Below are 144179 nucleotides of genomic sequence, written 5' to 3'. Positions count from 1 at the left end.
TTACCTGTTTTACTTTTCAGAGTAACAGGTCTTGACACGTGGGTAATCGGGATGACAGATTAGATGTAAAATTTAGCCACACTGATTTTAATATTTATCTGTGTAAAATGCAAACATTTTATAAGGTCATCCCAGGTGTATTATTAATGTCTATATCATTCGGTGTGGGTGGCATATGGGCATCAGTTACATTTTTAGTATTGTTAGTATTAGTATTGTTGGTACACGAATCTCATAATTCAAGTATTAACTATTTAAATATATTATACAAATTTAATATATAATATATTAACCCTAACAGATGGAGTGTGTAGCTTTTTATTTCTAAACAACCATGTTGGAATATGTATCATGGCCGTGTTCCAGGATGACAAAGCCAATATTCATCAGGGTTAAAGAATGGTTCAGAGAGCAGAAAGAATCATTCTCACACATGAATGGGCACTTCTGAGTCCTGACTTTTTGACTTTTAATTTTATATGTAAATGACATTAATTAGGCGTTGTTTACAACGCGGAGAACTGAAACCATTCAGCTGCGCACAAGTTCAAGATTATTTGCGATTTATATATTTCACATCTGTAAGAGAGGCATACACTTGTTTTCTGTGTGTACGTTCATCCTATGAATCACACATACGCACATCTGAGAAATGATCGTAAGATCAAATTTAGGACGGTTTCTGCACAACATTTTATAAATGAGGCCCTTGATCTCTTAGAAATTGAATGTTTCACTAATACAGCTATGCAAAGTGAATGCAAAACAATATAATGTAATTTAAAAAGTTAGAAACCTTACAGTATTATGTAAATAAATGTATGCTGAAGAATGTGTGTCCCGTCATCCCTGTTACTCTGGTCAGTCCTGTTACCACTATGTCAATCCTGTTACTGTCATTCATTTCATAAATAATGTAAAAAATAATATTTCAAATGGTCTTCCAAGTTTTTCAATTGTGACAATCACTCTGTTTTGTTTTGGACAAAGCCCTTCTTATAATATCTCTCTTCTAAATATATATATATTTGTTTAATTGACAGGTGATCAGCCTTCAAAATTAGGATGCCCTTGGTCATCTGAATGACAATTATAAGATTTGTTTAAAAAATACCAAATTTGAAACAACCCCAGTGAAAAAAGGGACAAAAATACTGCTCATATATGTGAAAACTATTACATAGTTCCAATTAAAACTGTAGTATATAGTGATGATTATGTTTGTAACAGGGATGATAAAAATATCAAAACATGAGGAAGAAAAGAAGTAATAAAATAAATTATATAGCCTGAGATGGCACAATACAATTTCTTGTCATTTTAGGTTGTCTTCATTTCATAGATATCTTCTTTTTTTTTTTTTTTAATTAAACTTAATTGATTTTTCAAAGTTGAAAAGGCACCGATTTCGTGGAATGACCCATTTAGTCATAGCTAAACAGTCATAGTTTCTTCCTGGAACTAAAGTATGTAGGGTTTGTTTCTGGTGGGAACTCATTAGTGGTGCACTCTTGGCGTGTTGTGTTCCTTTGGCAAAGAGCGGTAATGCTGGCATTTTAAACTAATAAATGTTGACTGCTTTGGTAAACTGAATTAATAATTAAAGACATGTATACATGTATGTTTAATTGGAATTTTTCAGGAGGTTATGTACAGTTATTTACTGTATTTGCATTTTTGTCGTTTAAATGTATATGCTTCGATTAGCATTAGCTTGTGCCTTATGTGTGTCGTTACAGGTATGTTTATGGCTTGCTTTCAAGTCCATATATGTTTAATTATATAAATAATAGGGATGCACCGATATTTTTTGGGGCCGATACCGATATTAACAAACAATTATTGGCTGATACCGATATTTGTCACTTCCTCTCTTATTTGAAATTTTGTCATCAAAATCAATTTACTTGTTTTATTTTCCTTTATTCTATAAATTTTTTATGTATCGGATGGTTTTTTTATTGTATCTATCCGGGTTGATTATATAATTATCTGTGGCAACTGTATACTTGTCTGGCGCCCGAACTAAATTACTGATTGTTTATTTATTTAATTTTTTTCCTCGAGGTTTTGGGACTGAGAGTCAACTTAACACTGCGAGCAGCCTGAATTATCACAGCTAATGTGGTCTCACAGTTAGCACCTAGTGTTACCACGCTGGCGACCGGGGTTCGATTTTTCTCTTTGTTGTTGGGTGACCACCGTTACACCGTCGGATTGGGAAGAAAATCATTATAAGCGGATAGCGGATGAACACAGAATGAATTTTAGGCGGGAACGGGTGGGTGCGGAATAGAATCTTGCAGCGACACAGTTCCATGCACAGATATTTTAGTTTCATTTTTTAAGACTTGCATCAATAAATGAAAAAGTGCCCTTTATAACAGCAGGACCAAGACCATGTTGCCATGCCAGGTCAAATGTTTCTTAGTTACATTTTAAAGCATCCTTTACAGCTTTCAAGCTCTTCTTCCTTGAAAATGCAAAAATCTATTTAGTTTTCCAGCCCAACTGATCATTGAATCATTCAGTTAATGTCAAGTGTAGTAGTAAATTGTTATTAAATGAACTGCAGTCTTCTGTTTTGGCCATGGCTGCATGGACATTTCCCTATTCCAACAAGGCTTGACCCACTCTTTTCTGGGGGATGAATTTTGTTGCCAGGTACACTATGTCACCAGCCAGATCACTGCATTCATCTAAAATATAATTAAACACAACAGCATAATTATTTGTAATAATGTCCAACTTACAATCAGTACAAGAAAATAACAAAAGATGAAGTATAGGGATACACTCACCATCCACCTTATTAAGACCACCTGTATATTCATGCAGTTATCTAATTAGCCAATCATATGGCAGCAGCATAATGTAAACATAACAACAACATGCAGATACAATTCAGGAGCTCCAGTCTTAACATCAACTATCAGACTCAACAAAACAATAACCGAGGCATGGTTGTTGGTGCTATATTTCAGAACCTGCTAGGATGTTTCTCACACAAAAGTCTCTGAGTTTGCACAGAATGTTACAAAAACTATTGAGTAAGCAAAAATAATGGTGTGGAAATGCCTAATCTGAGGCACAGAAACTGTACAGTTGAAGATTAGGAAAAAATAATCACCTTTTTCAGTCTTCAACCATCCAGTGAGTCTGTGCTCATGAAATCTGCAGATTCTTGTTCTTGCCTTATGCCCTAGGCCTACATGGAAATATTTCATGGGGTTAAAGACTGAGTCACAATATATTACTTTAATTTCATCTACTTCACTCCGCAGCAATAACTGCTCATCATCTTTGTAGGATTCAACTGTTCGTACAGGAAAACATTGACTTACATTCTTAAATTGGTGTCTTTGTACCTCACAGAAGTACTTGGAAGTGCTGAAACTCTAGCCACCAATGCAGAGTGACCCCAAATTGTCACCTACAATAGATAATAGTGTTGCTCAAACTACATGACCAGATGTGGTAACAATTCCATGTTTTTAGGTCTGACAACATTCTAGAAAACACTGTTTCCTGACCAAAGGATTTGAAGTCTGCCTCTTTGCACAACATTACTAACTCCATATTGTCAATATTGGAACAGTGAAATGGCTCAAAGTCAGCAAGTGTGAAGTATACTCCAACAAGATTATGTTTTTTTCTTGCTGACCCAAGTGGTTTGACCACTTCAAAAGCGTCCTGATACAAGATCAGTTTTAAGATTATGTCACCCTCTTGCAGAAATAGCTCGTTGGAATTGAAGAATGATCCATCACAAACATCACTTGAGATGCCATCGGAAATGAGATGATTCTGAGACTTAACACACTCTTGCCACACAACAGGATCTTTTAGAATAGCTCTCAAAGTGTCAGGCAGAGGTATGTATTGTGCATAACAGTCTCATTGGTGCCCAAGTAAACATTTTGTGGCTGCACATAGGTCAAGTTCTTCTGAAAATACTGCTTTCTGCTATATTCAGTGGAGAGATGAGAGCTACATGCAGCATGCAAATCAGTTTCCTGAAGACTCTGTAAAACTGAATCTCAGTATCATACATGTTCGTATTTACTCTGTCTCTTTAATCTTGTCTTTTGTGTACTGATGACAAATTGATGATAGAACAAGATATTTTACCTGTAGTTTTGCCTCAGATTTTTCATGTAAAAAAACAATTTATTATAAAATAGCAGTTCAATAGAAAATAAAACATATCTACTCAAATAAAACTTAGTATTTACCAAACTGGTCTAAACTATGAATTCCCATTTCCATTGCCCTTTTAAATGCTGCATAGGTGTTTTTCACAGGTATTCTGAAAATTAATGAATGGGTGTTGGCAGGAACATTGCCAGTTCATCATCGTGTTCATGAAGGAAAGACAGCTCTGGCTGGGTTTGAAATCCACAAGTACACGCACACACACACTTCCCCACCTCTGACACAAACTTACTTTGACTGAGAAACAAACTTCATGAGTTCACATATCCATATAATTAAATAGAGTAAAGTTATGAGTATTTGGTGTGCTGTCCGAGGGGCTTCAAGCTCAGAATGTTGGCCTGAACCCCCAGAGTATTCCCCCCGGATGGGGTAATGGTAGATAAACTGATAACTAGAAGTGAGAGATGGGGTGGTGAGTGGAGAGATGCTGATAAACTCTCAGATGAATGGAGGCGAGTCTGCAGTATACAGGTGCTGGTCATATAATTAGAATATCATCAAAAAGTTGATTTATTTCACTAATTCCATTCAAAAAGTGAAACTTGTATATTATAATCATTCATTACACACAGACTGATATATTTCAAATGTTTATTTCTTTTCATTTTGATGATTATAACTGACAACTAAGGAAAATCCCAAATTCAGTATCTCAGAAAATTAGAATATTGTGAAAAGGTTCAATATTGAAGACACCTGGTGCCACACTCTAATCAGCTAATTAACTCAAAACACCTGCAAAGGCCTTTAAATGGTCTCTCAGTCTGGTTCTGTAGGCTACACAATCATGGGGAAGACTGCTGACTTGACAGTTGTCCAAAAGACGACCACTGACACCTTGCACAAGGAGGGCAAGACACCAAAGGTCATTGCAAAAGAGACTGGCTGTTCACAGAGCTCTGTGTCCAAGCACATTAATAGAGAGGCGAAGGGAAGGAAAAGATGTGGTAGAAAAAAGTGTACAAGCAATAGGGATAACCGCACCCTGGAGAGGATTGTGAAACAAAACCCATTCAAAAATGTGGGGGAGATTCACAAAGAGTGGACTGCAGCTGGAGTCAGTGCTTCAAGAACCACTACGCACAGACGTATGCAAGACATGGGTTTCAGCTGTCGCATTCCTTGTGTCAAGCCACTCTTGAACAACAGACAGCGTCAGAAGCGTTTGGGATTTTCCTTAGTTGTCAGTTACAATCATCAAAATTAAAAGGAATAAACATTTGAAATATATCAGTCTGTGTGTAATGAATGAATATAATATACAAGTTTCACTTTTTGAATGGAATTAGTGAAATAAATCAACTTTTTGATGATATTCTAATTATATGACCAGCACCTGTATACCTCTTGTCGTTAATGAGTTGATTAACTGAATGCTCTCCAGTTGTGCTAATTAGGTTAATTATCTGAACCTGCTCCTCTAGAACTTTGTTAATAATAATTTTTTAATGATTAGAAATAGTATATTTTATGAATAATTGTAACAAAATACTAAAAATATTAGTTAAATTGAAAACAAAAAACCAAAAAAAAGCCATCAACCTTTCGATTTTCCTTCCCCTCGACCGTGACTCCTGAGGTGATTACGACATATTAACGACATATTAGCAACAGCACAGTTACATTGTGTACTAAGACCGATGGAAAATGAAAAGTTGCGATTTTCTAGACCGATATGGCTAGGAACTATACTCTCATTCCGGCGTAATAATCAAGGAACTTTGCTGCCGTACCATAGGTGCAGCAGGCGCAATGATATTACGCATTTTTAAGCGAGATGCTAACGGTCTAATCAGATTCAATGAACTATGCTAAGCTATGTTAAAAGTGGTACCGCCAGACCCGGAGATCGGCTGAATGGATTCGAAAAGGGTAAAACTCAACTGTTTAACTCTAGGGGAGTTGGAATATGAGCCTATTTTCAAAAAAAGTGGAGCGTTCCTTTAAATTAATTACTTCTTTTTATCATTCTAATGGAGTGACACAATGATTATTAATGGTTTACATCTTTGAATAAAGTTAGAATAAGTCATGTCATATCAGAGACCAGTTTTGTAGAACTTCCACATTATAATGTAAAGAAAAAACTTAAAATGCCACAATTTATTTTGTGAATGAGTTCAGCTTGGTGAAGATGCCTGCATCTTTCTGGGGCCATAGCATTAACCTCTGATGACTGAAGCTGCTGGAGACAGGAACTGGGGCAACAAGCTCTAAGACTGGAGCAGCTAAGATGGAAATGGCCTAGACAGGAAGCTCTAGCCTGTAGAAGCTCTAGGGCAGCAGCTCTGAGACTGCGGTGTCCATTATAGGGAGCTTTAATTAAAAAAGAAAGTGGAGAACTATGTAGAAAACACTATGTGCACATCTCTAGGCAGCAATACAGAAAGGCACAAACGAATATTGGCATTAACCCCTTGAGATGACAAGTTAGCCTGTATGACCTGCGGGAACACATGCGGTGTGAACTCTTCGTTGAAGATGCCTCCACAGCTCTCCACAAAATCAAAGAGATTCTTGCAGGGCAAGGGGCACTGCAAGACCATTATATAATGGTCAGGGGCGTCCTGCCAGTCCAGCACCTCAATGATGTGGGGCAAGCTGGGACCCCATCAGCAAGGAGTGTCAGGTCCTTGTTTCCAGGGGAACAAGTTTGGGATGATCAGGAATGTTGATATATTCCATGTTTCTTGTTTTTCTGGCAAATTTCAGTGCCACTGGAAGGCCATCCTTGCATCAAACTGCCTTAGAATGACACCAAATCCTCCTTCCCCCAGTTTATCACTGATGTCGTGATTCAAGCAGATGTCTTCAGACTATTGTGGACAGCTGCTGGTCCTCAGAAGAGGGAAGGACATCAGGGCTGCTGCTAGGAGGTTCCTGATCATTACAAACCTCTACAGTACATGTGTTATGCTGTAGAGAAGTCTGACCTTTTTCTTTTTTAATTATTATTATTCAAACAAACTCTGACACTATTTACATGTGACAAATACAAAATAACCAAGGCAAACTAACATACATACATATCAGCAGGGGCGTGGAACCCCGCAATCGTGTTCCGGGGTGGGTATACTGTGACTTTCCCTCCCAGCCTCATACTCACCAGTCCCAGAGCGACTAGTATGCATCTGATCAAGGCTACATGTAATTGTGAGCATTCTGAAAGACTGCTTGTGTATCCGCTGGCTCGCAATGCGCGGCCAGCAACACCAGTTATTAAAAACTTGTCTGCGTTGTGTGGCGTTGTGAAGTTTGACACACAGACTAAATCTCTCTCAGATTAAATGGCCCTTAATGTGCTCTATAAAACAAATGTGTTTTACATTGCTGCATGAACGTTTTACATTTATCACCATGTGCATACTTCCACATATAAGACAACAACCAAAAGTGTAAAATGACAAAAATAATCACAAAAACCACACAAAAAATAATCACAAAAGTTTATTCCATTTCAGAAAGAACCTCTCTCAACTTTTGGTAGTGGGCAGGAGGAATTCGGCGATAGAGCAGACGGAATGGACGCTCATCGCACAAATAAATTCTGTGTACAAAATCTTTTGCCTCTCCACAATTAAGTCGGTTTCTGGAGAAAACCTCACCAACTCCTCCTTCCATAACTTGGAGACCTCACACACTTCGATATTGATGTCCTCCAAACCATACTTGTGCAGTAACTGCACAGGGTCAGCAGATGGAATGGGCTTGGGGAAAGCTCATGAGTAACATGATCAGCATAATAACATGATCAGCATTTGAGTGAGTAAAAGGGGTAGAACAAGCAGCTGGGCCCACTGAGGTACTGGTACAGTATACCTGCTTCAGAAAATGGAAATAAAAGCACAAAAGTAGTATGCAAAAAAAAAAAAACAAATTATATATATGAGCGGTAGATACAGCTGCGGCCTTCTCGATCATTTTTATCATACCAGATACAGTTTGTAAATGTTTGCCTGTAGGTTGTTTTTTTGGCGGGTGTGCTTGTGCTGCCGTGGTCTTGTTCATTTTGTTGGGCGTTTTTCATCTCTCCCACTCGGCAGCATGCCTCTGTTTGAGGTGCTGCAGCAACAGACTTCAAACACACTTTTTTGCGTCTGACAGTCCGAATGTGGCAGCATAATTACAGAAGAACTACAACACAAACTGAAATGTTATTAAATATAAAAAATGAAAAAGATCACTCTGAAAAAACTAGATCAACTATAAATACTGTATTAAAGGGTTAGTTCACCCAAAAATGCAAATTCTGTCATTAATTACTCACCCTCATGCCGTTCCACACCCGTAAGACCTTCGTTGATCTTCGGAACACAAATTAAGATATTTTTGTTGAAATCCGATGGCTCAGTGAGGCCTCCATAGCCAGCAATGACATTTCCTCTCTCAAGATCCATTAATGTACTAAAAACATATTTAAATCAGTTCGACTTATTTAGTGATGGCCGATTTCAAAACACTGCTTCAGGAAGATTCGGAGCATAATGAATCAGCGTGTCGAATCACATTTTATTACTCCCCAAAGAGGGAATGGGGGCGGGGCCAAGATGGCGCCTGTGTAAGTCGCGTTGTTAGTTGCTCTTAAACTATTTTGTGCAATACTTGACCTAACTTGTCCTCATGTGAGTAAAGACAGTATTAAATGTTATTAATCTAACAAAATTAAGAACCCTTATTTTTCTTGAGGATGATGGATGTTTCCTATACGCACTTTATTGGAAATTAGCCTGCTAGTTGCTATTTGAGATGTGACTGCTCTCTCTATCGGTTATAACAATTCAGTCATAAGATTTATTTTCCTCATCGCAACAAATGGAAGATGCTTTAGCAGTGAAACGTGTGCATGATTACATAACGGCACCTGTGCAGGAGGATAAAGCTGCTCTTTCAACTTTATTACCTGATACTCCCACCAAGAGTCCACAATCAAAGATGCGACGCCACACTACAGAACCATCAAATGCAGTTCTCTTGGAAGCAATTGAGAAACTAGGGAAAAAACAGGACGATTTTTTAGAGAAATTAACGGCAATTGAAAACTCTGTCTCGTGTAACTCAAACCGCATCACTGAACTTGGAACTAAAATGGACGCGATCTCTGATAAGGCTGATCTTGCCGTTACTAACTCCAGTGCGATGAAGGATCAAGTTACGTCACTAAAGACTGAAAACAAGCAACTCTGGGAAAAGTTGGATGAATTGGAGGCATACAAAAGACGGTGGAACCTACGGATTGCTGGTATCCCTGAAGTGGAAGGTGAAAATGTAAAGATGGCTGTGATGGAAATAGTGCGTTTAGTTTCACCATGTCTAGCAGATGTTCTCCAGTCTTCCATCGACGTGGCCCACAGGCTTGGGAAGAAAGGACTCACTCAGCCTCGTCGCATTATTGTGCAGTTCACCTCTCGCACGCACCGTGACCTCATCTGGGCCGACGCGAAGCGCTCCGAAATTCTCAAACAAAAGAATATCAGGATAACGGAGGACTTAACACAACGCGCAAGGGAAGCTCGAAATAAACTGTGGCCACTCGTGAACCAAGCTAGACTGGAAGGTAAACGTGCAGGGTTTCAGGGTTCAGCTGCCATCATCGACGGGAAGAAAATTACAGTGGACAACATATAAATGACTATATACAGTGACTCTAATATTCTGTAGTGAGGTTTTTCATCCTTATGGGAATTGTTTCTTGTTAAGGTTCCAACTTAGAATAGTTATGTTAAACTGGTTCTTACTACAGTGAGGAGGTCTGGATAAGTGTTGCACTTACTTTTTTCTACCTCAATCCATTAAGAAGTTTTAGTTTTATTTACTAAACAATAGATTTTTGTTACAAGTTCTTGTTTGATGTCATTTAAGTTGAATTGTTTTTCACTCAATGTTAGGGGAATTCGAGACTTAACCAAACGTAAAGCTTTATTTCTTTTTTGTAAATCAAAATGCAGAGATGTCTATTTTTTACAAGAAACACATTAAGGTGTGAAAGACGAAAGTTTCTGGTCCAATCAATGGGGGAGTAAAATTATCTACTGTCATGGTTCCAATAATTCTGCTGGGGTTATGATTTTATTTAATCAGCACTTTAATAACACTGTACTTGAATCACATTGTTCGAATGAAGGCAGATGGTTAATTATTGTTATCCAGGTTGGGGAAAGCGTTGTTATTCTAGCTAATGTCTATGGCTTTAACAGATCCAGTCTTAATAATTGTCTCTTTACAGATTTAACATCCAAATTAATATCTTTAAAAATAAAATACCCATCTACATCACTAATTATGGGTGGGGACTTTAATGAGGCTCCTGATTTATGTTTTGATAGATTTCCTCCAAAATATGGCACTACCACTGTTAACAAAATAATTAGTGATATATGTTCCAGTCTCTCGCTGGTAGATATTCATAGATTCTTACATAATGACTCTTCCTCTTCCTTTACTTGGTTCAAATCTGATTTGACACAAAAATCACATATTGATTTTTGGTTAATATCTGATAGTCTGATTTCTTCTGTTAAATCATGCTCTATTTCCAATGCACCTTTAACTGATCACTCAGGTATCGAGTTAGAAATTTCTGACCTTAACTGTAACTCGTTTAGGAAACCAGGGTATTGGAAATTAAATACCTCTTTATTACACAATTCTAATTATTGTTTGGGTATTAAAGGCATAATTGATTCTTTTAAAAAAAATACTAATATTTCTCATACCTTAAATTGGGAATTGTTTAAATATGAGTGTCGAAAGTTCTCTATAAAATTTAGTAAAGAACTTCTAAAATCAAAAGGATTACAATTTGAATCTATATTAAAAGAAATTAATCGTATTACTTGTCTTGCCAATCCAAATGATGCAGAGAAAGAAAGTTTATACCTATTAAGAGAAAAATTAGACTCCTTTTATATAGAAAAGGCTAAAGGGGCCTTCATTAGATCTAGGGCCAAATGGCTAGAAGCCGAAGAAAAAAACTCTGCATACTTTTTTAATTTGGAAAAAAAGCGAGCCGAACTTAAAAAAATTTCCTCTTTGTATATTGATGACACTATTATATCAGATGACAAAATAATCTCAAAATTTTGTTTCAGACTTTTATCAAAAATTATATACATCATCTTTTAACCCTGATTCAAGTGATTTATTTTTTAACAAGATACGACCTTTCACTCCTGGTATAAGTATAAATAACAAAAACCTTTGTGAGGAGGAAATGTCATTGAAAGAATTAGATGATATCATTAAAAAAACACCATTTAATAAAAGCCCAGGACCCGATGGTTTACCTTTTGAGTTTTACAGAGTTTTTTGGGAAGATATTAGAGAGTTTATTTTGAATGTGTTCAATGAGTGTGCAGCAAATGGGGAACTTACAGAATCTATGAAACAGGGAGTAATTACACTAATTCCAAAACCAAATAAAGACATTTTGCACTTAGACAACTGGCGCCCAATCACACTCCTTAACTCGGATTACAAATTAATAGCGTCTCTATATGCCAATAGGTTAAAACCATGTTTGGAGGAAATCATATCTGTCACACAGTCTGGATTTATGAAGGGAAGAAATATTTCAAACAATATTAGACTGGTGTTAGACATTTTAGATTATTCAAATTTAGTAAATGAGGAAGCTCTTATTTTGTTTTTAGATTTTTGTAAGGCTTTCGATACCGTTGAGCACAATTTCATGTATCAGGCCCTTAGTTACTTTGGTTTTGGCCCAACCTTTACAAATATGATGCACACATTCTATAATAATATCTCAAGTAGTGTTTCTTTATCCGGTGGTACGTCTTCTCGTTTTGTTATCCGAAGAGGTATTAGACAGGGATGCCCTATTTCCCCGTTTTTATTTTTATTAGCAGCTGAAACATTAAATCTTTACACTCTGCATTGCTCCCAAGTTAGAGGTATTGAGATAGGAGATTTCACTTTAACTATCAGTCAACTTGCTGATGACACTTGTTTATTTTTGAAAAACAAAAATCAGGTTCCTGTTATTCTAGAGGCACTCAAACTGTTCTCTGATGCCTCAGGTCTGTCTGTGAATCAGTCTAAAAGTGAGATTATGGCTGTACACCAACTAGAAGACTCATGTATATCTGGAATACAGGTTAAACAGGTAGTTTGATACTTGGGTATTGTAATTAGTAAATCAGCCTCAGAGAGAGTCACAGAGAATTTTTCGCAAAGATTACAAAAAACAAGAAATATTTTTAACTGTTGGCTCCAAAGAAATTTATCTATCCAAGGTCGTGTATTGATTTCCAAGGCTGAAGGGATCTCCAGACTTGTATATCCTGGGTTTGTCTCTTTATGTAGATTCTAAAATGTGTGCTGCAGTTGATAAAATTTTATTCAAATTTATCTGGAGAGGCAAGACAGAGTATATTAAAAGGAAAACCATAATCAGAAGTGTATCAGAAGGAGGACTTAATGCTTTAGATTTCGACACTATCAATAATGTATTTAAAATTAATTGGATCAAGCACTGTCTTTGTCAAAATAACCTTCCATGGTTCTTTATTCCCAATCTAATTTTTAAAGAATGTGGTGGTCTTGACTTTTTACTTGCCTGTGATTTTAAATGTACTAAACTCCCAATTAAGTTGTCTAATTTTCACAAACAAGCTCTTAATGCCTGGAAATTAGTCTACAAACATAATTTCTCTCCCCATTCCTGTGTAATTTGGAATAATCAATATATATTATTCAAAAACAAAACCATCTTTTGGAATGATTGGTTTAACAAAGGGTTAATTTTTGTTACAGACTTGATAAATCAATCAGGTGACTTATATAATTATACTGATTTTATTAATTATCTTGGGACAAATGTATCTTTTAAAGAATATTTAAAACTCATTCATTGTATCTCTTCGAAACTACTCTATCTTATAAAAAACGAAAAGATGTATAATCCTGTAATTGGTTCTCTTCCTGCTCTGACTGTCGAGGGCCTTTCCATTAGGGATAAAAAATTTAATAATATGTATATTAGAAGAATATTAACCAGAGAAAAAAGTGTTTCACCTAAGGCAATGGTAAAGTGGAAACAGGATTATCACTCCCTTGTTTTTCAGAATTTGTGGTCAGATATAAATAAATTTGTAATTCCTAATAAAGTCAAAGAAACTCACTTTAAAATAATAAACAGATACTATCCATGTAACAATTTTATTAGTAAATTTAAAGAAGGGTTTTCGCCATTATGTAGTTTTTGTAAAGAAGAAACAGAAACAATTGTACACTTATTCTTCACTTGTAATTATACCAAATTATTTTGGTCCCAAGTTTCTATGTTTCTTTTTGACTTGTTTTACAAGTTTGTCACTATAACTGATGTAATGGTCTTGTTTATGGATTGTGATACTGGTTTAATGCAATTGGATAATATAATTAAACTTCTTATACTACTAGGGAAATATCATATACATAAAGCAAAATGTATATCGACTGTACCAAATGGTAGACTATTTTCCACTGATTTGAAGATTTTTTATGACTCTCTAACATCAATACAGAACAATCGAAAAGCTGTTAAGACATCTAAGCTGTTGAAAAGGATACTTAATATAATAGAAACGTGACTGTTTTGTGATATAAGATACAGAATTTTGATTTAATTGTTTTATATATTCAAATGTCTTTGTATTCCCCTACTGTTGTTTCAATAAAAAAAAAAAAAAAAAAAAAAAAAAAAAAGAATTAAAGAAGAATATGATGCAGGAAAAAAAAAAAAAAAAAAAATACTCCCCAAAGAGACTAACCACAACATACTATACTTTCTTATGGCACCTATGGGAGCTTCCAAAGGTGCTAGATTGACCTCCTGTTGGGCTAGAGACAGACTGGGTGATGCCAGGAGACAACCCAATATACACACACATACCTATATAGAGAAAAACTCTTATAATCCTACTTGTAAGTTAACCATCCTTTCTAGAAAGTATATGGTGTATCCCTTTATGTATGCATGTCCCCATGTGTAATTAGCCTAGTTGTGATTTTTAGTTATTCAAAAAGTTTAAATGCTTGTAATCATATGTGTGCTTTCTTAACCCTTGTGTATTGTTCAAATTTACTACCCTTTCATTATGTTCGGGATGAAAACATCCACTAAATTAAACTGCTGTAAAAATGTATCAGATAAATATTTCTCTCTCTCACACAGTCTCTCTCACTCACACACACACACACACACACACTATAATATGCTGTTATACTCCATATAACTCCATATAAAAGCCAGAAACTAAGCTTTTTTTTCTAAAGGGTTAATGGTGCCACCTGGTGATCAACTGTAAAAATGACAAATTTTACCTCTTCCCAACAGGGAAAACCACCATCAATCAAGAATGCATGATTATATGGTGTCATGGCTTTGCAATCAAAAAATGTCGTTATAATGGAAGTCAATGGGGCAAAAACAGCCACGAACTGTAAATGAGGGAGAAAAAATTAAAATCTGATGCTGCATAAAAACTAACAATGCATCAAAACCAATGTTGTTACTAATCTTTCACATGTCCAAGACTGTGATAAAATGTAAAAAAAAAAAAAAAAAAATCCAGTCCACAATCACTTTTTTTATTGAAAATAATTTTGTGTGCTTTTTTTCCCCAAATCAGTGACATCATTTATAAACTTGTCAATAAAAGAGTAAAAATCCTGGATTTTTTAAAAACATTTAGTAGTTTTGATCAGGACTGAGGTTGATTAACAGATTTAAGCAAAAAAAATTGAAAAAAATATTTATCTGATACATTTTTACAGCAGTTTAATTTAGTGGATGTTTTCATCCATGAACATAAGTGCCCACAGTGTATTTTTGAAAATTTCAAAAAAAATTCAAAGCATTTTCCCAAAATATGTATCAAAAAAAGATTTGTCACCAAAAATGATTCCATTTGCTGAAACACAGAGAAAGTTGTGGCCAAATTAAGACTCAAAAACACCCCATAGTGGACGAAAACATCCCCAACAACACATCAGGGTTAATGTCTTTGTCATCCTATCATGTTTAGTTTTGTTCTAAACCCATACGAATGCTTTAATCCATGTGTATGTTATGTTACTATAAAATGTTTTAGAGAAAAACTTACCCAGATCTGACACCTCATAAGATATGCAAATTAGACCATAAAACCAGACAAAGAATATATTTCCCGCTACAAAATTCACGCTGGTGATTGGCCAGTCAAAACTTGAGATGTTTTGCTATATAACAAACCAACGTGTCTTCACCAGTAGCTTAGCTTGGCTTTGTTTACCAGTTTGTCTTTTGTCTTTTGACCAGTCTTCATTTGTCCGTCCTCACTGTCTTCCTTGGACCCTGCGAGACGGACTTCTTTCTTATTTTCCGGCCATCTTACTTTTGAGTTAAAACTTGTTTGAACATCCCGCCGAAGACCCTCCCGGGAGAAAGGACCAATCGCTCCAGCTCGAAACACTAAAACCTCTGCAGAACGACGCGCATCTTTTGAACTACAGCATCCAAAATTGCCTATGCAAGTATAAGAAACATTTCTTCTGCTGCGTTTTAAAGCTTACATTTTCTGAACTGATTCTGTGTTGTTTCAAAGGTTTTAACTGTCTGTAATTTGCCATTCTGTGATCATCTCTGTTTTTCCTGACTACTTTAGTTTTATTCTATGTATGTTCCTTTGTTGTATTTTAGTCATATATTAGTAGTTCGTATCTATTAAATCCATTATAGTTATACGTTTATTGTCTTTGTTGCTGCTCATTTATGAATCTAAGTCCCTTCAACATTTGATTTCGCTTATGCTTTTATAAGTACTTAGATCGGAGTTTGTTTGTGGCCAGAAGAAAATTCCTTTTTAAGAGCTGATTAGAATAACCAGAATGATAATTTTGCTGGACAAAATAGATCAGTTTTTCTAAAGTAATTCTAAAACTAGAACTAACTCTAGACCATACATATATATTTTCATAATTGGTTATAATCCGTTGTAACCAGTGGCGTAACTTGTTTTAAAAAGTGGAGGAATGTGTGTGTTTTGGTGACCGGAACGTAACCAGAAACGGAAACAAAATCAAATTTAATTGTTCTGAACAGAAACGCTAATTGAAATGGCCATTAACTGGTTAATAACGTTATTTTATCATTCCGTTTAATATTTTGATTTGGCAGTCAAGTAATATGCAGCTTGTTGTGCGTTTTGAAACCAGCGAAAATTGCAGGATAGTACAATTTTCAACGTCACACCATGCATCTGCAGCGCTTCTGTGAACGGAGAAAACTAGGCCTACCTACATAACACATATAAAAGAAAAGAGAATATTTAGGCCTATAGGCTACGTGAAATATTTCACTTAAATAATTAGGTCTACAGATTAACAAAATGAAAGTGGTTCATTGTGGTGCACTCCAAAGATCTAGAAAAGGAAACAGACATTCTGCTTGTTTTTGTTATTTGAGTGTCTTTTGTAAATGTATGAATGATGTCTTGCTTTTATCTGTATGACCATAAATAATTACGGAGTACATTTTACTGTCTTAGAAGGAAAAAAAAATTCCAGTGGTCGCGCTGGCGCCTCGCACGCGCACAAATTATTGCATTGCTTACTTTATATCGCAGCCTGCTCAATTCAATTCTGTAATACAAGAATTTAATTCTGTAATACAGATTCACTTTGAAATGAATTCATTTTGCATCTTATTTAGTTTTATTTCCAATAAATAAACCAATAGATATAGCAATAGAAGCTGGAATGGTGTTAAAAAAGAAAAGAGAATTTTTTTATTCGTTTTGGCTGTTTAGCCTAAATAGTCCAACTGTTAACTTTAGAGGTTTTGTTGTGAAGTACATAAGTGGATAGGTAAAATAATATAGGGCAGTTTTGTTCATAATTTATGTTTATAACCATTATAAACAAAGCTATGTAGACTAGACTATTTGTAAACATTTTACTTTATTTACCAATATCCTTTATTATCATTATTTCTGAATGTAATAATAAAATGCGACGTATATTTTTAACCATGCAGCAAACATTAAAATATCTTGAAAAAATACTAATTTATAAACCATTGTTTTTCCTTTCGTTTAATAGGTTTACATTTGGACAGAATCTTGTTATAAAAGATAAGGCCTATTGGCTAAGACGACAAATACACTCTCTTTGTTTTTTAATAAATAAAATGCTGTACATATTATTATTATTATTATTATGTAGAAAATAAAAATAAAAAATAAAATAAAAATAACGTTATTAACTGTTATTTTTTTCTAATCAAACCAGTTTCGGAACGTTAATAATACAGAAGGAACAGTGGAACAGAAACGTTAACATACCGATTCTGCTCGGAGTGAAACGATTGAATTTTTTTTTCGTTTTTAAGCCCTGGTTCTAATCTGCCCTCTCATAATTTACACCTGCTAACTCATCTTGCAAAATCAGTGAAATTGTGGGGGCCACTCTGCATTTGTGTTTGAAAATGCAAATGGTGGTCTATTGAAACTGGTACATGGAACAAAGTGTGTAGCTCTGCAGATTGTGAACAAATTCCTGTTGCACAGAGCAATACCACTCTTTACAACAAGGTATGCAGTTAGTGAGCAAGTTAAGTTTCACAAAATGTCAAGACACAACTGTTCTGGATAGTGGCAGAGTGACAGAGACTACTGATGATGAAAAAAGAGCCTTTATTTCTGCACAGAAACATGCACCAGATGAAATGGTATTGCACTGGAGAATGGTGCATAAAGGACTAGTGTTGTAAGGAAGCCCCCATCGGCCCAAAAACGGAATCCGACAGCCTGGGTGAAGGTTTAACGCGTGTATGTCTTTTCAGCGCCCCTGTGAAGTTCACTTAATTTCACTCATTTGGCCATGTATTAATTTAGATATTTGATTATTCTGGGTATCCTGTACTGTCAATTATTCGTTCATCAGGGACCCAATTCCGCTCAGAGATACTCGCCCCGGGTTTGTGGTAAACTCACGGACATAAACTTCTTCTATACATCTTGCTAAATTAGTGGTAGACAGAAATCAAAAGGTCTTCAGATGAAGTGCCTACTGCTCCTTCATTCATGCGCCTTCAGTTTGTTCTACCCTGGACACAGATTTACGGTAGCATTAGCCTCCCATAATTTACTGGTCACAATGATTTCAGGAGAATCCAGAATAAATCAAAATGTATCACTTATTTGTCAGGTAAAAATGTATCATGCCAGTTACACAAATAACCAATTAGAAGCCAATTCAGAAATCATAAATACATAACATCAGTTGCTCAAAGATGACTCTAAGAGTAAAAAATGCATATACACACAGTGGTGGGTTAGTGTTTTTAAGACATTCACCCATCACTGCATGGGGGTTTGTGGCTACAGAAGATCCCACATGAATGCTTTGCATTTTCCCTTAAATACCCAGACCAGAACAAAAGGATTGTACCTTAAGTACCAGCTCATTAGGGATGTTTGGTTTACCCTTGAGAAAACAGGATTGGCTGTTGAACAAATCATACATTCTTTATTCAGGGAATGGAGCTGGCTCAGCTGTCCACAAGTGTGCTCACATGATAACAAGTGATTGTATAACGGGGGTGAGTTGTTGGTGATTATGTTCAAAGATGATTTCTGGCCTTGAGTGCGAATTTCCGCCTAGATTTCTTCTGTCTTCCGCTGACTACTGGTCATTGATTTGAAATGACTTTGACCCCTTTGCAGTCGACGCTGTGAACGGTTTCCGTCTGGAGTTCACAGACTGTGCATGTCTGTTTCCAGATATTCGTTGAGTTTCTTCAGGGTCCCTGTTCTGTCAGTGATGTAGTGTTTCCCAATGGCGTCACATGCGATGTCATACTCTGATCTTCCTCTCAAAGGGGGTCCTGGCTTGAGGGTATCCCCCCCTGCAAACAAGCCTGCACTGGCACTTCAGTTTCAGAACGATTATTGGAGGTGTTTAAAACTTTCAGTGGCAATCCTGATATTACTAAGAATGATGTCAGCTTCAAGTCTGCCTTGATTAACAAATGTGACCCATTCACTCGTTCTGCTGTGTCAATTTTTGTGACACCTCTGTCTGAATATAATGACATTATTGCTAAAATGACAGTTTTACAAATAATCAATTAATCAAAAAATAATCAAAGATGCCAAATCTAGACATCCAGTTGCTGCCTTTGGCAGAAGAGAATGTTCTGGATTATCTGATGAGATGGTCACATTGCAAGGCATTGTTTGGAGAAAAGAAGGAAAGATCAGGAAGTTGTTTGTTTTGCATGTGGAAAGACAGGACACAAGGCAAGACAGTGTCACTTCTCACATAAAAGAAAGATGGGCTATCATGATTTGCTAACGAAAATAGGCAATTTAGAAACCCAGTTGGCACAGTTGAAAGGAAATAAAGAAGACAACATTCACACTTTGCCAGACACATCACTGCATGAACAACATGACTGTAACTCAGTCACAAGCAGATGCTGATGTTAATTAGAGAATAGTTTTATGATAGTAGCATATTTTAATGTTTACTATCAAAAGGGGGGTGATTTATAATTTATAAAAATGTTTTATTAGCATTGATATGTAATTTATGAGAAATGTTTTAATGGTATTAATTTTAAAATAAATGTAAGGCATTATTGATGTGTGATGTTCTCAGATTCAACTTATGTGACTTTGATGTTTTGAATGTGAAAAGATTCTTGCGGGGAACCTCTTCTTTTTGATTCTTGTTTCAGATATAAGCATTGAGATGTTTGTCTGGAATGGGTAACCTACTGGAGAATGATGATCTGATCGTTTGAAGGACTAGAAGACCAGTTGAACCAGTGGAGCCAGGGGACTTTCTCAAGAAAAAGAACAGTGATCCATGACCTAGAAACCCAGAGATTTACAGACCTGCAAGATCCAGAACTACAGGCCTAAAAAAGATCTAGAAATGCTGTGACAAACCACAGGATGGATGGAACCGAAAATAAAATCCATAGACTGGAACAATTCTTCTAAAAGGACCTGATTTCCAAATTGAAAAGATGGATATGAGAAACACCAAGAGATCAAACAATTTTTTAGAGATTATGGACAGCACTCTCTCTCTCTCTCTCACACACACACACACACACACACAGACAGATTATATTGCCTATTGATTTTTGATTCAAGTTAATCAAAACGAAACAATTTGCTATTAATACTGATGCAAAGGACAGACTATGAAAGTCACATTATGAAATCCTAACAAGGCCTTGAAGAAGAAAATAAGGACAAGATTTTGGCTAAAAAATAAATAAATAAATAAATAAATGCATGTTGGAGACCTATTCTGGTTTAATTTGGGATGTAACATTTAAAACAGCTGAATGTGTATGTATCTTCCTTATTATGTTTAAACATCAAATTGCAGATAAATCAATGATTACTTTAGGGCACTCCCACTGGCTGTGATGGTCACCCAAACCCAAGATGTTTGTACTTCATTTTGCCAAATTTTAGAATAGTCTCTTTGATAATTCTGCCCAATTGGATGGAGCTGTATCCAGTGAGCAGGAGGTGTTGACCTAATGATGGGTAAGATTCTGTGGTGGTCAGCGGAGGACAACCTAAGGCAGGGCTTCACCGCCACTGGGCACCTGCCCAATAGAGAATGGGAGGTGTAATCTGTGAAAATGGAGTGTTTGTGATGCTTCTTTTGGGCCAAGAGCATCAAAGGGGGGGGGGGGACTGTAAGAAATTGTAGTCAGCCTCAACCCAGATTCCACTCCAAAGTATATTTTAGAATGAGCTCATCCCCAAAATGGCTTAATTATCATAGAGAAGTATAAAGTCAACTGGTATATTGTTTATGTACCAATTGGGTTGATCACATCCTGAGTAAATGGTCATCAATTGTAGAATGGGAATGGGTGTGGGACATCTCAGATAATGAGGTGTCACAACTTCATTAACATACACACAGCTGGTAAAACATGAGAAACTACATTTACATGAAGAGTTGTAAACTGTAAATAGGATAAAAGACTTGAGATTTGGATGTTATGGGTTCATTCTGACTCCGATGAACCCTAGTTGCTATGTGTACTTTGTCACTGCTATGCTGCAATATTTTAGGCATTTCGCATCCCAATCAATATCAAAGTTATGTTTGAGTTCCATGTTTGGTTTACAATTAAACATAAGAATTTAGGTTTTTGTTACATTCAATTTATATATGGCATATTCATTAAATTGCTTTAATACTTGCATAAGATTTGTGAAATGTTTTTTGGGTTCAGCTAATTAAATCATAACGTAGTCTGCAAAAAGACTAATTTTGTGTTCCATACCGTTAATTTCAACCGCTGGAATCAACGAGTGTTGTCTGATTAAAGGATTAGTTCACTTTCAAATAAAATTTTCCTGATAATTTACTCACCCCCATGTCATCTAAAATGTTCATGTCCTTCTTTCTTCAGTCGAAAAGAAATGAAGGTTTTTGATGAAAACATTCCAGGATTTTTCTCCTTATAGTGGACTTTAATGGCCTTCAAACGGTTGAAGGTCAAAATTACAGTTTCAGTGCAGCTTTAAAGGGCTTTAAACGATACCAGACGGGGAATAAGGGTCTTATCTAGCGAAACGATCAGTCATTTTTGCAAAAAATGTAAATGTATATACAAATATACTATATATATTATATATATTATATAAACAAATGATCGCCTTCCAAGTGGTTCCGCCTAAACCGCACTTTCGTATTCTTCTAATAGCTTACGCTGTATGTCCTATGCCTTCCCTATTCTACTTATGGAAAAAACGGAACTGGCGCTGCGTTCATTCCGTAAGTAGAATAGGGAAGGCATAGGACATACAGCATAAGTTATTGTATTGTACAGCGTATTGAAGAATACGAAAGTGCGTTTTTGGCGGAACCACTTGGAAGGCGATCATTTGTTTATATAAACCTGCTTGTTTTTTGTTTATATATTTTGCCTGGTTGTATATATTGTAAATACTAATTTTTTGGGAAAGTAGGAAGTCTGATGCCATTTTTGTTTATTGTAAACTATTTGTTCTTTGTTTTTGGTTAGGGAGTTAGGTTTGTATATTGTATTTTTCTGTTCTTTTCTTTTGGGTTAGGGTTTAGGAAAGAGGTTTAAAACAAGGACGTTTTGTTATGTTGGCCCAGTCGGTTCAAATTTCAATAAATTTATCATTGTTCAATTTCATTACATTTCTCAGAGTCTTTCATGTTGCACCCTTTCCCCTAGATGGGCGTAACACAGTATTCCACAGCAAAAGTGTTCAAAAGCAGCACATCCACTCAAAATATTTAAGTATGTTGAAATTTCTGGAGAATGATTTCATGAAATTTTAGTGCCTCACTTCATTAATGAGATTCTCCCTGGGTGTTTGTGCCTCAGGAGTAAACGTTGAAGAAAGCATGGGAAGCGGGCTGGACGCTTAGTGAGGACAAGGAAGATTCAGAGGGATAATCTCTTCAGTTCTCTACCAGCGCTGGATGGTGTTGAAATGCCAGCGTTTCTGAGTTGTTCTTCCTAGGTGCCTGTCATCCCATCTTCATCTGGACTGGCGTGGCGGTCTTCACGGAATGTCCACTCGAGGTGGCGACTTGAAGACTGGGGTGTTAATTCACAAACTCTACGTTTCCTGGGTAGCGATAAGCCGGGAAAAGCTTGCGGTTCATCTTCTCAACTGTCTTTTCAGCTTTCTTCTGACTCTACTTCAGTGACAATGGCATTGATCAGTGCAAGATCTCTTTCAAACAAGTCTTTTATTTTGAATGATCTTTTCCTCTCACATGATTTAGATTTTCTATTTATTACTGAGACTTGGCTCAAAGTTGGTGATATGGCTCCTTTTTCGGAACTCTCTCCTCCAGCCTGTAGCTTTTTTAGCTCTCCGAGGTCAGTTGGACAGGGTGGGGGCCTTGCTGTTATTTTTAAAAATAAGCAAAAAAGAGCTGAATTAACATTGCTTTATATTCTAGTGTCCGGCGTTTTTGGTGTTTTATATAAGATACAGTAAAAACATGAACAAAGAAACAAAGTAAAACAAACTGAAATACAATAAAACAAAGATACAAATGAAATAAAGTGCTTTCATTTGTTCATGTGTTCAGGTAAGTAATATAGGCCTAGCTTATAAAAGAAATCTAAGTATAACACTGCACAATAACACTGAATGGTTTTCACCATAGACATATAATTAACACTAGACGCCCTATTGGCCTCTTTGGAACGCTGCTGCGATACGTCAACGAGTCCGCCATATTGTGCGGGGCAAGACTGCGCTGTTAACAAATGAAAGTAAACTGGCGAGCTGCGGTTTGTCTGGATAAAAACAAAAATAATGTTTACATTTATCAACCGATTTCACTGGTTTATAATGTACGTGGTGTAAAAAAAAAAATTAGTTACTTAAAATATTGATAGTTAGACATAAAATATTTATTTTAATAAGGAATAGTCAAAGCTCAGGCTTGTCTTGTATTTGGCTGCTTTAAGACGCCCATTCTGAGATATAATTTAATTTTCACATTAAATGAAATAAAGTTTTTTATTTGCCTTTTGAAAAAGGCATTTCTGTCTTTAATCCAATTTTAGATTTTCTTGAGCTTAGAATTGACCACCATTGAGAAAATGGAACAAATCGTCAAATTGAAATCAAACAGGCTGCTTTCTGTATTTTTATAGCACTAAAATGATACAGATATTTACAGATAGACACTCCAAAACATACAACAACAAAGATCCTTTATATTACATATAATATTGTACAACTACAGTGTAATGCAAATAGTAAACAGTGTGAATAGTTAAGTTTGTTATATACTATAAGAAATAGTTTTTGTAGTATATAATATAATAATATAGTCAATAATAAAGTAATAATACTGTTAATAAACAAACAGTATACAGCAAATAAAATAGTGAATAGTACAATTATATAATAGTATAAGTACAATATAATATAATATAATATATTGATAATAGCATATTGTCAGGGATGTAACGTAGAGATAGTTGCTCAATGAAGGAGATGCAAAAAAACAAAGATGCTTTATCTAAATCCAACAACATAAACAAAGGAGAATTCCCGGGACACTAAGTTTGAAAGCTTAAGTAGAGCAACCAAACAAGCAACACCTGAACTGAATATACAATAAATTAGTAACCATAGAAACTGATCTGGATGAATCACATATTTTTGCTGTGATCGTACTTGTCAAATAGATGTAGCCGAATAATTGTCATTTAGAAATAAGATGGTGTAGATGTTTGAATCAATATTAATTTTACAATTAATCGTGCAGCTCTTCTTTTAATAAAGATAATAAAGATATTTGTTCTTTTCAGATTATATATATTTTTTAATTTCTAATTTTTTTGAAATCCATACCTGATGCCCGAATTGAATTGAAGAGGAGCTCCAAATGATCATGGCTAAATTGGTAAGTGCAGATGTACCGCTGAAATCGTAGCTGTTCAGGAATCATCAACATTAGGGTGTCAATATTGATGATGAACCCCATGACAGACAGGTACCTTCAAAAAAAGTTTTGTCAATATGATCATGGCAAAAATCAAGATACTCTTAAGAGAGCACAATGTAATTTTGTTCACTGAAAGTTGTAAATGGTCTTGATGTGACACAACAACATGTTCACATGCTATTGCAGTGACCAATAGATAGCTCTAATAATAGAACATAAGTTAAAGTCTAAGGGCAAATGATACGTAACATAAGTTATTTGTAAAAATCCAAAAACTTTGGGGCTTTTGAGAAAACATTCAGGGAAGATCACCTTCAAGAAGCCACCCCATTACACTGTCTCTGGTTGATAACTGTTTTTTCCTAGTACATAAAATATGGTGCGTATCACAAAATTACTGCATGCTCCTTAAGAGTATAAATTAGTGTCAGGATTAGGAGCCTTTAAGCAAATGATTTACCTCTAGGACATTTATCCAACTAAGGACAATTTTAGACCAGAACTGGGAAGGCTTGAAAATATGAACATAGTGCCATACATACCATTTTGCCACCTCTAAGAGCTGAAAAATACTTAACATAGAAGAATGTCAACAGAAACAAAAAGTCAGTGAAAAGATCAGAACAAGGGAACAAGAGCATCATAGGAACTTATGTCATGAACTTGTGAACGCTTCACTTGAACAGAAGCTTGACAATTTTAAATAACCTCTTTGATTGGTGAAGGGGTGTGCCATCTTTCATCACCAAACTGATCAAATATTCCCTGGCTCTCAACAAGAACTCTACTCTATCACTCCAATTCCAAGAACCCAGGGGACTTTTGAACCCTTTGGCACGTGGATTGCGGCTGTTCATTATGTCAAAGAGCCTGTCAGTCATCTAAAAGCAACTGTTTGCATCAAGAGAAATCATTTGATTAATCACCATTTTTACATAGTATTATCTCAATGAATTCAGCCATTGCTTCACAGTGTTTAAACTGTGAATAGCCAAGGTCTCTCAATGTGCGCAGAGCTACGGCGACTGAGTGACTCAGTGTCTGTGCAGCCAAAGACACCTTCATCTTCTGGGAATCAAAACGCACATGCTTGTCTGTTATCTTGTTGGCTGCGTGCAGTCCATCTTTTACTTGAACGTCATTTAGATGAACAATGAATGTCCAGTTGATCTGGCCAGTGCTGCTGGTTATTGGACTGTAAGCCTGCAACATATTGCGAGCCAGCTTCAACATGTGGCAAGCATCCATCATCACTGTAGCGTCTGGATAGATCTGGCTAGTCAATCAACTTTGGACATTTCAGAATGCTTTTAGCTTCCTGAACTGTGCATGTAAATCACGAATCGGCTCCGGCAAGTCCGGGACCAATTGCCCCATTGGCACCTTTGTTACCCCAGTAAAGAAAAACAGAACATAGTCTCACCAGCTCCAGAGACTTCAAAGAGTCACCCTGGTGGGACTAAAGGTGATATGGTCACAGACACTGGCCACAACCCCAATACACACACACATACAGACACTCACAAACACGCATGGAGATTGTGAATGTACATTTATCCTCCAAATATGACTGTGCCAATATGTACCCGTCGCTGTATTTAAAGGTGCATGTATTTATCCCTAGTATATAAGCTTAGCTATGACTGTAGTTGTATTAGTTTTCTTCTAAACGATAAAACTCAAGTATAAACTGTATCTCACCTTTTATGTCTTTGCCATCTGACAAGTTTGGTCTCATTGTAAAGCTTTCGTTATGCTCTAATTGAAAATGTATGTCACATGACTGTAAAATGCATTCTTCTATTTTTAATGGTACTTTGAAGAAAATGTACTCAGATCGGACACTTCGCAAACCATGCAAATTAGGTCATAAATGGAGACAAAGAAAGAGTTTGCCCGCCAGAATCGCACCCTCATCATTGGCTGATGTATCCCAGGAGGCGTTCTGGCCTGTTGTCCTTAAAACACAACGACACGCATCTCTCATTGTCTCTCGATTGTCTCTCGCCATTTAACACACGTCTCTCCCGGACGTCTCGGCGACCGCGCTTCCATCACGCGCCCCCCTCTCTTCGGGACGACCAGCTTTTGGCAACAAGTTTCTTTGTCAAACCCTCTTCATCCGTCGCCCTAAGTCTTCACTCTTCATCGCCTAGGAGACGGACTCTTTTTCTTTCCTTTCCGGTTATCTTACTCTTAAGTTAAACCCTTGTTTGAAAATCCCGCCGAAGAACACCTTCTCGGAAAAGGACCAATCGCTTCAGCCGCACGCACCGAAACTCCTGCAGAAACACGAAACGACCACAGCACCTGAACCTATGCAAGTATAGAACCATTCTTTCCAAAGCGTTTTAAGCTCGATGTGTAAGCTGAGTTTCCTTGCTGGCTCTCAAAGGTTTTAACTGTTAGTAAGTTGCCATTCCTTTGATCACCTCTATTTTCTTGACTTTACTTTCGTTTTCCATATATGTGTATTGTTTGTGTATGTCTAGTAGTATAGTCTCTGTATCCGTAGTTTCATATATTAAATACATTATATTCATGCTCGATTGTTTTTTTTGCTCATGCAACAAACCCAGGTCACTTTAACGTTTCGATCCAGTATCCTTGCTTTACGCATTGATGCTAGAATAGGAAGTCTTTCTCGTGGCCAGAGAAAAACCTTCCTTTTATAATCGGCTATGAGGAGCTAACGGTTTGCTGGACAAACTAATAGTTTCTCTAAATTATTATCAAACCAGAACTAATCATATATGTGATTGATTATAATTCGTTGTAATTAATTCACAATATATGTATAATTCCCTCTCGGGTCGGTATATGTATTATAATTAATCATAAAGCTTTATGATTTATTATATTCATATATTTCACCCATAAATTAATTAAATACCTGTACTGATTCGCTACAGATTATTTGGTGGAGAATGCGGGCAACGTTTTAAACTTGGTTTTGTGTATGAGCAACCTAGAATAATTTTGTGTGATTTAATGTGTATATGCGCGCCTTATTGAGTGAGCCGACAACGCGTCCCTCATTCTGAAAAAACGTTAACAAGCTATTTGTGCCTAAAAACACTGTAGTCAATTGTTGACCGTAAAGTAAACTGCAGTCCAATTAATATTTCAAACTCGTATCTGCAAAAGGCGACAATCTTTTTGCAATATACAGTTAATATTAATTTCCGCTTGAATAAACGAATTGAATCGTATTCAGCGTAGTTTTTTGAAAAGGAGCTGTGACGAGTTTCTCACAGACTCTTTCTGAAGGCCTCATAATTGTAGCGCTATTAAATTTGAATTACTGTGTCGTCCAATAATTCAAAATAGCGTCTCGCTCCCTGGGTAACGTCATTGGCATTGCTAACCAATCACGTTACCTCTTGCAAATCTAATCTGAAAACAGTTTATCTGAAATCCGATTGATGTGTAAAAATTGGGAGCCAGCCACGACCTGATCCAGCGTGACTCGTAACAGCAGCGAAGAAATCCTGCAAAAGTTACATAATCGTGTGCACTAAGTTTGCACAAACAGGGGTCCACTAATCCCCAAAATTGTGTACCCGTATTAAAGGGGCATATTAGTGTCCAGTAACCTGGCACCAAAGAATCCGCCGAGATTCTAAAGTTTGTAACCGTGATAGTGCAGTTAAATCAGCCGTAAGGGAATCAGAACCCCACAGACGCGCTAATTTAAAATATCACGAATTAAAGTAGGTGGATGCAGTACCTCTGACCAGACGCCAGAAGGCAATCTGTTCAGGTGTGCGGCACCCCTCCCTACTTCATTGTTGTGTGGACTCACTAACGCCATCGTGTGGACGTTCTGGGTTAACTCTGCTCCCCATACGTTGAGCTGAAGTGTTTCCAAATTCCTTTTGGCTACTTTAATCTAGCTTGCCGCTATAAATGTTTGTTGATGGTTATGCTTTTCAATCGTGTTTGGAATGTGGTTTACCGATTTAAATTTGATTTAAATACGTTTAAATTTTTAATTTAAATTAAGTTTCCCTTCCAACAAGAGAATTCACTTTCTGAAAGTGCTCCCCCTGGTGGACACTCCCAGATAAGTTAGTTCCCATCTCGGAGTGTTTGTCCCTTTCCTGCTTTTCCTGTGTTCACAGATTTTCTCTGTCTATGTTATTTTATTATTCTACTTGATTTCCTTTCATTATACTTTTCCCTCTCTTTCTCTCTTGAGTTTTTTTTTTTTTCTGTTACTTTGGAAATTCCTTTCTTGTTATTACTTACTGTTTTATTTTTATCCACTCTTAGGTCTGTGTCCTGTTTGTGATTTGCTGGTAACAGCATTCTCACATCCAAGTTTCCCTTATTTTATACACTTATTTTTAAATTTAATTAAACAACATTTAATTGAGATTTAAAATTAAGTAGTGTCAATCAGTTGGCATTTTGCTCAAGAAGCAATTCCCTTTAGGGAATTCTCCAATAGGGAAGACCTTCTCCTTTCTTTTTCCCATTCTGTTATTCTACGCACTTATTTGAATTCAATTGAACAGAGTTTAATTCAAATTTGAATCAAGTGCCTCTGAATTGTTTTTTTACTTTGCCTTATTTTTTTTTTCTTTTCTGCTTTCAGCTAATTCATTCTGACTGTCATTCTAGACCCCTATTCTTTTGTCCTACACACTTGATTATTTAAATTCAGTTTAAACAAGATTTAAATTGAGATTTAAATTTACAATTAAGCTGTGTTTGCGTGACCACTTGTGTATTTGCAAATAGGGCCCTCTAGCGATCGGTGGTGAGTTGACGGTTGTTCCAGTGAGTTCCAGTGAGCGGAGTAAACTAGCCTGGCGGATCTCTCACTGGCTGTGGGTGAACCTCGGTCACTTCTGACCTCGTACCGCGGGCAACACGCAGGGACATCGGCAGGTTGGGTGTGTCAGGTGCAAGGAGGCAACGAGTCCAGGTTGGCAACAAAGGCAATTTTGTTTAATTTCCCTGTTTCTGCACGACAGAACCGCCCTTTGAGTAACTGCCTGCGGGGTCAGACTCTGGGGTTGGGAAAAATACAATTTTGGCCGCCAATCTGGCCGTTGGCGCAAACACCTTGCCCAAACACGCAATTGTGCTGAAAGCCCCTGTTTGAGAGGTTGCATCGCAGTGCAAAAGGTACAGGGTGCCGAGGAACACGGCAGCCAAGTGTTGGAACGTCTAGGAGAGGGTGCCCCCGCCACTGAGTTCTTGTCTGAGCAATCACAAATCACCCCAGGCCGAGATTAAGGACATACAGTCCATTCGCTCAGTGAAAGCCACAGAATATTTGATATTCTCCAATCAGAAGTGTTGGCAAAACCCCTTTTGCTCTTAAGCCATACCATCCTTCTAGGTTTTATGACGCGACAGCGCCCTCGTCAGGCCCGGTCATAAACCCTTACTGTGGTAATAAGCTGAAGTTTCACTTCTCCCCTCTAGCCCTTCTTGTGGTATTTTATTGCTATTCTATTTTCATTCCTTCCTATTTGTTTACTGTTCTATTTCTCATAAATTGCAGCCATCCTGTTCTGTTCTGTTTTTCTACTGTTTGTCTCTTTTATTTCACATAAAGGCAGAGCCTGTGAGAGCCATCACGGAAGCTGAATAATAGATAGACGGCCGAGCAGCCAAAGTCATTAGTAGACTCGTAGAGCCTCCGCCTGTCAAGATCTTTATTTAAATCCAGCACTCGCCGACACCAATTAACCCACGTGGTCGTTCCTGGCCATCGACAACAAGTGTTGGGCCTATATTCCACTAACTGTCTGCACCAGTTAACTGGAATCACACACAAAGTTTAGCTAATTACGTATTACGTAACGCGCTAGTCCTGCGCGAGCTTGCATTGGTTCTTTTGTGCTGTCTTTCTCTCGTCAACAGTAAAGCCACTATGTCGCGAGCATCCAGCCCTGACACCCACTGGGATCATCTCGAGACCTGGTTGGGCGTCATGACCAACGCATTCCTGCCCAACGCCGCCGGTGACCTCCAGCACCTGAGCCGTGAGCAGTTGGACGGGGACCTAAATAGACTAATGGCCCACGATCCGACGCAGAGCTACAACCACAAAGAATGGGCCAAGCTCATTGGCGGCCTTGCCCACAACCTCATTGCCCAGGTGAGGCTTAGCGAAAGGAGCAACGCTCTCCTGGAGCAGGAAGCAGCGGCGCTCAAGCTTCAGGCCGGGGAGGCCAGAAGAAATCAGGCCCAGACTCAACATCACCTCGATCAGCTACTCCTCGAGACCCAGGACCAGCGTGGGACAGCGGATGAATCCAACCCCGAGCTGCAAGAGGAGGTAGAGAGACTCCAAAAAGCCCTTGCAGAGCTCCACTTGGAGGCGGAGCGTAAAGAGCAGTTGGAAAAGGAATCCAGAGAGGAACTAACTGGAAAACTCCAACAAGAGGAAACTCTCCTAGCAAGAGCAGAGATCGAACTGAAAGAAAGGGACGCTAAGGCCCGGGCCTGCGAAAATCATCTTAAACAGGCCCGAAGTGAGATCCTTGCTTTGAAACAGCAAAGAGATTATTTAAGAGATGAATTGGACACTGTTCACAGAGAACTGAAACATTCTTATAAACTGCAAGGTGACTTGGGAGGGGAAGCACACTTCACAGAGTTTCTCCTGGCCAGTAGGCCCAGTCAACAATCCCTAGTTCAAAAGGGGGTTGAAAGTCCACTGCCCAAGATGCCACCCGCGAGCGGCCAAGAACCTTTTTCAACAGTAAAAGGGTGGGAGCCTCTCCAGAAAACCTGTGCCACTAGCTACGGCATGGCTCCCAAAGAGCTGGACAAGCTAGCAAAGAATATCCCCACTTTCACCCCAGACCCAGCAGGGGGCGTTGACGTACACGCGTATTTGCAGGACATTGACTTTCTGCTGCAAAATGTGGCCAACGTGAATGCATGGGACAGGTTGTACCTACTCCGAATTACGTCTAGCCGTGATGTGCGCAGTTTTCTAGATCGGCAGCCAGAAGCTGTCAAATCAGACTACCAGCAGCTGCGACAGGCTCTGATCAGAGAGTTTTCTGACCCTGAATCGGACCAAGGGCTCCTCGCAGCCATGGACCTTAAACAGGGCCGACTGGAAACCCCACAAGCGTACTACAACAGACTACGAAGGGCCTACTTCGGAGCACGTAACGAGCCAGGAATGGAGGAAGATTTCAACTTTAAGACTTTGTTTCTCCGAAATCTGCATCCTGCGGTGAGTCATCATCTGGGAGTCTTGGCCTGCCCACGGAGTATGTCTACTCAACAGCTGCGAGATTTAGCCCACAAGGCTTATTCTAAGCAAAAGGCTGCATCTGAAAAGACTGTTAAAAATCCAACCATTTACCCGGTCTCTGATCACTGTCCAGAACTGGCCCTAGAGGGCGCACACACGCACCACAGTGACAGACCGTTTTACAGAGAGTCAAGACAGTTCCCGGCCAACAGAGGGCAGCCTCACTACGAGGGTGTCCGTCCCAAGCACCAGACTGGGCGTTCTGAAAAAGTCTGGGACAAGTCCCGGTTACCCAGCAACCCAAAGGGCAGTGCCACATGGGAGGCCAGCCGGCGACCCAGAAATGGCAGATCTTCATCGGCCAGAACCTCAAGCCCCGACCGCCAAAGACAGAATGCCTCTCGACATGCACCGAACAAGCCCAAGTCCGAGCGTTCACAGGAGCAGAACAGTGCAGCTATGTCTGAGTCTGCAGAGATCCTGAAGGCCCTAAAAGAGCTGATTCAGGAAAAGCACCGCAAGGAAGACCAGAAAGACAAGCCAGACTCCTTATGACTAGGACGGAAACCTACCCCCAACGTCTGCCCTGACAAACCCCCGACAGAACCTCACACCCAAATCACTGCTGACCAGCCACTAACCACAGAATCAGTTAACGCATCACTAAGTGACCGCGTCACCCAGCCACCTCAGCTGACAACTGCACACCCAGAACCAACCAACCCACGTCATCACACCGACGACCAAGACTCCAAGTTACCAGAAAGTGCTGTTCTGGTTGTCTGCCTCCCTAACGAACCACATGACACCAGCCCCACTTGCTTACCGGTCAGCACCCAAGCCCCGGTACCAAGACTCCTGGGGAACCTTATCGAAAAGGGGGTGGCCCGAAAGCTGTACATAGCCATCACTGTGGAAAATGATGTGAGAATTGAAGCCCTCGTAGACACCGGAGCAGATCTCACTTTGATGTCAACTAACCTCTTTGAAATACTCAGAGATAAAGCCAAGAGACAAAATCGAACTCTCAAACCACAAAGATGTGAGCTAAATGTGCAGTCGTACAGCCAAAATGAGGTCCAACTTGAACAAATAGCTCCCATTCATCTAACCATTGGGCCAATGAGCTTGGTACACCCCGTATACATTTCACCAATGGACACGTTTCCCTTGCTCATTGGCAAAGACTTGCTAGATCGCTTTGAGCCCTTATTGGACTTCAGACAGCTGAAAATTTGGGCTCAAGTACGAGAACCGTTGCCCTTCCAGTCACCCAGGTCACCTGAGCCAGACTGTCAGGTCACAGAGGTCACGGGAAATCTTGCAGCTAGCCGCGGGAACCCCGTCTCAGGGCAAAGTTCAAGTTCGCTACCCTGCACACGCAAACTCACCATAGACTTTAACTCCTTCTGTTCCAAGGTCACCACAGACTCACAGCTGAATGATGTGACTACAACAGACATTATTCGCACACTGTGGGCAGACAACTCAGCCTTCAGCAACACGCTGTTAAGTGCTCTTATTGAGGGAACACCGAACCTCCCATGTGTCAACAAGCACACACACTTCCCATTGGACTTTCGTCTGCCAACCATGACGACTGCCAAAAACATCTGCGTTTTGAACTTGAAATGGAATGACCTGCGTCTAACCCATCACTTCCTGGTCTTTCCGGACTCCCTGATGCACCCTAAGGCTCATATGGACAGTGCTAATGAGTTGGTGTGGGCTCCAATGACTTTACAGTCCCCTGTTGTTCCCGTCAACACTGCCAATTTCCTGTCAGACCAGACCATCCCAGAGGTCTGCATCCTGCTCAACATACAGGAAGCTGTAGTACCAGCTTACACCAAAGGGGGTGCTGTTCGGCTCAACATGAGACGTGGTCAAACCCTAAACAACACACCAGCTTTGACATTTGAGGTAGAAGTACCCCAACAACAACAACCAACCTGTCACAAGTACTTCGAAGAGAATGCGTGCCAAGGTATGCCCACGGCCTACGTCGATGGACATTCCTACAACCATGAGGGCATCCTACAGGCAGGTGCAGGGGTGCGATGGTTAAACAACCAACCCTGCCAACCACAGAACTTCAGGTGGGGTCCCCAGTCACGTCAATATGTTGAAGTAGCAGCTACTCTCATAACCCTTCAAGTTGCCTCAGCCCATAACATCAAAGAACTCCTCATTTGCACAGACTCATGCAATGCCAGACCTAGTTTCACATGCCATCTTCCAGGCTGGAAACAAACTAATTTCAGGACTGAATACAACATGTTGGTGAAACATCAACACCTGTTCCAAACACGTGATGACATCACCCAAACACATGACATGATCGTTTATTGGAAAAAGGTGAAAAGACATTCAAAACAACCAGGGCGTGGCAAAGGCGCAAACGACCAAACTACTGCCCGTGCCAAGACTGGCACGCTGCATAACAATCTACGGTCACCCCCACCCCAGTCACCCACCCTTAGTGTGGCAGCAGCAACCTGCAGCCAGCGTTCTGTTCCTGCAACATTTCCCACCTTACGGCCACTGCCACTGACAACCAAAATTACCAACACTTCCTTACGAACTGTTTTAAACCACCACTCAAACCCCTCCAACCTCCCGATCACGGCATCTGGTCCCACGGCGACCCCTAGCCACAAACGGCTGCATGGGATCAACCACATGCTGCGTGTGGGACTAAACATCCTAAAACATGTCCTTGACGACCTCACAGCGCCAAAGCTTGTAATGCCACAAGGCCAAAAGGGGGGTGAACTGATATACGCCCACGACACACCATGTGCCAGACACCATGGCACCAGAACCACTGATGAGACATTAAAACAAGTGGCGTACTGGCCCAGCATGCACCAGGATGTGGCAGAGGATGCCAGAGGATGTCAGGTTTGCTGTCAAGTCCAAACTGCAAACACAAATCCCAGAACCCCACTGCAACGCAGAGGAGTCACAATCTCATGGTCAGTCAACCAGAAAGACTGGAATGTAAAACTTCCTCTGGGGTTCATAGCCACCACGGACACCATACCGGAGTCAACTCAGGTGTCCCCCACTGAACTAATGACGGCGCGGCAGGTGACGCTGCCGGTGCACCTGTACCAACCAGGAGACCCCAGCATCATTACAGCCTACTCCACTCACCAGCACCTCGACGAGCTCCGCCCACAGCTGAGAAAACAACTCGCGAAGCAGCGTCAAACCCTGCAAACCATCGGCAAATCCTGGGAAGGTATTGTGGTGGTTCTCGGTACTCACAGTTTCCTGCTGACCCAAACGGTGAACTCAATGAAGCAACTGTTTACAGTCTTCCAAAATGACTTTGCCCAAAGTCAGCTGGGTATAGCTCTGATAACATACCTGCTGCGAGAAGTTAGCTTCTCTATGGAGAGCGTGGCTGTAAATAGGATTCCTCAGTACCCTGTACAAACTATGCTGGACTTTGCTACTGGCAGACCCACCAAGACTGTTCCAGCCCACATCGCTGACTCTCTGGGTGCTGCCATCCTACTGCGCGCCAACCCAGAGCAGAATGAGGTGGGCGTCCTTCTCAATCCACCCATCGGTGAACCAGATAACACCTACAGACCCAAAGACAAGGTCAATGTCAGGTGGTGGCAAGGTAACATCCATCCCAAGATACATACCTCAGATGTGGTAGTCTACCACTACAGCGACCCACAGCTGTATCTGGCTCCCCATTTGAGCAGGTGCATTTTGACCAAAGACATTCACTGCTTCGGCTCTAACAAGCCTTCCCTCAGAGAACACACTGAAGGAATCTGCCGGTTGCAGCCCGTGATCAGCGACACACGCTGCCCCGCCGAGGCCAAGCCTCACACCCCAGTCATCGGAACACAAGCCAAGATTGTGGGCGCTCGACTGCTCGTCCACACCCCCACTCGCATCGACACCCTAACCTACAATCAGCACGACACGGCCACTCGTGTCAGCCTGCCCAATCAAAGTATGTGGATCCAGGTACCCCTGGGTTCCATCCTTCACCTCAACAATCTGGCAGTGTACCGTCTCTCAAGCGAAGAGGACCCGTCAGAACTGGAAATCTCATCCTCCTCCGGAAATCACAACCACACCTTAGATCCAGAACTGGAACTGATGATTGAGAAAAGGGGGTCCCAGCTAATTGACATTACTCCCGTTGATACAGCCCTCCAAGTACTCTCCCGACTGCCCGTCCTGACCAGCTCACCTATAGCCCAGGCTTGGACAGCTGCTGACACAGCCCTCTGCCTCTCCATAGCAATCAAGTACGCACTCACCCTGGGCCTGGCCTCCATCCTATCCGAAGGGACCAAAGGGATGCAAGAGTCCATGGACAAGTGCCTATCTGCCCTTCCTCAAGGCTTCAAAAGGAGACAGAGGAGAGGAAGTTTCAAGGCAAAGAAAATGCCCAGCCTCATCGAGATGGACAGAGAACCAGTAGGAACCACCTGCTGCTTGACCATCCGGATCCATGTGCCATCGAACCTTGTTACCGTCCAACGAAGTCCGCACAGGAACTGCGTTGGCCGAAAGGGGGATTGTAGCGTCTGGATAGATCTGGCTAGTCAATCAACTTTGGACATTTCAGAATGCTTTTAGCTTCCTGAACTGTGCATGTAAATCACGAATCGGCTCCGGCAAGTCCGGGACCAATTGCCCCATTGGCACCTTTGTTACCCCAGTAAAGAAAAACAGAACATAGTCTCACCAGCTCCAGAGACTTCAAAGAGTCACCCTGGTGGGACTAAAGGTGATATGGTCACAGACACTGGCCACAACCCCAATACACACACACATACAGACACTCACAAACACGCATGGAGATTGTGAATGTACATTTATCCTCCAAATATGACTGTGCCAATATGTACCCGTCGCTGTATTTAAAGGTGCATGTATTTATCCCTAGTATATAAGCTTAGCTATGACTGTAGTTGTATTAGTTTTCTTCTAAACGATAAAACTCAAGTATAAACTGTATCTCACCTTTTATGTCTTTGCCATCTGACAAGTTTGGTCTCATTGTAAAGCTTTCGTTATGCTCTAATTGAAAATGTATGTCACATGACTGTAAAATGCATTCTTCTATTTTTAATGGTACTTTGAAGAAAATGTACTCAGATCGGACACTTCGCAAACCATGCAAATTAGGTCATAAATGGAGACAAAGAAAGAGTTTGCCCGCCAGAATCGCACCCTCATCATTGGCTGATGTATCCCAGGAGGCGTTCTGGCCTGTTGTCCTTAAAACACAACGACACGCATCTCTCATTGTCTCTCGATTGTCTCTCGCCATTTAACACACGTCTCTCCCGGACGTCTCGGCGACCGCGCTTCCATCACGCGCCCCCCTCTCTTCGGGACGACCAGCTTTTGGCAACAAGTTTCTTTGTCAAACCCTCTTCATCCGTCGCCCTAAGTCTTCACTCTTCATCGCCTAGGAGACGGACTCTTTTTCTTTCCTTTCCGGTTATCTTACTCTTAAGTTAAACCCTTGTTTGAAAATCCCGCCGAAGAACACCTTCTCGGAAAAGGACCAATCGCTTCAGCCGCACGCACCGAAACTCCTGCAGAAACACGAAACGACCACAGCACCTGAACCTATGCAAGTATAGAACCATTCTTTCCAAAGCGTTTTAAGCTCGATGTGTAAGCTGAGTTTCCTTGCTGGCTCTCAAAGGTTTTAACTGTTAGTAAGTTGCCATTCCTTTGATCACCTCTATTTTCTTGACTTTACTTTCGTTTTCCATATATGTGTATTGTTTGTGTATGTCTAGTAGTATAGTCTCTGTATCCGTAGTTTCATATATTAAATACATTATATTCATGCTCGATTGTTTTTTTTGCTCATGCAACAAACCCAGGTCACTTTAACGTTTCGATCCAGTATCCTTGCTTTACGCATTGATGCTAGAATAGGAAGTCTTTCTCGTGGCCAGAGAAAAACCTTCCTTTTATAATCGGCTATGAGGAGCTAACGGTTTGCTGGACAAACTAATAGTTTCTCTAAATTATTATCAAACCAGAACTAATCATATATGTGATTGATTATAATTCGTTGTAATTAATTCACAATATATGTATAATTCCCTCTCGGGTCGGTATATGTATTATAATTAATCATAAAGCTTTATGATTTATTATATTCATATATTTCACCCATAAATTAATTAAATACCTGTACTGATTCGCTACATCACGAACACCTTCTCACCAGTCACTGGATGTGCAAAAAAGGTTTTAAGGGCTCAAGAGGGTTTGCCTTTAATTGGCACCCAAGCTGGGTGCACATGCTAATATTGGAGGCATGTCCATCCATTGTGACACACACCACTCTTATTCCATGCTTATGCAGTTCCTCCAAGGCATGCACAATTAAGACCTTCTGTGTATCTGGTGACAGAGAGCTGGTCAGATAGTAGGCAATTGGAGCCTTCCAATGGCCTTGTAGTCCAACCACCATAAAAACAAGAGCCTCGGTGACAACATCAGTTTCATTCAAACCATCCCCCATATCCACAAATCCAGACATTTTCTGTGTATGAGGATTGTAATGAACATGTTTTTTAATGGCTATGGCATCCAACATGAGAGTTACACATCCATATTTAGCTGGGTCTTCCTCTTGTCGTCTTTTCAACATGTCCAACATCATCATGTTGAGTCCAGGTTTGGAATCCACAGAACTCATCCACCTTTGTAAAATGAAATGTAGTTAATTAATGTATTAAACCATTTTGTGCAATCAAATGAATAAAATAAAATAAAATATACCTCTGTAATGTATGTGGATGTGGGAGCTTTAAATGGAGAGACTTTCTTAAATAGTTAAAGGCTTTTGGGCCATGTAAGTGAAGAGTGAGGGCAAACTCCCTCTGTTCTTTTGTGTACTCGTGGCCCTGTTTTGACAAGAGGTCTATCGGAAGATCTGAAATTCAGTTATAACAGACTAACTACTAAGTGTTTTTGCAATAATAATGGAAATAACAATAATAATATTAGAGAACTCGCTTGCAGAAAAACCTTCACTTCTTATAGCTACTTCCCACTGTCTCCTCAACTCTTTATCTCTGGGAAACCTTCAGTGTATGAGAACAGTTAGCTGGCTAGCCAACTAGTAAACAATAGATACACAATAAAAAAAAAATAAAAATAAACTTGGTGGGGAGGTGAAAAAATACGAAAACTTATCTCGTTATTTCAACATAATTAAGTCGTTATTTCAACATAAGTCGTTATTACGACATAATATCTCGTTATTTCAAGATATTAAGTCGTTATTTCGACATAATAAGTCATTACAACATAATATCTCGTTATTTCAAGACATTAAGGCCTTATTTCGAGTCGTTATTTCCATAGACATAAACATATAGGCTAGCCAACTAGTAAGATTCACAAAATCATTTAATTGTCATGAAAGTCAGTTTTAAGAAAATAAAGATGCATATTTAAATTTCAGGAAATTTAGTTTATAAAATAAGATATAGTATACACTAAAACTATATTAGAAATCATGTAAACTCATGTCTCAACTTTCACAGCTAACTAGCGACATCGCTAGCTATTTAAGTCTGATTGACTCCGGTGGCCAACTATCAAACTATACTTTCAATATAATTATATAATGACCAAATACAACCAGAAACAAATGTTCAGCCTTACCTGTAAGGTAATTCCCAGAGACCTATTTACAACTGTGCGGCGATTTGTGCAGCCCCAAGCAGCACACGAAGCAGGCGTTTTTCTCAATTTCAGTTATTATGCGCGTTATGGGAATGTTGCCCCGCACAATATGGCGGCGCCATTGACGTGCGGTCCAGCGGCCAATAGGGCGTCTAGTGTTTATTATATGTCTATGGTTTTCACAGTACAAATCAATAGATTAATGCTTATTAAAGCTAACTATATTCAGATGAAGAGCTGTGAGAGATTTTGCATTTTGTTGTTTGATTAACACTGATGGTATAATCGCCAGAAGGTGACTGCTGTCACTTTAAGACAATAGATATTAACACACATCGGATTTTCTCCCAGCTGTTCATGTACACTTACGATATAAACTGCGTTTAAGTAGCTAAACACGCTCCAATCAGGTCATTTTAACATACTTATGTGTGTATTTGATTGTTTGGATGTGCACCTGAAGCCCAAAGTGTAATTTGTTTGTCTATTTGCGATCCGTTTTGGAGCGCGCACACACAATTCAGCCTGAGGAACAGCGCGGATTATTGTGCTTTCAACGTTGATAATAATTATCAAACATTTACTGCAATTTAGCAACACTAAAGACTGCATTTTACAACAATCACCAATTGTGCTGATTCTGATGTTAAGTTTGGGTTTAGGGAGGAACGAACGAACACAGTTGTGAATAGAATGAAGGTGTGCTAGGCGAAACGCGGCTAGTTTTTAATAGTTTACCAGATATCTTCTTTCTGATCCTTGGAAACCAAAATCGAAATCAAACATAAAATTAGCTTAATATCACAGGCCTTAAGTGTAAGCAGATGTTTAGTAATTTAGTTCTCTCCTCCATCATCATCATTAGGCTTTCATGTGAGCAGCTGCGCGCGCTGTAGCTCCTCTGCATGAGCGCGATCTCTCTTCTGGATTGCGAAAGCAAAAATGCATCATAGACAAATGTCCTAATATTATTGCATACAGACACAGCTGGCGACTCTGGTGAGATAGTATTTGCAAGATAATGTCTATATAGCAATAATAAATGTATGTGTATTTTCTTCATAATTTCTCCAGTACCGATAGCAGAACCGTTAACGTCAGAGCTTATCGATACACCGGTCTTTCATAATTTAGCCCCGGGGCCAATTTAATACTGGGTTTCGGTACCCAACCCTAGTCGGCAGTGTGCAAATTGCTGACATTGTAATTTCTGACCACAAGACTGTTTTGTTTAACCCTACTTTTTTAAATATACTCTTTTGTACTGTTAATACAGTAATCCTTCCTTCAATTTCTTTTTCTGTGGACATGTGAAAAGTTTCTACAATTTTTTTTACTGGTAAGATTGTTGGAATTCGCTCTCGGATTTCATCTGTTAGTAATAATTCTTCTACTTTTGTTGCTCCTTTGAAAAAATGGACAGTTTTGTTCCTGTGTCTCTGTCACAACTTCAAGATATAGTTGCACATATGAAGCCTACTTGTTCTTCATGTGATGTTATCTCATTTAGTTAGTAATAATATTCTCTATAGATTTCAATCAGGCTTCAGAGCTGGTCATAGCACAGAGCCTGCTCTATTGAGGTTTTCAAATGATATTTTATTAGATTTGGATAGTCCTGTTGTTCTTCTATTGTTAGGTCTCAGTGCTGCTTTCAATACGGTCGAACATGATATCCTCATTGATCCTCTTAAGGCAGGAACACACGAAAAGCATGAAAGCAGACTGCAGGGTTGGCTCACGTTGGCAGTGTCTGGGTCCAAAGTTGCTCTGACACACCAAACCGACGCTCGACAGCCAAGTAGCACGTCTGTTTTGCACCTGCGTAAGTCAAGTCAAATCACCTTTATTTATATAGTGCTTTTTACAATGCAGATTGTGTCAAAGCAGCTTTACAGTGATAACTGGTATATAATTTTGGCTGCACAGCAGCTCTTAAAGAAAATGGTGTCAATGCAGGCAGATCAAAACACTGTTGAATATCAAATGTTAAGTGTCAAGTGTCCCCAACTAAGCAAGCCAAAGGCGACAGCGGCAAGGAACCCAAACTCCAAAAGGTGACATCAGGTGGCAAACAGGTGGCAAATAGGTGTCAAAATGGAGAAAAAAACCTTGGGAGAAACCAGGCTTAGTCGGGGGGCCAGTTCTCCTCTGGCAAACAGTGCTTTGTTACGATTCAGGTAGCTATCATAAGTCCAATAGGATAGCAGCATTCAAAGTATTTATTCCAGTTCAATCCAGTTGAGGATCATATTCATCACGCCGGTATGGACGGTTGTTGAGGAACTGTGCCACTGGCTGTCATGTCGATGAGGTCTTCACAATGGATGATCTAGTTCAGTGTTTCTCAACCACATTCCTGGAGGCCCACCAACACTGCACATTTTGCATGTCTCCTTAATTAAACACACCTGATTAGGGTTATCAGCTCATTAGTAGTGACTCAAAGATCTAAAATGGGTGTGTCAGACAAAGGAGACATGCAAAATGTGCAGTGTTGATGGGCCTCCAGGAATGTGGTTGAGAACCACTGATCTAGTTGACTCAATCTCTGCTGATACTTCAGGGCTGCGTTGTGGTCGTGTCTAGGCGTAGGTCCTCAATCTCACCTGGATACGGCCCGGATCCGGTTGACTACGGTAAACCTCGCGATAAACAGAAAGACTAATATTAGCGTAGATGCCATTCTTCTTCTGATGTAACGAGTACATCTGGCATTATAGGAAGTGTTCCCGGTTCCGGCTGACCTAATTTATGCAGCCTAATAATCCTTTAACGGATTTGAAAATATAAATTGATAATGTGTTATGTATATGCCAGGTTAAAAAGATATGCGTTTTTAGTCTAGATTTAAACTGACAGAGTGTGTCTGCTTCCCGAACAATGCTAGGAAGATTGTTCCAGAGTTTAGGTCCCAGATAGGAGAAGGATCTACCGCCTGCAGTTGATTTTGATATTCTAGGTATTATCAGCTGGCCTGAATTCTGAGATCGCAATAGACGTGAAGGACTATAATGAATTAAGAGCTCGCTCAGGTACTGGGAAGCTAAACCATTTAGTGCTTTGTAAGTAATTAACAAGATTTTAAAATCTATACGATGTTTAACAGGAAGCCAATGCAGTGTTGACAGAACTGGGCTAATATGGTCATACTTCCTAGTTCTAGTAAGAACTCTAGCTGCTGCATTTTGTACGAGCTGTAGTTTATTTATCAAGCGAGCAGAACAACCACCCAGTAGAGCGTTACAGTAATCTAGCCTTAAGGTCATGAACGCATGAACTAACTGTTCTGCATTTGTCATTGAGAGCATATGTCGTAGTTTAGATATATTTTTAAAATGGGAGAATGTGGTTTTACAGATGCTAGAAACATGGCCTTCAAACGAAAGATTGGTATCAAAGAGCACACCCAGGTTCCTAACTGATGACGAAGACTTAACAGAGCAGCCATCAAGTGTTAGACAGTATTCTAGGTTATTACGTGAAGAAGTTTTTGGTCCAAAAATTAGAATCTGTTTTTTCTGAATTTAGTAGTAGGAAATTACTGGTCATCCAATTTTTTATATCAGCTATGCATTCCATTAATTTTGTGAATTGGTAAGATTCATTAGGGTGCAAAGAAATATACAGCTGAGTATCATCAGCGTAACAGTGAAAACTAACGCCATGCTTCCTAATGATATCTCCCAAGGGTAGCATGTACAGAGTGAAAAGCAACGATCCTAGTACTGAGCCTTGCGGTACTCCATATTGAACTTGTGATGAAATATACTTGTTCAATTCAATTCAATTCACATTTATTTGTATAGCGCTTTTCACAATACATATCATTTCAAAGCAGCTTTACAGAGAATGCATGTCAACATTACAATTTGGAGAATGCAGTTAGCTAATAATGTAATAATTTAGGCAATTAATATACAATCACTGTTAGCAATTTAATTGAAGGTAGAAGCAAAGAGCTCCTGGAAAAATGAATTACATATTAACAATAATTAGGATATATAGAAATTTGCGAATGTGCGTGTTGATCCAGATGTTGCTTCTTCTGAAGTCATCGCAGGAGTTGCCGCTGTCTCTTCCAAAGTTTTAGTCATCCGAGGTCTTCTTAAGAGGCTGGATCCAAACTGAAACTGATGTACTCTCTAGTCACTTCGGGACGGGCGTCCCGAGGTAAAACGGAAAAGCAAATGGAGAATAATTAGCATAGCTGCTGTTCATAACATTAAGCAAAGATAGTCAAAGATAGTCATGTGCAATTGATCTGATATGAGATGGATTATGTGAATGCTTGGCTAAAGAGATGCGTCTTTAATCTAGATTTAAACTGGGTGAGCGAGTCTGAGCCCCGAACATTATCAGGAAGGCTATTCCAGAGTTTAGGAGCCAAATGTGAAAACGCTCTCCCTCCTTTAGAGGACTTAGCTATCCTAGGTACAACCAGAAGTCCAGAGTTTTGTGATCTTAAAGAGCGTGAAGGATTGTAGGGCGATAAAAGATCGGTTAAGTACACAGGAGCTAAACCATTTAGAGTCTTATAGGTCATTAGCAGTACTTTATAATCGATACGGAACTTAATAGGTAACCAGTGAAGAGATGATAAAATTGGTGTTATATGATCATATTTTCTTGACCTGGTAAGAACTCTAGCAGCTGCATTTTGTACCAATTGTAGCTTGTTTATTGAGGAAGCAGGGCAACCAGCTAGTAATGCATTACAGTAATCTAGTCTAGACGTCATGAAAGCATGAACTAACTTTTCTGCATCAGAAACAGATAACATATTCCTTATCTTAGCAATGTTTCTGAGGTGGAAGAAGGCTGTTTTTGTAACATATGAAATATGATTTTCAAAGGACAAGTTGCTGTCTAATATAACACCCAGGTCTTTAACTGTCGAGGATGGAGTAACAGTACATCCTTCTAAATGCAGACTGTAGTCTGAGAGATTCTGTGTACAGGTTTTTGGCCCACTAAGTAATACTTCAGTCTTATCTGAATTTAATAGAAGAAAATTACTAGTCATCCAATGTTTTACTTCTTTAACACACTCTGTCAGATTGGATAATTTAGAGTTTTCATCTGGTTGTGTTGAAATATATAATTGAGTATCATCGGCATAGCAGTAGAAACTAATTCCATGTCTTCTTATAATATTACCAAGTGGCAGCATGTATATTGAAAATAGCAGAGGGCCTAACACAGATCCTTGAGGCACTCCATAATTTACTATCGTTATCTTAGATTTTTCCCCGTTTAAATAAACAAAATTGTGACGGTCTGATAGATACGACCTAAATCACCGTAATGCCTGTCCCTGGATACCAGTGTAATTCTGTAGTCGATCTAGGAGTATTTTATCATCTATAGTGTCGAACGCAGCACTGAGATCAAGTAACACTAGTATTGAGATACAGCCTTGGTCAGAAGCTAGAAGTAAGTCATTTGTAATTTTAACGAGCGCAGTTTCTGTGCTATGATGAGGCCTGAATCCTGACTGAAATTTTTCATAGATAGCATTTTTTTGCAAGAAGGAGCACAATTGGACCGACACCACTTTTTCTAGTATTTTAGATATAAATGAAAGATTTGAAATGGGTCTGTAATTTGCCAATACATTTGGATCTAATTGTGGTTTCTTAATGAGAGGCTTAATAACTGCTAACTTGAACGGTCTTGGAACATGACCTAGAGATAAAGACGAGTTAATAATATTGAGAAGAGGCTCTTCTGCTACAGGTAACAATTCTTTCAGTAGTTTAGTGGGTATTGGATCTAATAAACATGTTGTTGGTTTAGACGCTGTGATAAGTTTATTTAGCTCTTCCTATCCTATAGTTGTAAAGCACTGCAACTGTTCTTGAGGGACGATAATTGAGGTTGAATCATAAAACTCTGTCAAGGGTTGTACATTTACAACTGTATTTCTGATGCTTTCGATTTTTTCAGTAAAGAATTTCATAAAGTCATCGCTACTAAACTGTAATGAAATGTTTTGTTCTGGTGATGTCTGTTTATTTGTTAATCTAGCCACTGTACTAAATAAGAACCTTGGATTGTTTTGGTTATTTTCTATGAGTTTGCGGAGATGCTCGGCCCTGGCTGCTTTTAGAGTCTTTCTATAACGGGATGTGCTGTCTTTCCACGCGATTCTGAAGACCTCTAAACGAGTTTGTCTCCATTTGCGTTCTAGATTACGAGTTTCTCTTTTGATAGCGTGAGTAATACTGTTGTACCATGGTACAGTATTTTTCTCTCTGACCTTTTTTAATCTCATCGGTGCAGCAGTATCTAATGTACTAGTGAAAGTGGTGCACATACTGCTAGTAATTTTCTCAAGATCATGTATATAAATAATTGTAAGATGAAATGCCTTTCCGTACCAGCAGGTGGCAGCATTTGAACAGCCAATCAGAATGATCAGATGGTCCAACAAACCGTCGAACTTGAACTCGAAAAAAAAAAAAAGCCGACAAGGACCAACTTCAACCAATGGTGCGAAACACACTGAGAAATCTTAGTCGGCCGACCGTCGGCTTGGTGTGTTCCTGCCTTTAAAGACCAAGTTGGTATCCAGGGTCTAGCCTTGGAATGGTTTTCCTCATATCTTAGGGTGCGTTCACACTTGTAGTTCGGTTCGTTCGGTCCGGACAAAAAAAGAAAAGAAAAAAACATTTAGTCCTGGTCTGATTAGCGTTCAATTTTATCATTGAACCAAAAGATACCGAACCTAAAGGCACAGGGATACATTCACAACGTGATTGGTCAGATTTTATGACGTATTGCCTATTTTGAGACGGAACTTACCAAACATCCAAAACAATGCTGTGTGCTGAGGTAAATGCACTCGTTGTATTTTGGCCAGCTGGGAACTCGTGAAGAGCTTATAAAATGTGTAAAGTAGTCAAAACAACGTTGGGAATCCATCCGTCACACACAAATTATCTGCTGTTTGGAGATGCGCATCTGATGCCTGTCATGGGCAAAACCGGTATGCGTGAGGATTCTGTCTTTTTTAGGGTATCATCTTCCTGTTTTTGGTTATTTACATGTTTTTGGTCTGTGTTGCATTCATATATCATTAAAACTGCACCAGAGTTCGTTTGGAACCAGACCGAGACCCATCTTTTCAGCGGTCTCAGTCACTTGTTTGGTGCGCACCAGGGCACGATTCGTCGACCGAAAATGCGTGCAGGTCCCCTACCCTCTTAACCGAGGCCAATGCAACCAGGAGGACTGTCTTAAGTGACAGTGCTTTTAACTCCACTGACTTCAAAGGCTCAAAGGGATGACCCCAAAGAGATGTAAGTACCAGGGAAAGATCCCAAGAGGGTATAGAGGAAGGGCAAGGCGGATTCAGTCTCCTTGCCCCACTCAGGAACCTGACGATCAGGTCATGCTTCCCCAAAGAGTTACCATCAACTGCATCGTGATGTGTGCCAATAGCGGAAACATATACCTTGAGGGTGGAGGGAGACAGCCTTCGCTCCAAGGCCTCTTGCAGGAAGGAAAGCACAGACCTGACCGGACATGATCGGGGTCCTCTCGGTGAGAGAAACACAATTCGACGTACAGGTTCCACTTCAACGCATAGAGGTTCCTAGTAGAAGGAGCTCTAGCAGAAGTGATAGTGTCTACAACCGACTGGGGGAGATCACTTAGAACCTCTGCGTCCCGTCCAGGGACCAGACATGGAGTTTCCAGAGGTTGGGACGTGGGTGTCAGTGGGTGCCCCGTCTCTCAGTCAGAAGGTCCTTCCTCAGAGAAATGGGCCAAGGAGGTGCTGTCGCGAGGAGTGTCAGATCCAAAAACTAGGTCCGAGTGGGTAAATACGGAGTCACTAGCAAGACCTGCTCCTCGTCCTCCCTGCTCACTGGGGGAAACGCATATTTGCGTAGGCCCCGGGGCCAGCTGTGTGCCAGAGCATCCATGCCGAGAGTGCCCTCGGTCAGGAAATAAAACAACTGGCAATGGGCTGTGTCCAGGGAGGCAAACAGATTTATCTGTGCGGCCCCAAAACACTGCCAAATCAGCTGGACCACCTGGGGATAGAGTCTCCATTTGCCCGGAAGCGGAGGCTGCCGTGAGAGCTCGTCAATGGCACGGTTGAGCACGCCTGGGACGTGAATGGCATGAAGAGACCTCAGATGCTTCTGACTCCATAGCAAGAGATGGTGGGCGAGTTCCGACATGCGACGGGAGTGTAGACCACCGTGATGGTTGATGTACGCAACGGTTGCAGTGCTGTCTAAGCGGACCAGTACGTGCTTGTCTGTCAGCAGGTCCTTGAAGCGGCCCAGTGAAAGACGTACTGCTAACAACTCGAGGCAATTGATATGCCAATGCAGTTGAGGCCCCGTCCACAGACCTGATACTGCATGCCCGTTGTACGTGGCTCCCCACCCGGTGGCAGAAGCATCTGTGTATATCACAGCATGCCTGGACACTTGTTCGAGGGGAACTCCTGCCCGCAGGAACGAAGGGTCTGACCACTGAGTGAGGGTGCGACAGGAGTTCAGTGTCACGGGGACACGGAACGTACCACGCTGCCACGGGACCCGGCCATTAAGCCAGTGCTGAAGCGGCCTCATATGAAGCAATCCAAGTGGCGTGACTGCAGCTGTGGATGCCCCAGGAGCCTCTGAAAAAGTTTCAGTGGGGCCGCTGTCCTGCGCTTGAGCTTACCTAGGCAGTTCAACACTGACCGGACGCGCTCCTCGGTGAGGCGTGCTGTCTAGACGACCGAGTCCAGTTCCATACCGGGATAAGAGATCCTCTGCCTGAGGGCAAGTTTGCTCTTGTCCCAGTTGACCCAAAGACCCAATCAGCTGAGGTGAGCTAACACCATGTCCCTGTGTTCGCACAACTGCTCCCGTGAGCTGGCCAGGATGAGTAAGTCATCGAGGTAGTTGAGGATGCGAACGCCCTGTTCCTTGAGCGGAACAATGGCCGCCTCCACAACCTTTGTAAAGACACGAGGCGACAGGGCCAGCCCGAAGTTAGAACTTTGTACTGATATGCCCGACTCTCGAACGCAAACCGTAGAAAGGGTCAGTGTCGAGGCAGAATCGAGACATGAAAGTACGTGTCCTTCAGGTCGGTCACTGCAAACCAATCCCGGGGACGGATGCATTCGAAAATGTGTTTCTGTGTAAGCATCTTGAACAGCAGCCTGTGAAGGGACCGATTCAGGACACGCAGATCCAGGATTGGCATTAACCCACCACCCTTCTTGGGTACAATGAAGGCTGTAGAACCCTGACTCCATATCGGTTGGAGGGACTGGCTCGATTGCATCCTCCACCAGGAGGACAGCAATCTCCGCCCGGAGAACAGGAGCATTGTCCAGGGATACGCGAGTGTAATGGACACCCCTGAAGAAAAACTACAGCTACAGGTTTTAGAAAAACAAAGCTAACAGGGGGAAAAACATACATTGATTTGCAGCGCAATCAGTTATTAATATTTCATTGGTCCTCTCTCGTTTTTGCATGTGCTAATAATTTATTTGTATGACAGCCTGGCCTAAAATTATGTCACACAATTAAACACAAGTAAGATAATTGACTCCAAGCACAACTACGCAATGTGCTTACAAAACCTTTAAGACATTTTTAATAATATTTGAATAAAGGGTGAATATGTAAATTTTCCTAAGCCAAACATTTTTGGCCACTACTGTTTGGTAGTTGTCTTTCAAACTGACCGTCAAAAACATGGCAAAAGGAAGCTATTTTTATGAGGATTTCGGGCTTTCCTGGAGTTGTTGGAGCCATTGATGAAACTCATGTTCACATCATCAATCCAACTGTAAATGAGATGACATAGAAAAGGATTCCTCAGCATCAATACTAATTTGAGAATTTTGCACAATGCAAAGCAATTTTTAAACATAAATTCATTAATGATTTTATTATAATTACATTAAATAATTAGTGTCATGCTGCTGTGACTTCACCCTTGCAGGCTCACTATTAGCTGATTCAGAGGTTGAGGGTGGCCATTTTGAGTTGTCATCATTGTAGTCCTTAATTCACTTAGAGCAAGACACTTAAAGGGATAGTTCACCCCAAAATGAAAATTATCCCATGATTTACTCACCCTCAAGCCATCCTAAGTTTATATGACAATCTTCTTTCAGATGAACACAATCAGAGATATATTTAAAAATATCCTTAGTCCTCCTATGGATGTATGCATTTTTTCTGTCTTCAGAATGTGGGTTACCATTCACAACCATTATAAACCTTACAACATATTTTGGACGTGAACCTTATGTTATGAAGAGGAGCGATTTTTCTACTGAATTGAAAGGCTTAACTGCCATCGAGGAGGTATATATATATATATATAGAGAACGTGAAGCTGCCGTCACACCACGCATTCAGGTCTGGGTTTGTTTATATTGCGCTGTCTTTCTACCAGTGACGGCATTATTTTGATTTTCTGTTGTGATTGTGAAAAATGTCACCATTGTAGGTCATTTATGCTGAATCGAGAATTGCAACAGGAGCTCGCATCATCGATCAGGGAAAAAACTGGACGGTGTAATACAATTTTCACCTTTTCTACGTGTAAAAACACTAAAGGAAGCAGGTTGAGGAGGTGACGGGGAGACGGCGTATATCAAATCTAATAATGTCACTGATTGAACCCACTCCCTATTACTCAATAAAATAATCACACTGCTGATTGTTTTTGAAAGTGTATTTTGTTTGGTTTAATAATTAACATTACATTTGGGAACCAGATAAACATTGTGAACGGAATTCTACAAAACTTAAGTGAAAACACCAAATTACCATTCAATGGGATAAAATATCTTCTCTTCACTGCAAATGATACCATGAAGAATGTGAATATTTAACCAAGTCAAAAACAAAAAAGGTAAGCAGGTATCCATATTCATTTCAGTATCAGCAGACGCAAAACGCTACAAAAGGTGACTTTTAAAGTTAAAAAACGATACAAGTTACGTAAATGATAAAAGCTCATTGTGGTTTCTCGGTTTCATGGATTTAAGCAACCATAACAATGCAAAACAATAGGAATTTTGAGTTTGTGATAGGATTCCTATATAGAAAAATTACTCCTTGCCCTCCAGACGCATTTCACCTGCAATGACGTCATGTGCAAACAACCTATAAAAAAGGCATAGGACGTAGCGTAAGCTTTGTGAACAGCGGGAGTTTTACACTTTTAACATTAAGGCTGTTGTGTCGACCTTGATTTATTGCAATATTGAGCTGTTCAATTTTATTTTGATTTTAGAAAATAAACATGATTTCCATCAATCAAATACATTTTTTCTTAATTTCACTGGCATTTCTGGACTAGTGCATCTTCAAGCCTAAATTCAGCATGAGTAAAAAAACTTGCGTACTGTTAAAGTCAGATACTCCAAGATCTTTACTCAAGTTGTATTAGAATTGGTGACTTGTAACTTGCAATGGAGTAATTTTTGCTGTAAGGTATCTGTACTTTTATTCAAGTATGGTTTTCAGGTACTCTTTTCACCTCTGCTCTTTCCACAGTGACGACTTCTAAAAGAGTTCTATTTCAAGTGAATCCTCATGTGGCCCTTAAAGTTACCTTTAAATCTGAAACTCTTTCCACACTTATCACATGTAAATGGCTTCTCTCCAGTGTGAATATTCATGTGTTCCCTAAGGCTTCGTTCCCGTGTGAAGCCATTCCCGCACAGAGTGCAGGTGTAAGGCTTTTCTCCAGTGTGAGTGCTCATGTGGACTTTAAGGCTTTCTTTTTGACTGAAACTCTTTCCACACTGATCACATGTAAAAGGCTTCTCTCCAGTGTGAATTCTCATGTGTTGCCTGAGGCTTTGTTCCCGTGTGAAGCCATTTCCGCACAGAGTGCAGATGTAAGGCTTTTCTCCAGTGTGACTCATCGTGTGGCCCTTAAGGTTACCTTTAAATCTGAAACTCTTTCCACACTGATCACATGTAAATGGCTTCTCTCCGGTGTGAATATTCATGTGTTCCCTAAGGCTTCGTTCCCCTGTGAAGCCGTTCCCGCACAGAGTGCAGGTGTAAGGCTTTTCTCCAGTGTGAGTGCTCATATGGACTTTAAGGCTTCCTTTTCGAATGAAACTCTTTCCACACTGATCACATGTAAATGGCTTCTCTCCAGTGTGAATTCTCATGTGTTGCCTGAGGTTTCGATCCCGTGCGAAGCCATTCCAGCATAGAGTGCAGGTGTAAGGCTTTTCTCTAGTGTGAGAGCTCATGTGGGCTATAAGGTTTCCTTTCTCACTGAAACTCTGTCCACACTGTTGGCAGGTGAATGGGCTCTCTCCAGTGTGAATTCTCACATGTGTTATAAGACTTCCTTTTCGACTGAAACTCTTTCCACACTCTTGACAGGTATAAGGCTTTTCTCCAGTGTGAACTCTCATGTGGACTATAACGTTTCCTTTTCTACTGAAACTCTTTCCACACTGTTTGCAAGTGAAAGGGTTCTCTCTAATGTGAATTCTGATGTGGGCTATAAGGCTTCCTTTTTGACTGAAACTCTTTCCACACTGTTTGCAGGTGAATGGGTTCTCTCCAGTGTGAACTCTCATGTGGACTATAAGGTTTCCTTTATGTCTGAAACTCTGTCCACATTGCTGGCAGGTGAAAGGTTTCTCTCCAGTATGAATTCTCATGTGGCCTTTAAGGCTTCCTTTTTGTGTGAAACTCTTTCCACACTGTTGGCAGGTGAAAGGTTTCTCTCCAGTGTGAATTCTCATGTGGTCTTTAAGGGTTTCTTTATGTCTGAAACTCTGTCCACATTGTTGGCAGGTGAAAGGTTTCTCTCCAGTGTGAACTCTCATATGAGCTATAAGGTGTCCTTTTCGACTGAAACTCTGTCCACATTGCTGGCAGGTGAAAGGTTTCTCTCCAGTGTGAATTCTCACGTGAACTTTAAGGTGTTTTTTTTGTGTGAAACTCTTTCCACACTGTTGGCAAGTGAAGGGACTCTCTCTAGTGTGAACTCTCAAGTGGACTTGAAGGTTTCTATGTTGATCAAAAGTCTTTCCACACTGTTGGCAGGTGAAATAACTTTTAGTTTTTGTCTTTTGAGCTTCTTTTTGCGAAGAAACCTGTGTTGATCTTTCTCCAGTCACGAAATTATGTTTTTTCTCTTCTTCTTTTTCATAAAGTTCATGACTCGCCTCTTTCAGTGCCATAAGATCTAGGGCAAAAATAGACATAAAACAATTTAGACATTTAAAGCATCAAAACCAACAACATGTATGATCTATACCCTATCCTATCCTATCCTATCCTATGGATCAGAGATGGGCAGCTTTGGTGCTGGAGGACCACTCTTTTGCAGAGTTAAGTAATTTTCAAGCATTCCTGAAGACTTAAGGCTGTTTTATACTTCTGCGTCGTGTGTACCCTGTAGGTACGGCGTAGGCTGTGAGTGCCACACGTAGCCTACGATGTAGCCTGACGTGCACCTCTTCGAAAATGTAACAACGCGTCAATTCTACGCGGACCGCAAGTGCTATGATTGGTCTGTTAAAACCCTTCCCTCAGGTCAAAAAATTGGTGCAGGCCAATAGGAGAAGAGCGAGTGTTTTCAACTTCCATAGGAATGAAAAAACCCTCTGTTTCAGGGGACACATGCAGTCAAACTGCAACAAAAGTCGTTACCTATTTGCTGCTTCTCTGCTGCCTCAATTTGTAAGCTTCTTTTGACCTTATACTCAAAACACCAGTGGTTTTCAAACCTGGTCCAAAGGGACCCACCACTGCACATTTTGTATGTATCCTTTATTTTTCACATCTGGTTAAAATCATCAGCTTGTTAGAAGATTGCTGACATTGATGGAGGAATTTGCAAACTACAATTCCTGCTACAATTCCATCACTAAGGTGAGAACCAGACCCAATATAAACCTAAATATACTCAAATAATTGAAAAGGGTTCTACTATTCAATAAGTAATAGAAGATATTTGTTGTTGTAATGATGTCGGACATAGCACACACAATAGTAGTAGCCATTCTGTACTCCGGACCATTCTGTACTTGGTTTTGATCTCACTTCATCCGTACCACGGCCAAGCCTAATCCAACTGTGCCTTTTCAAGTGGGCCAGGGCACAGTACGGAGTGATCACACTAGTGACATTAGACGGAAAGAATGAAGATGAGATGTGTTTTCCTCAGCACAAAACTTACATTTTATGGTTATAATCTTACCTGTAAATGTTATAAAATCATGCAAGTGTGCATTTTCTGACAACAGGCTCCATTAAACTTCACAGACTTCAGTGAACAAATACCAGTATGAACATGTACATCAAACAGACGGAGCGCAGTTGAATAGAAATTAAACACTAGATGTCCTGTTTCTGGAGATCTACCAGAGATTGTATATAACAGGGAGATGAGAGGGTCTGTATCTCTTACCATTGGAGAAAGCGTAACGGCTAACTTAATCACATGCGGCACCTCTCAGCCTATCATGTAATGGCAGTGACATCAGTCGCAACATTCCCTATTTTTATCAAGCTAAAATCTACATATAGTTCCAAACTAAAGTATTGTTTAGTGTAAAACATGCTGAAGATTAGCAAACAGGCTGTGGATTAATTAAATGATTAGGTATTTCCCCACAAAAGCTGGTTAATCAGCATAGTGAAGCCTCTCATCCATTGACATCCATTCAAAAAACAGCCTCTGGTCTCCTTCCCTGCGTACCGCCGGGGGCGGAGCGTTAGCATTAGCAGTTATGTTTTTTTTTTTTGGCTAAAGGTTGCAGGCTTCCAGTGGCTTTGGATCTAAATTTCCTGCAGAGTTCAGCTCCAACCCCGATCAAACACACCTGAAGCAGTGAACTAAGATCTTCAGGGGCAGTTGTGTTTGATCAGGGTTGGATCTGAATTCCGCATGTATGTAGATCTCCAGGAACAGGATTGGGTATTCCTGCTCTAGGTTCAACTCATCAGCTCATTATTAGAGACTGATAATCAGAAATGGATATTTCAAATAAATCTACAAAGTGTCCTGTTGAGGTACTCCAGGGCTGCGCTCAAGTTCAGATTTTTATGCCCTTCCCTTGCTAACTTCCCTCCATCTTAAGGACTCAAATGTACATCATTGTTTACACTGAACCAACACTGGCAGAATCTGTCTAGCTACTTTAAATGTACCTCTCCAAGCTCTTGATTGCTTAGAATATGCTATGGAGCTGATTTGTAGTCAGATTCAACTTATGTTCCAGTGTAACTGTCAACAGACATGGTTTTCATTGGAATGTAAATATTTTTGAACTTTTGGGTATAAATTCATTACCAGTGTTATTTCATTAAGTGTTTGAAAACAAATGTGACAAATGTATGGCCATTATTACTCCCTTGAAATGTTTAGCGTAAAGGGTTCTTTAAGAAGCGTAATACGTCACATGACTTTTGTTGAGTTGGGAGCAGATGCAGAGAGACTGTGAGACATACAGCCCCAAGATAATTGTTTAATCTGCATGTGGTCTGGGAGGCGCACACGGTAGTTTACTTTGTGTTTATTGCATTTTGTGTATTGTGTTGTTTTGTGTCACTCTGCACAAAAATGTAACGTGTTATTACTGGTCTTTGGACTTGTTGTATTTCTGTTGCGTCATTCGATTGCATACCAGTGGACATTATCACGAGAAACTTGAGAAATGCATATTTGAAAATTGTTTTTTTTTTTTATTTCTTGTAGTTTTCACGGTGTCTACAGAGAAAGAGAGAGAAAAAATAAATATCAAAGACATCTGTATGAAGCGTGGCCATTTTTTCGTCGGACCTGTGCAGCTAAAGTGAAAACGTGACGCAGCAAAGCCGACCAGCTTAAAGAGTGGATTGGCATCGGTCGGATGAGAAGAGGAAGCAAGATCGCGGGTGCATCGCGTACAGAAGAGACGTCGGATACGAAGACAAAGACGAAGCACGATTGCGGGGCTATCGCGTGGAGATAGAAGGCGTCAGAGTCGAGGATTGCCGTTATGCAGCTGTCACCATCAAGCAAGTACCGCAAAACGTCCAATAGAGGGCGACATTTAGCCGCGTAGACTACAGCTTTGCAAGTATCCTTTCTACAGGCTTCAGAGAACAGTGTTTGTTAATTCCATAGCTGTGTCAAGCAGAAGATTGCTGCTCTGCAATTAACAGCAGGTTAGACTGTGCTTTACATCTTTATGGACTTCTGAAAAGGAAAAAAAGGAAGAAAAAGTGTGTATATATTGTTTGAATTTACAGACTAATTGTTGTGTATGCTTACTATGACAGTGTTGAATCGTTACAAGGGTTTTGATCTGAGAGTAGTACTTAAGTAACCATGCACTAAAGTGTTTTGCTAAAACATTTACAATGTCCTTACAAAGAGAAAAATCACAAGGTGGTGAATCAAGTGAGCAAATCGAGTCACTTCAGGCAGAATTGACTAGCTTAACTGAACAGTTAAGATCTCAACCTGATGTTGCTGAAAGGGAAAGGTTAGAGTCACTCATAGGTGATATTCAAGCTAAAATACAGTTACTTCAGTTAGCAATGATAGAACCTACCGCTTCCACTTCAAGAAGAGATGAACCCAGGAAATCTTCACGAGAGAGAAAGTTAACTCCAAAAATGCAGGAGTTTAAGCAGCAAGAAGTTTCTCAGAAGGAGAGTAAATTCATCAAGCTGTACGAACGATGGAAAGAACAAGTAAGAACTACACGTACCAAACTTAAGGATGAGTGCTCCGACCAAGTTTTAGGTGACTTGATGGATAGTGTTGAAGGGCTGGAAACAGAAGTGAAAAATGTGTATGAACTTATACGATCTCAATCAGTACCTTCAACGGAGATTAGAAGAAAAATGGATTCTTGTACAGCAGTAACAACTGATTTGATGGGTCTGATGAAAGTACGTATGAGTGAAGTGGGGCTGGAGGAATTTGATGCTAATGCAGAAGATGCAAGAATTCGTATGGTGCTTGACAAAGAGTATGCCAAGTCAATATTTTCGACTACAAGCTCCAAGTCTGCTATTCGTAGTCACCGTTCAAGCTGCTCATCAGAACAGCAAAGCATCTCCGCAAAAAGAGCAGAGTGTGCCGCAAAGCAAGCGGAGATAAAGATGGAGGAGGCTATTGCTGCTCAAAGACAAGAACTTAAAAGATTGGAAAATGAGAGAGATCTTCAAGTAATAGCTGCAAAGCTCAAAGCATACTCTGAAGCTGACTCAGGCGAGTCCAGTAATGAAAGTAGAATAGCACGCAGTGAGGTAGCCAATCGTCCTTTAGTGTTTACTAAGGAAATTAAAGAGGAACAAACTGCCCATACTGATAGGGAAGCCTCAGTAGTTCAAGCCCTACACGACACAATGGCTCTCAGCAGACTTCCTGCACCTGAGCCCTCAGTTTTCTCAGGGGACCCCCTTAAGTTCTTAGAGTGGAGAACAAGTTTCAAGGCATTGATAGAACGGCGATGTGCAAATCCAGCTGATAAGTTGTTCTACCTACAAAAATATGTCAGTGGTGAGGCACGATCTGTATTGGAAGGAAGCTTTTACAGAAAGGACGATGAAGCCTATGATCAAGCATGGAAAGCATTGAATTCTCGTTACGGCCATCCATTTGTAATCCAGCGTGCCTTTAGAGAAAAACTGAATAATTGGCCAAAGATTGGTTCGAGAGAGTCAGTTAAATTGAGACAGTTCAGTGACTTTCTGACAGCTTGCAGCAATGCCATGCCACACATCAAAGGGCTTCAGGTGTTAAATGACTGTGAAGAGAATCGAAAAATGCTACAAAAACTCCCTGACTGGGTAACATCTCGTTGGAATCGTCATGTTACAATGCAGTTAAGACAATCAGAGGAGTACCCAAATTTCAAGGAGTTTGCTGAATTTCTGGCACAAGAAGCAGAAATAGCATGCAACCCTGTAACATCCTTTCACGCCTTGAAGCTCACTGAAGAAAGGCCATCTAGAGAAGTTAAGCGCTCAAAGGCTAATGCATTCATCATGTGAAAGCATCAGACAAATCAAGCACAGTGCCGAAAACATACAGTGTTGGGGGAAGCAACTCAGTTGATTCAAACAGACCCAATAAAGTAAGCGCAGCACCTTCATGTTCAAACCCAGTCACTTGCTGGTGTTGTGGGAAAAGCCATTCCATCCACAAATGTCAAACGTTTGCCAGTAAGTCTGTGGAGGACAAAAGAAAGTTCATATTTGACAATAACCTGTGCTTTGGCTTTCTTAAGAAAGGACACATTTCAAAGGATTGCAAGAGTAAAGCCACTTGTAGCATATGCAAGAAACATCATCCAACACCACTTCATGAAGAGCGCCCTTCTTCTGCAGCAGTCACATTTTCTCATGCTATGCAAGCAGAAGAAAACACATCTTCCCTTTCCTGTTGCGTAGACAGTGGCGATGGTGGGAGTACATCAATGATAGTGCCTGTATGGATTTCTTCAATCACCAATCCTGAGAGAGAGACCTTAGTTTATGCCCTACAGGATACTCAGAGTAGCAACACCTTTGTAGACCAAGAGGTATGTGAGAGGATGGGAGTAGTTTCAGAGCCTGTCAAGTTAAAGCTTACTACAATGATGGGAAAGGATTCTGTCATTCAAAGTGAAAGAGTTAGTGGGCTCAGAGTAAGAGGGTTTGCCTCTCATGGCCTAATTAATTTGCCACCTGCCTATACCAGAGATTTCATCCCAATTGAACGTTCCCACATACCTACCTCTGAAACTGCCAGAAGGTGGATACATCTGAATAGAATAGCACAGGAGATACCAGAGCTGTTAGACTGTAAGGTTGGACTTCTGATAGGTTACGACTGCTCAAGAGCTTTAGCACCACGACAAGTCATCACAGGAGGTGATAATGAGCCGTATGCCATCAGGACGGACCTGGGTTGGAGTATTGTTGGTGGTTCGCCACAGGTTGCAAAGTTGACAGAAGTCACAGGTCTGTGTCATCGTATATCCATTAAGGAACTTCCAGTACTGACTCCTGCTACTGTCATCAGAGCCCTAGAATCAGACTTTAGAGATACAAACCCAAAAGAAAAGAGCATATCGCAAGACGATATACAGTTCATGCAATTATTGAATGAAAAAATTCACCAGAATTCAGACGGACACCTGGAGATGCCCCTTCCCTTTAAGACACGCCCACAACTACCAGAAAATAAGAAGCTGGCTCTTGTGCGGCTGAAACGTCTGAAAGGAAAGTTTGAGAAAAACCCCAAATTCAAGGATGACTATGTCAAGTTTATGGAAGGTGTCTTCAATGATGGTGATGCGGAGAGAGCTGAACACCAACCCAAGGCAGGAAACGTCTGGTATATTCCTCACCAAGGGGTATATCACCCTAGAAAGCCAGAGAAGATTAGAGTTGTGTTCGACTGCTCTGCCAAGTATGATGGCACCGCTTTGAATGATCACTTGCTAAGTGGACCTGATCTCACTAATGGGCTAACAGGGGTGCTCTGCAGGTTTCGCAAACATCCAGTCACAGTTATTTGTGATGTCGAAAAGATGTTCCACAGGTTCCATGTAAGCCAGGAAGACAGAGATTACTTGCGGTTCCTGTGGTGGGAAAATGGCGATACAAATTTGGAGCCAAAGGAGTATCGCATGAAAGTCCATCTTTTCGGGGCAGCATCCTCACCTGGCTGCGCTAATTATGGAATGAAGTATCTTGCATGTGAAAATGAAAGTGAGTATCCTGCAGCAGCCAGCTTCATCAAAAAGAATTTCTATGTTGATGATGGGCTCATTAGTGTAGAAAATGTGGATGCAGCTATGAAACTCGTCCAGGAAGCCCGAAATGTGTGTGCTAAAGGGAAATTACGTCTACACAAGTTCATGTCCAACAACAGAAAGGTTTTGGAGTCAATTCCTGTCAGCGAACGAGCCAGCGGAGTTCAGGATGTGGAACTTGGATCTAATGAACTCCCAGTCCAGACCGTGTTGGGAGTAAAGTGGAGTGTAAATAGTGACACCTTTTCCTTTAAAGTTCCCCTAGATGAGAAACCAGCAACACGGAGAGGAATCCTCTCAACTGTGGCTTCTGTGTTTGATCCGCTAGGCTTTCTGGCTCCCTTCCTCCTATTAGGAAAAAAGGTACTGCAGGAGATGTGCCAAAGGGGCATTGGATGGGATGAACCTCTGCCTGAAAAGTTAATGCCTCAATGGACAAGCTGGCTGAACGAACTGAAGAACCTGCAAAATCTCCAGATTCCAAGGTGCTTTGCTCCTAAAAATCTAGGGAAAATTCACAGGATTGAACTCCATCATTTTTCAGATGCGAGTAATCATGGCTATGGTCAGTGCTCATATATCCGAGTGTTGAGTGAAGACAAAGTGCACTGCTCCTTTGTTATTGGCAAGGCAAGGGTAGCACCCACAAAGGTTGTGACAATACCCAGGCTTGAGTTAACAGCTGCGGAGATCTCTTCAGCGGTCAGTAACATGTTAAAGGATGAGCTGGAGCTCAAAATTGACCAAGAATACTTTTGGACAGATTCAAAGGTGGTCTTAGGCTACATTAAAAATGAAGCCCGTAGGTTTCACGTTTTTGTGGCGAATCGAGTTCAAAGAATCCGTGAAACAACTGACCCTGCACAGTGGCATTATATAGATTCTGATCAAAATCCAGCAGATCATGCTTCCAGGGGCCTCAAGGTATCAGAGCTGATTCATTCAAATTGGCTAACGGGACCCAAGTTTCTTTGGGAAAAAGATATTATCACACCAAAGACAACTCCAGAGCTGCTTGTTGGTGATCCTGAAATCAGAACGACACAAATACTACAAACAAAGGTAGTGCAAGATGAGAATTTTTTGGAGAGGTTTAAGCGGTTTTCAAAATGGCACACAGCATTAAAAGTTGTTGCTCGTATCCAGCAATTTTCAAGAGACAAAACCGTTAAACCCATAAATGTTGAAGACATGAGAAAGGCCAGTATCATGCTTTTAAAATTGGCACAAAAGGATGCCTTCAAAAATGAGATACAAATATTGAGTCATGGCAAATTGCCACATAGTCATCCATTGTTCCAGCTTGACCCAGTACTGCATGATGGTGTTCTTAGGGTGGGAGGGCGATTGAGGAAAGCTTCCTTACCTCTTGACTCTAAGCACCCAGCAATCCTGCCGAGAGATGGCGTGGTCACACGTCTTATCTTGGATTACTGCCATGAAAAAACTCAACACCAAGGCAGAGGACAGACCCTCAATGAATTGAGAACAAATGGTTACTGGATTGTTGGTGGCAGCAAAGTTGTGGCAAACCACATTAAGCAATGTGTTACATGCAGGAGAGCTCGCAGGCCAACAGAGATGCAAAAGATGGCAGACCTACCTGCTAGCCGTGTTGATCCCTCTCCACCATTCTCTTATAGTGGGATGGATTGCTTTGGACCATTTCTAACTAAGCAAGGTCGTAAAGAGCATAAGAGATATGGTCTCATATTTACCTGTTTCTCCTCAAGAGCAATCCACATAGAGATGCTGGAAGATCTAACAACTGATGCCTTCATAAATGCCTTGCGGTGTTTTATAGCTATTCGTGGAGCAGTAAGAGAGATCAGATCGGATCAAGGGACAAATTTTGTTGGGGCGAAAAATGAGCTGACAAAGGCTTTGAAAGAATTGGACAAGGACAGATTGACTGCTTACCTATCCCAGAAGCAATGTGACTTCATTATGAACGTGCCTGATGCCAGTCACATGGGAGGGGTTTGGGAAAGGCAGATCAGAACAGTTAGGAGCGTTCTAAGCTGGGTCCTTTCTCAGAGCTCAGGAAGACTGGATGATGCTTCCTTGAGAACTTTCTTCTATGAAGCCATGTCAATCATAAATAGCCGCCCACTCACCACAGATACCATCAATGATCCCAAGGGGCTAGAGCCTCTTACCCCAAACCATTTACTCACCATGAAATCCTCTGTTCCGCTGCCTCCACCAGGGAAATTTGTGCAAGAAGACCTGTATGCGAGAAAAAGGTGGCGCAGAGTTCAATATCTAACAGAGCAATTTTGGAGTAGATGGAGAAAGGAATATCTGGCAAACATCACTCTAGGACAACGGTGGCACACTCCAAAACGCAATGTGAAGGTTGGAGATATCGTCATTGTCAAGGAGGACGGGATTCCCCGCAATGAATGGAGACTTGGACGAGTGCTTGATGTTTGTGAAGATGAAGACGGCCTGGTGCGAAAAGCCACAATACAAATAGGAAATAGAAAATTAGGGAAAGAGGGTCAGCGACTCACTAATCCATCCATTCTTGAACGTCCTATTCATAAGTTAGTGGTGCTTGTAGAGAACATTTAAATCTCATGCAATAGAGCTAACGTTGAGAGTTGTGTCAAGAGATTGACAATTAGTATTACTTCAAGAGTCAGAGAACAGACTATTTGTCTCTGAAATTTGGTTTTGAAATTACTAAATTTATTTAAACATTTACAAAAAAGTTAATGATAAATTAGTAATTTGGTGGGAGTGTAACTGTCAACAGACATGGTTTTCATTGGAATGTAAATTTTTTTGAACTTTTGGGTATAAATTCATTACCAGTGTTATTTCATTAAGTGTTTGAAAACAAATGTGACAAATGTATGGCCATTATTACTCCCTTGAAATGTTTAGCGTAAAGGGTTCTTTAAGAAGCGTAATACGTCACATGACCTTTTGTTGAGTTGGGAGCAGATGCAGAGAGACTGTGAGACATACAGCCCCAAGATAATTGTTTAATCTGCATGTGGTCTGGGAGGCGCACACGGTAGTTTACTTTGTGTTTATTGCATTTTGTGTATTGTGTTGTTTTGTGTCACTCTGCACAAAAATGTAACGTGTTATTACTGGTCTTTGGACTTGTTGTATTTCTGTTGCGTCATTCGATTGCATACCAGTGGACATTATCACGAGAAACTTGAGAAATGCATATTTGAAAATTGTTTTTTTTTTATTTCTTGTAGTTTTCACGGTGTCTACAGAGAAAGAGAGAGAAAAAATAAATATCAAAGACATCTGTATGAAGCGTGGCCATTTTTTCGTCGGACCTGTGCAGCTAAATCCAGAAAATACTAACTATAAAAGGGCTATTTTAAAAGGCTTGAATATGTGCCACACTTACTGCTGCCAGCTGGTGGCAGAATAACCATGAACAACAATTGATCAGCTCCCATGGCCAAATATACAACCTCAACATGAAAAGTGATTTATACAAATCCATTTCCAGCTACATTCACATGTGGTTTGAAATCCTATTCAAAAATTGTATTTCTGGAAGTCTGTTTCAGTCTGACCGCTCTGATTAGATTTTGCGTGGTTTATTTGACTTTCTCACGCCATGTCAAACATAAACGTCAGACATTGTTATAGGAAACATGCTTAAAGTCCCCCTGTGGTGAAAATCAAGTTTTTTAATGTTGTTTATGTCTATGTAGTGTTTTTAATATGCTTTAAGACAAACTATGTGCAAATTCTTAAGTCAGCACCATTGCTGAGTATTTTATGTTTAAAACTGCAGAAAAACCAAAAATCTGCGGTTTGAAATCGTGGGTGTTTGTGACGTCACAGACTACCTTGTAACCAATCACAACAACCTGCCGGCAGGCTTTAGCATATCATTAACTATGACTGCTCTGAAGCAGTAAAGTCTCGAGAGAAGCCAGGTTATCCCGGTAAATTTTCTGTTGATATTAAAAATTGTGTAGATTTATCAATATAGCAAGTCTATGTTATGATGAACTATATGCCTTTCTACACTGACGTTCAGAGTTGTTCAAAGCGTTTGTAAGGATACTGATTGTTAGAAGGCGGCTATCTGACTCTGAGATGAAGAACAGGAACGGTGTGTGTAACATTAGCAACACATTATTATTAGCTGTTTGATAACGTAGTCAAGCAAAAGGCTAATCATATTAATTCGTATTAATGAATGACAGAACCATCGCAAGGGCTGTGCCAAGTGTGTGAGCGCATGAGGGCTCGCGCCAAAGTAAAGTGACAGCTGACTTGAAGTAGGCTAAAGCCAGTAAAGTTCATGTTTTTGTCCTTCGAAATATTTTAATACTATAAAACATAGCTAAAACAATATTCCTCCAAGCATGTGCGTGTGACCGTGATTCATGTGCATATGTCAGTCAGTGTGGAATCACACGTCAATTCTGAGACAGCTTTATTCAGTCCATTATAAATTCTGATTTTGGCCGCCTCTGGAATGGATCAAACCATAGATATTAGCCTACCTGATAAGTTCAAGTAAATACGCTGGAAATCCGCGCTCATTCAAGGGCGTGCATTTATTTCATGTACGGAGAAGGCACAGGCGCCTGCAGGATTTTCATTTTTTTTAAATCTGAAAAGTCCTAAAAGCAACGAAATTGTCAAACATCAATTTAGCGCATATTCACAGAAAAAAAACGCTGCTTGTTCTCTCGATTACTGTCTGTTTTACTGAAAAAAATTGCTTCAGGTGGAGGCTTGATCTGAACGTGTAAAGTCTCTGATTTTGTATGCAAAAAGAATTATTGTGTTATCTACTTGGTTTCAGTTACTATTGGCTTTTAAAGAGAGACACGCAAACAGAAGTCCTTAGCATACATTCCTTACAAAAATACATTTATATATTTACGGTAGAAAACAACGTACGACTGGTTTTGTGGTCCAGGGTCACATTTAATGGAAACACTGAATTTTAAAGTAATGTAGTTACACATGTACTCACTATAGCAGTGGTTCTCAACCTTTTTTGGGCCAGCGCCCCCTATCCATTATCAGAGGTAAATGTAATTAGTTACTGTACTTAAGTATCTTTTTGGCTACTTTGTAGTTGTACTGAGTATCAAAAGATATTAGCAACTTTTACTCTCTACTTGACTATATTTTTGAGCAAATAAATGTACTTTTTACATTTGTGATGAGTAATGCAATTACAAATTACATTTTTCATGGCAGCTAACTTTTTCTGCAGCAGTTTGTTTCTGATATAAAGAAGTGATATCACCATCTAAGGGCACTGAAGGTACTATATCTTGTGCGATTTGCCTTTACTCACCCAAAACTGGTCAACAAGGCTATTTTACGTGAATGTGAGTGCATTAGCAGGTAGTTGCTGATTGCAGATGTTTTATTTATTAGATGAGGAAATGACTGCAGCTGGTGATGAGGCTCAAACCAGCACATACAGTAGACTTTGACTATTTAATTTTACTTAACATTGTTTTATTTATCCGCTATATTGACAAGACCGTTTTGAAGGATATTGGTTTACTTATGGCCTTTCTGTGCTCTTGAGCTCAACTGAGACTTGAGAGTTTGTAGACGTTTAAAAGGTTGTTGTGTCGACCTTGATTTATTGCAATATTGAGGTGTTATTTTGATTTTAGAAAATAAACTTGATTTCTCATCTTACAAATCAATTGTTTCTTATTTTCACTGGCATGTCTCTCAGGTGCTAATTTCTTCACTGCGGGTTGCAGAGACTTTAGTTTCAGCCGTAGTGCACCTGAGGCATGCAAGTCCAAGCGATTGCGGTACTAAGGCTACGTCCACACAAAGCTGGAGCTTACCCCATCCAATCTTTTTTTCCTCGTCTCGAAATATCTGCATCCACACGAAACCACTGAAACGACTCAAAATGATGTAGTATACATGCCAGACCAGTATGTGGCGCTGTAATTCTGCCACAGAGATGCACTTAAAACAGCGAATAAGACTTGGAGCATGTGCATAAACCTTGCGCGCTGTATACAAACAATAGTAAAGCTTAGAAATAACGCTTTATTTTGGCTCAGTAGCTTCTGCAGCACGAACACAAGCATCTGGAGTCTGCTGTTGCTGTTGTTGTTGCTGTTTTGTGCTGTTTGCGGCGTCTGACTAGGGTCGACATGGTGATGACATCATCGTTTCACAAAATATACGGATAGGCTGTACACATGACAACGCGAAGATTCCAGATTTATCCACTCTGGGACCCGGTTTCAAAAAACAGCGGTTTCACCTTCCGAAAACGCCGGATCCGTGTGGACGAAATGCCTATCTGATACAAAATTTGTGCGTATTCACAAAAACGCGTCTCCGTGTGGACGGGGCCTTAGACTGCATGTAGATGACCCGGCTGAATCCCTGCTCAACGAGATATGTTGTTGGAAAAGCAAGGATCAGCAGCCTGATCTTTTGCCAGAGAGCCGGATACCGCTGGGCATATTTGACCCACATGCTGCACCAGCCACATGTGCGAAAAATAGCCTGGGCTTCGTCGTTGCACTGGATGTTGACAAGATGATCCTGGATAGCAGGCTCACATTCGCTCACATCCGCTTGAAAGGGCTGCACAACCCAACTGGGAACAACAACAAGGTTGAGGAGGTCCCCGAAGCAGATCTCCATGTCGGCCTTAACCATCCTCAGGTGGTCAGTGTAAACTAGGAGGAGGTCATCGGTAAGAGCCTCAGACACCTGTAATGATTATTATTCTACAGTTAAATTGTTCTCTTATCCCCATGAATATTTGAAGAGTTTGGTTCCAAAACGCTATAAATCCATTTTGATTAATTTGAGTAAAAAGGTGTTTCTTTACCAAGAAAGCAGCAAGATGAAAACCATATTTTCTGTTTCAAACTTTCACATTACATCTTTTGGTTATAAAAACATTAAAAATTCAAATCTAGATTTTGATTTTAAAAGGTTTATTATAAAAATGGTTTATTTTTTCCCCAAAATGCAATAAATCCATGACGTTTTTTTTTTTTTTTTCAAAATGCAATTAATCCATCAATATCAAAAAGTTATTTTTCATATTGAAAATACAGAAAAAGTAAGTTGATTCACATATATGACAGCCTCTGAACTTTGCCAATACTAATCTTATATACAGGCATTTGACTAAAAATGCATTCAGTCGCTCCCAAAATGAATTCAATGGGTCTTGTTAATGTTATAAATGAATTATGTCTCCGTTTGTCATTACCGATTAAAGAGTATCTGGCGCCACCGCACGGTTAAAATAAACACATTTGCAGAGTACATTGGTATTAAAAACGGCTTTTAAAAACTGTTCATGGTTCAGTTTTTGGGACCGTGACAGAAGTTTGATGCTGTCGTGGAACAAGCAACAGCCGGCATTTTTCCTCCTCCTGACTCGAGTGCCTCATCTTCTTAATCTCCTCACATAAATGATTACAGAAACCACCACAGGTTCATCAATGCCATCAAAATTATTCATTTTTCTGTTTTTGTTGAACACAAAGTACAAAGTAGATAAGGAAAAATAGGATGCCGGGGTGTATTCAGAGCGCCGCCATTACTGCTTACAGTGCGTGGAATGGAGCGCTGTGATTGGTTGAGCGGATATATCGCGTTCTGCATTTTTTCCTTCTTCAGGCGGTGCCATTTTTTATGATAGTGTATTTGCCCGCGCAAAGGTGGACCGATCTTTTTTTGAATTCACTGTTTGTGGACTGTGATTTTGAACTGAAAAGTGGCTAAATGTCACAGAGGCTAATATGTATGGAAGACTGGAATGCAGGATTTGTTGTGACACATTATAAACGGAAAGAATAAGTAATATCAATCAGTTTAATTAAAACAAAAAAATGTCAATGAATAAATCATTTTAAAATGGACAAACTAGTAGACATTTAAAATTGTTGTGCAATTCTTGTTTTATGTTAAATGTTTGATTATTCTGTTAAATTTAAAAATCTTAGATCAGAATAAATTAATTAATAGTAGGCCTTTATTAAAAATAAATAGACATATGAGACTGTTTATTCACATGTTTAAAACAGTTTAATAAAACCACCATTTAAAAACATTTTTCCAGTTTTTTCTTTATCCATTTGAAAATCTAGTTAAAATATGCTATTATAAACTCGAAGGGGCAACAAATCAACTTCCGACTTTCTCCCAGGCCGAAGAAAAAAAAAATACAATCATGATTTTTCATTAAAGTATGTTGTAATTGTAGGCCTAAATACCTTGGTAACACCTTGTGTATTCATCAGTGGTATAATAAATACAATTAAAATTAATTTGTGTTCATAATCACTAAAATAAAAACTAAATCTTCTAACAAGAATTAACACATATGAACAATTAAATTAACATTGTATTATTAATTATTTTTAACTATCTTGAAAGTATCCAAGCAGCGTTTCGTGCTCAGATGTGACGGTGGAATTAATACATTACCTAAATGTGATTACAGAACATATTTAAATTATCCATCAAATTGTCATTTTCTCCTTACAGTCTTGCGAGTTAACAGTAATGCCTGACCAGTAAATTACTTGGTGAACAAAGAAAACATTTTGGCATTAGGCATTAGTTACTGCCTAAAAAATTTAAAAGTTTTACCTTATAAATAGAATTTAGTTTAATTAATTTTAAAATTCGTTAAAATTTAAAGTGATTTATTGAAAATATAAGTTCTTAAGTCAATATACTTTTTAATGGCTTGTCAACTTCCTATTCCTCCGCTGCGTGATTCTAGTCAGCGCTTGAGCGTTGGTCGTTGCAAAAGAAACGATAGCTTACATGTCGCATTAAACTGGTAGATTTTAGAATGTTGTAGGCAATTCTTTTGTAAGTAATTACATGTTTAATCTTGTCTTGCCAGGATCTTTGGTGTAAACTTGTGAACGCCCCCCAAGAACACCTGAACGCCCCCCTTTCAAAAATCTTGTTCTCTGAACGCCCCCGTTGAGAAACACTACACTACAGTAATGAGTTAATAATGCTTAATTACAAGTAACCAAACCCTAAACCTAGCTCTATAGTAATTCCACTTGAAGGAGTGAATGAAACGACTGAGTGAATTGGGACACTTCTCTGTAAGATTATATTTCTGTATATTCTCTATTTCTGTAGAGCTGGACATTTTAATAATGATCAAATTCCGCTATGAGAATAAAACCAACCTGTTTGTTCCTCAGTATCTTCATGTTTCACTCTGAATGTTTCTTCAATCTTAATATCTTCAGTCTCCTCTTTAATAAACGGCATCTTTAAGAAGAGAATAATTAACAGAGTTAATGGTCTTTAAATGACACAGCTCGACAAAAAAAAAACTCTAAAAACTAACGCTGCAAATTAATAGACTTAATATTTAGGCATTTATGACTGATGAAAACATGATTAGTTAGTTTGTTAGTGTTTGTTGTTCTCGTTCATGTTCACAGTTTGAGCAGCACGTGTCGTGATTCACTGAATCATTTACCAAAGTATTTGATTCAATTGACTCGGGGTTGAAAAGTTCAGTTTCTCCATCATTACTCGCCAGAGACTGAACTCGTGTTCATGATAAACTGATTTATGATATATAGAGAGAAATGAGACGCAGGTTTACTGTTTCTCATCAGTGGATGAGCTTTACTCACACAAATATCATTCATTACAGTTAGATAAAGAATCACAATGTTTCATTAAATAGTAAATAAACTCATTTCACATCGCTTGTTTAAAACAAAACACAACTATAAATCATTGAACTGTTTCTATCGTTTTAAACGGATTAATTTTTGAAAACAAACCTTTATTCATCAGAATCACAACAGATGCAGGAGCGCGGCGCAGTCTTATGACGTCATGTCGTCACTCCAAAATAAAAGTCCTGTTCAGACGCTGCATTGACTACAATCACAGGTGAAAAAATACTAGTGTTTTTGAACCATACTATAGTAAATTGTAGTATACTGTATATATTATAGTATTTACAACCCTTTGTTAATGAATGCTTCAGCATACTGTAGTATTAACTATAGTGAACTGATAAACTGTTATAAATACTGTAGTATGCTTTAGTTTTTACTACAGTAAACTGTAGTGTATATTGTCGTATAATACACCCTAAAGTTGTAGAAAACTTAGTACAACATTGAGTAAAGTAATTTGTTTATATTACTATAGTTGTTATATTATCACAGCAACTATAGAATTACCACAATAAATTAAAGTACTTTACTATAGTATGGCTCAAAAACACTATAGTATTTACTATAAATTACTATAGTATTTTTTCCACCTATTGAAATATAACTGTTTTACCAGATAATCTTTGTATTACAAAAAATAAAAACAATGACAAATATGATAGAAACAAACATGTTAAAAAGATTGTATGAGTTCATTCATGTGTCCGAATTGAAACACATTAAATGTCAGTCATTGTGAATTTTTTTAATAAAAAATTTAAAGTTAGAGTGTTTTACCTACACACACACACACACACACACACACATATATATATACAAGCTAATTTGAGTCTAAAAATGGGTATAAAAAGTGTAAAAAGTTATCTTTCAAGTCTTTAAAGGGGACCTATTATGCAAAATTCAAAACTATACCTAAACTATACCTGTTCTATCTCCATGCAGTATATATCTCAATTTCTGACATTATAGAGAATACGAATCTGACGTCACGCCACATTTAGTTCTGGGTAACTTCTTTGTTTATCCGCCATATTGACAGGATCGCGCAGCCTTTCCGTCATTGAGTTTAGTGCAGTAATTTGTTTTCTGTCATGATTGTGAAAAATGTCACCATTGTATGTCCTTAATGCTGCATCGATAATGGCGATAGTAACTGAGATCATCGTTCTGAGAGAAAACTGGACACTGAAAAACATTTCTTTGCCTTTTCTACATGTAAAAACACCAAGGGAAGCAGGTTGAGGAGATGACGAGAAGTTGTTTTGATTGTGTTTGGTTCAATAATTAACATTACCTTTGCGAGTCTGATTCTCACTCGCTCGTGAATTAGCAGAACTTGAACGGGGACATTCAAATGCTTAACAAGAAAAACGCTTCATGTGGCTTAAAGACAAACACAAAATTCTGTACATATCTATTAAAGCATACTGTGTGGAGATACACATAAGCCCAAAATATGAGCGCAACACCTTTACATGTTAAGCGGTTTCCTCTCATGTAAAGAAAGCACTTAGACTGATATTAAAGAGACTAAATTCTGTTTACTAATAAAGCACGTATGTGTAGAAAAACGGATGAGACCAAAATAAAAACTTTCAGTATCACTTAAAATGCATAAGCCATTTCAAGCAGGTTTTTCAAACGGTTTTATAAAGGGAAGAAATTTCTTAATGTGTAATTAAACACGCTGCGTTCACAAGCTCCTAGGGGTTTGATTTTGGTTGTCATTTGTTGAAATAAATATAAAAATACAGTGTGTTCGTGTCCGTCTGTCTGCTGAATTTGACCCATAATCTCTGATTCTCCTCTGTGATCGTGGAAAAGAGATATATTTACAATAACAACAGTTATAGGCCTACTCAATATGCTTGATTAAGCATCATTTAAACATTTCCAACAAATAAATGAATGGACTTCTCTCAGCGTGTTGAACACACAGATTTATTTGGATATTCATATGATGGCTGAAGCAGCAGTGAAAAAAAAAAAAACGAATTATCAAGCGATGCGATAAAATAGCTTCTATTCTCTGCAAACGATACCATTAAAAATGTGAATGTTCCACTTAACGGCAGAAACAAAACAAAAGGTAAGCAGGTATCCATATTAATTTCAGTGCAAGTAATAGGGGGCGATCCTTCCAAAATGGCGGCGCCGTCCCAGCATGCAACAAGGCATGATGTCGGTTCACATTCTCTATAGTGCGTCCTGACTGACTCCTGACACTGGAGAATCAGCTCTTGAAGCTCCGCCCTCTCAGCTCATTTGCATTTAAAGGGCACACACTGAAATGGTTTGTTTTTGCGTGACAGCAAAAAGTGGCAATTTTAACATGCTATAATAAATGATCTGTGGGGTATTTTGAGCTAGAACTTCACATACACACTCAGACATCAGAGACTTATTTTACATCTTGTAAAAGGGGGCATAATAGGTCCCCTTTAATGTTATGAAGAGACGAGAATACTTTTTGTGTGCAAAAACAAAACAAAAATAATTACTTTATTCAACAAAATCTTCTCTTCTGTGTCATTCTCATACGTTGTTTACGTCCAGCGCTTCCAGGAACACAGACTCGATAGGCTTGTTTGAGATGAACTACACCAGCCTGCCACGAGATCTGTCATGTGCAAGTTGAGACGGCCGTCAGGTCAGACACTTAGTGCTTTTCGTAGTGTGCTGAACCAACATCATTCATGGCAGACCACACATTTTTGCCTAGATTGTATCTGTCTTGTTTGGAAGAAGCTGGTCTTGTTTTGCTCTCGCGGTACTTTGATGGGACATGTGATCGTAAAGCGGCTGCAGCACCGATCAGAGTTGGACAAATTTCCTAACCTGAATGCATTGCTTCTGTCGGGCGGCAGCCGATCTTTACAGTGCCGCATGAAGTCGAACAAGCCTAATTTGACATGTTGTCTTTGGTTAGTCATGTGGTTTCTCAGTTCTGTTTTGTGATTGGGTGGTTATCTTGATTGTTCACAGGTGTTCCTTGTTTGTCATTAGTCTCTTTGAATAAATAGCCCTCATGTTTCATAGTTCTCTTGTCTAGCTTTAAGTGTAACCTGCTGTTCTTTGAGTTTTATGTTCATGTGCCAAGCCAATTCAAGTCTGTTGTCTATGTTGTATATATTTATGTTAAGAATATTCATAAACTGCACTTGGGTAAACACCAGACAATATTTACACACTGATTTCTGCTTCGCCATCATCACACACAGCGATTCTTTACCATCATCAGACCAACCTGAGGATCCATTTATCCAGCTGTAATACCTCCAGATCTTCTTATATAAGTAGATCAAACCTCTGATTGGTTTATGAGGTACAGCTGATCCAATCACATTACAGCCTTGACTCACTGGCTGCGTCCGAAAACTGGAAAATGTTGCCTTCTGAGGACACATTTCAAGGTAGGAAGGCATCAAGGCACGTCCAAATCCAATGTTAGCTTCACTTCCTGTCTCATGAGATACCTTCCTCAGATCGATTTTTGAAGGAAGCATAGCTGTATCCTTAGCTGCCTTTGATATCCCACAATCCTGTGCTTTCCATTCTGTGACAGTTGAGCTAGAAAAATAAAGATGGCGTCCGAAAGTTGCGTTTGCTGCTCAGTTTGTGTATAAATGTATGATTTTGACCAACATATTTCAATTTTGATATTTATATTGAGAAATTACTACTGTAGTAATTATTTGTTTAGTTCTCACCAAAGCTCGTGCTATTTTGCTGTAGATAATTAAACTGTTACGCTGCCCCAGAAGTCTGTCTGAAATCAGTTTCGTGAGGTACCTTCATGCACAAACGCTGCTGTACAAGTCATTCTCTTATAAGACAGCTACCTATGTTTTCGGACGCAGCCACTGAATCACTTCAAAACCACATTTTATCATTGGAAACTCCAAAAATAGATCAACCCAAAATCCATGTTTAAAGTGGAAGTTCGATGTTTCGCCATGAAACGGGAAGATCATGTAACTCGGGTATGCAATGTCAGATCTGCCCCAAACTTCACGTTTTATTAGAGTCCTGGCCTGAAGATATCAACATGGTAATATTTAGTTGTAAAATCGACCGATAGGGCCGATCGTTACATTGATTAAAATTGGGGTCAGATTATACTGTGTGAGAGGTTATGAGTGTTTAAAAAGATGAGACAGACAACAGAAATGAATAAATAAAGTGTATTTACAATATTAACAAGGAACTTAACACAATAAAACTAGAAAAACTTCTTAGGCTGTTTAAAAACGTAGCGTTCATTTGCACCATACCCTAAAAGAGTCCTTAAGGGTGCTTTCACACCTGCCTCATTTAGTTCGGTTGAATCGTACTAGAGTTCGTTTTCCCCTTTGGTGCGGTTCGTTTGTGCAGGTGTGAAAGCAGCAATCGCACTTGGGTGTGCACCAAAAGCGGACCAAACAAGCGTACCGAGACCACCTCTTCAAGGAAGGTTTCTTTCAAACGAACTCTGGAGCGGTTTGCTTGAGATGTGAAAGCAATCCGACCCAGTTAACGGACCAACGAACCAAATGATATCATAATTCATAACGGGAAATGTGATATAAAAAGCGGTAGTGTCTGATTCTGTGAGTGAGCACATTACCATAGCTGAAAACCAACGAGCGCCTCTGTTGTGTAATTGCACTTCTCCATGCGAGAATGCTGTCCTGACGAAGCCCTTTTCCCGCCCTGCTTCATTATAACATTCATATATGGTCTTGACGCACTGACACAGCCTACTAGACAACACTGGGACATCCAGAGAGAGCACGTGCATTTGTATTTGCCGCAGCATTAATATGAATGTAGGCCTAGTAGCTATATAATTTAACAGTGGGAATGACGGCTACATTTATATAGTGTTTGCGTGTGTCTCAACATTTACAAATAAAGCCACAATAAGCTCATGGAGCTAACTTGTCAATCATTATGGATGACGCTAAGAAAACTCTGACCAATAAGAGGACAGTTGTACTCGCATGTGACTTCCATAAACATATTTTGGTACGCTTTGAAATGTTCCTGTGTGAAAGAGAACCGAACCAAGAAGAAAATGCAACATTGTAACAAATTTAGTCCGTTTCAGAACAAATGATCCATAGGTGTGAAAACACCCTAAGAGTCCTAGTAGCGTGCTGAAAGTCCCAATGTGAAAGTGTCCACTAGTGTATGTACAAAGTCCATGGAAGTGTTAATCCAAGTGAAGATGATGTGAAGCGCTGGAAAGGTAAGTCCATAAAAACAACTCCTCAATCCAGCTTGTGGTCGTTTTGCTTGGTGACCCTGTTTGCCATGCTGCCTCCTTTATGCTGGTTTACTTCCTGATTCCTGTCATGTGATCAGTCACATGGCATCTACGCTAATATTAGTCTTTCTGGTTATCCCGAGGTTCACCGTAGTCAACCGGATCCAGGCCGTATCCAGGTGAGACCAAGGACCTGCGCCTTGACACGACCACAACGCAGCCCTGAAGTATCAGCAGAGATTGAGTCAACTAGATCATCCACTGTGAGGGCCTCATCGACACGACAGCCACGACACAGTTCCTCAACAGCCGTGATGAATACAATCCTCAATTGGATGGAACTGGAATAAATACTTTGAATGTTGCGATCCTGTCGGACTTATGATAGCTACCTGAATCGTAACAAAGCACTGTTGGCCAGAGGAGAACTGGCACCCCGACTAAGCCTGGTTTCTCCCAAGGTTTTTTTTCTCCATTTAAACATCTATTTGCCACTTGTCTGCCACCTGATGTCACCTGTTGGAGTTTGGGTTCCTTGCCGCTGTCGCCTTTGGCTTGCTTAGTTGGGGACACTTGACATTTGACTTGACATTTGATATTCAGCAGTGCTTTGATCTGCCTGCATTGACACTATTCTTTTAAGAGCTGCTGTGCAGCCAAATAATGTACCAGTTATCAATGTAAAGCTGCTTTGACACAATCTACATTGTAAAAAGCGCTATATAAATAAAGGTGACTTGACATGACAGGCAGTCCCAGACTCATTTAAAGACATACACACATTAATTAGATAAGAGGAATAAAATGGACTAAAAAACATGTAAACCAATTAAAACTCTATTATACATAAAATCATTGTAATAAATAGAGCGGTAAAACATGTCTTTTATGTCAGTGGTTCTCAACCACATTCCTGGAGGCCCACCAACACTGCACATTTTGCATGTCTCCTTTGTCTGACACACCCATTTTAGATCTTTGAGTCACTACTAATGAGCTGATAACCATAATCAGGTGTGTTTAATTAAGGAGACATGCAAAATGTGCAGTGTTGGTGGGCCTCCAGGAATGTGGTTGAGAAACACTGTTTTATGTGACACTGTCACATAGTCCCCCCCTTAGCTTACGTCACCGTGGGGAAGAAACTAGTCCTTAAAAGGTACTGTCAACCATTGTCCATGTATTGGGTATCCTCTTGAATGTGTGTCTTAAAATGTCTTTGCAATAAATTAGTTAAAACTAGGCCCTCCCACAGAGGCACTAGTCTGCCGTAGGAATCTATGGGAACACTAGAGAGAGGTGGAATCAGATACCAGCCTGGATGTCCTTGGGCAGGTGGCGCCAATCCCCCCAGGGTCCTGAAGCACCCAGCCTTCCTGGCACTCCACTCCCCCATGGCCTTTCCTCCTATCTGGCTTGTGGGTCTCTTTGGTGGAGGATAATGATGTTGAAGCTGATGAACAGTGATGATGTTGATTGTGAGGTGGTTTGTTGCTAGGGCTGATGACAGCACACTCCTTGGTCTCCATCCCACACGACTTGCAGTTGCCAACGAATCTCCAGGTGTCGCTGCGGATCGTGGGCCAACAGGCAACTTCCAGGATCCTCAGGAGGGTCTTCAGCCGGCCATGGTGTCTCTCTGGGGTCTTTCGATGGAAGTGCTGTATCGTTTGCTGGATCAGGGTCTTGGGGACGATGAGCTAGATCTTGCAGTTGTTGTCCCCCTTCTGGATCCGCCAATGCAGCACGTCTTGGTGGTCCCGCACGTCAATCCTGTTGGTCGGTGGCGTGGAGGGAGAGATGGAAAGTCTCTGGAGAGTGTCGTCATTACCCTGCGTGCTGGTGAGCTGCTCTCTGGAGAAGGGTAGGATGGAGAAGATGTTGTCCAAATCTGGCCCCGCTGGAGTGGTGGCACAGAATTCCCCATTGATCGCTCTGTTGATAGTCCGTGAAGTGGCTGAGGCAGTGGGATCGTTGGTCGGAGGAAAGCCAGGGGTCGACGTGGGAGGCACTGGGCTGGTCCTCACAGTGGAAGGTTATGAGTGTTTAAAAAGATGAGACAGACAACAGAAATGAATAAATAAAGTGTATTTACAATATTCACAAGGAACTTAAAACAACACAATAAAACTAGAATAACTTCTTAGGCTGTTTAAAAGCGTGGAGTCCATTAGCACCATACCCTAAAACAGTCCTTAAGAGTCCTAGTAGCGTGCTGAAAGTGCCAATGTGAAAGTGTCCACTGGTGTATATACAATGTCCACGGAAGTGTTAATCCAAGTGAAGGTGACGTGAAGCGCTGGAAAGGTAAGTCCATAAAAACAACTCCTCAATCCAGCTTGTGGTCGTTTTGCTTGTTGACCCTGTTTGTTTGCCATGCTGCCTCCTTTATATTGGCTTACTTCCTGATTCCTGTCATGTGATCAGTCACATGACAGGCAGACCCAGACTCATTTAAAGACATACACACATTAATTAGATAAGAGGAATAAAATGGACTAAAAAACATGTAAACCAATTAAAACTCTATTATACATAAAATCATTGTAATAAATAGAGCGGTAAAACATGTATTTTATGTGACAGTGTCAGACAGTTACAATCATAGCGCCACCTGCAGGCAACAGGAAATAACATGTTTTACACTGTGTTAACTCCTCATAGACATTTAACCAGAACCACATCATATATGGTCAATCTAATCTTAAGGCCTTAGCGATGTTAAATTGCAAAGATCTTGAGTTTTAGTTGAAGGGTGTGTCCGTGGCGGCCTGACAAAGTCTAATGTTTCGCCATGAAAGAGGAAGCTGTTGTAACTCAGGCATACAATGTCCGATCTGCCCCAAACTTCACATGTGTGATAAGAGTCCTGGCCTAAAGACATCTTTATGACAATATACAGTTAGTCATAGCGCCACCTGCTGGCAACAGGAAATGGCATGCTTTACACTGTAATTCACTACCAGAAACACATTTCAATATGCCACGAAGTACCAAACATGCTAGAAACACGTTAAATCATGAAACACTTAGCTAAGCGCTAATGTATGCGATTAACGCCACAAAACAGGAAGTTGTTGTAACTCAGGCATACAATGTCCGATCTGCTCCAAACTTAACACTTTTGATAATATTTCTGGCCTGAACACATCTATTTCACAATATTCGGTTACAGTCAAAGCGCCTCCTGTTGGCAGCAGTAAGTGTGATTTTGGTTGTCATTTGTTGAAATAAATACAAAAAAAAATAAAAATACAGTGTGTCGGTGTCTGTCCGCTGAATGCCCACCCGATTCTCCTCCATGGCCATATGGGAAAGTGAATATTTACAAAGACAACATTAAAACTACAGTTACATTTACACCCTACCAACAAAGAAATAGGTTGACTTCTGTCAGCTTGTTGAACACATTTATTTATTTGGACATTTTCTACCATATGATGGTAGAAACGGAATTCTACAAAACTGAAGTGAAAAGACCAAATTATCATTCAATGGGATAAAATATATTCTCTTCCCTGCAAATGATACCATGAAGAATGTGAATATTTAACCAAGTCAAAAACAAATAAAGTAAGCAGGTTCCATATTCATTTCAGTATCAGCAGACACATAACGCTATAAAAAGTGACAACTTTTAAAGTTAAAAAACGATACAAGTTACATGAACGATAAAAGCTCATTGTGGTTTCTCTGTTTGATAGATTTGAGCATCCATAAACAATGCTAAAAATAGGAATTCTGAGTTTGTGATAGGATTCCTATATAGTAAAATTACTCCTTGCCCTCCAGCCGCATTTCGCGTGCAGCAATGACGTCACGTGCAAACAACCTAGCATAGCAAACGTAGCATAAGCTTTGTTAACTGCAAGAGTTTTACACTTTTAACATTTAAGAGGCTGTTGTGTCGACCTTGATTTATTGCAATATTGAGCTGTTCAATTTTATTTTGATTTTAGAAAATAATGAATGAATCAATCAAATAAATGTCTCATTTTCACTGGCATTTCTGAACTAGTGCATCTTCAAGCCTAAATTCAGAATGAGTAAAAAACTTAAGTACTGTTAAAGTCTCAGATACTTCAAGATTTCTACCCAAATTGTATTAGAATTGGTGAGTTGTAACTTGGAGTAATTTTTGCTGTCAGGTATCTGTACTTTTATTCAAGTATGGTTTTCAGGTACTCTTTACACATCTGCTCTTTCCACAGTAACGATTTCTAAAACCGTTCTCTTTCAAGTGAATTTTCATGTGGCCCTTAAGGTCACCTTTAAATCTGAAACTCTTTCCACACTTATCACATATGAATGTCTTCTCCCCAGTGTGAATATTCATGTGGTGATAAAGGGTCAATTTATGTATGAAACTCTTTCCACACTGATCACATGTAAATGGCTTCTCTCCAGTGTGAATTCTCATGTGTTGCCTGAGGCTTTGTTCCCGTGTGAAGCCATTCCCGCACAGAGTGCAAGTGCAAGGCTGTTCTCCAGTATGAGTGCTCATGTGGCCCTTAAGGTTACCTATAAATCTGAAACTCTTCCCACAAAGATCACATGTAAAAGGCTTCTCTCCAGTGTGAATATTCATGTGTTCCTTAAGGCTTTGTTCCCCTGTGAAGCCATTCCCGCACAGAGTGCAGGTGTAAGGCTTTTCTCCAGTGTGAGTTCTCATATGGACTTTAAGGCTTTCTTTTTGACTGAAACTCTTTCCACACTGATCACATGTAAAAGGCTTCTCTCCAGTGTGAATTCTCATGTGTTTCCTGAGGCTTCGTTCCCGTGTGAAGCCATTCCCACACAGAGTGCAGGTGTAAGGCTTTTCTCCAGTGTGAGTTGTCATATGGTCTTTAAGGCTTTCTTTTCGACTGAAACGCTTTCCACACTCTTGACAGGTATGAGGCTTTTCTCCAGTGTGAACTCTCATGTGGACTTTAAGGTTTCCTGTCTCATTGAAACTCTTTCCACACTGTTGGCAGGTGAAAGGCTTTTCTCCAGTGTGAATTCTCATGTGGATTTCAAGTTTTCCTTTTTTACTGAAACTCTTTCCACACTGTTGGCAGGTGAATGGGCTCTCTCCAGTGTGATTACTTATGTGGGCTATAAGGCTTTCTTTTCGACTGAAACTCTTTCCACACTCTTGACAGGTGTGAGGCTTTTCTCCAGTGTGAATTCTCATGTGGGCTGTAAGGTTTCCTTTGTCACTGAAACTCTTTCCACACTGTTTGCAGGTGTAAGGCTTTTCTCCAGTGTGAGTTCTCATGTGGGCTATAAGGCTTCCTTTTCTACTGAAACTCTTTCCACACTGTTTGCAAGTGAATGGGTTCTCTCTAATGTGAATTCTGATGTGGCCTTTAAGGCTTCCTTTTTGTGTGAAACTCTTTCCACACTGTTGGCAAGTGAAGGGACTCTCTCTAGTGTGAACTCTCAAGTGGACTTGAAGGTTTCTATGTTGATTAAAAGTCTTTCCACACTTTTGGCAGATGAAATAACTTTTAGTTTCTGTCTTTTGAGCTCCTTTTTGTGAAGAAACCTGTGTTGATTTTTCTCCAGTCATGAAATTATAATGTTTTTTCTCTTCTTCTTTTTCATAAAGTTCATGACTCGCCTCTCTCAATGCCATCAGGTCTAGGGCAAAAATAGACATAAAACAATTTAGACATTTAGACATCAAAACCAACAACATGTATGATCTATACCCTATCCTATCCTATCCTATCCTATGGATCAGGGATGGGCAGCTTTGGTGCTGGAGCACCACTCTTTTACAGAGTTAAGTTTCATCCCTAATCAAATACACCTGCCTGTAATTTTCAAGCATTCCTGAAGACTTGAGGCTGATTTATACTTCTGCGTCGCGTGTACCCCGTAGGTCCGGCGTAGGCTGTGAGTGCCACACGTAGCTTACGATGTAGCCTGACGCGCACCTCTTCGAAAATGTAACCGCCTCAATTCTACGCAGACCGCAAGTGCTGTGATTGGTCTGTTAGAACCCTTCCCTCAGGTCAAAAAATTGGTGCAGGGCAATAGGAGAAGAGCGAAACACTGTTTCAGGGGGCACATGCAGTCAAACTGCAACAAAAGTCGTTACCTATTTGCTGCTTCTCTGTCGCCTCTATTTGTAAGCTTCTCTGACAACGTACATGACAAGCTGCTTCTTCTTTGGCTTTTGCCTTGATACTCAACATGACCGTGGACACTGCCTACCAGTGGTCTGCATGCATGTCAACGCGGACAACGACGCAGAAGTATAAATGATAACAGACGCATAGTCTACGGTTCAGAGGCTCCGCCGTACGTCCGACACAGAAGTATAAAACAGCCTTTATGGTTAAATATTGGGGTGGGGTTAAATTTTGCAGCTTTGTTTGATCAAGGATAGAGCTAAACTCTGCAGAATAGTGTCCCTCCAGGACCAGAGTTGCCCATCCCATCTATAGACCTTATACTCAAAACACCAGTGGTTTTTCAAACCTGGTCCAAAAGGACACACCACTGCACATTTTGTATGTATCCTTTATTTTTCACATCTGGTTAAGATCATCAGCTTGTTAGAAGATTGCTGACATTGATGGAGGAATCTGCGAACTACAATTCCTGTTCATCACTAAGATGAGAACCGGACTCGATATAAACCTAAATATACTTAAATTAATTGAAAAGTGCTTTACTATTCAATAAGTAATAGAAGATATTTGTTGTTGTAATGATGTCAGACATAGCACATACAATAGTAGTAGCCATTTTGTACTCCAGACCATTCTGTACTTGGTTTTGATCTCACTTCATCTGTACCACGCCCAAGCCTAATCCAACCGTGCCTTTTCAAGCGGGCCAGGGCACGGTACAGAGTGATCACACTAGTGACATTAGACGGAAAGAATGAATGCTTATGAGATGTGTTTTCCTCAGCACAAAACTTACATTTTATGGTTATACTCTTACCTGTAAATGTTATAAAATCATGCAAATGTGCATTTTTTGACAACAGGCTCCATTAAACTTCACAGACTTCAGTGAACGAATACCAGTATGAACATGTGCATCAAACAGACAGAGCGCAGTTGAATAGAAATTAAACACTAGATGTCCTGTTTCTGGAGATCTACCAGCCTATCATGTAATGGCAGTGACATCAGTCGCAACATTCCCTATTTTTATCAAGCTAAAATCTACATATAGTTCCCAACGAAAGTATTGTTTAGTGTAAAACATGCTGAAGATTAGCAAACAGGCTGTTGACTAATTAAATAATTAGCTATTTCCCCCAAAAAACTGTTTAATCAGCATAGTGAAGCCTCTCATCCATTGACATCCATTCAAACAACAGCCTCTGGTCTCCTTCCCTGCGTACCGCCGGGGGCGAAGCATTAGCATTAGCAGTTATGCTTTTTTGGCTAAAGGTTGCAGGCTTGCCTTCCAGTGGCTTTGGATCTACATTTCCTGCAGAGTTCAGATCCAACCCTGATCAGACAACACCTGAAGCAGTGAACTAAGATCTTCAGGGGCACTTGATAATTACAGGCAGTTGTGTTCGATCAGGGTTGGATCTGAACTCTGCATGTATGTAGATCTTCAGGAACAGGATTGGGCATTCCTGCTCTAGGTTCAACTCATCAGCTCATTATTAGAGATTCATGATCGGAAATGGATATTTCAAATACATCTACAAAGTGTCCTGTTGAGGTACTCCAGGGCTGCGCTCAAGTTCAGATTTTTATGCCCTTCCCTTGCTAACTTCCCTCCATCTTAAGGACTCAGATGTACATCATTGTTTACACTGAAACAACACTGGCAGAATCTGTCTAGCTACTTTAAATGTACCTCTCTAAGCTCTTGATTGCTTGGAATATGCTATGGAGCTGATTTGTAGATGCACTTATGTTCCAGAAAATACTGTAACTATAAAAGGACTATTTTAAGGCTTGAATATGTGCCACACTTACTGCTGCCAGCTGGTGGCAGAATAACCATGAACAACAATTGATCAGCTCCCATGACCAAACATACAACCCCAATATGAAATGTGATTTATAAAAATCCATTTCTAGCTACATTCATATGTGGTTTGAAATCCTGTTCAAAAATTTTATTTCTGGAAGTCTGTTTCATGGTGCGTTCAAGTCATGTCGGAAAGATCGTATTTACGAGCTGAACGCACATGAATGCCACCACAATGTCGTAAATACGACTGGGGAGCTCGGGATTTTCTTTAAGCCCAGATCTGTACGAGTTGGGGTCGTGTCAGTGAGAAACATGGCAAAATACCACAATACTTATAGGTATTTAGCAGTGACATTGTCAGGCTTTTCTATTTACAACGAAGCAAGCTGATTCCCAGCAAAAAAATACGATAGCATCATAATATAAAAATGTAATATGTAACGATAAAGTTTACAATGGCTTCATAAATTGATTAAAAACATAAAGTAACATACAACCAATGCACATTTTTGAGCTACATTTTCTAGAAGTAGAAGTGTTGTTATTTTGTGTAATTAATTTAGAGAAGGCATACCGCCATCATATTCCAACGAAAGTGACTTGAACGCACCTACCGTCGTAAACACGACTTCCCACCTCGTAAATACGAACTTCCCAGGAGGACTTGAACGCACCATTAGTCTGACCACTTTGATCATATTTCGTGTGGTTTATGTGACTTTCTCATGCCACGTCAAACATAAACGTCAGACATTATTATAGGAAACATGCTTAAAGTCGCTCCAGAAACAAGGCTGTGTTGTTGCAAAGTGCCGGACGAGCAGAAAATGACAATATAACGGAGACATATTTTGAAACCAGCGGAGACGACAGCACGGAATAAAGCGAAACAAAAAAATTATATATGATTCCACCAAATTAGCTGCTTTGTAAAATGGCAAAGCTCTGAACATAAGTCAATCAAGTATTATATTATATTATGATAATCAAGCATTATTTAATTATATTATTCTTATATTCTCTGGCTCTGTAGGATCTAACAACAGTTCCCACATGAGCAATTTATAGATTATCATGACAGAATATGCGAATTAGTGACTTTAAGATAGTTAACTCCACATCAGCTACATAAATTCATCAACTGTTTAAAAACGTCCTGTTGCATTCAAAATGCTGTCACTTCTTCTTGAGTGTCTCCATCATAGTCAGACTCCATTTTGAACATAAAAAGCTGAACAGTTTCTGACATTTTCAGTGAGTCTGCGTGAGGCAATGTGAGATGCTGCTAAATGCTAACACGAGCTCCTGAAACTCCGCCCCCTTTTGAGAGCAGCAGCTCATTTGCATTTAAAACAGAGTTTTTGCTCACCCTCAAAAAGTGACAAATTTAACATGCTATAAAAATAATTATCTGTAGGGTATTTTAAGCTAAAACTTCACATACTCTGGGGATTTTTTATTTTACATCTTGTAAAAGTGGCATAATACCACCCCTTAAAATCCTGAATAATTCCAAATGAACTCCGTTATTTTGACAGGAAAATACAACAAAGAATATTGTTTACAAGTAGCGCGTCGATTCAGCGTGGTATGCAAGACTCTCGCTCTCTCAATCTCTTTGTGTGTGAGAAACACAGCACTCTCAGCAAAACTACGGCGAGTCGTGTGTCTCACACTAGAGTTTGCGGTACTTCAAATACAGGTACGCATCGATTGAGCTGAATTGAAATGGTACAGAACATTCGCTTGACAGAGAGAGCGAAACTCTCAATGCGAGTGAAAATATATCTATACTAAACTTAAACTTAGCCTCTAACACACACACTGGCGATTCAAATCTAAGAATTTATTAGCCAATGGCTAATGATAGACATTATGTAGTCGCCCAGAGTGAAGATTTACTCGCATAGGCTATGTGAGTGTTTTACTCGCATTGTAGAGGGTTGTAGTTACTAAGTAATTAGTTACTGTAACTTGATTACTTTTCTCTTAAAAAAGTAATTTTTTTCCTGTAATTTAACTACATTTACTTCTGATGTAATTGAACTAAATACTGTGTTTAGACTGTAGAACAATTATATATAATACACAAAACTGTATTTTTCAGCTTTTTTCAAGGTAAATTTAGGTCTTTCCAAAAAGACTCCAAAAGGACACCAAATAACCAAATGATATGAGTCCATATAATTCATACATTTATGTACACTAAAGCACACACACACAAAAAAAATAACAGCAAAAAACATTTGAGAATTCACAGTGTATAATGTGTGCAACAGCTAAGAGTTTGTTTACATTTTAGACCAGTCCAGTTGCGATACTGAACAGGACCACATGGAGATGCCAAAAAAACCTAAACCAACCGCCTTGACCTGCTTCAGAAACATACACAGGACAAATCCAAACATTGTCCTGAATGTGTGTGAAAACAACGTGAATGTACTGAAATGTGTCTGTGCATAAAGACAATGTGCGATCAGTGCATCGAGAGCGCTCATGATTTGCTTGTCCATCAATATATCAGACCAGTAAATCGTCTTTACTTTGATTGTAGCCCTCATCCATCAAAACTTTCATAGCAAGAAGCTGGTTTGCTTTATGCAGCCGATAAACAGTTTTCATATCATCTGGCCATGTTCTGTTCGGACAGGAACAGCGATGCGGGAGGGCTCACGCTCTTCAGATACAATGACAGAATATGACAGAGTTCGTGTTTTAAAGCGAAACACACTGGAAGGAATAATTCTCTCTACAATCTCTGATCAATCAGCATGAACTTTTAAGATCATCTAACTGCGTGACGTAAAATTACCATAATGACGCAAATTATGCGCTAAATGTATTATTTTAATGCATTAAGGATTTTGAATTAATAACGCATGCATGTTTTTATGTATCGTTCTCACTTTAAATACTTTTGTGAGTTAATAAGAATGGTGGTAACACTTTAGTTTAGTGCCCAGTTCTCAATATTAACTAGTTGGTTATTAGCATTGAACATTACTAGTATATTGGTGGTTCATTAGCTCATATTAAAGCCTTATTCTACATCCTTAATACTACCCAATACTTAAACTTAACTACTTTAAGTATTAATAAGCAGTAATCAGGAGTTTTTTATATTATTTATTTTAAAGAATTAAAAGAGGTGTTTCATGTCTATCCTTCTATCACTTATTAACTCATCGAGGTTGATATAAGACTTAGAAAGTAATAAGTAATTAAATACTTTTTGGAATAATTTGTACAGTAATCTAATTACACTATCGAAGATGTAATTAGTAATTCATTACTTTTTAGAGTAACTTACCCAACACTGTTAAAAGTTCATAAATGCAATCAATTGTTTTATGATTTGAGACCCTGAACCACAAGACCAGTCATAAGGGTCGCTTTTTTGAAATTGAGATGTATACATCATCTGAAAGTTGAACAAATAAGCTTTCTAGTGATGTATGGTTTGTTAGGATAGGATACAATCATTTGAAAACCTGGAATCTGAGGGTGCAAATAAATCTAAATATATACCTGAAGGCATTTTTAGAGTTGTTTTTTCTGAGTGACAAACACAAAAGTAAAGACTCATAACTCCAAAACTATAGCAAGGAGAGTCAAAAGGTAGGTATTGTTTGATAGAACACTTTTTACTTAAAAAAAAATAAAAAATAAAAAATTATATATATATAAATTACATTACAATGGGACATTCTCATGCTGAGAAACTGCTGATAAAATTCAAATCAAATATATTTTTCTTATAATTTTAAATATCTTTTTTATTTGACAGGAAATAAGAAAGGAGAAAAATTATTTTTTTGATGAAGCTCTGCTACACGTGAGGTGCATCTGGATCATATTTTGTGGTGATAGCATGAAGTAAGCAAAAGTTACAGCATTTGAAACCGAGGGAGCCTGTTTGTTAAGCACCTACAGTTAGCGCCTGTGCGCTGTTTTTGTTGTAAACGTGTAAAGTCTCTGATTCCTTAGCATACATTCCTTACAAAAATACATTTATATATTTACGGTAGAAAATTTACAAAATATCTTCATGGAACATGATCTTTACTTAATATCCTAATGCTTTTTGGCATTAAAGTGAAATGTATAATTTTGACCTATACAGTGTATTGTTGGCTATTGCTACAAATATACCTGTATGACTTACGACTGGTTTTGTGGTCCAGGATCACATTTAATGGAAACACTGAATTTTAAAGTGATGCAGGTACACATTACTACATGTACTCACTATAGTAATGAGTTAATAATGCTTAATTACAAGTAACCAAATCCTAAACCAAACCCTAACTCTAGCTCTATAGTATTTCACTTGAAGGAGTGAATGAAACGACTGAGTCAATTTGGACACTTTTCTGTAAGATTATACTTCTGTATATTCTCTATTTCTGTAGAGCTGGACATTTTAATAATGATCAAATTCCGCTATGAGAATAAAACCAACCTGTTTGTTCCTCAGTATCTTCATGTTTCACTCTGAATGTTTCTTCAATCTTCATGTCTTCACTCTCCTCTTTAATAAAATCAATCTTCATGTCTTCACTCTCCTTTTTAATAAACGCCATCTTTAAGAAGAGAATAATTAACAGAGTTAAAGGGATAGTTCATGTTTATCTGCTTATAGATGGAGTTCCTATTGACACGCATTATACGGCTGACAGACGGCAACGGTTGGAGTTAAAAATCATCATTTGTGTTCTACTGAAGAAACAACGTCACCTACATCTTGGATGCCCTGGGGGTAAGCAGATAAACATCACATTTTCATTTTTGGGTGAACTATCCTTTTAATGGTCTTAAATGAGCTGTTTAGACAAAAAAAAAAAAAAAACACTAAAAACTAACACTGCAAATTAATAAACTTCATATTTAGGCATTTATGACTGATGAAAACATGATTAGTTTGTTTGTAAGTTAGTGTTTGTTGTTCTCGTTCATGTTCACTGTTTGAGCAGCACGTGTCGTGATTCACTGAATCATTTCTCAAAGTATTTGATTCAATTGACTCGGAGTTGAAAAGTTCAGTTTCTCGCCAGAGACTGAACTCGTGTTCATGATAAACTGATTTATGATATATAGAGAGAAATGAGACGCAGGTTTACTGTTTCTCATCAGTGGATGAGCTTTACTCACACAAATATCCTTCATTACACTTAGATAAAGAATCACAATGTTACATTAAATAGTAAATAAACTCATTTCACATCGCTTGTTTAAAACAAAACAAACTATAAATCATTGAACTGTTTCTGTCGATTAAAACAGCTTAAATTCTTAAAACAAACCTTTCTTCATCAGAATCACAACAGATGCAGGAGCGCGGCGCAGTCTTATGACGTCATGTCGTCGCTCCAAAATAAAAGTCCTGTTCACACACAGCATTGTCTACAATCACAGAAGGGCATAGAAACCTAACTATTTTACCAGATCATCTTTTTATTAAAATTAAAACAGTGACAACAGTGATATGATAAAAACAATCATGTTAAAAAGGTTGTATGAGTTCATTCATGTGTCCGAATTAAAACACATTAAAGGTCATTGTGAATATTTTTAATAAAAAATTTAAAGTGTTTTACCTATATATATATATATGAACAAGTTAATTTGAGTCTAAAAATGGGTATAAAATGTGTAAAAAGTTATCTTTCAAGTCTTTAAAGGGGACCTTTTAAATGTTTTGATTTTGTTTGGTTTAATAATTAACATTACCTTTGCGACACACATTTACATGTTAAGCGGTTTCCTCTCATGTAAAGAAAACGCTTAATGCACTTAGACTGATATTAAAGAGACTAAATTCTGTTTACTAATAAAGCACGTATGTGTAGAAAAACGGATGAGACCAAAATAAAAACTTTCAGTATCACTTAAAATGCATAAGCCATTTCAAGCAGGTTTTTCAAACGGTTTTATAAAGGGAAGAAATTGCTTAATGTGTAATTAAACGTGCTGCGTTCACAAGCTCCTAGGGGTTTGATTTTGATTGTCATTTGTTGAAATAAATAAAAAAATACATTGTGTTTGTGTCCGTCTGTCTGCTGAATTTGACCCATAATCTCTGATTCTCCTCTGTGATCGTGGAAAAGAGATATATTTACAATGACAACAGTTATAGGCCTACTCAATATGCTTGATTAAGCATCATTTAAACGTTTTCAACAAATAAATGAATGGACTTCTCTCAGCGTGTTGAACACACAGATTTATTTGGATATTCATATGATGGCTGAAGCAGCAGTGAAAAAAAAAACGAATTATCAAGCGATGCGATAAAATAGCTTCTATTCTCTGCAAACGATACCATTAAAAATGTGAATGTTCCACTTAACGGCAGAAACAAAACAAAAGGTAAGCAGGTATCCATATTAATTTCAGTGCAAGTAATAGGGGGCGATCCTTCCAAAATGGCGGCGCCGTCCCTGGCATGCAACGAGGCATGATGTCGGTTCACATTCTCTATAGTGCGTCCTGACTGACTCCTGACACTGGAGAATCAGCTCTTGAAGCTCCGCCCTCTCAGCTCATTTGCATTTAAAGGGCACACACTGAAATGGTTTGTTTTTGCGTGACAGCAAAAAGTGGCAATTTTAACAAGCTATAATAAATGATCTGTGGGGTATTTTGAGCTAGAACTTCACATACACACAGACATCAGAGACTTATTTTACATCTTGTAAAAGGGGGCATAATAGGTCCCCTTTAATGTTATGAAGAGACGAGAATACTTTTTGTGTGCAAAAACAAAACAAAAATAATGACTTTATACAACAAAATCTTCTCTTCAGTGTCATTCTCATGTTGTTTACGTCCAGCGCTTCCAGGAACACAGACTCGATAGGCTTGTTTGAGATGAACTACACCAGCCTGCCACGAGATCTGTCATGTGCAAGCTGAGACGGCCATCAGGTCTGACACTTTGTGCTTTCCGTAGTGTGCTGAACCAGCATCATTCAACAGCAGAATGAACAAGCATCAATATCAAAGCTTTTCTAGAGAATAACACTCTCTGATTGAAGACTCTGTGTCAGAGGATCCATTTATCCAGCTGTAATTCCTCCAGATCTTCTTATATAAGGAGATCAAACCTCCGATTGGATCAGTTGTGCCTCATAAACCATCACGTTACAGCCTCAACTCACTGAATCACTTCAAAACAGCATTTTATTGTTGGAAACTCCAAAAATAGATCAACCCAAAATCCATGTTTAAAGTGGAAATGAATCATGCACAGTAATGCCCAAATACATAAGAAAACCAGCTTTGTGTAGTGATGGGAAAAACAAAACTTTGAATCAATTGAACCAATGCTTCACAAAATGACTCAGTGAATCTCTTGAAACACCACACGTTGGCGACGCCTGCTGGTCAAAACTGACATTAAATATGAAGTGTCTGTATAATATGTGTTCTTTATTCATTTCCAGGGCTTGTTTTGTTTGTTTTATGGAGAGCTTCAGGCCAATAAGAGACTATTAACTACAGCACTTCCTTTTTATTTCACAAACATGACATTAAAATGTCTACAAAAATCTTCATGTCACTAATGAATGTTTTATTCACATGTTTTATTCACTAATAAAACTGGTCTGAGATCAGCGATGAGTGAAAACAAAAAAATTGAATGAGGAACAATAGAAAGTTTTTCCCGAACTCAGTTTCAGTAGTATTTGCGTTGGGTGAAATCTTTCTGATTTCTGCATCAGACGGTTTAATGTGGAGGACTTTAGTCTAGAAGCCTCAGCGCTCTTCAGTACATTTGTGACGGAAAAGCTTCACTCTCAAACTTTAAAAACAGTCTAAAACGAACCGGAACATGCCATCACACATCAATGAAATGATGATTAAGTTCAAACTAATCAATAAATAGGGTAATAAAACCAAATTTGCAAAGTCATTTTCATAAATATCTAAACTGAGGTTTCTTTTCAGGTTCACACTTCTAAAACAAGAAATAAAACAGCAAATCCTCCCCTGTGGAAATTTACAGCAATGTCCCAATGGATCCCATTAAAGAGTTACACAGCTTTAAAGTCCCCATGAACCGGAAGTTGCAAATGACTTTTCTCCAGTGTTGTGATGTATTTCCAAATGAAAGGGAATATTGAATAGAGGGGGTTCTGTGGGTTCAAGGTTTTACTTTAGCGCTCCTCCTCTCCATCTCTTGCTCACAGCTGACTAACAGTTGGAGGGGAGTGGTTTAAGGGCCATTCCACCGAATGGGTGACATTTGCTTGTTGAAACTCTTCAAAATTAATTGTTATTTTTTTATATTATTTCAACACTGAATCTAATACTACACATATTAAACTATTCAAAATGTGTATTGGTCAATCTTAGGCAACTCTATTTAATTTTTTACAAGGTTTCAAAGCAGAATATGGATGCATGTTTTCTCAATCCTGTTACCAAAACTCATGTGCTGTTTAAAAAGCATGTTTAAAAGCATGTCAATTAATTCCTGAAATGGTTGGTTATTTGTTCAAATAATTGATATTTGTGAAAAAAATTATATTTACACAATTAAATCAACAAAACAGAGGACTCTACTCATTCCTGTTACTTTTACTCACTCCTGTTATTTTTCATACGAGTAACATGACTGAAAGTAACAGGGTTGAGTTTTTAAGCAAAAATGATCAAATACATGACATATGGCCACATGGAGTACATGCTAATAGCATGAGGACACTGAGCAAATACTAGTGACTTACCTAAAGTTAATATTTTTAAAATAAACAAATAACATCAAAGAAATCAGTTAGGTAACAGGATAGTACGTTGAGATTGACCTTCTCAGTCACAGTTAAAATTTCATTAAATACAATTCACAAAAACAAACCTGTGTGTGTGTGTGTTCAATGGGGTTTTATATAGAACCCTAGGGTTCTTGAATTAATTTATATATCCCTTTATTCCAAAAGGTTCTATACTGTATATGAAGTGCCTGACATAACCATTTAAGGTTCTATATAGAACCATTTCTAACCAAACAATGTAGTATGATTTATGAATGATTTCTTGAGCCACCCTTATTCTCAACCAATTCTGTTGAGAATTATTTCATTGTTTTATAATGAAGGATCAAATAAAGACTATATAGAAGTGCTGACAATCACTGTAATCACAGGAATCTCATCATTACTATAAAAAGTCTGAGATATCTACAGTATGATAAGCAATGAAGAATTGTGTATTAAATACAACACTAAACAGAAAAGGATTTTCACGTTTGGAGCCCACTGTAAATTCCTATTAGTGTATCAATGTCTTGTTCCAATCAGTGAGGTATTTTGAGACACCTGCTATTTGCATCTGTCATGTTATTTCATATTTGTGTTATTTCTTTATTATGTAACAATACGTTTATAGAGCACACCCACTTTGTTCAGAAAATTTATTATAGTGAACAAATTATTTCTGCAGTGTATTATGCATGTGATACACCATGATTCTAACACTGTGTCTACACGCAGACGTGAGCGCCGTGACGCTACAAAAAACAATAGAACCCATTTTAATTAGTGAAATATGGTCTAAACTGGATGTGGCGCAATGCAACATGAAACTGATGCCCTGTTCTACTTCTGACATAATCCAAACGCTCACACTACTTCTGACATGAAGGACAAATTTAAGAAATTTTGAGTTGGTAGCTACATATGACCTAAAGTGATCAGAAAGCCGTGTCGATTTTTTGTTTGTTTGTCATACATTTTCTCTACTGACAAAAATGTACATTTCATTTTAACAATATTTCATCATTTCATGATACATTTTTTTTTACATTAAATCTGACTTGTCTGGATTGTAGCGAAATGTCGTTCATGAAGGGGTGTCGCACATGCTAAATGGTTAAGAACTGCTCATATACACCAGTGGGTAGGAAACTAAACAAGGATTATTTGAAGCATGATACCAATGATGTTACATTATCTAATAGTTCTATCATAAGGCATGCATAAAACTGTACAATACAAAAGACATATACAAGGCAGTAATAATAATCACAATGTCCTGGGGATATGCATGTTCAGTGATAGAAAGGTTTGTCTATGAATTAATGGAAAGAAGTCTGTTTTATGGGCATTATGTATCTGTTTTTCCTATGGCCTGTGCTGTACATGTGGCCACCTTCCCCCACCTGGAATCAGGGTCACTAATTATAGTGTCAGCAGGGGAATAAAGTTGATAATGATCAACTGAATGGTCTGCTTGGACCTTTGATTGTTGCTGTCTTTAGGGTGAGTTTTACGATTCCCAAATGGATCATTTATTAAATATAATTGGTCCAACTCCTACACCATGAATGTGATCCACAAACATTCGACAACCCAAATCATGTCTTAAAAACAAATCATCACAGCCATTGTTTAAATGTTCATTTTGATGATTTGGGCATTGTCTTATAACAATCTGAAGTAGGTAGGCTGTGTGTTGAGAAGTTTGATAAAGGGCTATAAAATGACCCAACTAATCAAAAACATTATACCAGAAGATACTAGCTGAAAGTAATAGCATGTTATCCCAAAAAACAGATTTTTGTTCTCATGACATTTGGTTTTGGTTATGGAAATGTCCAGTTTTCTTGATGTTAGAAAGAAAAAAAGAAAGGGTTTTTTTTAAGGTTAGTATGATGTTCCTATTATTATAGGAACGTTGTATTTTAACATTTCAAAAACATAAAATGTCTAGTTTCCTTAATGTTCATAGAACGACATTTAAAGGTTAGTACATGATGTTCCTGAAACATTTGAACACCTGCTGTTAACAACCAGAATCACTGAAGGAAAGAGAAACAACAAGAAAAGAAAAAAGAGAAGAGATGAGCAGAAACACAAGAAAAAACTAGAACTGACTTCCAGCCACAGCCTTAAATGAAATCAGCTGAAGAATACAAATCTCTCAAGATCTCAGAAGAGGAGGATTAAACAACTCCACAAACGGCATTAGCAGCTTTAGATATTACCAACCAGTGCGACTTTATTTCTGTCTATTTACATCTAAAGAAGTTCTTATTGAGAATTAACAGAGGTTTTAGACTCCTCGACTCCATTTACTGTACATTAAAACAGGGCCGTAAATAAGCCGAGATGGCAGTCCTTACACACTTATTTTCCCCCGATGCGAAGCCTTAAAATCCCCTCATTAAAACAACACATGTTTAGCGAGACTGTCCAAATTATTCCAATTTAGAGATGACTTGATGAGTTGCCAATCAATGTTGCTAATTGCCCATACCTAATTTTACAGAGAGAAAAGTCACAGAAAACATCTGTGGTCGAATATTATGTCAGAAATAAATAAACGAGAAAGCAGGGATTCTTAAATGAATTCATCTCATTATAATGGTCGGGGATGGCGCTAAACGCACATGATCATTGTCTTGAAATTGCCTGGACATTAAAGATACTAAAATTAATACAATACATAAAAATGCATACAATGTACGCTTATTAATATGTTTATTGTTGATGTGAGTTTATTATTTTTATTTATGGTTAGTTTAATGAACACGGTTAACTATGGAAAATCAAATCTATATTTATTGCAATAAACTACCATCAATACTAAAGCTGGCATGGAGGTATGTATAATTACAAACTAAAATCACTATGATCGTTATCTATTTCTAAAGTAAGCTACATAAATGTATGTGACAAAGTTTCTGCGACAGCTCTCTGACGCGATTCGTCAGTGTCCGAATTCCTCCCTTCATTTCGTTCACTCCTTGCTTAGTGCACTTAACCATGGACATTATGCACTTAACTGCCACGCATTATGTAGGCTATGGATTCGAGAATCAGTAAACAAGTGAGCGATTCCGGACACAGCAACAGAGTCGACACCGAGAGTTGATTCCTGTGCTGGAGTCGACCCCGACTCTGGGGCTATTCAGAGTCGAGGAATCGACTCTTTTGGAGTCGACTCCCAATCACTAATAATCTGTCTTAACATGCACAAAAAATCTGGGCTTGATTTGGTTGTTCTAAAGGTGTGTAAAAAAATCACCATTTTAGTCCTTCAGGGTCAGATTGACCCCACATTGAAAATGAATGGGAAAATTGAAAAATGTATATATTTTTTTTTTTTTCATTTAATTTGTCAAAAAAAAAAAATAGATCCAGAATAAATCTGAAATGTTCTATATCTAAATAAAGGTCTGGTCCTATACCATAAACACAAAGTGGAACAAACTTTCTATCTCTCTCACACACACACACACAAACACACATGTGTGTGACTGAAACAGAGAGCATTTTTATAGAAATTGCCAAATAAAATCAACAAAACTGGCATAAATCTGAAATATATTAAAAATGGAAATAATACCTGGAATGCTACTCCACCTCCAAAGAGGCCAGGAAGAGCCTTGAAAATGACACCTGGACTGACACGGTACGCATGTTCTCACATCGAGGACATAAAGTCTGCTTTTTTATTATTTTTTCCAAAGTCAATCCTGAACATCGTGATTGAGATGACAAATTTGGACAGCTGGAATGACGTAGACTGCACAGAGATTGAAGCTTTTATTGGTTTGATCCTTCTTGCGGGTGTTTATCGCTCACGCAATGAAGCCTTGACAAGTTTGTGGGATGCTGAAACTGGTCATTTGATTTTTTTGAGCCATCATGTCCCTGAAAAATTTCAAAACACTGTTAAGAATCATCAGATTTGACCGAGAGGACACACGAGCAGATCGACGTGAGACTGACAAGCTGGCTGCAATCGGTGACGTGTGGGATCTGTGGGTAGAGAGGCTTCCTATGATGTACAATCCTGGCCCAGATGTAACTGCAGATGAGTGCCTGATTCCATTCAGAGGACATTGTGCTTTTAAGCAGTTTATGTTGGCTAACTGCATGATCTGTATTATCTTTCACAATATGCATTGTGAAAAGCGTTATACAAATAAATGTACATTTAAAAAATGACAACTATAAAGTGACAATGCTGTAGTCTAAATTCAATTACACTACATGACTTCTGCCCAGGTATTCGCCTAATTTTCAGTCTAGAGAAGAGAGTCCAGATTTCTGAGTTTCTCATTCATAAATGAAACTCAATCATTTATGCGACTCCACTTGAAGGGCACATAAACACAGAAGGAAAGTGAAATGAGGAAGCTGCTTTACAGACACGCCTGTTTTCCACACGTCACTCAAACACAGAAGCAGGAAACCATTTCAACTTGTCAGTTCAGGGAAACAGAAACTGAAGTGTTGTTGAGCTGTTGTGCGTTTGTGTCGCTCTCTGTATTCATGCAGTAAAATGGCAGAAGCCAGAATTTCTCAGGATGAGTTCACGTGTCCAGTGTGTCTGGATCTCATGAAGGATCCAGTGACTATGCACTGTGGACACAGTTACTGTAAGATCTGTATTACAGGCTGCTGGGATCAGAAGAGAGTCTACAGCTGCCCTCAGTGCAGACAGACCTTCAGACCAAGACCTGCTTTAGCTAAAAACATCATTCTGGCTGAAATGGTGGAGAAACTGAAGAAGACTAAACTTCCTGCTGACTGTTACGCTGGAGCTGGAGATGTGCAGTGTGACGTCTGTACTGGAAGAAAATACAAAGCCGTCAAGTCCTGTCTGGTGTGTCAGGAGTCTTTCTGTCAAACTCATTTTGACCGCCATGAGGAATATCACTCTCGTAAGCCACACAAAGTGATCGATGCCACAGGACGACTGCAGGACATGATCTGCCATAAACATGATAGAGAGCTAGAAATGTACTGTATCACTGATCAACAATGCATCTGTGTGCGGTGTAAGGAGTATGAACATAAAAACCACAACACTGTATCAACTGCAGAACAGAGGACAGAGAAACAGGTATGAATTGAGAGGGATTGTTCACATAGAAATGAAAGTGCTGTCTTTATTTACTCACCGACTTTGTTCTGCAGAATGTAAAAGGTGATATTTTGAAGAATGCCTCATCTATTTTAGTCTATACATTGAAAGTCAATGGATACAAAAGTTTAAAGATAAAAGCATTAAAGTAATCTAAACAACTCCAGTGGTTAAAAAAATAAGTGTGCTTAAGTGTACTGATAATGTCAAATTAAAAGTTTTACTTTAAAGTACAGTGGTGTGAAAAAAAAATCTTCATGTTTTTTTGTTTTTTTTTTTTGCATGTTTGTGTCAGGTTGATGACTCAAATGCAGGAGAGATAGTGGGCTTTATTTAATATAAAAAAACAAAAACAAACAAAAACTACCCCAAGGGGGAAAACAATACTGGCAGATAGACTTGACTTGACTTGGACACAAGATGCAGGGAAACATGAAGCACAAACGACAACGATCCAGCCCAGGACTGAAAACACAAGGAGAATAAATAGGAGAGCAAACAAGGCAGGTAACGAGGGAGGACAGGTGGGGCAAATAAACCAATAATGAGGTAACAAGACGGGCGGGGTCAAGGCAATAGACATGAGAGCACAAAGAAAACGTATGACAAGCCATGTGCTCGCACCAAACATAACAAAAACACAAGCACTAAACGAGACATGAACACGCAGCTAATGAGAGAACCCATAAGCCACGTGTTCGCACAAAACAAGACAACATGAGAGCACGCAGCCCGTAAAACACAGACTGCGTGCTACACAGCACAAGACAAAAAGTGTGGGGGAGGGGAGCCAATTCAGAGCCAGCAAAAAAAACAAAAAAAACAACACAGTACAAAATGTCTTTAAAAAGGAACCAGGGAGGGACGGGAGGTTGAGCCAGGGAGGCTCAGGCAGGTCTGGAGTCCTGGCTGAGGGCCAGGGAGGAGCCGGAGGAACAAACCAGGGAGGCTCCAGCCAATCAGGATCCCCTGCAGAAAACCAGGGTGGGACCGGAGGGACAGACCAGGGAGGCTCTGGCAGGGTTGGAGTCCTGGCAGAAAACCAGGGCGGGACCAGAGGGACAGACCAAGGGGGCTCCAGCAGGTCTGGAGCCCTGGCTGAGGGCCAGGGTGGTGCTGGTGGCGCCGGCAGGGCAGAGAGCTTGGGCAGCACCAGCAGGGCAAGGAGCTTGGGTGGCGCAAGAACGGCCACTGGGGTGGCCTCCGGGCCTACAGCGGGCTCTGGGAAGGCCTCCGGGCCTTGAGGGATAGAGGAAGGCTTCTTCCTCCTTTCTCCATTTGTGAGGGCAAGGTGGTAGCATTGAGCTTACCACCTCTGTGTGCGTGGCAACATCTTCGGCCGCCTCTAGGGGTGCTGCAACGTCTTCGGCCGCCTCATCGAAGGCTGCAGATAGGAATGAGGCAGGGCCGTTCTTCCTCCTCCATCTCCGCGAACGGGTTATCGAAGGACTGGGGCTTCCACTGACTGCAGATGGAAGTGGAAAACAGTCAGTGGAGTGGGACTCTGCTTGAGGTGGGGGTTCAGGCTCCCCACGATCAAAGACGTGGTACACAAGGTCCCAGAAACCAATATTCCCCAGCTTCTCCATCTCCCACAGGCTGAGAGGCTGATCGAGGCAGATGTTGAAAACCTCCTTAATATCAGCCTCACTGTAATCCAAATGGTCTACTTCAATTAGAATATCACGGGCAAAGTCCCTCACGTCAGCCCCCTGCAAAAGTAGCGAGAGTTGACATGCTGGATCAACAGCTGGCGGGTGGAAAGTCTAGTGGTGGGAGATAATAAAAGGAAGATGCCCATTCTCTGCTGAGTCCTCTTGTGGCTGGATCGTTCTGTCAGGTTTGGGTGTGGAAAGGATGAGGACTCAAATGCAGGAGAAATAGTGGGCTTTATTTAATATAAAAAAAATAAAACAAAAACAAACAAAAACTACCCCAAGGGGGAAAACAATACAGGCAGATTGACTTGACTTGACTTGGACACAAGATGCAGGGAAACATAAAGCTCAAGCGACAACAATCCAGCCCAGGACTGAAAACACAAGGAGAATAAATAGGAGAGCAAACAAGGCAGGTAACGAGGGAGGACAGGTGGGGCAAATAAACCAATAATGAGGTAACGAGATGGGTGGGGTCAAGACAATAGACATGAGAGTACATGGCACAAAGAAACGCATGACAAGCCATGTGCTCGCACCAAACATAAAAAACACAAGCACTAAACGAGACATGAACACGCAGCTAATGAGAGAACCCATAAGCCACGTGTTCACACAAAACAAGACAACATGAGAGCATGCAGCCCGTGAAACACAGACTGCGTGCTACACAGCACAAGACAAAAAGTGTGGGAGAGGGGAGCCAATTCAGAGCCAGCAGGAAAATATGAATCTGTGGTTTGAATCTACAGAATAAACTTGCCATGCTAGATCTTTAACCCTCCACCAATTCTGGATTTATGTAACTTAGTGATAGTAGTTTTACGTGTCATTTCATTATGTGTTATTGGTTTGTCCTCCAGAAACGGCTGAAGGAGACGCAGATAAAGATCCGTCAGAGGATCCAGCAGAGAGAGAAAGATCTTCAGCAGCTGAGAGAGGCTGTGGAGTCTCATAAGGTGAGTCTGGAGAAGAAGAGAAGTTTAAGAAGTCTCAGTCAGGACTCACTGAAGCCACTGTGTGATTGTGATGTGTGTCCTAACAGAGCTCTGCACAGACAGCAGTGGAGGACAGTGAGAGGATCTTCACTGAGCTCATCCCCTCCATTGAGAGAAGCCGCTCTGAGGCCACACAGCAGATCAGAGATCAGGAAAAGACTGCAGCGAGTCGAGCTGAAGGACGACTGGAGCAACTGGAGCAGGAGATCAATGATATGAGGAGGAGAGACGCTGAGCTGGAGCAGCTTTCACACACACAGGATCACATCCATTTCCTGCAGGTAACAGAGATCTAGAAGAACAGGATCATAGTGGACTTGAGCAAGAGACTCACAGAGAAACATTTCATGAGAGCAGAATGAGCCGTTGACTGAAGTGTTGATCTGTGTGTTCGGTTATTATATAATCATCAGTCAGACTCTCATCTGATCATCTTTTGTTGAAAAAGACGCACTTATAAAGACGACACTTTTTAAAAAAAAAAAAAATTATTAGGCAAACACCATTAATTAATTTTTTCCTCTGGTTTCTTCTGTCATGATGAAATCAGTGAACTTGATGGTGTCAATTTCCACACAACTAGATTTTTCATCATCTTTTTTTAATGAAATCTTTTATTTCCACTACAGTATTTTCAGTAATTTTCTCTAAAATTGGGTCAGGTGATTGTAAACCTGATAAGATTGGTTAATATACTCATAGCCTTTGAACTGCTTTTCCTCTGGATATCTTCTCAATCCTACAATGTGTTGCTTCTGATGTGCTTGACCTGTTTCACAGACATTTATGATCTTAGCAGATGTTTTATCATCCAAACCATTTCCTAGAATGTTCACAAATAGTCCAGAAAAAGAAGTGTGCTTAATTAAGTAATTAGTCAGTTACTTCAAATCTTAAAGGTGCCCTAGAATGCTTTTTCACAAGATGTAATATAAGTCTAAGGTGTCTCCTGAATGTGTCTGTGAAGTTTCAGCTCAAAATACCCCATAGATTTTTTATTATTCAATTTTTTAACTCCCTATTTTGGGGCATCATTAAAAATGGGCCGATTCTGTGCGTGTCCCCTTTAAATGCTCGCGCTCCCCTACCCCAAGCTCACGACTCTATAATACATAAAGGTCACACATCTAATATAACCCTTAAAATGGATCTTTACAAAGTGTTCGTCATGCAGCATATCAGATCATGTAAGTATAGTATTTATTTGGATGTTTACATTTGATTCTGAATGAGTTTGATAGTAGCCTTGCTGCGGCTAACGGGGCTAAAGCTAACATTACACACTGTTGGAGAGATTTATAAAGAATGAAGTTGTGTTTATGAATTATACAGACTGCAAGTGTTTAATAATGAAAATAGCGACGACTCTTGTCTCCGTGAATACAGTAAGAAATGATGGTAACTTTAACCACATTTAACAGTACATTAGCAACATGCTAACGAAACATTTAGAAAGACAATTTAGAAATATCACTAAAAATATCATGATATCATGGATCATGTCAGTTATTATTGCTCCATCTGCTATTTTTCGCTATTGTCCTTGCTTGCTTACCTGCATAAAGTCTGTTGATTCGGCTGTGCTGATCCAGACATTAATACTGGCTTGTCTAATGTCTTGAACATGGGCTGGCATATGCAAATATTGGGGGCGTACATATTAATGATCCCGACTGTTGCGTCACAGTCGGTGTTATGTTGAGATTCTCCTGTTCTTCAGAGGTCTTTTGCACAAATCAAATTTATATAAGAAGGAGGAAACAATGGTGTTTGAGACTCACTGTATGTCATTTCCATGTACTGAACTCTTGTTATTCAACAATGCCGAGGTAAATTCAATTTTCAATGCTAGGGCACCTTTAAAAGATTTTTTTTTTTAAACTGGACTTGCAGATAATATAATATTAATGAAATAAAAGGCCACTTAAAAGAGACACTTTCATGTTTCTTAAAACACTTCAGTAGACTTTTAAAAAGTGCACTTTGTAAAAATATCAATTTTTTTTTTAATTTAAAGTGCATTTTAAATAATTGTTTTAATAATCACTTGTTGTGCTTTAAAGAATTTATTCACGTATTCTGATGTTTTAGCTAACATCATTTAATATAAATGTAAACTATAATACATTCATTTAATTAAAATAATTATTTTAATTTAAAAAAAAAGTCTCTAAAAAATTACATTCAATCTGCTCTTAAGTATAATTTTAAAATTATATTATTTATGTAATAATAAAGTTTGTATGTAAAGTAAAAAGTAAAAGTATGCTAAAGTGCACTTCTTTTTCACCAGGATTGTAAGTGTCAAACAGTTCCCATTCAGTCAGTCACGTTCGACGTTACGTCGATACTGATGTAATGGGGTCTCGGCGACACTGTCGAGGACTTTGTGCAGCAGTTCTCGGCAATGCAAAAGCAGATGGAGGCCATAAAGCACATCTTGCCCTGGCATGATGTTGTCACCAATCCGCCACGGGCCGTGCCTCCACCTGCTCCTCGCCGAGGGCGTCCTCCTGCGGCTCAGGCTTCCAGGAGATCGGATCCATCCCATCCTCCCCGAGCCTCCCGCAGGAAAGCCACACCACCCACCCAGGCTGCCAAGTTTTTTTAAAAAGAAGAAGACCAAGAAGCGTCCCTGAGACGGGAGACCCAGAAGTGATGGAGACTGCTCTGCAGGAGACGGTGACTGCACCGCTCCTTCCCCCGGGACAGGGCCCAGGGGAGAATCCTGTGTTTTGTTTTCTTTCTGTTCCGCCGCTGGCCCCAGGGTCAGCGGTACCCACAGTGTCAATAAAAGAACAATTTCCAACACCTCTGGGTCATATAAGAAGGTCTGTGCTGAGGGTGAGCAAAGCTCCGCTTCCTCAGTCTCAGCCACTCCTTCCTTCGCCACGGGCAGGGTCTTGGTGCCCTTGGGGACGCACAGCCTCCCCACACCACCCTGCCCACTCGGAGCCACGTGAGTGGACCCCACTCACGGCCTCGACTTCGGGACGTACTGCCTCCCGAGTTGGGCCACAGTGCTCCATGTTGCCCCCCCGTGGGTACTTCTGCTGCCCGGATGGTTCAACTCGTACAGTGCTTGGGGGCGTGGCTACGCCTTCCTAACCTGTCCCGTTGGCTCATTCGGACAGTCAGACTCGGCTACGCGATTCAGTTCGCCAGGCGTCCCCCCAGGTTCAGCGGCGTTCTGTTCACTTCGGTGACAGGTCCAAACGATTGCGGTTCTTTTGGCGAAGGACGCAATAGAGCCTGTCCCTCTAGCCGAGATGAAGTCCGGGTTTTACAGCCCATACTTCATAGTACCCAAGAAAGGCGGGGGATTACGGCCAATCCTGGATCTGCGTGTCTTGAACCGGGCCCTTCACAAGCTCCCTGTTCACATTGAAACGCATCCTCACGTGCGTTCGCGCCCAGAATTGGTTTGCAGCGGTCGACCTGAAGGAAGCGTACTTTCATGTCTCGATCCTTCCTCGACACAGACCGTTCCTGCGGTTTGCGTTCGAGGGGTGGGCATATCAGTACAAGGTCCTACCCTTCGGGCTGTCCCTGTCTCCTTGCGTGTTTACCAAAGTCACAGAGGGGGCCCTTGCCCCGCTCAGGGAAGTGGGCGTTCGCATTCTCAACTACCTCGATGAGGTGGACCCGTTTGCCTCTCAAGAATCCGCCCACTGCCAGTTGTTTTATTCCCTGACCAAGGGGACCTTAGCACGGATGCACTGGCACACAGCTGGCCCCGGGGCCTACACAAGTATGCGTTTCCCCCAGTGAGCCTTCTCGCACAGACATTGTGCAAGGTCAGGGAGGACGAGGAGCAGGTCTTGCTAGTTGCGCCGTACTGGCCCAACCGGACCTGGTTCCCAGAACTCATGCTCCTCACGACAGCCCATCCCTGAGGCATCCCCCTGAGGAAGGACCTCCTTTCTCAGGGGCAGGGCACCATATGGCACCCACGTCCTGACCTGTGGAACCTCCACGTGTGGTTCCTGGATGGGACGCGGCAGACTTAAGTGGCCTACCGTCCGCGGTAGTTGACACCATCACTTCGGCTAGAGCCCCCTCTATGAGGGGCGTTTCACCATGAAGTGGAGTCTGTTCATTGAGTGGTGTTCTTCCCACCGGGAAGACCCCCGGAAATGCCCGATCAGTGCCGTACTTTCCTTCCTTCAAGAGGGTTTGGAGCGGAGGCTGTCCCCCTCCACCCTGAAGGTCTATGTGGCCGCCATCGCAGCACATCACGATGTGCTTGATGGCAAGTCACTAGGAAAGCACGACCTGGTCATCAGGTTCCTCAGAGGCGCCAAGAGGTTAAATCCAACCTAGGCCTCGCCTCATTCCCTCTTGGGATCTCTCTGTCGCCCTCACGGGCCTGTGGGGAGCTCCCTTCGAGCCCCTTAAGTCAGCTGAGCTGAAACATCTGTCTTTGAAGACAGTGCTCCCGACTGCGCTTGCCTCCTTCAAGAGGGTTGGGGACCTGCAGGCATTTTCGGTCAGCGATTCGTGCCTGGAATTCGGGCCAGACTTCTCTCACGTTATCCTGAGACCCCGGCCTGGATATGTGCCCAAAGTTCCCACTCCCTTCCGGGACCAGGTGGTGAACTTGCAAGCCCTTGCGTTGCTGTGTCCCGTTCGTGCCCTGCGCGTTTGAGCAGCTCTTTGTCTGTTTTGGAGGTCAGCAGAAGGGAAAGGCTGTCTCCAAACAGAGGTTGGCCCACTGGATAGTGGATGCCATCGCCTTGGCTTACCAGTCCCAAGGCGAGCCGTGCCCCCTCGGGTTGCGAGGTCACTCCACTCGGGGTGTTGCTTCTTCCTGGGCGTTGGCGCACAGCGCCTCTGTTGCAGACATCTGCAGAGCTGCAGGCTGGGCGACACTAAATACATTCGCAAGATATTACAATCTCTGAGTGGAACCGGTGTCCACCCGGTAGCCATGGGTGTTCACTTGCTGTGCCATTTCCCTCGGATGAGGGAATGCGGGCATTTTTCCCACTCCTCAGTTCAGTTCCCCACAACAGGTGAACCCTGTGGAGTTCCTCCTGCATCCTGCGACAGCCAGACGCGGCAGAGGTGTCTGGCACTAGGTCCAGTACTCGTGTGTATGCCCGGTTGGTCTGCCCTTGTACTGGGCTAGATGCCCATATGCTGTGATTCCCCACGGGTAATCCCATATGTGTTTGTCCACGGTACGGTTTCCCTGACGTTAAACCCGTGTCTTTCCCTGGGCGGCTTCGCTCTGCTCTGTCTCTGACTGCTAGTGTGTTCCTCCTGGAAGGTAGGACCTACTTCAGAGATCTTCCATATGCGTTACTGTCCTCAGGCCAGTCCATATGTGTTTTCCACACATTACCTCCCTTCAGGCAGGGTGTGGTCTCCGTAGCTTTCCCCTCCTTTCCTGGCGTTTTGGTCATGGCTGAGAAAACATGGGAATTGAGTTCCGAAGCACTCTTCCCCGGGGGTAAGGTACAGCAGCTTCGACCTTCTCCATTGTATCGCCCTGTTCTCTCCATCCCACTGGTATGGAAGACATTCCTGGGCTTACTCTGGGCGCCGGAGGGTTACGAGTATGGGCCGCGCTTGCCAGCATCTGCCTCCCTAACACTCGTAACGTGGTTCAGTTGCTATGGCGCTTTCCACTGGACCCCATTACGTCAGTAAAGTCTATTTATACCCGGATGCCGGGGGTGTGGTCCGGCATGTAAATCTCACTGGCCAATTCCCATTGGCTTGTTTTGTATCCCTTGGAGGTGATTGGGCTCCCAAGCGAGACTCCATTACGTCAGTATCGACGTAATGTCTCCGTTCCCTCCTTCAGGGAACGGGGGTTACAATAGTAGCCTAGACGTTTTTCATCATTACATAATGAATAAGAGAAGAATGAATCTGATGCTGTGAAAGTGCTGGATTGAGATGAGTTACTGAAGATCAACAAGAGCCACACAGATCTGATATAGTGCAGGTTATTGGCTGAAGTTTTGATTTGCGTTTTCTGTAGAGTTTCCAGTCTCTCTCAGCACCTCCTGAACTGGAGGATTTCTGTAAAGAGGAGCTGAAGATCTCTGACAGAGGTAAAGTCCTGCGCCTCCATTATACAGACATGTGTAGAAAGATCCTAAATGTGAACATACAACAGTTTCTAAAATGTTCCTATGATTTATAAAATGTCCATGTGCACAATTCTTAAATTAAATTTTTCAAAGTTTATCTTAAATTCAAGTGTAATATGAACAAGTGCATCAAAATTCACCTTCAGAACGGCCACAAATATCCCTTAATGGTTCAGAAGTACGACACTCATCATCAAGAGCAAGTGTTTATATACATGATGCAGGATGAAATCCATGAAATTTAGGATCAAATCTGAAACAAGTCTTTCATCATCTAATATCATATTGTACAACATCATATTAGAAATGTTTTATAAATGAATGCATTTGATTTTGTCATTTCTCTTCACACTGTTCATATCTGTTCATTTCCACAGGCACACTCACCAACATGAATCCCAAGACCAGGAACGACTTCCTACAGTGTAAGCCACTAAGAAAACAAGCAGGAAAACTCACTGAGTGTTCATGTTCTTTCTGTAGAAGGTGAAAGAAAACATGATAGAAGAGTTTAATAATTGATCATGATAATGACGATTTGCAGCTGAGACACTGATGATACACTGAACATAGAGCCATGAAGAGTTCAGATACATTAAAAGATCAGATTGATAATTCCTGATTGTGATGTGTTTTATCTCCATCAGATTCCCATCGGATCACTCTGGATCTGAACACAGTGAATGAAAACCTCCATCTGTCTGAGAGGAACACAGTGATTACTAACACTGACACACCGCTGTCGTATCCTGATCATCCAGACAGATTTGATTATTATCAGCAGGTGTTGTGTAGAGAGAGTGTGTGTGATCGACGCTGTTACTGGGAGATTGAGTGGAGTGGATACGATGTGGATATATCAGTGTCATATAAGAGCATCAGGAGGAAGGGACGGGGTCGTGAGTGTGTGTTTGGAAATAATGATCAGTCCTGGAGTTTGATCTGCTATTCCTCCAGTTACTCATTCAGACACAATAACATACGGACTCGTCTCCCTGCAAAGTCCATCAGATACAGGAAAATAGGAGTGTATGTGGATCACAGTGCAGGAACTCTGTCCTTCTACAGCGTCTCTGGAGACACAATGATCCTCATCCACACAGTCCAGACCACATTCACTCAACCGCTCTATCCTGGGTTTAGGGTTTTATCTGGATCATCAGTGAAACTAATTTGATGAATCAGAACAGACTGATTCTACCCATAATGCTTTGAGCTCATGACGAATCAGTCTCTTATTTTCTCTTCATTACATTAATACTACAGCTGAATGTTTGCAGTTGAAATAGACAGGAAGAATACTGTGTGTGTGTGTGTTATATTGTATGTACTGAAAACAGACTCTCTACCTTTACTGCTACTCAATATACAATGTTTTTGACGTTGGACATGCTGGATGACATCATGGACTATGGGCCTTGGAAGACTTCTGTGAGAAACGAGCAAAATCAATTTTGGAATTGTTAGATTTTCCTGTATTTGGCCGTGCAGTCGTTTGGGTGGCTCGCCAATGTATTCGATTTCTCTAATACATAAAATAAGTAAGCTTGACCAGAGTTCTTGTGGGGAGAAGAATTTATTGAAGGTAGTCGTGTAGCACAGTTCTTCAGCAGCGATGTCAGCGTCTCAGCCTTCAAAATATCTTAACCCAAAGTTCTGTCTGTGGGACAGAACTTCATACATGAAGACAAAAGGGCTACAAACAACAGAAAACTTATAGGACCTCCCACAGGAGATCGATTGACCCTGCGATCTACTCTGACAGTTGATACAATGTGTGATTTGCAAGGTATACACCAATAAACATTTTGAGATCATGCAGTCCCGACAAATTTCGTTTCAGGTAAAGTGGATTCGTTATTTATAAAATGATCCTGTATCTTCATTTAAAACGTGATTTATTAACACTCATTGTAAAACAATCATATTACAAAACATATTTAACAACCACAAAGAGCATACAGCTCAGGCTATGAGTGAAACATAAAAAAACATTCACACTTTCTACTATTCGATGTCTACTTAAATATTTAAGAATCAAAATATTCAGGTAGATGTGCACATCCCAAAAATCCCAAACTGGGTTTAAGATTTAAGATTTTTTTTTGTCTGCTCACCAAGGCTGCATTATTTAATTAAAAATACAGTAAAAACAGTAATACTGTGAAATATTATTACGGTTTAAAATAACTGTTTTCTGTTTGTATATATTTTATAAAGTAATTTATTCCTGTGATCAAAGCTGCATTTTCAGCATCATTCAGTGTCACATAACATACACCAAAAATCTTTATAGATAATAATAACATTGACAAACAAATACTTGAACATTGCATCATTTTATTTTTAAACATGTAAGTGCCTCAGTAAACACAATTTATTATTTATTTTGAACTCAAGTTTATATATTTGATAAGTATTTGCTGAATAGCTGTAGTGACAGCAAAACAAGTTCAAAATGCGAGTTTAATGTAAAAATAAGAATTAAATACGAGTGACATTTGATTAGGCGTTACACCAAAAATGGCCACCGGCTGACAGCCCATTATGACTGTACAGGTGCTGGTCATATAATTAGAATATCATCAAAAAGTTGATTTATTTCACTAATTCCATTCAAAAAGTGAAACTTGTATATTATATTCATTCATTACACACAGACTGATATATTTCAAATGTTTATTTCTTTTAATTTTGATGATTATAACTGACAACTAAGGAAAATCCCAAATTCAGTATCTCAGAAAATTAGAATATTGTGAAAAGGTTCAATATTGAAGACTCCTGGTGCCACACTCTAATCAGCTAATTAACTCAAAACACCTGCAAAGGCCTTTAAATGGTCTCTCAGTCTAGTTCTGTAGGCTACACAATCATGGGGAAGACTGCTGACTTGACAGTTGTCCAAAAGACGACCATTGACACCTTGCACAAGGAGGGCAAGACACAAAAGGACATTGCAAAAGAGGCTGGCTGTTCACAGAGCTCTGTGTCCAAGCACATTAATAGAGAGGCAAAGGGAAGGAAAAGATGTGGTAGAAAAAAGTGTACAAGCAATAGGGATAACCACACCCTGGAGAGGATTGTGAAACAAAACCCATTCAAAAATGTGGGGGAGATTCACGAAGATTGGACTGCAGCTGGAGTCAGTGCTTCAAGAACCACTACGCACAGACGTATGCAAGACATGGGTTTCAGCTGTCGCATTCCTTGTGTCAAGCCACTCTTGAACAACAGACAGCGTCAGAAGCGTCTCGCCTGGGCTAAAGACAAAAAGGACTGGACTGCTGCTGAGTGGTCCAAAGTTATGTTCTCTGATGAAAGTAAATTTTGCATTTCCTTTGGAAATCAGGGTCCCAGAGTCTGGGGGAAGAGAGGAGAGGCACACAATCCACGTTGCTTAAGGTCCAGTGTAAAGTTTCCACAGTCAGTGATGGTTTGGGGTGCCATGTCATCTGCTGGTGTTGGTCCACTATGTTTTCTGAGGTCCAAGGTCAATGCAGCCGTATACCAGGAAGTTTTAGAGCACTTCATGCTTCCTGCTGCTGACCAACTTTATGGAGATGCAGATTTCATTTTCCAACAGGACTTGGCACCTGCACACAGTGCCAAAGCTACCAGTACCTGGTTTAAGGACCATGGTATCCCTGTTCTTAATTGGCCAGCAAACTCGCCTGACCTTAACCCCATAGAAAATCTATAGGGTATTGTGAAGAGGAAGATGCGATATGCCAGACCCAACAATGTAAAAGAGCTGAAGGCCACTATCAGAGCAACGTGGGCTCTTATAACACCTGAGCAGTGCCACAGACTGATCGACTCCATGCCACGCCGCATTGCTGCAGTAATTCAGGCAAAAGGAGCCCCAACTAAGTATTGAGTGCTGTACATGCTCATACTTTTCATGTTCATACTTTTCAGTTGGCCAAGATTTCTAAAAATCCTTTCTTTGTATTGGTCTTAAGTAATATTCTAATTTTCTGAGATACTGAATTTGGGATTTTCCTTAGTTGTCAGTTATAATCATCAAAATTAAAAGAAATAAACATTTGAAATATATCAGTCTGTGTGTAATGAATGAATATAATATACAAGTTTCACTTTTTGAAAGGAATTAGTGAAATAAATCAACTTTTTGATGATATTCTAATTATATGACCAGCACCTGTATATTGCTTTATGAAACAAATCAAACAATTACAGTTGCTTTGTCACTTCAGCTAATAAGCAAATAGTTACCAAACATTAAAACTGGAGTCTTTGGTCTTTCAAATAATGCATGGCTTGTCAAGAGTAATGTTGGTTTTAATGATAAAATGCCATTCTGAACAACAAACTACACTGTGATTCAGTACACTGTCCAGCTAGAAAAGCCTCCATTGAATATAAAATAGATTGAGTTGCAGATTTATAACATGATTAATTTGTAACTATTATCATTGTAACAAAATAAAATAAATCACAAAGGTAGAGAGGATCAGTTTATTACAGTCTCAGTGTCATGTTCCCTGTATATCCTCTGTTTGTGCACCTCATGTTCCTCTGCTGCTCCCCTTGTTTGTTGCCATGGACAATCATTGGACCACGCCCCCTTGTTATCTCGTTATCTTGTTTGTGCCTGTGTATAAATAGTCCCTGTGTTTCACTCATGCCTTGCTGAATATTGTTTAGCCTTTGTTTACCCTAGTCTTCGTGTTCCTTGTTTCTTTCCTTGCCTAGCCTGTGTTTGGACCCTGGACTGTTTCCTTGTTTAATGATCATTTGCTGCCCGTCCTGACCCATGCCTATGTTTTTGGATTACCCTTTTGCCTTGCCTTCCTGTTACTGTTTGCTGGTGATCGACCTACTGCCTGTTTGACTACGCTCTTCTGTTAATAAAGCTCGCATTTGGATCTCCCACTCCGTTGTCACGTCCCATATGTTACAATCAGTTCCTAAACCAGAATTAATTTCTCTTTCCTGCAGGATCTTTGTCCTGGCCCTCTAAAGTACTGATGTCCATGTGTTTTTATTTGTTATAGAACACTGTGAAAACTAGACACAAACAGAAACAACAAACACAGTTTTACACACAACACCATTAAACCACGAATCAAATAAAAGATATACAAAATATTAACATTTTTACCGTGTTCGCCTGGTAACCAGCAAGTAGAATGGTTAGCACTAACGTGTGTCTGAATCAAAGAGCTTAGAACCCAAGAGGCGACACTCTGATACTTTTTAGGCAACAGTCACTAGATGGTGCTCTGGGGTGAAAAATACTAACTGGACCATAGAATCCTTCACATCTTACGCACCCAAAATCGGTGAATTTCACTGCCAAATCAGAAGCGCAATAGAACAGTTTTTAGATTAAGTCACCAGTAAATTGTATGGCTCCTACAGTAAATGTATTGTCTTATATATGTTTTATTTTACCAGCCGTGGAATCCAACCATTCATCCATCTGAGGTAACGTAGTTAGCCTACTTTGAGTATTTCCATTTTATGCAACTTTACACATTTATTAATAGTAAATTAATAATTAATACATTTAAGATCATCATGTTTGCAGCGAAAATAAATAAGATCATGAAAATAAACATTAACGTCTTGAAAATCAATAATGTCATACGTAACCCACAGCTGACTATCATATATAACACAATATAATTTAACTTAATGAACTATTTAAAAATATTAAAACCAACAAAAACAATCTTTATTAACTCACTTTCATACAAATGTTCAATATAAATATACTTTGTTATTGTTATGTTTTTCCACATGAGGTAAGATATTCCAGCAACTGAGAATTAAAAACACTTAAAATGATTTACTTGTGCATTATCAGACATTATACTGCTGTTGTACTTAAATACGTTTTTTTTTTTTTTTTTTTTTTTCAGAAATAAAATATGGTGGATAACTATCAATTTTCATGTAATTGAATTACACTGCTTTTTTATATATGTAAATAAAACACTAAACACACTAGGTGGTCTTGAGCTAACATGATAAACCTGCGTGTTACTAGCGTGTCTATACATAAGCTTTGTTATATGCGTCTTTCTAGGCTTTTTGTTATTGTAATGCTTTTATGTTGATATATTTTTACATGCTTTTATTTTGCGCTGTGAATTTAGCTTGTTACAAGAAGCTAACGCAGCTACAAAAAGCTAACACAACTAGCATACAACAAATATCGCGATAACTTTTTGATCAGGCATTACTGCCGGGGTCCTGAAGGAGACCCGATGTCTGGGGAGACTCGATTTCTCATGACACCATCTCTGTGTTGACTGGATGGGGCTGAGTCATGTGGCTACACAGGCGGTAGTAACTTTTTAAGGGGAAAGTACAAACCCGATTCCAAAAAAGTTGGGACACTGTGCAAATTGTGAATAAAAAAGGAATGCAATAATTTACAAATCTCATAAACTTATATTTTATTCACAATAGAATATAGATAACATATCAAATGTTGAAAGTGAGACATTTTGAAATGTCATGCCAAATATTGGCTCATTTTGGATTTCATGAGCGCTACACATTCCAAAAAAGTTGGGACAGGTAGCAATAAGAGGCCGGAAAAGTTAAATGTACATATAAGGAACAGCTGGAGGACCAATTTGCAACTTATTAGGTCAATTGGCAACATGATTGGGTATAAAAAGAGCCTCTCAGAGTGGCAGTGTCTCTCAGAAGTCAAGATGGGCAGAGGATCACCAATTCCCCCAATGCTGCGGCGAAAAATAGTGGAGCAATATCAGAAAGGAGTTTCTCAGAGAAAAATTGCAAAGAGTTTGAAGTTATCATCATCTACAGTGCATAATATCATCCAAAGATTCAGAGAATCTGGAACAATCTCTGTGCGTAAGGGTCAAGGCCGGAAAACCATACTGGATGCCCGTGATCTTCGGGCCCTTAGACGGCACTGCATCACATACAGGAATGCTACTGTAATGGAAATCACAACATGGGCTCAGGAATACTTCCAGAAAACATTGTCGGTGAACACAATCCACCGTGCCATTCGCCGTTGCCGGCTAAAACTCTATAGGTCAAAAAAGAAGCCATATCTAAACATGATCCAGAAGCGCAGGCGTTTTCTCTGGGCCAAGGCTCATTTAAAATGGACTGTGGCAAAGTGGAAAACTGTTCTGTGGTCAGACGAATCAAAATTTGAAGTTCTTTTTGGAAAACTGGGACGCCATGTCATCCGGACTAAAGAGGACAAGGACAACCCAAGTTGTTATCAGCGCTCAGTTCAGAAGCCTGCATCTCTGATGGTATGGGGTTGCATGAGTGCGTGTGGCATGGGCAGCTTACACATCTGGAAAGGCACCATCAATGCTGAAAGGTATATCCAAGTTCTAGAACAACATATGCTCCCATCCAGACGTCGTCTCTTTCAGGGAAGACCTTGCATTTTCCAACATGACAATGCCAGACCACGTACTGCATCAATTACAACATCATGCGTAGAAGAAGGATCCGGGTACTGAAATGGCCAGCCTGCAGTCCAGATCTTTCACCCATAGAAAACATTTGGCGCATCATAAAGAGGAAGATGCGACAAAGAAGACCTAAGACAGTTGAGCAACTAGAAGCCTGTATTAGACAAGAATGGGACAACATTCCTATTCCTAAACTTGAGCAACTTGTCTCCTCAGTCCCCAGACGTTTGCAGACTGTTATAAAAAGAAGAGGGGATGCCACACAGTGGTAAACATGGCCTTGTCCCAACTTTTTTGAGATGTGTTGATGCCATGAAATTTAAAATCAACTTATTTTTCCCTTAAAATGATACATTTTCTCAGTTTAAACATTTGATATGTCATCTATGTTGTATTCTGAACAAAATATTGAAATTTGAAACTTCCACATCATTGCATTCCTTTTTTATTCACAATTTGTACAGTGTCCCAACTTTTTTGGAATCGGTTTTGTATTAACAGGATTGAAAAACCAAAATAACCGACATGGGAAAATAACAACGGTTATAGGTTCTGAATTTCAGTTTTGATTATCGTCCAGCCCTACAACCCACTACAATATCTTACCCAGAGTAAAACCTTCTCCAGAGCAGGTTAGCAGTGTAGCTTAAGTTAGCATGGACACCAATCTACCTTCTTGAGCCCGAAAAACCAGCGTTTGCTCAAATTAATATCAAACTTATCAGAGTTGCCACTGAAACCAGCTTGATGCAACAGGCCTCATGGAATAGCCTAGACAAGACCCCCTGTTGAATGTCCACCATCAAATAGCTGGAAGCATAGATTAATTAACACTGAAGATCTGGAATTGATTATTGAGTGTGGGTGGTTTCCTATTTATAACTGATAATAGCGCACACAGTGGTCACCACGTGCTAGGGTACTTTACAGTATAAGCACTTCTTCATGTACTTTTTTTAAATGACTTCATCATAATCACAACCAAGATAATCAGATCAACCACAGAAATCAATCTAGATACTTTATTTTTCTTAGATGAATTTGTCTTTACAACAAGATTTATTACACATTTTATTACATATATATCTATAACACATCATCTATAGATAGTGTGACAACATGCCCCCTTAATAGATCAACATTTGTCCGGTGGACTGTAACTGTTATTTCCACGTTTTATAGTTTTTATAGCCTTAATAGCCAATAATTTATGGTATGTGTCTATACAGAAAATTATATAAATTAAAAAAACAACTCTGGTAAATGTTTACTGATTTAAAAACTAAGAAAATACACTGGGAATTTGTAAATATTTCAATTGCAATTTATGTAGCATAATCACATAATTTACATATCATCAACTAAAATCTAATAAAGTGACATTTTTTAATTAGTCACGGAAGCTTTTTAACAGCAGATCTCAAATCTGTGCCATAAGAAAGTAGTTCAACACACAAGGACTTTATTTACATACTTGTATAAAATCTTACACAGATACTCAATATACTGCTTTATTTTGTCTTATATATTACTGATTAAAATTATATACAGTAAAAACAAAAATTATTCAGAGTGGGTTCAGGACACTACAGTTCATTTATGTAAGTGAGGAGAGCAAAATAAAGTAAACTGTGACATATTATACCCAAAAATTCTTCATACAGTGGACTACCAGTAAAATTGATAAAAATTTAGGATCAAAACTTATTCAGACACTTTGACCTGACCATGTTCTGCTTAAGTGTTATCTGACATTATTAAGATTATTTTTCTGACACAGTTTAACTCTGAGATCTTGTCATATTTTATTACCAGTTTTTAAACTATAGTGAATAAACTGAATTAATGAATAAAATGTTCAAGGTGCCTGAATAAATTTTGGTTTGACTGTATACTATATAGGTATATATAACCTTTCAAATGAACCTAAATTCATACATAATAAAAATAAGTTTTTACAGTTTTCAATTTTTGTTGATTTTAGTTTTTTTTTTTTTTTTTGCAGTGGTGTCTTTCTGCGGTAGAGAAAATTTCTCCTCAAAACTCATTCAGAAATGCTGGGCCTGGTTCTTGTCAATCTGGTTCTTGTCTATGGCAAACAAAAGTACCTGTAAATGCTTGTCTCTCAGTCTGTTCCTGATATTGTGGCTCTTTATGACTGCAGCAGCAGCAGCAGTATATATAAAATGCAGTGCTTATAATGCCCAACGATAAGAGCATCGAAAAACCAATAATTTGGAAGAAAGAAAAAAGTTTTGATCATTCGAGATATAGAACATTGAGGTTCATGTTTCATTAGCTGTAAAATAATACACATTAAAACAAAAACAAAAGGTGCAATAAAGATGAGGTTTGTTATTACTGCATTCAGTTGACTTTTTGCATGGGCATGAAAAATCTTTATCAATCAAAGCTTCCAAAGGAATTAACAAAATGCTTAATGGAACAGAGATGGAAAGAGATTTTTTGTCCAGCACACTTATAAAATATTCACACATTTCATTTACTGAAGGCATCTTCTGAGGTCTACACAGCGCTCAACAGGTAAATTTGATGTTGCTTTGATTGCTCCTGTTTTACGGTCTCAGGAAATGCTTGGAATCTGGATGATCAGATGCTCAGGAAAAGCTCAAGGCTGGACAGGTCCCCTCAAATATTTTTGTAGTAATGTGAAATAGTTTTGATTCATTTTTATGACGTCCCGCTAAATTTAGATCGTTTCCAGAATCTCGCGTTTAAACTTCCCCTAAAGAAAGAGAGTGATTGGGGATAACAAATATAAAATGTTGCATAGCATATACAAGATTTTTATTTGTTATGTGTCACACATGACAGAACGTCTCTCCTCTAAAATCCGATTACAAAGGTTGAAAGTTCTCTGAAGGTGCACTCGCGCAGACCTCAAAGAACATATCATGCCAGGTTTCTCAGGACAGGGAGCTGGGTACTGTGTGAACGCCACCACTGCAGAAAGTTTTGTTCACTTCAAGTTCAAGCACAGATGCGCTGATGTCAAAGCATCTCAGGAGCGACTGGGTTTTTGTCAGACCGCCCGCTCCAGCCTAAAGTACACTATAGTTACCGACTGCAATCCGCCTTTCATTCAAAATTTAATCCCGCGCAGCAAGAAATCTTATCGGGTATGCAGACCTCTACCCCAATGGCTCTCTATGACAGCGCGCTGCAGTTCCATTTTCCACCACAGATTTAGATTGGAAATTTGTGGGGCGCTGTAGAGCTGGGGAGGGCTCTGAGACAGGCTGCCCCACTTAGTATCATGAATACATGCCTACTGAATCCATGTGCTTCATTTTAATATATCCCGCTCATTTTACGACTTAAAATAGTCTAGTCTATCAACCATCACACTTCCACGACTGACTGTTAAAATAATACCTAAACATTGTAAAGAAATTAAGCATCCAAGTATCTTTTTATATAATAACTCTGTGTACAAATTATAGATAGCAGTTTCAAACTTACTTTAGTCAGCCACATCTCTGGTTATTTTTATTATTTAAACGATTCTTATTGTAGCCTAAACAGACGCTTATTGAATCATTTTATTTAGCAACCCAGTGATCATCAAATAGGACTATATCAGCACAAGAGTAATGAATTCATGACTGGATAATCTGTATTTTGTAGAATAGAGATCACGGTTCTCCCACGATTCGGAAAGCAAAACATGACACAATCAAACTAAATAAAATGTAGGGCTAATTTACTTGAGGTTTTGACTAAATGTTTTATTTAAAGTTCAAAATTAGTCTTTAGTCTAAAATGTTATAGATGAGTCTATTACTTTTTTAATTAATTTAAAGAATTCATCATGTAATTTATTTTTTTCTTAAATTAATGAATGAAATACATTTTAACAGTCAGTCTTTGTTTCAAAGGTTGTTTACTCATTTTGATCGCGGCTACCGTAGCGCATAAAAATACACATTAAAAAAAATAATAATAATAATAATATATATATATATTTAGGAGATATAAGCATTTAAAACTGACATCACATCACACTTCAGTTTTTCGTCAAATCTTCGGTCCAATCAAATGCTCTCTAGAATCTGAAGTCCCGCCTCCTCTTACACTCTTACAGATGCTGAAGCTTCGGATGAAATCGGTCATTTGCTCACACATTTACTAGTTTCTACATGGTGAAGGGCATGTAGCGGACGGGCACGCACTTCATAGCGCATCACCACATAACTGACGCTCCGTGAGGATAATAAATGATTAGGCTATTAGCTATCTTTGAAAATGTCTGAAACATTTTTTTAGGTCTATACAATGAATTATAGGCCTATAATTAAAATTATTAACAGTCTATATTATTCTCATTTGTTTCACTGTTTACAGGCCACAAGAGAAATAATGGAATAAATTAAGACACTTATATACCGTTATCAGCATATTATGTAGATATTCGTCTCTGAGAGAAAATGCTCCGTTAATGCAGCGTCAGGCAGCTCCGTCACTTTTACTTTCACTTTGAATACTGACCGAGGTTAAGCTTTTACCGGCATAACTCTTGCGCAAAGTTTGCATGTTGCTTCTTGTGTGATATCCATCGACTCCCCTTCTTGGTTTAAAACGGAAAGATTTAACCATCACTCATCGGCGGATCATATGTGCGAGTCGGCTCAGACCAGAAAAGGTATCGGACCCATATGAATTCTGCATATTAAAGCGATATAGAGGAGATTACGAGGAGAAACGGTTAGAGACTAAAAGGAAACTGAGGTTTTACTGAGTTTAACAGCCCTGGCCGAGCTGTAACATAAACAAAACACTATTGGCTATTTTAAAAAAGGGGTGGAGCTGTTTGATATATGCATTCCAACGCTCTTCAGTGGGCCTTTAAATTAGCTTGAGAGTTGTTTTTTGTCCCTTTGCTGTTGTTTTATGACCCTACGTGTACTGCACTTCTGTTGTTAAATGTACTTTAGAAGTAAAATAAACTTGAAACACTGTTATCATCCCTTACTTATATGTGGCTACAGGTAACAAGACTTTTTACAAGAACCGCCACAGACCGCTTTATCCTCTTTCTGTGATGCAGACAGACAGCTGGAGTAAAGTTTACCCAAGCTCACAATATTCAGATTTAATCTGTAATGCATTAAATGGATTTCTAAATGTCAGATAATTATAACTAGTGAAGAAAGACTTTAATAAAGTCACACTGACACAGTCTGCTCACTACAACACACAGCGAAATAATGGATTCATGATCACTCACAATTTATGATTATATATTTAGAATTGTATTTAGAGTAATAACATGAATTTATGACAGACACAATAGCTATCATATACTAAATCTGATACAAATCTGTCAGTTTTATTCTTTAAAACATACTATATTTTATAGCAGAAAAACAAAGAATGAGTTATTTGATTTCTGACAGCACAAGATTCTTCAGATTCCCAACGTGTTTTCAGTCACATGACCTCCCAACAGGACGTTCCCGTCGCGCACACACTGAGACAGGCCCTCCGCTGAAACACACACAAACACCTCCAAACTCAATCAACAGCATACAAGAACATGTACAGCGCTGCTGTTTTCTGTCAGCATCAAGCATTGAAGGGTAAATGAATGTTGTCTCACGTTTCTGAGAGCGGATCCATGACGCTGCCTTCATGGCCACAAACTGCCACTCAACCTGGTCTTCTGATCTACACGAGTATAACCAGATCAGAGCCAGAACGGTGGCCCACACTGACCCGTCCACCTGGAACACACAACTACATGTCACACACACTGAACCAATCATGATGTACCTGAGGATATGACATCATATGCCCCACCTGTGCTGGTCTGTGATTGGTCACCTCACTCTCCGTCTTCCCAAACACGGTAGCAAGTGAGGCGTTCAGTTCCCAGCATCCCGAGGCCTTCTGAAGAGAGACCAGCTGGAGTAAAGGGTCCGTCTGGGGCTCAGGTTCTGCTGCAATACATACAGAGTTTAGGCAGAAGGAAGCTGGACACATAAAGCAGCATTAATTCTGGTATGATTATCATTAAAGCAGAAAATGACATGAAATCCTACAACGAAGCGCAGCACAACTGCCTGAAGCCTTATTCAGATAGGATTCGTTTTCAGGACAGGTGCCAGTCAAGAACTTGTGACTCTGACTTCATTCTTTCTGAGAAGGACAAATAAACCACATGTATCCAATTTTCCCCTCTTGTGATTTTCCTTTTATAGGGTTTATTCTATGTATTAATTCTGTCTTTAAAACTATTTTGGTATTAATGTTTCAGAGTTGCAAATTTATAGTTAACATGGGTAGCATGTTTGGTATCTACGGATTCCAAATTTCGTTTCCTGTTTGATAATTTATGTTACATGTTATTAACTCTGTGACACATTAGTGTTATAAGAATCTAGAAGGTTCTTCTCTCAAACATCCAATCCAGTGTCTTATGCTAATATCTTGCTAGAGAACAAAGACTCGTAAAAGTTTCCCTCCGAAGGGAAAACTCCTTATTGGCTCAGACACCTCAAGAGGGTGTGACACCCTCACCCTTTAAAATCACTGAACACAAGATCACAGTCCCCTTTTTTCCTTTATTGAAAAACGCTGATGTGAAGATGATGCTGAACTAGAAGCTTCTAAGGAACCCCAAGCTTGTGCCAGGCTTCGGCCTAGACCTTCCATTCACCAAAGATCCTCTGAATCCAACTGGTTCTCTCTCATCAAGACAATATCAGCAAAGATTCAAAGGGAGCCTCCACAAATTGCATCAGGACAGTTTTAATTTAACTTGGAGAGACATGCAAGTATCAAACTTAGTCTCATTATTTGATACAGTAAGTATCCTTACCCCTTTTAAAGAAGGGCCTGTTAAAACTAAACTGATGGTTTGCTCAAGGCTGATGATCTGCTGAATTTCAAACAATGCTGTAACTTCTTGCTTTCCTGTATTCTGCTTCAGAGTTAAATTAGTTAAGTGTTTAGTCTAGTTAATAAAGTCTTGTTCATGTCACACGTAAAGTTGTCCGTGTTTCACGCTCATATACTGGAGTCCCTATTCATGCCGATCCTGACTACAGGCTCTGAGTAGTACTGTTATTTCCCATAACCTGGAAATGCACATTTCTTAGAATTAATAAGCAATTAACACTGAGTGTTCATTGGCCAAACAGGTTAAATGATTGTAATATTAATTTTATTACATTAATTTTTTTTAACTGATCCAAATATTTATAATTAATTATAACTAGTTATGATTAATTATGATATTTATTTTGAGCTAATTTACTACAAATTCAAAAATTCAGCTTCAGTCCCTTCAATTGTAGCCCCAAGATGTTCAAAAGGAAGAATTTAGAAAATTTGAGTGTACCTTTGAACCACTGTTAGGGCTTAATCTTTTATCCATACCGCAAGTAAACGTTTACAAGCCAAAAATAATATTTTGCTTGCCAGCTTGGCCTGTGAAAAGGATAATCCACTGTCCTCCTTACTCATTCTCAGAATAAAAAACCAAGGATCTTTGACAACAGAACAGTTCAGTATATGGTCAAGCTTTGTGTTAATATTATCTCAAAACTGACTTATCAAGGGACATAACCAAAACATTTGGGAATATGTACCCATATCCACTTTACATTTAGGCAAACATTTTGGGTCAATCTTAGAAAGTACATAAGGAGCACAATGTACACATTGCAGTATTTTTAACTGTTCCTTGTGCCTTATTACACAGCAGTACACGCTTCATAATCCGCATAACATTCAACCATCTCTCATCCTCCTGTACCTGCCCAAAGCCCTTCTATCACCCTGATAACAATAATTGTGAATTTTTTCCTGAATTTGAAACTAGCAGAGTATAAACCTTATAAATAGTATTCCTTTAATTGGAAGAATGCTTCAAAAATAAATCTAACTCTATACACAGAGTTTTCTCAATAAAATGTCTAATTTGATGAAAACCAAATAAATGCTGGGAAGGCAACCCAAACTTTTCTTGCAAGTGTTGAGCTTATAAGTGTTTTGTTATTTCCCGATTCGTAAAGTCTTTGTCTTGCATAAAATAAAGCAGATTCTGCTCTTGAGTTAACAGCTGGTCAAGTGCCGATCTAGTGGCTATCAGCTCTCTATGCAGCATTTTACTAGGAGTTATTTTAAATTTCCTATCAAGTTCCTCTAATTTAGACTGCAAATTCAACTGTCTCTCTAAAGCTGCACATTTCTTAGCAGACGCATAAGATATTATACTTCCCCTAAGGAAGGCTTTCCCTGTTTCCCAAAGGAGAGATACGCTCACATCATTAGTGCTATACGTCTCCAAAAAAAAAGCCCATTGGCAAAATTTCATGACTTTTCAAAAGTGAAACATTTACTCAACATTATAGGAGCATGGTCTGATATATTAATTATCCCTATGTGCACGGGATTAGTATTATCTGGGGACCTCTAGTCATTTGTAATAATTGCGGAGGTTGTCTGTGATCTTAATCCCGTGTGAATCGGCCATGTCTTTGATTTGTAAAGTAAAAATGCCCCCACAAATGACCTACCCTATTTCACCAAACACCGAGGTCCTGTGATAATATTAGTCCCATGTGAATCAGCATCTCTGTGATTTGGGGAGTCATACAAGGTAGCACAAAAAATGAATGTACAGTACACAAGAGTGAATACAAACAAGAGTTTGTTGTTAATCGCCAACAGCACAGCAGCCCCAGACAATCACTCAAACCCAGTGTTACTGAGGCCTGGGCGATAAAACGGTATCGATATTTATCGACGGTAAGTCTTAATCGATAACGATAGAAAAAATGTTCGATATAGCTCTCGATATAGTTTCACTTAAATGCATTAAAATGTAAACAGACATGAAGTTCGGTTGCATGAACAACTCTCAAGCTCCCCGTCCCAAACAGACGCGCTTCGAGTGACACGCAAACAAGTTGCTGTGGAGTTCAGTTGCGCAATCGCCAGGTAAAATCACAACACACAAACACATGAAAATGAGTGCTGTACCTGCTTGCGACGAGGAGATTGTGAAGAAAAAAAGGACATGTCAGCTTGTCAGTGTGGCAGTTTCATAGTTTCCTTGCGTCTTACAGTTGATCTACTTCAAAGTTCGTCTTGAGAGAGCAGTTATCATGTCGGTATAAACAGCTGCAGTGTTTTCAACCACACAGTATATTTATTCTGTTGCAAATATTCAAATGATCACAGAAGTACTGAGATAAAAGTTTATAGTTCAGATATAAATTTATCGATTACATTGTTTCACCACCAGGTGGCGACAAATGACTGTTAAAAAATGTATTTTAACAGATTCTTTCAAATACACTGATTCATCCAGTAATGAAACAAGTGTATTTCTGGGCGAGTCATTGAATCATACATCCAAACAGACTTTTTTTTTTTAGATAATTCAAATATATTTAATATTTAATACAATTAATTTTTTTGTCAGAACCTCTAGTAAATTACATGTTATTTCATTTAGTTGTCATTCAGAATTGTGATCTCAGTTTGAAACAAACAAAAAGGTTTCTCTATTTATCCAGAAGTGTGCAGCTTTAAGTTTCTGTAACACTTATTTATTTAATCTTCATATAAAATATAAGAAAGATTTGTTTACATTTTTTTTTGCTTTGTTTTAAAATTATTTGTTGTGTGCCTTAATTAGAAATGCATTGGTTAAATTCAAACATTTTTTTTTCTACTGAAATTTTTTCAATAATTATCGAGACCGATCAATATGAAACATTATATTGTGATAATTTTTTTAGTTGTTTTCTGAATCTGAGCTGGATGTGTTGATTTATCCACATGTGACACAGAATCACATTCAACCATGATTCTGCAGTCTGGAGATATGCCAAAACCAACCAAAGAGTGACATTCAGAAAATGACAATTAGATTCATATAAAAAAGAAAAAGAAAAGCTTAGTGAAGTATATCTTGTTTCACACAATATAGAGAATTAAATGCCATTTGAGGAGCTGTCTTTGCAAAACAATCATTCAAATAGTGACATTCAGATATAGAGAAAAAGACAATTAGATATAAAGACATATTCAAAAAAGACCAATACAAGTTGAGTGAAGTACCTGTTGGTTCTGTCCAAATACTACGCCCACCAGAATGAGACATCTTGGGAGCTGCCCCTTTTAAGAATACAGAGAGAAACTGATAAGGGCATAAATGCTAAAACAATCATTCAAACAGTTAAATTCAGATATGGAGAAAAAGACAGCACAAGTTGAGTGAAGTGTTTGTGGGTTGTCTGTTGTATTACTTTTAAGCATTCCACATTTAGCCATGGGAGCCGCCACTGCTGAGAATAGAGAGAAAAGCACATGTATAAAAATAACAGACACTAAAAACACACAAAACAAAATCAAAATCCACTCGCTCCAAAAACTGCAAAGTTGGTTGTGTGACCCTTCTTAATTTTCCTGTTTTTTTGTTGTTGTTGTTGTTTTTGAGCGATTACCTTTATGCATTGGTACTGAAAAAACACGTGGCTGTCTTTGTGTCACAGCACACAACACATCTTATTATATGAGCATTTACAGAAAATTCAAAGGGCCTCATCAGTGCTTAATTTGTAAATGAATAATTGCCGGATCAAAAATGGCAATTAAATGTCGCTGTGACCAACGCTGACCATGCAACTGACGTTTTCCAGGAACATACAGAGCATCATTCACAAGTTTATGTGTGGCCCGGACTACTTGTGTTTTCCACGCAAAACTTGGTAATTATCAATATGGACGCAAGCGGTGGCAAAGATTAAATCTCACGTCAAGTCTCAGCTCGTGTACTTAAGTTTTTGAGTAAGCGTGAACAGCATTGTATGTCTGGTGGAGAATTGTTATGAGAGAATTTTGTTTATTTAGATTATTTTTCTGACTGACAACCGAAGCTCATTAATCGGTGACTAACCATTAAGAATACAATGTCAAATTAAAATAAATTAGAATAGATTAGTCTCTGTGACACATTTCCAGGGCTTTATTTAGCTTTATCCACAAATAACAGCATAAACTCATCACGCACCAGCAGCGCTTCTGTGAACCGAGAAAAAAATGAAATTAAGTAGCCTATAAGGGTTCAAATATATAGGACTACACAAAATATATTTCACTTTAACAAAATTAAAAAAAAACCTTTGCGTCAAGGACTCAGAGAACACAGGAGATGAATGGTGTTTATTGACAGACAGCAGGTTTAAGCAGGAATGCAGGTAAGTAAACAAGATATTTAGATGTATTGGATGATGATGAGTTACTGAAAGCAGTCTTTGTCTTACAGGTGATGATATCGTGGATGGATGGAAGATGGATGGAAGCACACACACTTAAAGGTAAGTTCTCACACGAAGACAATGGAGCACAAAGACAAGGAGTAGACGCTGGAGAATGGAGACGGGCAAGTACCAGGAGATGTAGGAGAGGAAAAGGATAGGCCCTCTGGTCGGGGGCTGGAGCCATCTCTGGATTCTGGTCGGGGGCTGGAGCCATCACTGGGGGGCTGGGGGCTGGACTCCGGTCGGGGGCTGGAGCCATCTCTGGGGGGCTGGGGGCTGGACTCCAGTCGGGGGCTGGAGCCATCACTGGGGGGCTGGGGGCTGGACTCCGGTCGGGGGCTGGAGCCATCTCTGGACTCCGGTCGGGGGCCTGGAGCCATCTCTGGACTCCTGTCGGGGGCTGGAGCCATCACTGGACTCCGGTCGGGGGCTGGAGCCATCTCTGGACTCTGATCGGGGGCTGGAGCCATCACTGGGGGGCTGGGGGCTGGACTCCGGTCGGGGGCTGGAGCCATCTCTGGACTCTGGTCTGGGGCTGGAGCCATCACTGGACTCCGGTCGGGGGCTGGAGCCATCACTGGACTCCGGTCGGGGGCTGGAGCCATCACTGGACTCCGGTCGGGGGCTGGAGCCATCTCTGGATTCCGGTCGGGGGCTGGAGCCATCTCTGGACTCCGGTCTGGGGCTGGAGCCATCACTGGACTCCGGTCGGGGGCTGGAGCCATCACTGGACTCCGGTCGGGGGCTGGAGCCATCACTGGACTCTGGTCGGGGGCTAAAGGCGACACTGGAGCGAACTCGGGCTGTAGAAGACAATGGAGCAGATTCAGGGGCTGGAGAAGACTTTGGAGTAGACCAAGAGGCTTAAACCTCTTAAACAAGAGGATACAGGAGTGGTAGCCATCTTGGAACGGGTGTTCTGAATGGCGGCCATCTTAGGATGAGGATCTCGTGCGGTTGGAAAGCTCTCCAAACATATGTCGATCGCCTCTCTCCAGTCCAGCCCATCTAGATTGGGGAGTAATCCTGTACAATGCCTTGATGGTCGTGTCATCCAAGGAACTGTCTTGAACAAGACAACAGAATTCTCTGGTGAAGGTTAATAGATCGTTGCTGGATTGTGCCACTGCCACGATTTGTCCCGCGAACTCCCACAAATCCATTGCAATGCAGCTCATCTTCCTTTTTAGTAGGTCCGGTCTTCTGTCACGGACAGATACTCAGAGAACACAGGAGATAACGATGAATGGTGTTTATTGACAGACAACAGGTTTGTCTGTCAACAGGAGGATGAAAATCAGGTTCAAAATGACCTTAATAATCTACACGAGCAAAGAATACAAAAGGCAGACGAGCAAACACAACACTAGCATTAACGATGGTGACCGGACAAAGAGTGACTGTGAGGGTTCAACTTAAAGCAAACACAAACGAGATAATAAACACAGATCTCATAATGACAGTAACCAAGGAGACAAACGAGTGGCGGGAAACTGAACAAAGGAACACGTGACTGAAAATAACAAACTGTAAGTCCATGAAAATGAAACTAACTGAAGAGCTGTGACATAATGCTGTTTCAGTTTCGCTTTAAATAAATTAATTTTAGCTTAATTTTTGTATGTTGTTTATAATGATTGCCATTATAGACTAATTTGTGTTTTATTTTATTTATGGCTACTTATTTTTATTTCTCGTTCTGTCCGTTAACTTTAAAGAATTTGTTGCGGAGTGAGAAGAAATTAGCCTAGGTGTTTATAATGTTTGTAAATGTTATCGTTTTATTTACCTGTATTTAATATAAACATAAATTATTGTAAATGTTTGCAATTACGAGGTTAATGGTGTTTTTGGAGTAAGATCATTTTTTCCTTTCTTGAGATAAATAAGGCCCAATATTTGAGATCAGGATGGTCGTTGCTGTTTGGGACCAAACCAGATCACTCAAGTAGAGGTCTACCAATTGATCGGCCGGCCAATATATCGGGCCGATTTTTGGCATTTTTTAATCGGCATCGGCCGATTGTGCTGCAAATTAGGCCGATTAATAGGCAGGCGCGATTGCCATTCCACCTGCATAAAGGACCAGTTATACTTCATTTTCCGCGTTCCACTGCATCTCGTGCACAGTTGAGCACGTGAGCCTTTCAAAGTATACTCCTTTGGCCGTGAGCGCGGAAAAATGGATTTAGTGGACTGCTGTTTTGAAGCTCTCAAGTCACTCACACATCGCCTGTTGTACACACGGATCGTCCTGCACGCGGACGGGGTGTGCGAGCCTTTAACCAGCTGTAGTTTAGGCTACAGGTAGGCACGGGTACCAAAACCTGGTAACGAGCCCAGCGGCTAAATTATTATACAAGCCTGCATTGTATAGATAAACTCTGACGTTATCAATTCTGTTTCTGTACGTTACTGGAGAATTTCTCTCCCTCTGAGGCTGCGTGTGAGATGGAGCAACTCACACTCTGCAGCCGTGCCTTGTTGACACACAGCTTCAACTAACGATGGCAGGGGAAAACAGACCGTTTTTGAAAGAGTAATTACGTTGTAGCCTACTAGAATTGATGGCGAGCATTTTTATCATAAGTGGAACAAGTCATTTGCATGTGAAAGTAGAAACGTGCAATTCAGACTAAACTTCTGGCTAAAACGTGCATGTTAACTTTCCTCATTAAATGTGTCTGTGGGTCCGACACATAGCCTTCACGACGTCATCGCTCGTGGCCAGTGCACTCGATGCAGTTATGAGCAGCAGGCTGTGCAAAAATGGGTGAACTCTTATTTTTGTTATCACTTAGATTATGGCTATTTGACTTACAGTATAGAAGCATGCTTCAGAATAGTTTGGGAAGGTGCTTAAAAAGTTGAGCCATGTATTATTATTACCATGAATTAGGCTACTACTAAGTTAATTTGACAGTCTAGATTTTTGATTACCTGTTTTGTGTATTTAATATTTAACGTATAAATAATTTTTAGTGCACTGATTGGAGAGGTTTGTGTTGTTCAATAAATGTTTAATTTAAGCAATTTTCTGTATAACTTCTTATTACATAACCATTACATTTTATGAGATGAAGGGGGAAAAAAAGAAAATCGTCCAAATATATCGGCCGAAAAAAAATCGGCATCATATATCGGCCATCGGATGCCCTGATTTCTAAATATCGGCATCGGCCAGAGAAAAACCCATATTGGTCGACCTCTACACTCAAGTACATCAAAACATGTTAAAAAATATATCCTTGAATCACAATAAGTGTATTGTGATGGTCAAAACATTTGGTAGAATTTCATTAAGTTCATTAATTTCATTAATGTTACAATGTTTACATGGTACAATGACTGGTAGGGCTACTGTTTTTATTAGAGCTTGACACAAATTTCACAATTTCAATTCATAAGCTTACGATTTGATTCAGATCTTTATTCATTTTGATAAATATAAGGTCCAAATCTCTCAACTAATGCTGTAAACATACAGGGAGCCCTGTCAGCTGGTATTGTTATTAAAGCTTAAAATGAACAACTCAAATATAATGCATTTTTTTTATAATAATAACATTATAATATTTTTAATGATATGAGTAAAAATAAAATAAATATGTAAAATAGTGCATATATTCAGCAAAATATAATCAGCTCTATAATTTTTCTAGCTAACTAACATGCTTTGTTCATTAAATGGCTTTCTTGAGGTAAATGTAATGTGACTAGGGTTGCAAAGGGGTGGAAAGTTTCCAGGTAAATTTCCGGAAACTTAACCTGGGGAATTTTGGAAATATTCCAATTTGCAAACTTAACAGGAATTTATGGGAATTAACGGGAATTTATGGGAATTAAATAGGAAATTTATATAAATGTATAATATTTATATAAAATGTATCATATACAAACATGAATATAAACATTTTGTTGATATTGAAATGATCTTGAAATTATCTATGAAATTTCTTTTTCGCATTCAATTCTAATTTAGTAAATATGTAAAATAAATATTTTTATTGCAGCAATTGTTATGTGTTATTTATTTCAGTGTCACATGATCCTTTAAAAATCATTCTAATATGCTGATTTGACACTCAGTTATTGTCAATGTTGGAAACAGCTGTGCTTAATATTTTTTTGGAACCTGTAATACTTTTTTCAGAATTCATTGATGAATAAAAAGCTAAAACAGCATTTATTCAAAATAGAAATCTTTTCTAACAATATCACTTTTTATCAGTTTCACACATCCTTGCTGAATAAAAAGTATTAACTTCTTTCAAAAAAAAAAAAAAAAGGAAAAAAAATTGATGCTGAAAATTCAGCTTTGATCACAGAAATAAATTATATTTTAATGTATATTAAAATAGAAAACCATTATTTTAAATTGTAGTTATATTTCACAATATTACAGTTTTTTTTCTGTATTTTTGATCAGATGTGTATGTTATGGACTGGGGGAACGCACAGTGCATGCAGGGGGTGTGGCCTCAACAGCCCTGCAGTAAGTAGTGTGCTGTGTGAATGTCAGGGTAAAAATTCAACTGAAATTGCATTAAATCTGGTTGTTTTAACCAAAATGATGCTGCAAGATGTTTTTTTTCATTCAACCCCAAAATGTGGGGTTTTTCATTTTATTTTTATTGAACAAACAAAATGTTGTGTGCTGTGACACAAAGACAGCCACTGTGGTTAAACCAGGAAAAAAAACACAAATCAATAAAAATGTAGTTTTGCATTACCAATAAATAGAGGTCAGCGCTCAAAAAAATAAGAAAATTAAAAATCCACTGGACCACTTGAGTTTGACTGACCCACATAAGAGTTTAAAGGATTAGTACACTTTTAAAATGAAAATTTGAATACGGAAGGCGGTCTGGTGGATACTAGGTATTTTTAACTTGTTAAATATTGGATTATTTATTTTTTACACAAACGCATCGCTTCGCTTCAGAAGGCCGTTATTAACCCCCAGAGCCATGTGGAGCACAGGTTTATGATGGATGGAGACACTTTCTTCAGCTCATTCTCACTGGTATCTCTCACTACCATTATAAAGCTCAGATGCATCAGGATATTTATTAATATTTCTCTGATTGTTCATCAGAAAGAAGAAAGTCATATACACCTAGGATGGCTTTAGGGTGAGTAAAGCTTGGGCTAATTTTCATTTGAAAGTGAACTAATCCCTTAAAAAGAAAGAACAGTGTGTATTATTTCTTACCGTGTATTCTCCTACCGCCACCTCCACCGCCACCCCCTACAGACATTCGGGCCATCTCTAATAAAGAATTTAATATCACATGTTGATGATGTGAGCACACTGATATTAAATTATTATGTGATATAAAGACTTCTAAAGAGTCCTGATCCCGAAGAGAATTTAGTTCACACATCTGGAAGTTTCTAGCAAAGCTACTTCAAGGCAAGCCTCCATGCAATATTTTCTAATGGATGTCAATGGAGGAGAGGCTTTACTATGCTGAATAAACTGCTTTTGTGGGAAATAGTATGATTCAGTTTACGGCACTTCTCATTCATTTCTATGGTATATGAAAACTGTGATTGGCTATCGCACAACTCTGAATGAAATTCAGTGATATCAAGGGTGTAATGTGATTGGTTATCAAGGCACACATGATCCAAGGACAGTGGTTCCCTGGGATCTGGACTGTTCTGCTCTAAACACACACACAGAAATCTGTGAACTCACTCCGTACTGGCACTCTCCTCTGCAGCAGCGGCCCTGTGATGGTCTGTTTGCCGTCTTTATTGACACCGATGAAGGCTGTATGAACGCTGCTCACTCCTGCCTGAACACTGAGCTCCACGATCCTGCTCCGGATGGCCTCCGCTTCTGCTCTTCCAGCCCGCATTTCCAGCTCCAGAGAACGGATCACAGACCGGGCCGCCAGCCGGTGAATCGTCCGTCTGCAACAAGCACACACCTGTCAAATATACAGCCTGGAGGCTAGTGACGTCATATGGTGGCACTAACTAACATGCTATGGTCATTAAATGGCTTTCCTGAGGTAAATGTAACATTATGTGACATTTTACTCCAGCTTTCCGTGGTTGAAACACTGGTTGATCAATTATATGAGACATGATGAATTTCAGTAAGTTGTACAGTAACTTTCAACATGAGACGTTCATTTGTTGTTATTTACTAGTTGTAAAGTGGAAGAAATGAGTAAAGAGAAAGTAGTAAAGAGAGTTTAATGTTTTGATAGTGCATAAGAAGTCTGTGTGTGTGTATAAGTGTGTGTAATACCCTGTGTCTTCGGTTGGTTTAAGAGCAAACTGGAGCTGGTTAGTCACTGGTTTATCTTTCAGCTTGTATTTCAAAGTTACTGCTCCTTCTGCCGTTCCTGAACTCTATGACAAGGGAGAGAAACAGAAAGTAGCATGAGCATTTGATGATTTTACACAGCTACTTTCTTACAAGGGGCCAGTGTTGTGTCACATCTGGGTTAGGACAAGCTGTCAGGCAGCGCAGCAATTTTTCTTAATCACAGAGCCACACAAAACTGATTGACATGTCATACTTTACCCTTGTTAAAAAAGCCCTTGGTTTAAACTGTGGCTCTGGTCTCCAAAAGCCTTTTAAAGTAAACCATTAAAAAGCTTTGACCTGTCCTTTCAGCTGAGCGTAGATGAGCGCCCTCTGACCCTGGAACAGTGTATTGATGGGTGGGGACAGCATTTCCACCGTAACGCCCTCAGGAACGGACCAATCCACAGAGATACTATCCACGACCGGTTGAAGAGCAAACCTGAGCGACTGCATCACCTGACAGAGAAGGACAAGAGCGGTGGTGAATAAAAACCCTAAACCTCTTGTACTGATTCTGTCCACAGCAGATCTTACTTTGGGCTGCATGCGGTCAGTGCCTGTGATGAACTGAGCGTGACCAGAACCTTCTCTGGCCATTCCTGTGATGAGAGCCGTACTCGCACCCTCACCGATCCCGAAGGAGAAACACCTGAAGACACATGACCGTCTGACATGAACTACTAAACCTGAAGTGAAGCGCAGTGATATCAGTAAATGAGGACAAGTGAGACATGTACGCCCACCTGTGAGAGTTAACGTGACTTTTCACCAGGTCCAGCACCTCTTTAGTGTTCCACACCTCTCCATCAGTGAAGATGAACAGCTGAGAGAGAATCAGTGTCAGGCTCAGAAAAACACCTCACCGATGTTACAAAGAAATAGTGTTCAGGGCTCGACAATAAGGACTGCCTGATGGCCCGGGGCCAGTATGAACGACGCTCAGGACAGTTGACTGACCTGTCACTTGCCCGATCAGGCCAGTGCTGTAGGGTGTGCGATATATATCGTCTATGATATTGTAATTGTTGATTTAATGATCTGACATTATGAAGTATGTCCCTCGCTTTACAAAAAACAAACAAAAACACACCCATCGAGTGCACGCATACACTACGTGACGTAGTCTAGAAGGTTAGACTAGTGCGCGTGTACGATTTCACTGCGTTATTTAGTCTAAAATAAATTTAGAATGGCCCAAGAATTCAAGATATGGGGCAAAAATGCCCCTATTTGTCTTTTATATTTATATAATTTAATATAGTTAACCAATATTATACGAAGAGCGCCATTTTTATCCAAATATAAGCATGATTACAAACGTGATATTGATTTTATAAAAGAGTATCTTATACAAGTTTAATAAACAAGCAGTTTATATTAAGTGACTTACATTTTAGACACCAAATCGCTGGTTTCGCTCGCTCTATTCCAAACTAAGTCCACAGAATTGTTTTGTGTCTCTGAGCATCACTTCCTGAATGAATCGGCCATTTGAATGAATCGGTTGAATCTCAATGACTTGCTCATTAACAGGGATATGCTGCTACCTCCTGGCGGGTTTAATTTCACATTTAAATTATCTTTTCATTTTATAAATTCTATTAACATTTTATATTTTCAACATTTCAAAACATTATGCATCTGTATCTACTCCTGACTAATTAACTTTAATAAAGTTTAATCTATAGTTATATATTATACATTAGATAATTTCTGTACCTGAAAATCTCCTGTTTAAGCCTACATAAAAACCTGAAAAGCACCGTTTATTTCATTTATGTTTAATCTGTTGTATTTATTTGTGCAATTACTTACTGTTTACTTGTCTAAGAATATTTAAAATTTAAGTGAGTTAATCTAGCAGCTTTTGGTGTTGTAAACTTATTTAATAAGGTTACATGTATCCTAAACAACGAAAACAATAACTAGGCTTATTTTATAGGCCCATTTTCTTTTCTCTTACTTTATTATTTTTTTTATTGTGGGCCAGTGAAAGTTTTGGCAGGGCAAGTAAAATTTTGACCTGGGCCAGTAGAAAAAATCCTTAGCGTTGAGCCCTGGTGTTGAATAATTAGTAAGTTTGGCTGTACCTGTCGGGGGTGATCTGGGTAACAGGGCTGACTGTAGATGTGTTTCAGAGGCTGAAGGATCTCAGTGCCGCCCATGTCTGCCTTCATGTTCTTTACTCTATTTAGAGCCTCTCCCATCGTGTCCTCGCTGTACACAACACTCTGACTGCAATGACACACACCACAGACTCTCACAAAACCACTGCTAAAATACATGAGATCATTCATGAAGAACAACTAACATCTGATTACTGACGGGAAGAAGGACTCAAAGTGAGAGCCGAATCCATAGATGTTGAAGTAGCATCCCATGGGAAGACTCTTCAGAAGCAGCAGCAACGTGTCCTAAAGAGACATGTACAGTGAGTACAGTAGAGACGCATGTACAGCAAGTACAGTAGAGCCATGTACAGTGAGTACAGTAGAGACACATGTACAGCGAGTACAGTAGAGACGCATGTACAGCAAGTACAGTAGAGCCATGTACAGTGAGTACAGTAGAGACGCATGTACAGAGTACAGTAGAGACGCATGTACAGCGAGTACAGTAGAGAGACATGTACGGCGAGTACAGTAGAGACGCATGTACGGTGAGTACAGTAGAGGCGCATGTGCGGTGAGTACAGTAAAGACATGTGCAGTGAGTACAGTAGAGATATGTACAGTAGAGATGTACAGCGAGTACAGTAGAGACGCATGTACAGTAGAGAGACATGTACAGCGAGTACAGTAGAGAGACGTACAGCGAGTACAGTAGAGACGCATGTACAGTGAGTACAATAGAGACACATGTACAGTGAGTACAGTAGAGACGCATGTACAGTGAGTACAGTAGAGACACATGTACAGTGAGTACAGTAGAGACACATGTACAGCGAGTACAGTAGAGACGCATGTGTAGTGAGTACAGTAGAGACGCATGTGTAGTGAGTACAGTAGAGACGCATGTACAGTGAGTACAATAGAGACACATGTACAGTGAGTACAGTAGAGACGCATGTACAGTGAGTACAGTAGAGACGCATGTGTAGTGAGTACAGTAGAGACGCATGTACAGTGAGTACAATAGAGACACATGTACAGTGAGTACAGTAGAGACGCATGTGTAGTGAGTACAGTAGAGACGCATGTACAGTGAGTACAATAGAGACATGTACAGTGAGTACAGTAGAGACGCATGTACAGTGAGTACAGTAGAGACGCATGTGTAGTGAGTACAGTAGAGAGACATGTACAGTGAGTACAGTAGAGATATGTACAGTAGAGATGTACAGCGAGTACAGTAGAGACGCATGTACAGTAGAGAGACATGTACAGCGAGTACAGTAGAGAGACATGTACAGCGAGTACAGTAGAGACGCATGTACGGTGAGTACAGTAGAGGCGCATGTACGGTGAGTACAGTAGAGGCGCATGTGCGGTGAGTACAGTAAAGACATGTGCAGTGAGTACAGTAGAGATATGTACAGTAGAGATGTACAGCGAGTACAGTAGAGACGCATGTACAGTGAGTACAGTAAAGAGACATGTACAGCGAGTACAGTAGAGAGACATGTACAGCGAGTACAGTAGAGACACATGTACGGTGAGTACAGTAGAGGCGCATGTACGGTGAGTACAGTAAAGACATGTGTAGTGAGTACAGTAGAGATGTACAGCGAGTACAGTAGAGACGCATGTACAGTGAGTACAGTAGAGAGACATGTACAGTGAGTACAATAGACACGTGTAGTGAGTACAGTAGAGACGCATGTACAGTGAGTACAGTAGAGACGCATGTGTAGTGAGTACAGTAGAGACGCATGTACAGTGAGTACAATAGAGACACATGTACAGTGAGTACAGTAGAGACACATGTACAGCGAGTACAGTAGAGACGCATGTGTAGTGAGTACAGTAGAGACGCATGTGTAGTGAGTACAGTAGAGACGCATGTACAGTGAGTACAATAGAGACGCATGTACAGTGAGTACAGTAGAGACGCATGTACAGTGAGTACAGTAGAGACGCATGTGTAGTGAGTACAGTAGAGACGCATGTACAGTGAGTACAATAGAGACACATGTACAGTGAGTACAGTAGAGACGCATGTGTAGTGAGTACAGTAGAGACGCATGTACAGTGAGTACAATAGAGACACATGTACAGTGAGTACAGTAGAGACGCATGTACAGTGAGTACAATAGAGACGCATGTACAGTGAGCACAGTAGAGACGCATGTACAGTGAGTACAGTAGAGACGCATGTGTAGCGAGTACAGTAGAGAGACATGTACAGCGAGTACAGTAGAGACGCATGTACAGTGAGTACAGTAGAGACGCATGTACAGTGAGTACAGTAGAGACGCATGTACAGTGAGTACAGTAGAGACGCATGTACAGTGAGTACAGTAGAGACGCATGTGTAGTGAGTACAGTGATTCAATACATCTCAATAAATGTCAAATCTGAAATCCTAAATCTTACTCTTGCACTTTGGATGCGCATCTGTGCATCTTTCCCATGATGCATCACGCAGTCCATACTGCCGGATCTGTCAACCACAAAAACAAACTCGCCTCGAGATGCCAATGATGACATCACGTCCGCAGGGAACTCTGGGTACAAACTGATCATGAGCACCGGGTCGCCCATCAGAGACCCTGAAACAGAGACGGGGCAACATTTTAAGCAAAAAGCTGAGAAAAATCATGTTTTTGTCAAAGACTACATTCATATCTGATTCAGAACGATGATCAAAACACAGATGGAGTAGATGGAGTCCATCAACACCCCCAACGCTCCACAGTCCTACAGCTCATCCTGGGTTAACATTTCATTCAGTAACATTAGGCAGTTTTGATTTATATGCTGTTCAATGTTGGTGGTCGCATTATTTTACATATGCATATGATGCTATCTCGTTTCTGCTTCTTCCTGTTTTGATCAGGAGATTCTGTACACTTTCAGAAGATGTGTAATAGCACCCCCTACTGTATATCGGTGAAAACAAAGAAAGCTGGAAATTTAAAGTTAAAGAATTAAATATGACTGACACTGACTGAATGACTAAATTCAGCACTCTTATGGGAATATGATATTTTGTAATGATATTTCATTTAAATCTGACTAATTTTCATATTGTTGATCATAAATTAACATCTCAAGACAACTTTAGTGGGGTTTCAAATCAGAATCGACTTTCTGTTATGAGACATGCATCACTTTCATACATGTCCAGTGTAAAGGACACCAGGACTTATTATGTGTCCCTTAAATGCCTGATAAGCATACAATAAGTGAATAGGGAAGAAATTATATATCAATATTTCTATGAAATGAGATATTATGAAAATGTTGCTACTCTCATTTTTGTAGCTACTTCTTTTTTCATTACATGTTGCCCAAAGAACACATTGACAATGAATAGATACATTGTAAATAATAGGAAACCCCATTTTTTACACATATCGTGTAAAGTCAAATAGTATATCAAATCATTCTCTAATATCTTTCAAACCATAGTTGAGAAGTTTCCTGGAGCTGTCGAAGTCCTGAAAACCCTGATTTACATTTCAATGCCTATTAAATGCAGGCGCTAGTATACAGTACATACAAAATGCAAAATATAAACTAATATAGAGAATGTAAAAATGTAATATAAAAACATTGTTTTGGTTATAGAGTCTTGGTGTCCTCTAAATAAGATTTTTTTTTTCTTCCACCATTTCTTATACTCCAAAAAAATCTAATGATGAAAAAAAAAGAGAAATTTACAAAAAAAATAAAAAATTGGGTCTCAGGAGGTAGAGGTATATTTACAGCATACTGAATTCATGTACAAACAGAAACCTCTACCTGGCTGAGCCGCGGCCGCTCCGGCCTCCACGACAGCAGTGGGCTGATGGGTATTCTCATAGTACAGAAGCAGCTCAACGTCCTTATCGAACCGGTGACCAGCACTCAGATTCACCTGCACACAACAATACAGGCTTCTGGAAACTGATGCAAACGCATGAAAACTGTACACACTCACACACACATTCATTCACACACTCACAGTACCGTGGCGTGAGTGTGTTGTGCGTCAAGGAACACCAGAGGATCCAGAGGGCAGCTGGACTCCAGTCTGGAGATGCGGTCTGAAGATCTCACTTCGACACTCAGAGACAGTGTGTAGGGAATAACACATGCTGAGGAAACTTCTGGAACACCAGCGGCTGAAGCTGAGAGAATCACACGGACAAACAGAGATACTGTTACATATTAGAATGATTTCTGAAGGATCATGTGACACTGAAGACTGGAGTAATGATGCTGAAAATTCAGCTTTGATCACAGGAATAAATTACACTTTATGTGACCCCACCAGTGAAACCCCAGCTAAAGTCGCATTATCTAATTATGAGATTAAGAGCGCCAAAGTAGTCATAGTCATAAAAATGACGAAAACAGGTAAATATTCATTTATAACAAGAGAAATGCTGAAATTAATTATTTTATTGACAATACGTTCTATTTATTTTGCACAAAAAATACCAGATATTCCTAAACATCGATTTCAATCGGCGCAGAAAGACCTGCTGATTATTGTATCACTTGTTTCAGAAAAATCTTTTCTAAAACTAGAAAGTGCAAACAGACCTTAATATCAATCCACACGAGAGACAATCAGGTCAGTGCGGGAAAGGCATGAAAATTGCGTCTTAAGCCGGTTTCCAATTTCTGTGTGGATTTTTTTGATTTTTCAAACTCGATAATAATTGTGTTCATTGGTGTGTGTGTTTGCTGAAGTCAGGTGAACTGCACCTGCGGGTGTGTATCTGGGGTTGAGTACGGCCGGCAGACAGAAGCGCAGGGCGTGGTCGGCCTGAACGCTGAGCTCCATCACATAGACGATAGTGATGACGGCGTTCTGACCCGGAGACAAACACCCGACACTCAGTTTGAACACATCCGAACTCTCATCGCTCTCTTCCAGCAGAAACGCCTGCTGACCCGAACTCACAGCGTCATCATACTGATCCCGCGCCTGCAAGAGACAAACACATATAGATTCTGGTTAGATTCTGGTTCTTAACAAACTTTCCTTTTGGTATCTTCATTTTAAAGGCCCTCGATGGTTCAATCCCAGAGATATGAAGATCTTAATGCGGCTCCATGAGTAAATTTGGTAAAATGTACACATTTTCAGTGGTCAAAAACCAAATGTGGGTCACTTTACAGATGATACTTTTTTCTTTTAAAGAGGAGTATCTGAAGAAAATATAATGTTAAAACTAGAAATGTATCTCTTTTTTTGTTCTATCACCTGAAATGCAGAACATACCTGTCTGAGTGCCATAAATATTCTTTTTCTAAAGTTGTCATGCCTGTTAAAGTATTCAAGATATCTTAATATCCTTCTAGATTCTCATTCTTAATAAACTTTTCTTCTGGAGTCTTTATTTTTAAGGCCCCGTAGATATTGGGACCCCAGTGTGACTCCATGTTCAAATTGTTGAATTTTACCCATTTTCAATGGTCACAAACCAAATGTAGGAAACTTTAGTAAAAGCAAAAGGAAAGTTTATTAAGAATGAGAATCTAGAAGGATATTAAGATATCTTGAATACTTTGCAGGCATGCTCTCGCAGTACTCTGATGTCATGCGCTGATCGATCGATGCATCTCCAACAAGCCTATTGTAAGTTTGCCATTGACAAAGTTCACATGTGACCGAAACGTTTGCTCTCTTTTTTTTCAGTAAAAGTTTTGTTTTTGTCTCGCATTTGATGTTTTTGCTTCTTTGGTGGAGGGTGCGGACTCTTTTGGAATGATTCACTATTTGGATATTTTTGGATACGCACCTCATTTGCGCGGTAAGTTCCTGACTACTCTCCAAATAAATGTATGAAATAAGTTAATAGACCCTTTTCACATTTCCGGGTTTGTCAGAAGCGAAAGTCGTCATAGTGGGGTAAAATTCAATAGCGGTGAATGAGAGAATACATTAAATATATTTTTTGTGTTTCCATTTGCTCAAATAGCAAAAGAAAAACTACACAATAGTGTTTTCACAACTTTCATAAATAGGAGAATAATAGAGAAAGATTGATAGTCAGAAGACAGAAAGATGTCATTTTTACCATCACTCCCATAGCTGCTGTATTAGAAACACCCTCACAGCAGCGTTAACTAGATTTTTGTAATTTGATGAAGAGATAATATAATACTAAGTATATTATTATAAATTTACCTACGTTTTAAAAAAAAAAAAAGAAAATATAAAAAACTTTGCATTATTTAAGATACTGATGACTGTTAAAACGGGTCATCACAGCCTGTGAAAAGGGTCTATAAACAACAATAATTATAGTAAACATCTTATCACACTATAACTTTAATTATTTAAAAAGATTTAAGTTAAATGAACAAGTAGTTGCAAGTTTTCATGGTCAACTGCAGGCGATTTCCTAGTTTCCCGTCTCCCTATAGGTGCATCTCATCATAATGCTTGTCAAAATGAAACTTTATGATTCATCAGTTTCTGTTAGTCCCATCAACAATGTTATCTTTACGACACAAGGTTCTAAAACTTGTACGAAATTGCGCATTTGTGGAGTTGAATTTGAAAATGGTGATGCAAATTTCAATAAGCTGAAACTTTAAAAAGCCTAAAAAGAAAATCCAAACTGTACTGCTACAGGAAACCAAGTCTAGCAATGAATCGGGGTGATTCCTTTAACTGACACTTGATTAAGGTGAGTTAATTTTTAACCAGAAGTCCTGTCTACTCAGACTAATAGGAGGACATGTAAAGGTAAGCACAAACATTTTCTCAATCCCTATAGTTCAAAAATTCTAAACATATAATGTTTAAACTGACATGCTTGATAAACAACCCAGACAGCAACATAGTGTGGCCCAGATCCGGCCCACATCTGGTACATGTGGATACTTGAGTAAATTTGGTTTTATATTCGCACATTCAGACTTCTGCATAGGCTACAATAACTTTGTACACTACATTGGACATTCAGTGGACGTTCGCAAGTAAGTATGCCATTAAAATAATACTTGCCCATTTTGATCGATTGTGAAAAATGTAGTAGGGTTACAATCGTTGGTTGTAAATATCATGTCGCTGTTTAGAATTTGCAAACATTTACTTTATTGCACATTATTAGAACGTTTTTAGTCCGAATGTGCGAATATAAAACCAACTTTACCCAAGTCATGTGGATTACACACGGACCAGATGTGGGCCGGATCTGGGCCGACACTATGTTGCTGTCAGGGAAAGGACAAGCCATTTTATTTTGTTTTGTTTTTTCATGCACTGTAAATAATTATATCAATAATTCATGGCAACATGTTTTTAAAAGAAAGTTGAAATTGCATAAAATTATTTTTATAAGTGATATGAGATTCAGTTTTAATATTATTTAAGTTGAAATTACTTGTACAGCCATTTACTTAATTTAAAACGGCAAGACTCACGCTCTGTTTGTCTTGCAGCTCTGCCACAATCTCCTGCTCTCCGATCTTGGCACTGAAGTGGCAGACGGCGGCATCGGCGGGCAGCGGGAAGACGAACACGGCCTCCAGCGGGCGCTCCTCCTCATTGACATACTGCAGGCTGGAGCTGACGGAGACCACGTGATCCTTAACCTGCAGCTCCACTGAGATGCTCTTCAGAGGAACTGAGAGAAACATACAGATTAATCTCAACAGAAGATTGCACACAACACACACACCCCCCTCAACACTCTCTTCAGAAGATATGTAATTTATACGCAATAAACAGATAAACCTGTAATGATAAAGAGGAAGAGAAGAGTTTATACCTGGCTGGTTTTTCTCAGACACGAGACCACAGCAGTTCACCATACTGACACTCTGTGAGAACAAACCAGCTTTACTGCACATTATATTTCCTGTAAAGTGTGTCTGTTTCAACATAACCCCGATTTTATGTAGTTGTGTAACAGTAATATCGTAAACACACATGCTTAGAAGAATAATAGTAAAGCATTGCGATTGTTAAATGTGCTAATGGGAAATAAAATATAATTCATATGAAACTGAACGCGTGAAACTGAAGTGAAAGTAAACAGGAAACAATTCTTACTGCTTTTATAAATCCTCAGCGATCGACTCAGTAAATCAGATGAAAATGACTTTCTGAATGATCTTGTCAAAATGTTGAAAGAAAGAATGTTGAAGAAAGAATCCGATGACTGAATCAGCTCAGCGCAGCAGTTTTGAGTCAAATGTGTGTGTTACAGTTCAGTTCCTGGAGGATTTGCTTCCACTTTGCGGGCGTGTCCTTCACGCGCAGAAGAGTGGAACTGAAAATATTAGTGCACGCTCCTCAAATCGCAACTGCTTAATGGATTAGTTCGAAAAGGTAATAAAAGTTTAAATGCATAAACTGCAACTGTTCATATGTTCAAAACAACGCATTGTAAATCGTCTGAGCTGTTTTGCTTGATTACAGGCATTCAGATAAATAGGTAAGAATACAGCAATAATTTTAAATATTTTAAAATAATTGACAAGAAACCAAATAAAGATCACCATTGTCATATAGTTAAAAAGTACTTTTTTTTTTTACTTTTGATAATTCTGTTATATTTCACAGGTGTTGTTGATTGTAAAAGCACCCCTGAAAGAACTTGAGACAAACAAGAGCTTCATCAAGAGGTGATTGTGAAGCACATTTTAGATTTAGTTGTTCAGCTTTTTCTGTTAGAGCAGGGTTAGTTCACCCAAAAATGAAAATTCTGTCATTAATTACTCACCCTCATGTCGTTCTACACCAGAACACAAATTAAGATATTTTTGATGAAATCCGATGGCTCAGTGAGGCCTGCATTCACAGCAATGGTACTTCCTCTCTGAAGATCCAAAAAGGTACTAAAACAAATCAGTTCATGTGAGTACAGTGGTTCTACTTTAATATTATAAAGCGACGGGAATAATTTTTGTGCGGCAAAAAAAACAAAATAACGATTTTTTTTAACAATATCTATTATAAAACACTGCTTCATGAAGCTTTGCTAATCAAATCGGTGATTCGGATCATGTATCAAACTGCTGAAATCAAGTGACTTGTAGTACCCCAGAGTGCAGTCTGGACGATGGGGCGGGGCGACACATGTTGAGTGCATGTGCTCAGCATCATATCCGGAGGTTGTGTTTGGGAAATAGACGTACGAGTGCTGCCAGCATTGCTGCAGAGGTTGAAGGGGTGGGGGGTCAGCCTGTCAGTGCTCAGACCATACGCCGCACACTGCATCAAACTGGTCTGCATGACTGTCGTCTTCTAAAGATGATGCACAAGAAAGCCCGCAAACAGTTTGCTGAAGACAAGCAGACTAAGGACATGGATTACTGGAACCATGTCCTGTGGTCTGATGAGACCAAGATAAACTTATTTGGTTCAGATGGTGTCAAGCGTGTGTGGCGGCAACCAGGTGAGGAGTACAAAGACAAGTGTGTCTTGCCTACAGTCAAGCATGGTGGTGGGAGTGTCATGGTCTGGGGCTGCATGAGTGCTGCCGGCACTGGGGAGCTACAGTTCATTGAAGGAACCATGAATGAGCAGAGCATGATCCCCTCCCTTCGGAGACTGGGCTGCAGGGCAGTATTCCAACATGATAACGACCCCAAACACACCTCCAAGACGACCACTGCCTTGCTGAAGAAGCTAAGGTTAAAGGTGATGGACTGGCCAAGCATGTCTCCAGACCTAAACCCTATTGAGCATCTGTGGGGCATCCTCAAACAGAAGGTGGAGGAGCGCAAGGTCTCTAACATCCACCAACTCCGTGACGTCGTCATGGAGGAGTGGAAGAGGACTCCAGTGGAAACCTGTGAAGCTCTGGTGAACTCCATGCCCAAGCAGATCTCGCCCACCATTGACTGCCATAGTATTTTTCCCCCCTACTATGGTAGTCAATGGTGGGTGAGATCTGATTGGTTCCAAACATTCTTCCAAATATCTTCCTTTGAGTACAGCAGAACTAAGAAATTTATACATGTTTGGAACAACTTGAGGGGGAGTAAATGATGACAGAATTTTCATTTTTGGGTGAACTATCACTTTAACTATATTTGGCTGCTTCAGTGAAATTTCCGGATACAAAATAAACTGGATAAAGTTGGCACTTCTTCCACTGAATGACGCAATGAGAAACACAGCACCCTCAGGTATACCAGTGGTTCAACAATTTGGGTAGACCATGGGTAGAGCAAAGATACAAACAATACTGAAAGAAAAAAAAACACACACACATAGGCATTACAATACAATAGGCAGTGCAAATGGACAAAAGTCTCTATAGAAAGCAAGAGAGGCCCAAAAAGATGTTCAGTTATAACTTGAAAAATCCACCGGCTTTCACATTGTAGTAATCTTTGATCAGTGTTGGAATACCTGCAAGACACATGAATTCTCTCAATGCCACAAACAGATAAAGTGTGGACTGGACAATTAGCATCTTTAAAATGTCTGGCTACTGGAGATTTTACAAATAGAGCTGCGATGTTCATTAATTCGAGTGCGATATTTGTCTGTTTGTTTTGACGATGTACTGAAGCCCACATAGACAGGTCAAAAGATAAATTACATTGGTAGAACTACAAGCAATAAAACAAGTTATTTTATGTTGTCTTTTTGTAGCAAAACTGACAAATGTATTAACCCTTTTGGAATTACAACAAGAATAACAGTGCCTACATGGAAAAAAACCTCTAGGACCTTCCAGAGGCTTGACCCGTCCATCTGCAGCCGCACCACAGTCTGCGCGTACCAGACGGTCTCTAATAGTTCATCCTCTAGAGTAAACAAAAGGGTGAGTCATTGAAAATATTTCTGTCAACGTTGTAAACCGACAGCACCTGCACTGTTGGAACTAAATGTGGTGCAACAAATGATACGAGAAGCATCATTGTGTCTTCTTCGCTGAAGGATCAAAAGAACGTGTTCTTTCCAAAGCCAAAACCAACCATCTTTTTGGATATTGTCTTTGAATAAATTGATTGTATAACATCTCAGCTTGACGATCTAAATCTTGTGTATTATTAACAATTCTGTGTAATACACAAGATTTCGATTATTAGTTCCAACAGTGCTGAAATAAAAAACATCATTTTAAAACATTGGCATGTGCTTTCGGTTAACAATGTTGGCAGAAAGATTTTCAATGACTCACCTCTTTTTGTTTACTCTTCCTGGCGGACAGATATTTCGGACCTTTCCCCCAGTTTTGATTGGGACAGTGTCTGGGTTATGGTAATGCATGCTTCTAGGACCATTTTAATTTTATTCATTGGACTTATATGACTCCACGTAAACTGTATAGTATGAAGCTTAAACCTGATCCTAATTGTACAGGGGAACTTGTATTACAAATGATTTGGGAATGCCCTGGGGTTGCTAACTTTTGGAATATGGTTAAAGAAAATTTGTCCACTATGTTAAATGTTACGTTCCCTTTCTCCCCATCTGTTTTTATTTTAAATGATCTCTCTGACATCCAACTTAACAAAATTCAGAAGCGAGTGTTTTTTTTCTGGCTTGACAGCTGCTATGAAATTAGTAGCAATGAGATGGAATAATTTTCGTCAACGACATTTTTTCACAGACGAAAACGAGACAATGACTAAATAAAAATGCGTTTTTAATGACTAAAACTATGACTAAAATCTACTCTAATTTTCGTCAACAAATAAAAACGAGACGAAAATGATAGAGAGGGACGATTTGGGAAGATATCCAGTCAGGACTGCCGTCCTGTGTGGAAGATGCGCACGTTTGAAGTGTAACACGTGCTGATCTAACCGCGGGAAACGCGGCGCTGTTTGCGCCCTCTACAGGCTCGTCCAGCAGCACTTCAGACTGCTTCACAATTGATGAATAGCGCACATTTATGCCAAGCGATTGCTTATAAGCTAATGTTGATGAATTATGACACTACCATATAAACATTGTGTAGTAAATATTATGTTTTAGACGGTTGTAAGAATGCAGACATTTCAGAATAAGAGTCTGGTTTATAATAATTATTTTTTCCTGGTCATTGTTATTTTGTTAACACAATAAACTGTATTTAATTTAATTTAATTTCTGTTTAATTCATAGTAAACTACTGTATCTTCTGTCACAGGAAGAAAAGACTAAGAAC

General features: G+C 39.5%; 3 protein-coding genes across 15 annotated transcripts; 1 reads left to right on the top strand and 2 right to left on the bottom strand.

Annotated features, from left to right (window-relative positions):
- Positions 1–43408: 43408 nt before the first annotated feature.
- On the bottom strand, positions 43409–87617 carry LOC127508789 (gastrula zinc finger protein XlCGF57.1-like). 5 transcript variants are annotated; one of them, XM_051887161.1, is made up of 3 exons: positions 87557–87617; positions 86716–86836; positions 43409–52825 (listed from the first exon to the last, which is right to left on the bottom strand). In XM_051887161.1, exons 2-3 carry the CDS (start codon positions 86834–86836, stop codon positions 51183–51185), a joined length of 1764 nt encoding a protein of 587 aa, XP_051743121.1. In that variant the 5' UTR covers positions 87557–87617; the 3' UTR covers positions 43409–51182. The 5 variants fall into 5 exon arrangements, with proteins under 5 accessions (XP_051743121.1, XP_051743123.1, XP_051743122.1 ...); XM_051887163.1 differs by lacking the exon at positions 86716–86836 and adding an exon at positions 68552–68636 and having other exon boundaries at positions 87557–87599; XM_051887162.1 differs by lacking the exons at positions 86716–86836; positions 87557–87617 and adding exons at positions 68552–68636; positions 69164–69219.
- A 7855-nt stretch (positions 87618–95472) lies between these two features.
- Positions 95473–106708, top strand: LOC127508800 (tripartite motif-containing protein 16-like). Of its 3 annotated transcripts, none has more exons than XM_051887175.1 (6): positions 95473–96110; positions 98653–98748; positions 98847–99068; positions 104780–104852; positions 105269–105316; positions 105539–106708. In XM_051887175.1, exons 1-6 carry the CDS (start codon positions 95547–95549, stop codon positions 106066–106068), a joined length of 1533 nt encoding a protein of 510 aa, XP_051743135.1. In that variant the 5' UTR covers positions 95473–95546; the 3' UTR covers positions 106069–106708. The 3 variants fall into 3 exon arrangements, with proteins under 3 accessions (XP_051743135.1, XP_051743134.1, XP_051743136.1); XM_051887174.1 differs by having other exon boundaries at positions 98835–99068; XM_051887176.1 differs by having other exon boundaries at positions 98835–99068; positions 105269–105377; positions 105539–105799.
- Positions 106709–117577: 10869 nt separating this feature from the next.
- Positions 117578–140318, bottom strand: LOC127508766 (von Willebrand factor A domain-containing protein 5A-like). 7 transcript variants are annotated; one of them, XM_051887127.1, is made up of 20 exons: positions 140120–140317; positions 139836–139887; positions 139489–139691; positions 136816–137038; positions 136072–136232; positions 135865–135979; positions 134494–134669; positions 132284–132372; positions 132049–132193; positions 130702–130781; positions 130493–130607; positions 130256–130414; positions 129896–129999; positions 129335–129552; positions 128846–128902; positions 122617–122655; positions 122429–122485; positions 118154–118290; positions 117954–118077; positions 117578–117841 (listed from the first exon to the last, which is right to left on the bottom strand). In XM_051887127.1, exons 2-20 carry the CDS (start codon positions 139876–139878, stop codon positions 117762–117764), a joined length of 2325 nt encoding a protein of 774 aa, XP_051743087.1. In that variant the 5' UTR covers positions 139879–139887; positions 140120–140317; the 3' UTR covers positions 117578–117761. The 7 variants fall into 7 exon arrangements, with proteins under 7 accessions (XP_051743087.1, XP_051743088.1, XP_051743085.1 ...); XM_051887128.1 differs by having other exon boundaries at positions 122617–122652; XM_051887125.1 differs by having other exon boundaries at positions 118154–118293; positions 140120–140316.
- Between the last annotated feature and the right edge of the window lie 3861 nt (positions 140319–144179).

The sequence above is a fragment of the Ctenopharyngodon idella genome, chromosome 3 (genome assembly GCF_019924925.1).
Source record: "Ctenopharyngodon idella isolate HZGC_01 chromosome 3, HZGC01, whole genome shotgun sequence".
NCBI classification, from domain to species: domain Eukaryota; kingdom Metazoa; phylum Chordata; class Actinopteri; order Cypriniformes; family Xenocyprididae; genus Ctenopharyngodon; species Ctenopharyngodon idella.
This window is presented reverse-complemented; position numbering and strand designations above follow the sequence as displayed.

What these genes read in the sequence shown, in the direction of transcription:
- LOC127508766 (XM_051887125.1), bottom strand. Translation starts at nt 139,878, where the DNA reads ATGGTGAACTGCTGTGGTCTCGTGTCTGAGAAAAACCAGCCAG. An exon ending in CACAACACACTCACGCCACG is followed by an intron (nt 135,980 to 136,071) that starts GTACTGTGAGTG and finishes TGTTGTGTGCAG; the next exon opens with GTGAATCTGAGTGCTGGTCA. An exon ending in TGGCGGTAGGAGAATACACG is followed by an intron (nt 122,656 to 128,845) that starts GTAAGAAATAAT and finishes CTCTATTCTCAG; the next exon opens with CAGTGGCGGCTCCCATGGCT.
- LOC127508789 (XM_051887161.1), bottom strand. Translation starts at nt 86,836, where the DNA reads ATGGCGTTTATTAAAAAGGAGAGTGAAGACATGAAGATTGATTTTATT. An exon ending in AGATACTGAGGAACAAACAG is followed by an intron (nt 52,826 to 86,715) that starts GTTGGTTTTATT and finishes TTTTTGCCCTAG; the next exon opens with ATCTTATGGCACTGAAAGAG.
- LOC127508800 (XM_051887174.1), top strand. Translation starts at nt 95,547, where the DNA reads ATGGCAGAAGCCAGAATTTCTCAGGATGAGTTCACGTGTCCAGTGTGT. An exon ending in AACAGAGGACAGAGAAACAG is followed by an intron (nt 96,111 to 98,652) that starts GTATGAATTGAG and finishes TTTGTCCTCCAG; the next exon opens with AAACGGCTGAAGGAGACGCA. An exon ending in ATCACATCCATTTCCTGCAG is followed by an intron (nt 99,069 to 104,779) that starts GTAACAGAGATC and finishes CGTTTTCTGTAG; the next exon opens with AGTTTCCAGTCTCTCTCAGC.